The 144179-nt window shown below is 39.9% G+C and overlaps 1 protein-coding gene across 1 annotated transcript; it reads right to left on the bottom strand.

The window, feature by feature from the left end:
- Positions 1-41781: 41781 nt before the first annotated feature.
- On the bottom strand, positions 41782-137371 carry vegfc (vascular endothelial growth factor c). Its single transcript, XM_059335326.1, has 7 exons — positions 137024-137371; positions 91582-91822; positions 89881-90071; positions 77813-77952; positions 61450-61592; positions 53559-53883; positions 41782-42343 (listed from the first exon to the last, which is right to left on the bottom strand). Exons 1-7 carry the CDS (start codon positions 137138-137140, stop codon positions 42235-42237), a joined length of 1266 nt encoding a protein of 421 aa, XP_059191309.1. The 5' UTR covers positions 137141-137371; the 3' UTR covers positions 41782-42234.
- Between the last annotated feature and the right edge of the window lie 6808 nt (positions 137372-144179).

Below are 144179 nucleotides of genomic sequence, written 5' to 3'. Positions count from 1 at the left end.
TAGGAGGAGTTCGTTAAAGTATGCGACCTGGAAATGGCCAAAAACGATGACAAGTGCGATATTCAATCCAAGATGGCCGACTTCCTGTACGTTTCAGGGTATGGGTCCAAGAGGCTTTTTGGTGCGTCTCCACATGAAGCACGTGTGTACCAAATTTCGTGTGTCTATGTGAAACCTACTGCTGGGGCTAGGTGAAAAACATGTTACTTGCTGTTGCCTGCAGGGGGCGCTATGACTGTGTGTCAATATTGACATGTGGATGTGTTTATGGCTGGATCCTTATCACGTGTGTGAAATTTGGGACGGATTGGACAATGTATGGTCAAGTTATGCAGTCTGGTGTTAGATGGCGAGACGCCGTATTTTGCCGCCATGCCACGCCCACATAGTGTGACAGGCGGTAAAGATTTATACAACTTTGATCCCAAAGGCCTTGTGATGGTACTGACCAAGTTTGAAGTCAATGGGATGAAATCTGTTGGAGGAGTTATGTAAAGTACGCAACGTGGTCATTTTGTGAAAGGGGGCGTGGATAAAGCATAAGGGGCGGGGCTTTCTGAAATATTGTTATGGAGAAGTGTTAACGGCTGGACTCTGATGAAGCATGAGAAATTTGGACCAGATGGGACAAAGTATGTGGATGTTGTAACGATCTCGTGTTTTATGGCGAGACGCCATATTTTGCCGCCATGCCACGCCCACATAGTGTGACCGTCGGTAAAGCTTTATACAACTTTTGATCCCAAAGTCGTTGTGATGGTACTGACCAAGTTTGAAGTCAATTGGATAAAATCTGTAGGAGGAGTTCGTAAAAGTATACGGGGAGGAAATGGGTAAAAATGATGAATTGTGGGATTTTCAAACCAAGATGGCGGACTTCCTGTTGGGTTTGAGGTATGGGTCCAAGAGGCTTTTTGGTGCGTCTCCACATGATTCATGTGTGTACCAAATTCCGTGTCTCTACGTGGAACCTCCTGCTGGGGCTAGGCGTAAAAGATGTTACTTCCAGTGGCCCGCGGGGGGCGCTATGACTGTGTGTCAATATTGACACGTGGGTGTGTTCAGGGCTGGACCCTCAGCACGTGTGTGAAATTTGGGCCAGATGAGACAATGTATGGTGAAGTTATACAGTCCCGTGTTTCATGGCGAGACGCCATATTTTGCCGCCATGCCACGCCCACATAGTGTGACAGGCGATAAAGATTTATACAACTTTTGATCCCAAAGCCCTTGTGATGGTACTGAGCAAGTTTGAAGTCCATGGGGTGAAATCTGTCGGAGGAGTTTGTTAAAGTATGCAACGTGGTCATTTTATGAAAGGGGGCATGGATTAAGCATAAGGGGCGGGGCTTTATGAAATATTGTTATGTAGAAGTGTTAAGGGCTGGACTCTGATGAAGCATGAGAAGTTTGGATCAGATCAGACAAAGAATGGGAAAATTATAACAATCTGATGTTTTATGGCAAGACGCCATATTTTGCCACCATGCCACGCCCACATAGTGTGAGCGGCGGTAAAGATTTATACAACTTTTGATCCCAAAGGCTTTGTGAGGCTACTGACCAAGTTTGAAGAGAATTGGATGAAATCTGTAGGAGGAGTTCGTTAAAGTATGCGGCATGGAAATGGGCAAAAACAGCAGGAAACGCCATTTTCGATCCAAGATGGCCGACTTCCTGTACGTTTTAGGGTATGGTTTCTTGAGACTTTTTGGTGCGTCTGGCCATGATACATGTATGTACCAAATTTCGTGTCTCTACGACATTCCTGTGCGAGGGGCTGAATTTTCTTGACTTTCAAGGGGGCGCTGTAGAGTCATTTTGCCACGCCCATTCCCGCGAATACCAGAATATGTAAATTTAAGCGGAGATTTATGTATATTCCAAAAATGGTGAGTTTTTGAATATGATAAAGCCTCCAAATTAGCGATTTACTTTTGGGAAGGAGAAGAATAACTAGGACTGCGCGCAGTACTGAACGGGCCCTCGCAGAGTGGAGCCGTCGGGGGAGGCGCCGTCAGGGGAGGGCACATCGGATGCGGCGCTGTTGGCTCAGTCCCTATTCGTACCAAATTGCATGTCTCCTACCACTGTGCTTGTGGTAGGTGTAAAACATGTTACTTCCTGTAGCCATCAGGGGGCGCTATGACTGTGTGTCAATATTGACATGTGGGTGTGTTCCGGGCTGGACCCTAATCACGTGTGTGAAATTTGGGACAGATTGGACAATGTATGGTCAAGTTATACAGTCTCGTGTGTTATGGTGAGACGCCATATTTTGCCGCCATGCCACGCCCACATAGTGTGACGGTCGGTAAATATTTATACAACTTTTGATTCCAAAGGCCTTGTGATGGTACTGACCAAGTTTGAAGTAAATTGGGTGAAATCTGTAGGAGGAGTTCGTTAAATTATGCGAGCTGGAAATTGGCAAAAACAATGACAAGTGCGATATTCAAACCAAGATGGCGGACTTCCGGTTGGGTTTGAGGTATGGGTCCAAGAGGCTTTTTGGTGCGTCTCCACATGAAGCACGTGTATACTAAATTTCGTGTCTCTACGTGTAACCTACTGCTGGGGCTAGGTGTAAAACATGTTACTTGCTGATGCCAGCAGGGGGCGCTATGACTGTGTGTCAATATTGAAATGTGGGTGTGTTCCGGGCTGGACCCTAATCACATGTGTGAAATTTGGGACAGATTGGACAATGTATGGTCAAGTTATACAGTCTCGTGGGTTATGGCGAAACGCCATATTTTGCCGCCATGCCACACCCACATAGTGTGACAGGCGGTGAAGATTTATACAACTTCTGAACCCAAAGCCCTTGTGATGGTACTGACCAAGTTTGAAGTCCATGGTGTGAAATCTGTTGGAGGAGTTATGTAAAGTATGCAAGGTGGTCATTTTATGAAAGGGGGCGTGGATAAAGCATTAGGGGCGGGGCTTTATGAAATATTGTTCTTTACAAGTGTTAAGGGCTGGACTCTGATGAAGCATGAGAAGTTTGGACCAGATTGGACAAAGTATTGAAAAGTTATAACGATCTTGTGTTTTATGGCGAGACGCCATATTTTGCCGCTATGCCACGCCCACATAGTGTGACCGTCGGTAAAGATTTATACAACTTTTGATCCCAAAGGCCTTGTGATGGTACTGACCAAGTTTGAAGAGAATTGGATGAAATCTGTAGGAGGAGTTCGTTAAAGTATGCGGCATGGAAATGGGCAAAAACAGCAGGAAACGCCATTTTCGATCCAAGATGGCCGACTTCCTGTTCGTTTTACGGTATGGGTTCTTGAGACTTTTTGGTGCGTCTTGCCATGATACATGTATGTACCAAATTTCGTGTCTCTACGACATTCCTGTGCGAGGGGCTGAATTTTCTTGACTTTCAAGGGGGCGCTGTTGAGTCATTTTGCCACGCCCATTCCCGCGACCACTAGAATATGTAAATTTCAGCTGAGATTTATGTATATTCCAAAAATGGGGACTTTTTGAATATGATAAAGCCTCCAAAAAGGCGATTTACTTTTGTGAAAAAAAAGAATAATAAGAATAGACGGACCAATTACAATAGGGTCCTCGCACCGTTAGTGCTCGGTCCCTAATAATAACTAGGACTGCGCGCAGTACTGAACGGGCCCTCGCAGAGTGGAGCCGTCGGGGGAGGCGCCGTCAGGGGAGGGCAAATCGGACGCGGCGCTGTTGATTCAGTCCCTATGCGTACCAAATTGCGTGTCTCCTACCACTGTGCTCGTGGTAGGTGTTAAACAAGTTATTTGCTGTTGCCAGCAGGGGGCGCTATGACTGTGTGTCAATATTGACACGTGGGTGTGTTCTGGGCTGGACCCTAATCACGCGTGTGAAATTTGGGACAAATTGGACAATGTATGGTCAAGTTATACAGTCTCGTGTTAGATGGCGAGACGCCATATTTTGCCGCCATGCCACGCCCACATAGTGTGACCGTCGGTAAAGATTTATACAACTTTTGATCCCAAAGGCCTTGTGATGGTACTGACCAAGTTTGAAGTAAATCGGGTGAAATCTGTAGGAGGAGTTCGTTAAAGTATGCGACCTGGAAATGGCCAAAAACGTTGACAAGTGCGATATTCAAACCAAGATGGCGGACTTCCTGTTGGGTTTGAGGTATGGGTCCAAGGGGCTTTTTGGTGCGTTTCCACATGATTCATGTGTGTACCAAATTTCGTGTCTCTATGTGAAACCTACTGCAAGGGCTAAGTATAAAACAAGTTACTTGCTGTTGCCAGCAGGGGGCGCTATGACTGTGTGTCAATATTGACACGTGGGTGTGTTCAGGGCTGGCCCCGCATCACGTGTGTTAAATTTGGGACAGATTGGACAATGTATGGTCAAGTTATACAATCTCGTGTGTTATGGCGAGACGCCATATTTTGCCGCCATGCCACGCCCACATAGTGTGACAGGCGGTAAAGATTAATACAACTTTTGATCCCAAAGGCCTTGTGATGGTATTGACCAAGTTTGAAGTCAATGGGATGAAATCTGTTGGAGGAGTTATGTAAAGTATGCAACGTGGTCATGTAATGAAAGGGGGCGTGGATAAAGCATAAGGGGCGGGGCTTTCTGAAATATTGTTATCTAGAAGTGTTAAGGGCTGGACTCTGATGAAGCATGAGATGTTTGGACCAGATTGGAGAAAGTATGGGAAAGTTATAATGATCTCGTGTTTTATGGCGAGACGCCATATTTTGCCGCCATGCCACGCCCACATAGTGTGACCGTCGGTAAAGCTTTATACAACTTTTGATCCCAAAGGCCTTGTGAGGCTACTGTCCAAGTTTGAAGAGAATTGGATGAAATCTGTAGGAGGAGTTCGTTAAAGTATGCGACGTGGAAATGGCCCAAAACAGCAGGAAACGCCATTTTCGATCCAAGATGGCCGACTTCCTGTACGTTTTAGGGTATGGGTTCTTGAGACTTTTTGGTGCGTCTTGCCATGATACATGGACGTAGAAAATTTCGTATCTCTACGACATTCCTGTGCGAGGGGCTGAATTTTCTTGACTTTCAAGGGGGCGCTGTTGAGTCATTTTGCCACGCCCATTCCCGCGACCACAAGAATACGTAAATTTCACCAGAGATTTATATATATTCCAAATATGGCGCGTTTTTGAATATGATAAAGCCCCCAAAAAGGCGATTTACTTTTGGGAATAATAATAATAATAATAATAATAATAAAAAACGGACCAATTTCAATAGGGTCCTCGCACCGTTAGTGCTCGGTCCCTAATAATTCCTTCAATTACAATAGGGTCCTCGCACCGTTAGTGCTCGGTCCCTAATAATAATTGAATAGGGATATAGGGGTATAACCATAACTATGATATACTATATATTGTAAAATATAGGCCCCGTTTACACGAAACAGGGGAAACACATATATTTCCATTTCTCATTTACACGAAAACCCTGTTTTTATCAAGAAAAACAGTTATTTCTAAAAACTCCGGGCAAAGTGGAGTATTATGTTGTTATTAGGGCCGGGACTTTAACACGATAATTGAGATTAATTAATTACACAAAAATGAACGCATTAAAAAAATGTACGCATTTTAATCGCACTTATTTTTGCACCGCGGAACGTTTCTCACTGGATGAGTTTCAGGCAGAACGATTATACTGGAGCACCAACTAGCGTTCATGAGTTCAGACAACAACAAACCACAGTGAACATGAAGGAAGAAGCTGATGAGAGCGCTTTGGTTGGCCCCCTTGGATGATGGGACATTTAGTTACAAAAAAACAACGGATGGAAGCGTCGATAAGAGCATGGTTGTGTTGCTATGCAACAAGGAATTCACATATCACCGCAGCACATCCAGCCTCAAGTATCACCTCAATACAAAACATATACCAGCTAGCGGCTAGTGTGGTAGCTAACGTGGATTGGGTTTTGCTTAAAAAAACAAAGTATTATAGTTTACAGAAGGTCTACCTATCTATAGGCTACCTGAATTTATGAAATGTACTATATTTCTAAATGTGCTATTGCTACACTTAATGGCAAAAATTGCAAAAATAAACAATATTTTTGTTGCTCAAGCTTATGTATTCAGTCATTATTCAATGGTATACTAAAAATCCATGTGAAAAAAATTACTTCTCACTGTTCTCAGGTCAAATATTTATATGCGATTAAAATGCGATTCATTTCGATTAATTAATTACAAAGCCTCTAATTAATTAGATTTTTTTAATCGAGTCCCGGCCCTAGTTGTTGTGTTGTCGTGTCAACTGGGAGAAACGGGGTTTTAGGTTCTCACGCTCATTCTATCTAGTTGTTTTGAAAGGAACAGGAAGTCACTTGTGTTATTCGTTGTTGTTGATTCTGAGAATTCTGATTGGCTTGCATGGCTTTATCCTTCTCCCTACACTGCTGCCCGGTTTGCACACTGATGCACGGTTTAGCATATCGCATTATAATGGCGATCGACAGCGTATTCATGCGGGTTGATGTAAATGACAACTTTTTTGAAAACAAAGGGGGGGGGAATATTTATTTCTCTAAATACCCTGCTATGGATAAACGTGGCCTAAGGAGCACCTTCTGTCAGAGACTGCTGGCACCAAGATGCTCCACAGAGAGACACAGGAAGTCTTTCTTACCTGTGAGCATCAGTCTCTACAACTCCTCCCTTAAAATATCACACACTCCTAATCAGGTCCAATGGCTTTCAATCTTGTTTATGCAATAAAGTACAGTTCCCTCACATGCATACTGCACTTTAAACAATCAGTGTGTCTGCTCTGTACAGTCTCCCATGAACACAACTTTCTTATAAGGTTTTAGATTGATGTATTGCTCGCACTGATTTTCTTTCTTTCTTTTTTATTTACTTATTTAACAGTTACTTGGTTTTTCAGTTTAAGGTTACTTGTTTTTTATTTTACTGCCACTGGTTTTATTTAACTGTTATTTATACCTCATGTACATATATATATTTTAAACTGTATAGTGTTAAAGTGTTTTCTCTTTTTGATGTGACCATATGTACAGCGTTCAAGTGTTTTTCTCTACTCTTGCCTTCTGTATGATTTGTCGTTTGGGAGCTGCTGTGACGAGCACAATTTCCCTGCAGGGATTAATAAAGTATTTCTATTCTATTCTATTGTGTTACAGGTCAGGCAGGCATCTGGTGGCAAGCAGCAAATTCCCAGAGGCTGAAATCCGTTACAGGATGGAGTAGGAGACAGGCAGCGTCCACACCCAGACTGACTTCAACATGGATGGAGAAGAGGGAGGCAATACGTGCACGTGCACAGGCACTTTGACAGATGACATACATACTTACTAAGTAATAAACAACGGCCATTCATATTGTATGTCAGTGGAAGGCTTCCTCCCAGTGAAGAGTCTGAGGTAGAAAGTTTAATGGAATGGACTATAGACTGGTACGATGATGACTTTGCATTGTGTGGTGAGGGAAGCATCAGTGATGAGGATCAAAGTGTCAGTGATGTTTAGGTTGTGGCAAAATGTTTGGTGAGACCATCAACAGTCCCCCAAAATTGGATTTGGGCTTCGGATTAAAACAGAATGTATCAACGGCCATGATTATATGTGGAATTCTCAGCCTTTAATTAGAGGAATAATGGAATGCAATGTTTCTGTCCCTGCTGCTGTATTTGTCACTGGAATGTGTCCATTTATAGAGGTGTGTGACACCATTGGTCTAGAGACCATCTCACAAAGACAGTGGTTGAACATAAAGTATGCCTATGTTACCCCAGAGCTCAACAATGCCTGGACAGTACACAATGAGGCTGTGCTGAGCTCTTTATGGTTCTCTGCCGGAAAACAGTGGACTGCCCCCTCTGGGTGGGGAGAGAGGTACTGCCTCAAGAGAAGGAGTTCAAGTACCTCAGGGTCTTGTTCAGCAGTGAGGGTAGAACGGAGTGTGAGATGGACAGGCAGTTTGGTGCGGCATCAGCAGTAATGTGGGCGTTGTACCGGACAGTTGTGGTGAAGAAGGAGCTGAGCCTGAAGGCAAAGCTCTCGATTTACCGGTCCATCTATGTTCCAACCCTCACCTATGGTCGTTAGCTTTGGGTAGTGACCGAAAGAACAAGATCGCGGATACAAGCGGCTGAAATGAGCTTCCTCCGTAGGGTGGCTGGGCTCAGCCTTAGAGATAGGGGGAGGAGCTCAGACATCCGGAGGGAGCTTGAAGTAGAGCCACTGCTCCTTCGCGTTGAAAGGAGCCAGCTTGAGGTGGTTTGGGCATCTGGTAAGGATCCTCCTGGGCGCCTCCTGTTAGAGGTGTTCCAGGTCCAACTGGTAGGAGGCCCCGGGGAAGACCCAGAACACGGTGGAGGGATTATATCTCTCTCCTGGCCTGGGAACACCTTGGGGTCCCCCAGGAGGAGCTGGACGTTGTGGCTGGGGAGAGGGTCGTCTGGAATGCCCTGCTTATCCTACTGTCCCTGCGACCCGGCCCTGGATAAGCGGAGGAAAATGGATGGATGGATGGATGAATGAGCTCTTTAAGTGAGGAGCTGCTGATTGTATCAGGAGACTCAAGATACGACAGTCCATGTCATAATGCCCAAATGGAACCTACTCGCTCCTGGACATCAAATCCAAGTTGGTCATGGCAGAATAAACTGTACAAGTCACAGAGGTGAAGAACAGTTATTGGCTTGAGGTTGTCACAATCCACTCTCCTCCCCTCTGCTCACTCTCCCTACGAGCCACTCCTGCCTAATCAACCAACTCAGTTCACCTGTGCACTCAGGTTCTCCTCATCAGTAATCAAGCCACTATTTAAGCCTCTCCAGAGCTCCAGACTAAGTTTTTGCACTGGTGCACCTAACTTTTTCAACAGTTTTTCATTGCCTCGCCTTTAACGCCATAAGGTCACCTTTTTAACTTTCATATAATGTGAATGATTTTTAAACAAGAATAAGGTGTAGAGAAATGCTTGTCTTTATTTCATTGAACTGCTCTCACTAAAAGCAAAATTATATATATATATATATATATATATATATTAAAAAAGTGTTAAGTGCTTCACTGGCCTAAAACATAAAGCAAAATAAAACAACAAAAAGACAACAAACATCTTCCTACATTTATAATAAATGAAGAGAAAAATCGTTACAGAAACTTTTTTTCCTTTCATGATCTGTTATTTCCACCATTAAGATTTATTATGGATACAAGTTAAAACATTTTTTGTTAAAAAGTATGAGAGTCTGTCAGCAAGAAACACTTTTACATCGTTTTGCGGTGACCCACAATGTAGAGACATTCTCTAAGGCTGCGGCCCAACAAAAGGGTTGTTTGCAAATATAATAAAACAAAATATATAATCATTAAATTATCAAAAACATTTTTCACTAGATCTTCAAATAAAGATAAAAAGCCAGAGGTGGATGCCTCTTCATCCTCAGCTGTGGGGCTGCTACTTGCACCAGGCTGTGGATTGTCCTCTTCCTCAAGTGCCTGGCCACAAGTGACAACACCAGCTCCAGAGGATGATGATCCATCACTGGAGGTCAGCCACGGGCTCATGAGCTGTGTTCCGATATATATACTTCCATGAGTACACTTAAACGCAGTACACTAACTGCACTTACTAAGTAAGCAGATTTCAGCAGGTGAGTGTTGTTCCAAATCTAATACTCTGTGGTAGCCTGGGTAAACCCATACTGCCTTGCATGCTCAATTTCATTTCGAACCTGCAGCCAGTCTGGCAATTACGGCCGTTTCTTAGCCCTGTTTTAGGGATCCAATAACAGAACGGGGAGGGACGGCAAGACGATGACGTGTACTACTCGACAGATGGAAGCTTGTAGTTTTGTAGTTTTCTTACAGATCCAACATGGCTGCAGCAGACGCAAAACTCTCTTTAGCTGTAGACGGTGTTTTAAATAGTTGAGAGCGAATGTTTGACTTTAAACTCCTGTTTCACCACGAAAAATTATGTTTTAGCCTTGTTTCCACCAAAAAGGATGTTTTAGCCTTGCTTCCGACAGGATTTGGCAAAAGCCTAATCTAAAAACTATCCCCGCTACCGCTCACTGCTGTAACGCCGGTGATCTGGCTACGAGCTGGGGGACAGCGGAGCCCCCAGAGACCCGTAGCAGCTCGTCTATTGACCATAAAATGAGTGGATGTGTGTGGCTGAATGACATGAGGGGGAAATTAGACGTAAAAATAAATAATCTTGCAGAAAGCGAGAACTGGAGAAGCAAAGCAGCAAGCAACACTCTCTCTCTCTCACACACACACACACACACACACACCAACACTGCCGGTAGACTGTGAGCAGCCAGAGTCAGAACATGCTGCAGAAAAATGTTGCAGAAGCAGAATTGAGCATTTTAGTCTCAAAGTAGAGATGGGCTAGTCTGGCTATGTAAACATCAATTTCTGTCGCTCTACATACGTCATCTGGTATAACTGATACGATTGGCTAAGAGCTACATACAGACGCTTTTGATAGACATTCGTAGTGCTCAATAAATGGCTCTGGAGGATCGTAAACCACGCCTCCTTTACGGAGAAATGAATGGCTGGTTTCCAGACTAATCTCATTTGTGAGTGTTTGTTCAAATGCACCAGACACCACAGCAATTTCCTTGTATGTGAAAACCAACTTGTCAATAAAAATGATTCTGAAGGGGAATTTGATCTTATTTATTTATAATAATAATAATAATAATAATGATGAACAAAACAAACTGGAAAAAGGGTTGTTTGAAAATAAACTAAAACAAATATATACATTAAATTAAATTATTTCTTAACTAAATCTTCAAATAAGGATAAAAAACGTTGGGTGTTGGCCTAGTTGGCCTCATAACATCGGTCTCATAACGTCGGTCTTCCTTTTCTGTCTCCTCCTTGAGGAAGGAAAGGATGGCCTCATGCATCAAGGAGAACCATGGCCAGGTGGCTGCTGTGGCCTCCCCCCTGTCTGTCCCCGTCCCAGTGGCTGGGGTTTTGAGTTCCTGCAAGATGTTAAATAAAAAATGTATTAGCAAGATGTAGACACACTGGGACCACTATACTGAGACACATCATGGGAAACAGTCATAATTTATGGGCATAAACTAAGCTAATAAATACATTATCTTACCTTGTATCTCCTCTTCAGATTATCCCACTTTTTTGTGATCTTTTCTTGTGATCTCACTCTTTTGTGAGTTGGGGTGAGGCATCCCTCCAACCCCATCATCTTAATTATATCTCTGTGAAGTAGAAAATGTCAAAACGGATTTATTTTTTCATAATTGGCCCTAATACGCCATCGTATATACAACCCAGCATTAAAAAACATTTCACTTACCCCCAGCCTTTCTTGGCCGTGTTCCGCCTCCTCGTGAACAGCTGGTCATGTTCGGTTCTTAACCGTATCAGGGAGGCGGTGTCCTCGTCTGTCCCTATTAAATTGGACATATTTGAAAGACCCACGTGTCAGTGAGGGGGAAACCTCCTTACACTCAGAATTCATTATGATCATTATCATTACTGTAAAATAATTATGATACAATACAATATACAGCAGTGGCAGTCTATTATTTAATGTTAAATGGACAGTAGAACAAATGTGTCAGTCTTGTGATTGCTTGTTACCATTGCGACATAGCATGTGATAAACAAATACCATAAATTGGTCATGGAATAACTTGACAGGCACTTACATTTGTACTGCTTCCTTTGATCCATTTTCCCTCCAGATGCTGGTGAGAGGCGGAGTCGGCGGAGTTGATTGGCTTTCATAGCCGAGCGACTTCCGCATAGGATTCTCTCGTGTATCCTCGCCCATAATTATGGTTTATGCCCATAATTATGGTTTATGCCCATAATTTATGGGCATAAACTAAGCTAATAAATACATTATCTTATCCTGTGTGGGGGTGAGGCGTCCCTCCAACCCCATCATCTTAATGATATCTCTGTGAAGTAGAAAACGTCAATTTATTGCATATTTAGTCAATACTATAAAGGTGTGTTCAAAGTTTAAAGGTCAATAGTAAATATAATATAAGCATGGGTCATTCTCACATTTACCACTTGATTAGAGTCTCACATGCAAAGTGAGGAGAAAGCCCAAGTGAGATTTCTTAAAATAAGCAAGATAATTACTTACAGCACACACACACACTTCAGAGAGGAATAAGGAATCCCTAAACCCATCCACCATGGCACGCGTAAAAACGCATCACATGAGAATGCCTGTGAGGAAAGAAGGCTGGGAACAATAAACCTGCTGCTGTGAACTTAGACGAACATTACACACTGTAACTGTCAACAAGGAGCAGAGGAGGGTCTGAAAGAGAGCGCTGCATGCAGGGCTGCCCATGACCAAAATGGGGCCCTAAGCAATAATTTCTTCTCAAAGATCATAGATTAAATTCACCAACATATGGCGACATTTTACATCATTAAAATAACATTAGCCAAATCCTTGGGTGGTGATAAAATAGATTATGAACTTTAACCGATAATACCACCAACAACTGATAGGTTTACCACTGCCTTTCAACAGAGGAGAATGCATATGGAGACAAAGGTGTTAACAAGACATTTAATAAATGGAAAATGACTTTCATCTCCAGACCACAGTCCACATCTAGACTCTAGCTGAATGGACTAGAGGCTAACATCTCTCCTCCTACCTCTGGAGTAGCAGCAGCAGCTGTACATGGAGGTTTAGTGCTTGCTTATGCCACAAAGTTTAACATTTTTACTAGTGCTGGGCCGCTAACACCATTAACAGCGTTAACGGACATTAACGGCATTAACAAATACCCACCTTCGAGAGAAGCACAAGTTTCCTCTTGTTTGCGGTGTCAGATTGTGACATCGCCACCCAATTAATTAAGTGAATCCTGTGCGTCTGTGTGTGTGAGCCTGCTGCCTGCAGAGTCAGGTGACCTGCTGCTGCAGGAGAGAGTGAGCTCAGGTGTGCTGCGGGGGAGGGGTGATTAGGAGTTAACAAAGGCAAGGCCAGGTGAGCAGAATAAGGGGGAGAACACAGTGAGAAGACAGACTCAGCACACTGGCTAAAGGGCCCCGTTTGGATTAGCTGAGATCGTTATCAACTTGCTGCCTGTGAGTGGACACATAGTTGCTAGCCGCAGGGCTGTGAGTGGCTGAAAGCCTCTTCCCTTTGGGGAGTGAAGGCCCTCTCCCTTCTTTTTGTTTCTCTTCTGAGACTGGATTAAGACATTTCCCTGGTTGGAGTGCAGCCTTCAGATTTCCTTTCCTTTTGTGGATTATATTTTTTTGGTGGATTACCTTTTTTCGTTGGGGAATATATTTTTCTTAAAGGTGAACTGTGACTCTTCAGCCTAGATTGAGGCATTTTCGTTTCTTTTGTATATGCTGTAATTTCGGGATCGCCCTTATTTATAAATAAACATTTTGTTGCATTCAAAAACCTCTAGCCTTTCTATTTTTATAACTGAACAGTCGCTCCTTCATTTTGTTTAGTGGTAACTTTAGTTCGCTGTGTCGGCCTGAATTGTTACAAGATTACAAAAAAAGGTCTCTTCTCTGACAGCTGATGTAGTAGCGCCCCACGGCTGTGCATATGCGCATCCTTTGTGCAAAACGGAGCCCCTATTGGATCGCGGGGCCCTAAGCACTGTGCGTGTTCTGCGTGTAGGCAGGGGCGGTCCTGGCTCCGTGTGACGAGAGTCTAGAGGGGAGCACGCAGTGCTCAACAATCATTGATAAAATACCCAAAACAGAGTGAGTCAGTCTGTTCGGTTCGCAACCGTAGTTAAAAGATCCACATGTCAGTGAGGGGGAAACCTCCTTACACTCAGAATTCATTATGATCATCATTACTGCAGGGCTTGAAGACCTCCGGCACGGTGCCGGAAATCCGGCTCGGGATTTTTTTTTGTGTTTTTTTTTTTAAATCATGTTTAAAAAAAAAAAAAAACCCAGTTAGATCTGGGTATGACCGGGGAGGGCAGCATTACGGTGGATAGCGTATAGCCTGCCGGAGAAGAAGAAGGCGGCTCATTGGCGAGCGTGCTTTAGACCCACGTCATTACTATTTCTCAAGAAAGTGACTGGAGACAAATCCAGCGACTCCTTCTTGCTCTCTTTTTAACGACCCGCTAACGAGCCGGAGGCCGGCTCGTTAAGAAGAGCGGCGTCTTTAGCGGCAGTTAGCTCTGTAACAGTACAGTGTGTATGTGCTGCTGCTGCAGGAGAAACAGCGATCTGTTTGTTTACAACAAGCACCGGACACGTTGTTTATGATCAGCAGAGACACTGTGCATAATAATTAGCCATGCTGCTTTGTTTATGATCATTTGCTGTGCACAGTTAGCGACGGCGAAAACCATACGTCACCTCCAGATTCTCTAAATCGCTCTGGGGGCTAACTTGTTGTGGAGACACACAGAGTGAGCGGACATTTGAGAGGGTGTGGCATGAGACTTTCCCGGTGGTAGTCGAAACAAGGCATGCGTGCGCTCTCCCACATTTCCACCGGGCGTGGAGCGGCTCCGCCGCGGGTTTGCTCCGTCCTCTGCCCGGCGTCAGTTCCCACCGGGCGCGTAACGGCAGCGTAGCGAGCCAGCCGTATACACGCGAGATAAGGAGAACACGCGATAATCCTGACCATACGGGAGACCGCGAGATCCCGTGATGAACTGTGTATAAGGTAAACAACAACAAACAGCTTACTTTGTTTCTCCGAAGTGGAAGATCTGTTGATCTGACCATCTATCCTTATAGAAAGAATATGTTATGTCATCAGTGGCGGACTCGGGGGGGGGGGGGGGGGCGGGAGGGGCGACCGCCCCCCTTCATGCCTCCATGGTTGAAAAAGCGGGCTAAAGTGCCTCTAGAGTGGTGAAAACAAGAGGAAGTGCCTTATTGGCTGCCCTTCACACGTGAAAAAAAATTATTTGGTGCCCTCTAGATGTTTGCTCTCATTTAGCTCTCAAAGTGCACAAAATAGATGCATTTAACTTAAAAATGTAAAACTTTTCTCCCGGGGGGGCATGCCCCCGGACCCCCCTAGATGGTTTGGTTCGATACTTTTAATTGTCAGTACCATATCATTAATGACTTTGATCTGGATCTCCTTTTAACTTAATGCTAATATTTCATCATACATGATGCATCAGAGCTTTCAGCGTGTGGGGCCCCATGTTGTGCAGAATTGCCCCCCCCCCCCCATGCATTCAGGCACAGGATTTTTTTCTGCTTCAAGCCCTGTTACTGTAAAATAATTATGAAACAATACAGAATAGCAGTGACAGTCTATTGTTTAATGTTAAATGGGCAGTAGAACAAAAAATGTGTCATCCTTGTGATTGCTTGTTACCATTGCGACATAACGTGATGAACAAATTATTATTTTTTGTTCCTTTAATGAAGGTGGACAACAAAATGTGTACAAAGACACACTCTACACCTTCATGATTGGAAAGGAAAACATTTCTTATATTTGTCTGCCCCCTACTTGAACAATAAAAAAAAAGATGGTCTGACATCACACACAATTGATTTTCAGTAGCCTACACCAACAAAACTTTGATTATAACAAAACACTTAAAACTACAAAAACAAACAAACAAGACAAAAAACAAACTTAAACCGATTGTTTATGATCCGTTGTTTTATTGTTTTTGAGATGTAAACATGTACTTTTATGGGTTTTTGTTTCCAGTACATATTGACAATTTTTTCTGCATTTGTACATTTTTTTAAATCTATTAATATCCGTACAACCTTTTAAATCCTGTGTTACGGCTGGCTGCCGTTCTTCATTTATTGTATTGTTTCTCCGCATTACTCTGCTATTGGACCTTCTGGAGCTGTGAGACCACCTACTTCCTGGTTGCCTCTACTCGTCTGTGATTGGTGCGGCGAAGATTCCTGCGAGTCAGCCAATCAGGACTCTTCAATCAACAGACCGCACCTTATAAAATGCTTGTGTTTCCACAGTTCATAGCGGCTGTGAGACAGTGAGCAGTCTGCCTTTACTGTTGGGTTCACATCACTTTATGTAATTAGGAGTATTGTATTATTGTGTGTTGCAGCAGTATTGCTTGACGGTTTGAGTGGTTCAGACAGTGTGTTTTTACAGCCTCTTGTTAAATTTTGTTGTACAAGAGAACTCTTACTGGTTAAATAAACACCTGATTTAACCACAACTGCCCAGTGTTGCGTTCCACCTCATTTCTATTCCCTTTCACATGTTACAGCTCTCAAAATCGAGCCGGGTCGTAACACCTGTAGTTGGGAATTCCATATTTTTACACACAACCGAAACACACATTTATTTCAAGGTAGTCAGAGCAACTCGGTGCTTAAAATCAAATCTTCTTCTATGATTTTCATCTTCTGAAGTAAACACAAACAGCTTTTGTAGGTTTTCTGGTGAAACTCTGTTTCTGGCTTTGAACATAATTAGCAGTGTCTGGAGTTCTATTATCTCTGTAAGTTTCAATAACCCTGATTTAATAAATAAACTATCGGTATGTTGATAATACTGACAAACGTCGGATCAATAACGCGTTACACCATTATTGGCCATGGAATGACTTTACTTAACAGGCACTTTTGTCCTTCTTTTCCATTTTTCCAGATGCTGGTGAGAGGCGGAGTCGCCGGAGTTAATTGGCTTTTAGAAAACAGAAAAGAAATATATTCTGGGGAAGGGCATCTGCAAGTATGATATAGGACAAAAGTTTTGAGGGTAAAAGCACAGTTAAAATTTAGAAATGTAAACTTTGGAAGTTTTAGATGACAATAAGGAAGATACCACAATCATTACACTAGCACTTTAGCATTTTAGATAGCAACACAAAACAGTTTAAAAAAATAAAATTTAAACTAAAAACTTTTAAAAGTTCCTGTCAAATTGTGCCTAAACTCCTTATAACACACTACAAGTGAGTTAGAACTGCTCATATGGCCCAAAAGGTGTTTTGAAGAGCCCAACTTACCTTGCTGACACAGCAATCATGGAGGTCATTCAATATGGCTGACAATGACCTATGACCTCTGTGTCATGCTTAATGACTGTGGGAGCAGCCCCCATTTAATAGATTAAAATATGGAAGATAACACGATCATGACCCAGATTATCTATTTACACTAGCACTTTAGCATTTTAGATAGCAACACGAAAAACCTGTTATTCTTATCAGACATACTGTAATGTTGACTGGTCACATGGTGACCTGCAGATTGAGTTTGTGGCCAGCTTTGAAATCATATATGAGCAACTCCTGTTTGGTTAAGTTCAATCATGTTATGATTGGTGGGAGTGTTAGTGGCCAGCTGGTTGTTTATGCACCATTCATGTTCCAGGTTTTTTTTTGGTCTCTTTCTTTGGGTTATGTCTTATTCATGTTCTTGGTTTCACCACATGCCCTGGAGTGTGGATAGGTAGTGTTAATTGCCACACACCTGTGATTGCCACATTCACCTGGGCTGCCACACAAAGAGCAGGTCAGGTAGAGCAGAGAAACAAAGAGCAGAAAAGCAAGAGAGCAGAGAAGCTCACTGCTGTTTGGTTGGTGGACCTGTTGCCATTCACTACTTGGAGGAAAGTTTGCACCCTTGGTTGGCGAAGCGAGGTATGTGCCATTGAAACAATAGTGGCATGTGTTTTGTTTGGTTTCATATGTTATGTTATATTTATATATTGTCATATATTTGCTTGGTTTCATATATTATGTTTGATATTGGAGTTTTATGGATGACTGTGGGTAGAGTGTGGGTTTTAAAGAAAACTTAAACTATCTAATGAAGTAAAATGTGTGAACTTTTAATATGTGCAAATATTGATATTTTGTTATGTGTTTTTAGTTTTATGGTGCTCGGCGATGGAATAAAATTTTGTATCAGTTGAACTCTACGCTGTCTCATTGATGCCAAGGGCTGTTATAGCCTAGCCTGGCTAACACCAGACTAATCTCAAATGAGATTAGTCTGGGAACCAGCCGTTCATTTCTCCGTAGAGGAGGCGTGGTTTACGATCCTCCGGAGCCGTTTATTGGGCGCTTAGAATGTCTATCAAAAGTGTCTGTTGGTAGCTCTTAGCCAATCGTATCAGTTATACCAGATGACGTATGTAGAGCGACAGAAATTGATGTTTGTTGTGCGTGTGTCTGTGAGAGTGTTGCTTGCTGCTTTGCTTCTCCAGTTCTCGCTTTCTGCAAGATTATTTATTTTCACGCTTTATTCCCCCTCATGTCATTCAGCCACACACATCCACTGATTTTATGGGCAATCAACAAGCTGCTGCGGGTCTCTCGCCGGCTCCGCTGTCCCCCGGCTCGTAGCGAGATCACCGGCGTTACAGTACTGGGGCTAATAGCGGTAGCATTACCGCTATTACCGATATTAGCCCCGCTACCGTAACGCCGGTGATCACGCTACGAGCCGGGGGACAGCGGAGCCGCCGAGAGACCTTTCGCCTTTCAACTTTCGCTCTAAACTATTTAAAACACCATCTACAGCTAAAGAGAGTTTCGCGTCTGCAGCAGCCATGTTGGATCCATAAGAAAACTACAAGCTTCCGTCTGCCGGGTAGTACGCGTCAGCGTCTTGCTGTCCCTCCCCGTTCTGTGATTGGATCCCTAAAAGAGGGCTAAGAAACGTCTCTGGTTGCCAGACCCCTTGGCAGTTCGAAATGAAATCGAGCACGCAAGGCAGTCTGGGTATACCCAGGCTAGTTATAGCCTTGGTTATGAGGGCCTTCGCTCCAGTGACAAGAACAGACACTCTCCAAACACATCTTCCTGGCAAGGTTTCCCAGTTGTCGAGTAGTATAGTGTTTAGCACATGTGCAGTATAACTTAGAGGCTCAAACATAGTATTGTAACGGTGCAAAGTGCTGCCCCTGTCTGTCACTTACACCAGTTTGGAGAAGAAATCATCAATGTTGTATCTCCCCAGGGCTTGTATGATTGCTGGTTTGATCTCATCAGCTGTTTTACGCATGGCACTATCCCATTCTGATGCAGAAAGCACCCACTTGACAACCTCCCACTTGATGACACACAATTGATGTAGTGTACTGTGTGACAAAGATGTGACAATTTTCTGCAATCTTCAGTCCACATGTCTAAAGCCCTTTACATATCCCAGAAAAACAGGTGGTGGTAAGAACGAGAAAAAAGTTTGTTCTGGCCAGGACATTTCATAGTTCATGAGAAACTCCACTGCAGAACTCCTGGAAAGTCCTCAAAAAGGGCCTGTCCACTGCAGTACACGTCACACGCGCTAAGCATTGTGGGAATTTGACAGAAACGAAAACGGAGCGACAGTATGGTGACAATGGCGGAGGCACTTCTCTTATTTCAGGATATCAGCCAGTCGTTTTGACGATCTTGTCCGTCGGATCGAGCAATACATCCAGCATGCACCAAAACACAGTATGGCGGTCACACTGCGCTATTAGCTTCTGGTAGCTCACAGAACAGTGTTGCCACTAGCTGCAAAATGGGATTGACAACTGTATGTTCAATTGTCTCCGAGGTGACCAAAGCAATCTAGATATCTGGTTGTCCTTTTTTTGGCTGGAAACTACGTGGATGTTTGGCCCATGAGAATGGAAAAATTAAACTTGAACATCATGAAGCTCTGCGCCAACTTCTAAAGCTTTAGCCAGCCAGTACTGGTAAATACATGACAACAAACCAATCTTCACTCTGAATATCACTGGGCCTATCCCAGTTGCTGTGCCCGCAGGCCCTCCGCTGGTAATGCAGGGACATCTGAATCCTGAGGGATGCAATGGTTAACTGGACAGAAGCATCAGCAAATATGTAGCTCATTGCAAAAACATGGCATGTGCCTTCAATAGATGGCATTGCGGTGCAAGAAGGAACGGCGGCAGAACTGCTGGTCACCGTTGCTGATAGCTGCCACTCTAATCAATGAGACAATTTCCACCGGACCGCTGCGTAACGTCTCTGCAGGGACCCAGACTCTCCGCTCTGCAGCGCGATCATTCCTTAGCACTTCTATTTTAGCGTCAAGCTCAACAGAGCAGATTGCATCAGACAGGAAATCCGACACAGAATCAATGTAATACACTTCCACCCCCTTTCAAAATAAAACACAATATGCAGTTCATGTAGCCTAAAACTACTTCACATCAACATTACGTCTTGACCGAGGCACCAGATCAGCAATCAATCAATCAATCAATCAATCAAAGGGTCTCAGAGGGTTGGAGACATGGACGACTAGAGACTGAGTGTTGAAGTGGAACAGCATACAATCATTTATGACATAACACATTCTTTTTATAAGGATAGATGGTCAGATCAACAGATCTTCCACGTCGGAGAAGCAAAGTAAGCGGTTTGTTGTTGTTTACTTTATTCACACAGTTTTTCGCGGGATCTTGTCGTATCCCGTACCTTTAGGCTTATCTCGAGTGTATGCGGCTGGCTCGATAGGCTGGCATTCCGCGCCCGGTATGAATTGACGCCGGGCAGAGGATGGAGCAAAACCGCCTCGTGGCCATTCCGCACCCAGTGGAAATCCCCAGTAAGTGGCTGCCTGTTGGGATTTTCATGTCTTGACTTTGTCTGCCTGACAATGCAAGCATAATTGTAAACATAGTTAGGGACCGAGCACTAATGGTGCGAGGACCCTATTGAAATTGGTCCGTTTATTAGGGACCGAGCACTAACGGTGCGAGGACCCTATTGAAATTGGTCCGTCTATTCTTATTATTATTTTTCCGGGTAATCAATCGCCTTTTTGGGGGCTTTATCATATTCAAAAACTCCTCATTTTTGGAATATCCATCAATCTCCCGTGAAATTTTTGTATTCTGGTATTCGCGGGAATGGGCGTGGAAAAATGACTCAACAGCGCCCCCTTGAAAGTCAAGAAAATTCAGCCCCTCGCACAGGAATGTCGTAGAGACATGCAATTTGGTCCATACATGTATCATGGCAAGACGCACCAAAAAGTCTCAAGAACCCATACCGTAAAATGAACAGGAAGTCGGCCATATTGGATCGAAAATGGCGTTTCCTGCTGTTTTTGCCCATTTCCATGCCGCATACTTTAACGAACTCCTCCTACAGATTTCATCCAATTCTCTTCAAACTTGGTCAGTACCATCACAAGGCCTTTGGGATCAAAAGTTGTATAAATCTTTACCGCCGGTCACACTTTGTGGGCGTGGCATGGCGGCAAAATATGGCGTCTCGCCATAAAACACGAGATTGTTATAACTTCTCCATTCTCTGTCTGATCTGATCCAAACTTCTCATGCTTCATCAGAGTCCAGCCCTTCACACTTCCACATAACAATATTTCATAAAGCCCCGCCCCTTATGCTTAATCCACGCCCCCTTTCATAAAATGACCACGTTGCATACTTTAACAAACTCCTCCGACAGATTTCACCCCATGGACTTCAAACTTGGTCAGTCCCATCACAAGGGATTTGGGATCAAAAGTTATACAAATCTTTATTGCCTGTCACACTATGTGGGCGTGGCATGGCGGCAAAATATGGCATCTTGCCATAACACACGAGACTGTATAACTTGACCATACATTGTCCAATCTGTCCCAAATTTCACACACGTGATAAGGGTCCAGCCCCGAACACACCCACGTGTCAGTATTGACACAAATTCATAGCGCCCCCTGCTGGCAACAGCAAGTAACTTGTTTCGTACTTAGCCTTTGCAGTAGGTTTCACGTAGAGACACGAGATTTGGTACACACATGGATCATGTGGAGACGCACCAAAAAGCCTCTTGGACCCATACCTCAAACCCAACAGGAAGTCCACCATCTTGGTTCGAATATCGCACTTGTCATCGTTTTTGGCCATTTCCAGGTTGCATACTTTAACGAACTCCTCCTACAGATTTCACCCGATTTACTTCAAACTTGGTCAGTAGCATCACAAGGCCTTTGGGATCAAAAGTTGTATAAATCTTTACCGACGGTCACACTACGTGGGCGTGGCATGGCGCCAAAACATGGCGTCTCGCCATGAAACATGAGACTGTATAACTTGACCATACATTGTCCAATGTGTCCCAAATTTCTCACACATGATTAGGGGCCAGCCCTGGACACACCCACATGTCAATATTGACACACAGTCATAGCGCCCCCTGCTGGCTACAGCAAGTATTATGTTTTACACCTACCCCGAGCACAGTGGTAGGAGACACGCCATTTGGGACGCATAGGGACTGAGCCCACATTGCCGCGCCCGACGTGGCCTCCCCCGACGTGCCCTACCCCGATGTGCCCTCCTCCGACGGCTCCACTCTGCGAGGGCCCGTTCAGTACTGCTTGCAGTCCTAGTTAGGGACCGAGCACTAACGGTGCAAGGACCCTATTGTAATTGGTCCGTTTTTAGGGACCGAGCACTAACGGTGCGAGGACCCTATTGAAATTGGTCCGTCTATTATTTTTTTTTTTTTCTTAAGTAAATCGCCTTTTTGGGGGCTTTATCATATTCAAAAACTCATCATTTTTGGAATATACATAAATCTCTGGTGAAATTTACGTATTCTAGTGGTCCCGGGAATGGGCGTGGCAAAATGACTCAACAGCGCCCCCTTGAAAGTCAAGAAAATTCAGCCCCTCGCACAGGAATGTCGTAAAGACACGAAATTTGGTACATACGTGTATCATGGCAAGACGCACCAAAAAGTCTCAAGAACCCATACCCTAAAACGTACAGGAAGTCGGCCATCTTGGATCGAAAATGGCGTTTCCTGCTGTTTTGGCCCATTTCCACGCCGCATACTTTAACGAACTCCTCCTACAGATTTCACCCCATTGACTTCAAACTTGGTCAGTAGCATCATAAGGCCTTTGGGATCAAAAGTTGTATAAATCTTTACCGACGGTCATGCTATGTGGCCGTGGCATGGCGCCAAAATATGGCGTCTCACCATAAAACACGAGATCATTATAACTTTTACAATACCAAAATTCTCATGCTTCATCACAGTCCAGCCCTTAACACTTCTGAATAACAATATTTTAAAAAGCCCCGCCCCTTTTGCTTTATCCACGCCCCCTTTCATAAAATGACCACGTTGCATACTTTACATAACACCTCCAACAGATTTAATCCCATTGACTTCAAACTTGGTCAGTACCATCACAAGGCCTTTGGGATCAAAAGTTGTATAAATCGTTACCGCCTGTCACACTATGTGGGCGTGGCATGGCGGCAAAATATGGCGTCTCGCCATGAAACACAGAACTGTATAACTTCACCATACATTGTCTCAACTGTCCCAAATTTCACACACGTGATGAGGGTCCACCTCTGAACACACCCACATGTCAATATTGACACACAGTCATAGCGCCCCCCGCTGGCAACAGGAAGTAACAACTTTAACGCCTAGCCCCAGCAGTAGGTTTCATGTAGAGATACGAAATTTGGTACACACGTGCTGCATGTAGAGACGCACCAAAAAGCCTCTTGGACCCATACCTCAAACCCAACAGGAAGTCCGCCATCTTGGTTTGAATATCGCACTTGTCATCGTTTTTGGCCATTTCCAGGTCGCATACTTTAACGAACTCCTCCTACAGATTTCATCCAATTCTCTTCAAACTTGGTCAGTACCTTCACAAGGCCTTTGGGATCAAAAGTTGTATAAATCTTTACCGCCTGTCACACTATGTGGGCGTGGCATGGCGGCAAAATTTGGCGTCTCGCCATAACACACGAGACTGTATAACTTGACCATACATTGTCCAATCTGTCCCAAATTTCACACACGTGATTAGGGTCCAGCCCTGAACAAACCCACGTGTCAATATTGACACACAGTCATAGCGCCCCCTGCTGGCTATAGGAAGTCACATGTTATGCACCAACCCCGAGCACAGTGGTAGGAGACATGAAATTTGGTACACATAGGGACTGAGCCAACAGCGCCGCGCCCGATGTGGCCTCCCCCCACGTGCCGTCCTCCGACGGCTCCACTCTGCGAGGGCCCGTTCAGTACTGCGCGCAGTCCTAGTTAGGGACCGAGCACTAACGGTGCGAGGACCCTATTGAAATTGGTCCGTCTATTCTTATTATTATTTTTCCGGGTAATCAATCGCCTTTTTGGGGGCTTTATCATACTCAAAAACTCCTAATTTTTGGAATATATGTCAATCTCCCGTGAAATTTTCGTATTCTGGTATTCGCGGGAATGGGCGTGGCAAAATGACTCAACAGCGCCCCCTTGAAAGTCAAGAAAATTCAGCCCCTCGCACAGGAATGTCGTATCAGCATGAAATTTGGTACATACATGTATCATGGCAAGACGCACCAAAAAGTCTCAAGAACTCATACCCTAAAACGTACAGGAAGTCGGCCATCTTGGATCGAAAATGGCGTTTCCTGCTGTTTTGGCCCATTTCCACCATGCATACTTTAACGAACTCGTACTACAGATTTCACCCGATCGACTTCACACTTGGTCAGTACCATCACAAGGCCTTTGGGATCAAAAGTTGTATAAAGCTTTACCGACGGTCACACTATGTGGGCGTGGCATAGCGGCAAAATATGGCGTCTCGCCATAAAACACGAGATCATCATAACTTTCCCTTTCTTTGTCCAATCTGCTCCAAACTTCTAATGCTTCATCAGAGTCCAGCCCTTAACACTTCTAAATGACAAAATTTCATAAAGCCCCGCCCCTTATGCTATATCCACGCCCCCTTTCATCACATGACCACCTTGCATACTTTACATAACTCCTCCAACAGATTTCATCCCATTGACTTCAAACTTGGTCAGTAGCATCACAAGGCCATTGGGATCAAAAGTTGTATAAATTTTTACCGACGGTCACACTATGTGGGCGTGGCATGGCAGCAAAATATGGCGTCTCGCCATAACACACGAGACTGTATAACTTCACCATACATTGTCTGATCTGGCCCAAAATTCTTGCACGTGATAAGGGTCCACCTCTGAACACACCCACATGTCAATATTGACACACAGTCATAGTGCCCCCCGCTGGCAACAGGAAGTAACAACTTTTATGCCTAGCCCTCGCAGTAGGCTTCACGTAGAGACACGAAATTTGGTACACACATGAATCATGTGAAGACACACCAAAAAGCCTCTTGGACCCATACCCGAAAACATACAGGAAGTCGGCCATCTTGGATTGAATATCGCACTTGTCATCGTTTTTGCCCATTTCCAGCTCGCATACTTTAACAAACTCCTCCTACAAATTTTATCCAATTGACTTCAAACTTGGTCAGTACCATCACGAGGCCTTTGGGATCAAAAGTTGTATAAATCTTTACCGACAGTCACACTATGTGGGCGTGGCATGGCGCCAAAATATGGCGTCTCGCCATGAAACACGAGACTGTATAACTTGACCATACATTGTCCAATCTGTCCCAAATTTCTCACACATGATGAGGGGCCAGCCCTGGACACACCCACATGTCAATATTGACACACAGTCATTGCGCCCCCTGCTGGCTACAGCAAGTATTATGTTTTACACCTATCCCGAGCACATAGTAGGAGACACGCCATTTGGGACGCATAGGGACTGAGCCCACATTGCCGCGCCCGATGTGGCCTCCCCCCACGTGCCGTCCTCCGACGGCTCCACTCTGCGAGGGCCCGTTCAGTACTGCGCGCAGTCCTAGTTAGGGACCGAGCACTAACGGTGCGAGGACCCTATTGAAATTGGTCCGTCTATTCTTATTATTATTTTTCCGGGTAATCAATCGCCTTTTTGGGGGCTTTATCATACTCAAAAACTCCTAATTTTTGGAATATATGTCAATCTCCCGTGAAATTTTCGTATTCTGGTATTCGCGGGAATGGGCGTGGCAAAATGACTCAACAGCGCCCCCTTGAAAGTCAAGAAAATTCAGCCCCTCGCACAGGAATGTCGTATCAGCATGAAATTTGGTACATACATGTATCATGGCAAGACGCACCAAAAAGTCTCAAGAACTCATACCCTAAAACGTACAGGAAGTCGGCCATCTTGGATCGAAAATGGCGTTTCCTGCTGTTTTGGCCCATTTCCACCATGCATACTTTAACGAACTCGTACTACAGATTTCACCCGATCGACTTCACACTTGGTCAGTACCATCACAAGGCCTTTGGGATCAAAAGTTGTATAAAGCTTTACCGACGGTCACACTATGTGGGCGTGGCATGGCGGCAAAATATGGCGTCTCGCCATAAAACACGAGATCATCATAACTTTCCCTTTCTTTGTCCAATCTGCACCTAACTTCTAATGCTTCATCAGAGTCCAGCCCTTAACACTTCTAAATGACAAAATTTCATAAAGCCCCGCCCCTTATGCTATATCCACGCCCCCTTTCATCACATGACCACCTTGCATACTTTACATAACTCCTCCAACAGATTTCATCCCATTGACTTCAAACTTGGTCAGTAGCATCACAAGGCCATTGGGATCAAAAGTTGTATAAATTTTTACCGACGGTCACACTATGTGGGCGTGGCATGGCAGCAAAATATGGCGTCTCGCCATAACACACGAGACTGTATAACTTCACCATACATTGTCTGATCTGGCCCAAAATTCTTGCACGTGATAAGGGTCCACCTCTGAACACACCCACATGTCAATATTGACACACAGTCATAGTGCCCCCCGCTGGCAACAGGAAGTAACAACTTTTATGCCTAGCCCTCGCAGTAGGCTTCACGTAGAGACACGAAATTTGGTACACACATGAATCATGTGAAGACACACCAAAAAGCCTCTTGGACCCATACCCGAAAACATACAGGAAGTCGGCCATCTTGGATTGAATATCGCACTTGTCATCGTTTTTGCCCATTTCCAGCTCGCATACTTTAACAAACTCCTCCTACAAATTTTATCCAATTGACTTCAAACTTGGTCAGTACCATCACGAGGCCTTTGGGATCAAAAGTTGTATAAATCTTTACCGACAGTCACACTATGTGGGCGTGGCATGGCGCCAAAATATGGCGTCTCGCCATGAAACACGAGACTGTATAACTTGACCATACATTGTCCAATCTGTCCCAAATTTCTCACACATGATGAGGGGCCAGCCCTGGACACACCCACATGTCAATATTGACACACAGTCATTGCGCCCCCTGCTGGCTACAGCAAGTATTATGTTTTACACCTATCCCGAGCACATAGTAGGAGACACGCCATTTGGGACGCATAGGGACTGAGCCCACATTGCCGCGCCCGATGTGGCCTCCCCCCACGTGCCGTCCTCCGACGGCTCCACTCTGCGAGGGCCCGTTCAGTACTGCGCGCAGTCCTAGTTAGGGACCGAGCACTAACGGTGCGAGGACCCTATTGAAATTGGTCCGTCTATTCTTATTATTATTTTTCCGGGTAATCAATCGCCTTTTTGGGGGCTTTATCATACTCAAAAACTCCTAATTTTTGGAATATATGTCAATCTCCCGTGAAATTTTCGTATTCTGGTATTCGCGGGAATGGGCGTGGCAAAATGACTCAACAGCGCCCCCTTGAAAGTCAAGAAAATTCAGCCCCTCGCACAGGAATGTCGTATCAGCATGAAATTTGGTACATACATGTATCATGGCAAGACGCACCAAAAAGTCTCAAGAACTCATACCCTAAAACGTACAGGAAGTCGGCCATCTTGGATCGAAAATGGCGTTTCCTGCTGTTTTGGCCCATTTCCACCATGCATACTTTAACGAACTCGTACTACAGATTTCACCCGATCGACTTCACACTTGGTCAGTACCATCACAAGGCCTTTGGGATCAAAAGTTGTATAAAGCTTTACCGACGGTCACACTATGTGGGCGTGGCATGGCGGCAAAATATGGCGTCTCGCCATAAAACACGAGATCATCATAACTTTCCCTTTCTTTGTCCAATCTGCACCTAACTTCTAATGCTTCATCAGAGTCCAGCCCTTAACACTTCTAAATGACAAAATTTCATAAAGCCCCGCCCCTTATGCTATATCCACGCCCCCTTTCATCACATGACCACCTTGCATACTTTACATAACTCCTCCAACAGATTTCATCCCATTGACTTCAAACTTGGTCAGTAGCATCACAAGGCCATTGGGATCAAAAGTTGTATAAATTTTTACCGACGGTCACACTATGTGGGCGTGGCATGGCAGCAAAATATGGCATCTCGCCATAACACACGAGACTGTATAACTTCACCATACATTGTCTGATCTGGCCCAAAATTCTTGCACGTGATAAGGGTCCACCTCTGAACACACCCACATGTCAATATTGACACACAGTCATAGTGCCCCCCGCTGGCAACAGGAAGTAACAACTTTTATGCCTAGCCCTCGCAGTAGGCTTCACGTAGAGACACGAAATTTGGTACACACATGAATCATGTGAAGACACACCAAAAAGCCTCTTGGACCCATACCCGAAAACATACAGGAAGTCGGCCATCTTGGATTGAATATCGCACTTGTCATCGTTTTTGCCCATTTCCAGCTCGCATACTTTAACAAACTCCTCCTACAAATTTTATCCAATTGACTTCAAACTTGGTCAGTACCATCACGAGGCCTTTGGGATCAAAAGTTGTATAAATCTTTACCGACAGTCACACTATGTGGGCGTGGCATGGCGCCAAAATATGGCGTCTCGCCATGAAACACGAGACTGTATAACTTGACCATACATTGTCCAATCTGTCCCAAATTTCTCACACATGATGAGGGGCCAGCCCTGGACACACCCACATGTCAATATTGACACACAGTCATTGCGCCCCCTGCTGGCTACAGCAAGTATTATGTTTTACACCTATCCCGAGCACATAGTAGGAGACACGCCATTTGGGACGCATAGGGACTGAGCCCACATTGCCGCGCCCGATGTGGCCTCCCCCCACGTGCCCTACCCCAACGTGCCGTCCTCCGACGGCTCCACTCTGCGAGGGCCCGTTCAGTACTGCTTGCAGTCCTAGTTAGGGACCGAGCACTAACGGTGCGAGGACCCTATTGAAATTGGTCCGTTTTTTATTATTATTTTTCCGGGTAATGAATCGCCTTTTTGGGGCCTTTCTCATATTCAAAAACTCACCATATTTGGAATATACGTCAATCTCTCGTGAAATTTTCGTATTCTGGTATTTGCGGGAATGCACTTTGCAAAATGACTCACTAGCGCCCCCTTGAAAATTTCAAAAGAGCCTCACAATATAGGATTTTTTCACGTACACACACGAAATTTGGTACATACATGTATCATGGGAAGACGCACCAAAAAGTCTCAAGAACCCATACCCGAAAACGTACAGGAAGTCGGCCATCTTGGATTGAATTTCGCACTCGTCCTCTTTACCCATTTCCAGGTTGCATACTTTAACGAACTCCTCCTACAGATATTACCCGATCGACTTCAAACTTGGTCAGTAGCATCACAAGGCCTTTGGGATCAAAAGTTGTAAAAATCTTTACCGCCGCTCACACTATGTGGGCGTGGCATGGCGGCAAAATATGGCGTCTCGCCATCTAACACCAGACTGAATAACTTGACCATACATTGTCCAATCTGTCCCAAATTTAACACACGTGATTAGGGTCCAGCCCGGGACACACCCACGGGTCAATAGTCACACACAGTCATAGCGCCCCCTGCTGGCTACAGCAAGTAACATGTTTTACACCTACTTTGAGCTGAGTAGTAGGAGACACACGATTTGGTACGCATAGGAACTGGGCCCACAGCGCCGCGCCTGACGTGTCCTCCCCTGACGGCTCCTCCCCCGACGGCTCCACTCTGCGAGGGCCCGTTCAGTACTGCTTGCAGTCCTAGTTATTATTATTCCGGAATTAAAATCGCCTTTTTGAGGCCTTTATCATATTCAAAAACTCACCAATTTTGGAATATACATAGATCTCCACTGAAATTTACATATTCTAGTGGTCGCGGGAATGGTCGTGGCAAAATGACTCAACAGCGCCCCCTTGAAAGTCAAGAAAATTCAGCCCCTCGCACAGGAATGTCGTAGAGACACGCAATTTGGTACATACATATATCATGACCAGACGCACCAAAAAGTCTCAAGAACCCATACCCTAAAACGTACAGGAAGTCGGCCATCTTGGATCGCAAATGGCGTTTCCTGCTGTTTTGGGCCATTTCCACGTCTCATACTTTAACGAACTCCTCCTACAGATTTCATCCAATTCTCTTCAAACTTGGTCAGTACCATCACAAGGCCTTTGGGATCAAAAGTTGTATAAATCTTTACCGCCGGTCACACTATGTGGGCGTGGCATGGCGGCAAAATATGGCGTCTCGCTATAAAACACGAGATTGTTATAAGGTCCCCTATCTTTGTCCAATCTGCTCCAAACTTCTCATGCTTCATCATAGTCCAGCCCTTAACACTTCTATATAACAATATTTCATAAAGCCCCTCCCCTTATTTTTTATCCACGCCCCCTTTCATCACATGACCACCTTGCATACTTTACATAACTCCTCCAACAGATTTCATCCCATTGACTTCAAACTTGGTCAGTACCATCACAAGGCCTTTGGGATCAAAAGTTGTATAAAGCTTTACCCACGGTCACACTATGTGGGCGTGGCATGGCGGCAAAATATGGCGTCTCGCCAAAACACACGAGACTGTATAACTTTACCATACATTGTCCAATCTGTCCCAAATTTCACACACGTGATTAGGGTCTAGCCCGGAACACACCCACGTGTCAATACTGACACACAGTCATAGCGTCCCCTGCTGGCTACAGGAAGTAACATGTTTTACACCTACCACAAGCACAGTGGTAGGAGACATGCAATTTGGTACGAATAGGGACTGAGCCAACAGCGCCGCGTCCGATGTGCCCTCCCCTGACGGAGCCTCCCCCGACGGCTCCACTCTGCGAGGGCCCGTTCAGTACTGCGCGCAGTCCTAGTTATTATTATTTTTAGGGAAAGTAAATCGCTTATTTGAGGCCTTTATCATATTCAAAAACTCCCCATATTTGGAATATACATAAATCAGATTTGAAATGTACGTATTCTGGTATTCGCGGGAATGGACCTTGCAAAATGACTCACTAGCGCCCCCTCAAAATTTTCAAAACATCCTCACAATATAGGTTTTTTTCACGTAGACACACAAAAGTTGGTACATATGTGTATCATGGGAAGACGCACCAAAAAGCCTCAAGAACCCATACCCGAAAACGTACAGGAAGTCGGCCATCTTGGATTGAATATTGCACTTGTCATCGTAAAAGTATGCGACCTGGAAATGGCCAAAAACGAACTCCTCCTACAGATTTTGTCCAATTGACTTCAAACTTGCTCAGTACCATCACAACGACTTTGGGATCACAAGTTGTATAAAGCTTTACCGACGGTCACACTATGTGGGCGTGGCATGGCGGCAAAATATGGCGTCTCGCCATAAAACACGAGATTGTTATAACTTCTCCATTCTTTGTCCCATCGGGTCCAAACTTCTCATGCTTCATCAGAGTCCAGCCCTTAACACTTCTATAAAACAATAATTCATAAAGCCCCGCCCCTTATTTTTTATCCATGCCCCCTTTCATCACATGACCACCTTGCATACTTTACATAACTCCTCCAAGACATTTCATCCCATTGACTTCAAACTTGGTCAGTAGTATCACAAGGCCTTTGGGATCAAAATTTATATAAAGCTTTACTGACGGTCACACTATGTGGGCGTGGCATGGCGGCAAAATATGGCGTCTCGCCATAACACACAAGACTGTATAACTTGACCATACATTGTCCAATCTGTCGCAAATTTCACACACGTGATTAGGGTCCAGCCCGGAACACACCCACATGTCAATATTGACACACAGTCATAGCGCCCCCTGCTGGCTACAGGAAGTAACATGTTATACACCAACCCCGAGCACAGTGGTAGGAGACATGCAATTTGGTACGCATAGGGACTGAGCCAACAGCGTCGCGTCCGACGTGCCCTCCCCCGACGGCGCCTCCCCCGACGGCTCCACTCTGCGAGGGCCCGTTCAGTACTGCGCGCAGTCCTAGTTAGGGACCGAGCACTAACTGTGCGAGGACCCTATTGTAATTGGTCCGTCTATTTAGGGACCGAGCACTAACGGTGCAAGGACCCTATTGTAATTGAAGGGATTCTTATTATTATTATTCATCTCCCAAATGAATCGCCTTTTTGGGGCCTTTATCATATTCAAAAACTCCTGATATTTGGAATATACATAAATCTCTTGTGAAATTTACGTATTCTAGTGGTCCTGGGAATGGGTGTGGCACAATGGCTCACCAGCGCCCCCTACAAACTTTTCTACCGTGAAGGCATTACTCCTACCCATTAAACCCTATCCACTTCTAACTTGGTCAGTTTCATCATGAGGCCTTTGGGATGAAACGTACTCAAAATCTTGACGGACCGTCACAGTATATGGGCGTGGCATGGCGGCAAAATATGAAAACACGAGACTGTATAACTTGACTATACATTGTCCAATCTGTCCCTAATTTCTCACACGTGATGAGGGTCCACCCCTGAACACACCCACATGTCAATATTGATACACTGTCATAGCGCCCCCCGCTGGCAACAGGATGTAACAACTTTTATGCCTAGCCCCAGCAGCAGGTTTCACGTACAGACACGAAATTTGGTACACACGTGCTTCATGTAGAGACGCACCAAAAAGCCTCTTGGACCCATACCTCAAACCCAACCGGAAGTCCGCCATCTTGGTTTGAAAATCGCACTTGTCATTGTTTTTGGCCTTTTCCAGGTCGCATACTTTAACGAACTCCTCCTACAGATTTCACCCGATTTACTTCAAACTTGGTCAGTACCATCACAAGGCCTTTGGGATCAAAAGTTGTATAAATCTTTACCAACGGTCACACTATGTGGGCGTGGCATGGCGGCAAAATAGGGCATCTCGCCACAACACACGAGACTGTATAACTTGACCATACATTGTCCAATCTGTCCCAAATTTCACACACGTGATTAGTGTCCAGCCCAGAACACACCCACATGTCAATATTGACACACAGTCATAGCGCCCCCTGCTGGCAACAGCAAGTAACTTGTTTTATACTAAGCCCTTGCAGTAGGTTTCACGTAGAGACACGAAATTTGGTACACACGTGCTTCATGTGGAGACGCACCAAAAAGCCTCTTGGACCCATACCTCAAACCCAACAGGAAGTCCGCCATCTTGGTTTGAAAACCGCACTTGTCATTGTTTTTGGCCTTTTCCAGGTCGCATACTTTAACGAACTCCTCCTACAGATTTCACCCGATTTACTTCAAACTTGGTCAGTACCATTACAAGGCCTTTGGGATCAAAAGTTGTATAAATCTTTACCAACGGTCACACTATGTGGGCGTGGCATGGCGGCAAAATAGGGCGTCTCGCCACAACACACGAGACTGTATAACTTGACCATACATTGTCCAATCTGTCCCAAATTTCACACACGTGATTAGGGTCCATCCCAGGACACACCCACATGTCAATACTTACACACAGTCATAGCGCCCCCTGCTGGCTACAGCAAGTATTATGTTTTACACCTACCCCGAGCACAGTGGTTGGTCGGATTCACACCAAACTTGGTATACTTATTGTCAATGCCCTCCTGAGGATAACCCTTGAAGGTTTTATTGATCGGCCCCTAGGTGGCGCTCTGGCGGCAGTTTAAATTAATAAGGGCGACTGTGCCCAGACCATGAGACTTAAGGCAATGAAATTCATAGGGGTGGTATAGACTGGTCCCTGTAACGCACACACCCGGACGGCAGCATGCCCCGACACGCGTGTACTGCGAGGGCCCGTTCAGTACTGCGCGCAGTCCTAGTCTTATTATTATTATCCTGGAATTGGAATCGCCTTTTTGGGGGCTTTATCATATTCAAAAACTCACCATTTTTGGAATATACATAAATCTCCGCTGAAATTTACATATTCTAGTGGTCCCGGGAATGGGCGTGGCAAAATGACTCAACAGCGCCCCCTTGAAAGTCAAGAAAATTCAGCCCCTCGCACAGGAATGTCGTAGAGACATGCAATTTGGTGCATACATATATCATGACCAGACACACCAAAAAGTCTCAAGAAGCCATACCCTAAAACGTACAGGAAGTCAGCCATCTTGGATCGAAAATGGCGTTTCCTGCTGTTTTGGGCCATTTCCACGTCGCATACTTTAACAAACTCCTCCTACAGATTTCATCCAATTCTCTTCAAACTTGGACAGTAGCCTCACAAGGCCTTTGGGATCAAAAGTTGTATAACACTATGTGGGCGTGGCATGGCGGCAAAATATGGCTTCTCGTCATAAAACACGAGATTGTTATAACTTTCCCATTCTTTGTCCCATCTGCTCCAAACTTGTCATGCTTCATCAGAGTCCAGCCCTTAACACTTCTAAATAACAATTTTTCATAAAGCCCCGCCCCTTATGCTATATCCACGCCCCTTTTCATCACATGACATCCTTGCATACTTTACATAACTCCTCCAACAGATTTCATCCCATGGACTTCAAACTTGGTCAGTAGCATCACAAGGCCTTTGGGATCAAAAGTTGTATAAAGCTTTACCGACGGTCACACTATGTGGGCGTGGCATGGCGGCAAAATATGGCGTCTCGCCATAACACACAAGACTGTATAACTTCACTATACATTGTCCAATCTGTCCCAAATTTCACACATGTGATTAGGGTCCAGCCCGGAACACACCCACGTGTCAATATTGACACACAGTCATAGCGCCCCCTGCTGGCTACAGGAAGACACATGTTATGCACCAACCCCGAGCACAGTGGTAGGACACATGCAATTTGGTACGCATAGGGACTGAGCCAACAGCGTCGCGTCCGACGTGCCCTCCCCCGACGGCTCCACTCTGCGAGGGCCCGTTCAGTACTGCGCGCAGTCCTAGTTTTATTATATGTTTAGATTTTTAGGCGTATTTTATTGAAATTAAATGTTCTACTTTCAGTACATCTGTTTATGGCATTTTCTCTATTGGACGGGACAGCTGGAGACAGAGAGGAAAGGAGGGTGAGAGAGTGGGGATGACCTGCAACAAAAGGGCTGTGAGTCAGAGTCCAACCCACAGATTTAGCCTCTTAACATCAAGTGAGTTTTGTTCCATCAAACATCAGTTATAAAACAAGCTATTACATATGTAGATACATTGCATTACAGGTCTGAGAACAGACTGCAAAAGACAAAATAATTCTGTAAGACCAAGTGTGATTTATTTTGAAAATAATGTCTGAGATTTCACTTTTTCAAGTTTAAGTTATTTCTAATTGATAACTTTATAATAACAATAACAGTTATTAAAATTCTACCATGCATTTATGATAGAAGCAATGCAGCAAACACAGTGTGTGCACTACACACACACAAACACTATAGGGTCTTATTCTATTGTGTTATCTAAACAGTTGACACACCCAGTATCCCCATCCCCCTCCAATATAGTCTCACTCTGTCTCTCTGTCTCACTTGGACACACATTCACACACACACTTGAACACACACAGGTCATAAGTCAAAAAGAGTTTGAATGGCAGGAAGGGAGTGGGACTGTTAATACTGGACTTAACTGTAATATATGGTGTGAACTGCTTTCTGTGCCACCAAGCTTTATCTTCATATCTCTCTCTCTCCCTCTCTCTCTCTCTCTCTCTCTCTCACACACACAGACACACATGCATTGTGTGTGCCAACATTTTATCTTCTCATCAGCAGACCTGGGTAGCTCCGTTACCTTCCTTCCCTATTGACTAGTAGAGTGTGTGTGTGTGTGTGTGTGTGTCTGTGGGAGAGCGAGAGGGGGGTGGGGGTGGCGGGGGGGGGGGGGGGGGGGGGGGGGGGTGCATGTGTTGGAGCCTCTACAACTATTTCCCATTTCATTTCTGAAGACAAAAAAGACCAAATAAATGAAAGGAACTTCATGGATAAGTGCTTCCTGTGTGAAGCTTCACAGGCTGCACACACTGCTTTTCCCAGTCCTCTTTCACATCAACAACTCTGTTTGGCTGCATATGAACAAAAGCACCAATAACCTACTTAACTGAGGAGGAGGAGCATTAAGTATATGCGTGTTGTGAACTTGCCTATGTAGATGTGTCTTTGAATAATGTGATCGATAAATAGCAGGATAAAACTGTCCCATTAACTAAACAAATCAAACATTACAATTACAAGACATAAATCCCAATTACATATTGATGTTTTGGAGGAGGAACTGGGTCTAATTGACATCTGGAGAACTCTACATCCCCAGAATAGGAAATACACCTTTTACTCAAAACAACACTCTTCATATTTTGGATAGCCTATTTATTAATACTGACTACTAATGCTTCGGTTGGTAATATTGTATTGTCAGATCATGCCACAATTGACCGCAAAACTCCTCCCTTAAATGGTCATCCTCCAATCTACCTTAGCAACTGTTACGGTGGAGGATATTGAAGATCTCTATCTATTCGGAACTGTGATAACAGGGCTTTTGCTGATTGGATTAGGCTTCGCTCTGGTTTATCGAGATTCACAGAAAACGGTGACAGCTGTCCAAAGCCCCATAAGGCTGCCTGTGGTGATTGATACGATGGGCAGAGCTGTCAGCACTTTGGATAAAATCATGGAGCGACTGACGGCCCTGGAAAGTGACTGGATTGATTCGGAGACCAGCATGGACATTACGGACAAGAGTAGCAGAAAATTGCTGACACTTTCGCCTACAGCCCAAGTTCTAATCTTATCTCGCCTCCCCCAAACAGCCCTGGCTCAAGGCTGTCTGGATAAAGTTCTCCTGTTCTCCCCTGTTCTTGTCATGATTTGTTTGGGGAATGGCAAGCTATAAAGTTTGCCCCAGTGCCAGTAGCCAGTGAATGCAGAGCATTTGACCACTCCCAGACTATAAATGCAATGAAAGAAAATGTCCTGTAGCATCAGGTCTTCCCAGGGGTTGGACGGAGCTGAATGTAGGTTTAAACCCATACTCATTTCTGTTTGTTACAATAATTTCTAACAAAGAAATCGGTAAAGAAAAGTTAAAAATAGCTGCTTACACAGTTCTGCAGTTTGTTTTTTATGAGCTGTGGTCCTGGTGAGAGGACAGGTCGGAAAATTGGTTGTGGTGGTGCGACATCAGGAACGTCTGTGTTGTTCGATCTTTCATCACTTGATGAGGTTCCAGGTGGACTGATGCTTCGGAAATTGGATGTTACTGGGTTAGCCAAATAAATATCATCACTCTGTCCAACGGTCAATTGAAGAAGTCCACCTCCACGAATGCTGGATGCTGGATTTTTACTGTTTGGTAGGGTTTATCCACTGACCTTCCATTTAAAGGTGTGATACAGCAGCATATGGAGTAACATGCAGTGTCCACATGATCCACGATTAGTGTGGACCTGACAATGGACCACACACTTAATTTAACACTGCACTATAACAAGCATCTGTTAGAGAACAAATGTTGTGATATTCTGAAATGTGAAGCTCCCCTGTAATCCAATTTAAATCTAATTAACATTTCCTTCAGCAAAAACAATTTCTAGTCACTACGAAAACTACTTATTTTTCACTTACAAACTTATGCGAGATAATAAATGTGTGTGATACTTGAAATTTGATCTTAGTTTATTTTGATGTCTGACTCTGCTGGTGAGACACAAACAATAAAGGCAAGGACACACGCAGATACACACACACACACACACACACACACACACACAGTATCTGGGTTGACATGAGAGGGTGATGGGGGTTCAACAACTAACATTCTTCATCTGGAGTGGATTATAAAATATATCAACCTCTGGAGCACCACGTCCTGTCTGTCACACACACACTAACCTCTGCTCTGCAGCACTCGGGGCAAGAATGCTGAAACACACACACATGCACACACACACACACACACACACATACAAACACACCTGTGGTGCTTGAATGATTGACATGCTAGCCAGCTCCATCTCTGAGTGGCCTGAATCACTGGTTGTAGACTGGGGTTACAAGCCTGTGTCTCCTCCCAAAATCCCTTAAAAGTAGATTGGGAGCCAGAGCCTTCAGTTATCAAGCTCCTCTCCTGGAATCATCTCCCAGTCTCAGTACGGGAGGCAGACACCCTCTCTTTATTAAAGAGAACTTTAAACCTAAAACTTTCCTCTTTGACAAAGCCTATAGTTAGGGCTGGCTGAGGCCTTAGACCAGCTCCTAGTTATGCCGCTATAGGCCCAATGTGTCGGGGGACACGATACACCGGGCCCCTCTTTTCTTCTTTCTCTCTGATGTCCCAATAATGCATGACACAAGCTTGTATTTTCCCAGAGTACTCGCACTTTTCTTTGCTCTCTCCTTCACAGGGTGTGGAGCTGTGGTCCTGCTCAGCATCACTCCTGCTGGTCTCACTGCCATGGATCTGGTTCGGCCCCAGATGGGAATGCTCCTCTCCTGGTCCACTCTACACTCACCATCACTACTGGCCAATGGTGGCGCTTCATCTTGGTCTATAAACCATCTATAAACATCACTTCGATGGTTATTGTAAAGTGTTACCGAAGTTTTTTTTGAGGACTTTCTGTAAAGCCCTTTGAGGCAAATCTGTGATTTGTGATATATAAATAAAATTGACTTGATTTGACTTGACTCCTCCCCTTACCATCACTACATCCTTGGCTTAAAAAAGTGTGATTAGTTTAGAGAAATACAAACAATCCACACCAACAAACACATATGTATCCATTGATCCATTATCCGCTTATCCAAAGTTGGGTCGTGGGGGGCTGGAGCTGATCCCAGCTGACATTGGGCCTACAACCTGGACAGGTCTCCAGATTATCGCAGGGCAGACACATAGAGACAGACAACCATTCACACTCTCATTCACACAATTTACAGTCACCAATTAAACCTAAGCTGCTTGTTGTTGGACTGTGGGAGAAAGCTGGAGAACCCGGAGAGAACCCACGCTGATAAGGGGGGGACATGTAAACTCTACATATAAGACAAATGCCGGAATTGAACAGGCAAAGAGACCAGTCCCATCAGGAGAAAAATGTTTCATCACAGGGTAAACGCGACCACTCAGAATGACTAGTTTTTTTACCCTTCCCTCTAAGACAATGATTCCCAACGGGGGGGGGGGGGCGCCAAAGATCCAAGGGGGGTTGCAAAGCCCTCTTGATTTTAAGGGATGTAATAAATCGAATGTGTTAAATATACATAAGTCAGCATTTAATTCATTAGTGGGACAACAACAACCAAATAAGGGCAACATTAAACATTTGTTCATTTATTTAAATAGAAAAATCACTTTAGAAAGGTTTAAAAATAAAGGCTATATGCGCGTATCGCATGTGTAACATCCCTCCTGCAGTATACACAGGTAACCTCACCTAACGGTAACCTCACCTAACGGTAACCTCACCTATCGGTAACCTCACCTGGCGGTAACCTCACCTAACAACAGAAACACAGAGCTAATGGAAAAATGGCGAAGCGTCAGGGAGACGAAAATGCTGAATATCTTAAAATGTAAAAGAGAGGGTACCATGAAAGTCACATTGAGTTCGGCTTCATAGAAGCAATGGACAATGGGGGGGTCGCCAAAGTTTACAATGGTAAAAATGTGGGTCCCTCAAGAAAAAGGTTGGGAACCACTGATCTAAGAGAAGAAGTAGACACAAAATGTCCCCACACAGCATACGTAACAGAGCCAAGGGATCCCCTTACTGTGGGGGTCGAGGATTCAGGCCTTAAATCTGAATCTGAATCTGAATTCACTTCACTCAATGTTATTGTGACCAAAGCGTGTGTGTGTGTGTGTGTGTGTGTGTGTGTGTGTATCACCATCTATCATTCCAACAACTCCCAGAAACACAAAAGCATTACAGTCTGTTTAAAGTGAATGGTTCTGACAGGACAGGTTTATCAGATTGACATCAAACTTCTGAGTTCTTCTGAAAACTGAAAACAGCTTTGTTCAATTTAAAATCTGATGGATGTTTTACTATCTGCATTGCATTAACCCTCATTTGTACTCAGCTGTGTGTATCCACAGGGAAGACGACTCATTCCTGGAGAATGTCCAGGAAGGAAACAATGGTTACTTTTAGATAACATTATAAGAGACTCACAAGTCAACTTTCCAGCATCTAAATTCTAAAGTGAATATATTAGACTAAATCTTAATATATTCCAAAGCAGCAGTATATTTTTGATTGCGTCCTTTCTACCAGTTAGTCACAAATAAACTTGAGGTTGGTAAAAGGAAAACATAAATTTGATATTTCCTTTAATTTAAAGCTGTAAGTAATTGCTATCAATGTACAGCAGCAGGTTAAAAAGATTTCAATATAAGTAATAAATACAATCATTTACTGTTACTACAAAATAACATGTGTTAACCTATACAGAACAATAATGTATTCATAAAATAAAGCACTTCACTTAAAAAGAACATTTTGTTTTGTTTTGAGTTTGTTTTGAATTCTGCGCATTAAGCCAACTCTATTATAGACACTTATTTTTATTTTTAACAAAGGTCCTTTTAAGATTCTGGGTAGTGTGACTATTCCTATCTGAATGACCGACAACTTCAGCATTACTTTGGGTAAGGTTTGGATGTATACCTATATATATATATATATATATAAAGTTTGGAAGCGAGATTAAATTTCTACAAAAAAGATCATAGTTTCATTGCTATACTTTGCAACAAAATAAAAGTGATAATTACATAAACAGTCACTTATTAGAACAAATTTTTACTATAATTATCAGGCCTTTGGGTTTTTATTGCTTAGACTTTGTGTATCCTTCTTTCCTTAATGTATAAATCTGAACTCTTGTTTCTTTACTCAGCTGCTTCAATTTGAGCCATTTCTGTGGTAGTTTGTCAGATATATGAACACAGATGAGATTTATTGGGATTTTTGTATCTTTTTTCTTTCTTTTCTTAACATTTATTCAGCAATGATCTGGTAAAATCAATGTATACCTAAAGGTAAATTGAGGAAAATGGTTCAATTCAATGAAGGTAAAGTCTGATCATGCAGTAAACACATCCAAAAACCCAAAGAATCCAGACTCTTTTTTTTAAAAAGACATTGTGAACAGAAAATTTAAGCTGCTTCCAAACTTTTGGCCTGTAGTGTATATGTATGTATGTATGTGTGTGTGTGTGTGTGTGTGTGTGTGTGTGTGTGTGTGTGTATACATATATACATGTATACATATACATATATGCATATACATATATATATATATATATCTATATCTATATATATATATATATATATATATATATATATATATATATATATATATACATGTATAAATATACATGCATACATATACACACACACACATATATATATATATGTTAATCAGCAGCCACCACTGGAGGAGCAGTAGGTGAGATAATAATAAACTGTAGCACTTTTCTTAACAACGTTACAAAGTGCAAGATGATGATGATGAATTTACTCAAACAGAAACCCACACTGCTGTCTGATTCTATTAAAGTGCTCTTTCATAGTTTCAACTTTAACCCATGTGGTATTGAAAATCTAAAGAGTGTCTGGATTAGGGTTTGACTGTCATTTTCTAATTGTGATTACACTAAAACCAGACCTTTTCCCTGATGCTGAGGTGGAGTAAGAGTTCAGTATAATATGCACCAGAACAAGTTAGTAAGTAAACAAAATACAACATCCATTATACTTTATTTTACACATACTATACATAATACAAAAATATTGATCACAGTGTATTTTCATGGAAAAAAGATTAAAATAAATGAAACAAAAAATAACATTTAATAAATTATATAATCAATATCAGACTTAAGAATACTGAGACAAAATAATAACCCCCCCAAACATTTATTTGAGTGTTGACTCTCTCTTCAGTCTTTCTCTTCTGGGCTCCAACCAGCCGCTCTCCTCATAAATTGAGTCAGTGCATTTCCAACCTTCAAACCACCACAGCTTTCCATATCTGCTCCAGTCCTAAGGTTTCCCACATTCATCGGAGTCGGCAAACTTAGCTGCCATCACAGCTGATGGGGATCCTCGTGACCAGCAGCAGGATGGGTGATCATTTATACTTGTTAAGTTTGTTGTCTGACCAAGTTTTTTATGTTGTTAACTTGATATCAGCTGGTGGTTAGTCCAGTCGCCTCCAATGGGACGGTACACAGCGACACACTTCCTCGCTGAAGGAGAAACCTGGTTCACACCTTCGCCTCCTCACCTCACAGGGAGGCCTGAGACAGCTGCAATTCAGAATAAAAAAAGGATTAAGATTTAAAAATAATCCCATAGCAGCAAAATGTTTGGAGCATGTCAGGTTAGGTAGCTGAAAAACTGGTCAGAAGTACGAGTATTTATCTCGTTCAGAAAAGATTTGTTAGAAATGCCACATTTTCAAAATGACTAGATCCTTCTGTTCCCCTTTTCCAAAAACTCAAGATAATGACAAGATGTTTTTCAGATCAATATATACCAAATATGCATTTTTATCTTTAACCCTTTATCAGGCAAAGAACTATATTTGGTAACTTCAGGTAATATTTTGGGAAAAAAAAAAAAGTTAACAAAAAAAGTTGCAAATTTACTAGATTAAAGTGGCAAATCTACAAGAAAAAAAGTTGCAGTTTTAAGAGGTTTAAAGTGGCAAATCTGCGCGAAAAAAGTTGCAGATTTACGAGAAAAAAGTGGGGAAAAAAGTAACTTTTTTTGCAGATTTACCACTTTAAATCTCATAAATCTGCACATTTTTTTCTCGTAGATTTATTATTTTCGTATGGTTTTTTTACACATTCTGGCAGTATGTAACATCCTCCAATATTCTCTAGGGTTAAAATTTGGAATTTGAAAAGTATTTCAATGAGTGCCCTATTAAGGGTTAAGTATATGCATAGTCCAAATTCCATTCCTAAACCTTTCAGCGAATATTTCCATGTCAAGTCACAATTACATAAGTACAATACGAGACAATTAACAAGATTTCACCCTCCTCACTATCATACTAACCTTGGTCAGTTTTCCTTAAAATACAGAGGATTGATACTCTGGAGTGATCAGTTAAATAGTTCAATACAGTTTTCCTCTCTGAATATGTATATACAAGATTATTTGAATAGAAAAATCACTATAGAAAAGTTTAAAAATAAAGGCTATATCGCGAGAATAAGGACATGTGTAACATCCCTCCTGCAGTATACACAGGTAACCTCACCTAGCGGTAACCTCACCTAACGGTAACCTCACCTAGCGGTAACCTCACCTAGAGGTAACCTCACCTAGCGGTAACCTCACCTAGCGGTAACCTCACCTAGCGGTAACCTCACCTAGCAACAGAAACACAGAGCTAATGGAAAAATGGCGAAGCGTCAGGGAGACGAAAATGCTGAATATCTCAAAAAGAAAAAGAGAGGGTACCATGAAAGTCACATTGAGTTCGGCTTCATAGAAGCAATGGACAATGGGGGGGTCGCCAAAGTTTACAATGGTAAAAATCTGGGACCCTCAAGAAAAAGGTTGGGAACCACTGATTTAGATAGTTCTTGGTTTAGAGTTTGGCCTGCTGGTGGCACTAGATGAGAAGACAGCAGACATAAAGCAGAATTCACATTTACTAAAATGTATGTTGTCCATGTGAAGACCTGAAGTCCAATGTATTTAAATGCATAATGTATGTTGAGGTACAAATCACCATTTCATGTCTTTCTAAACTGATCATATTTTCATACTTGAAAATATAGGCCTGTTCACACCTCTCTGAAAAGTGTACTTGGATAGTCTGGAAAGCATTTCAGAATACAGAATATTTGGCCTTTACTAATTAAAAACCTGTCAATCAATAATGATGTTGGCTTGACTTCAGTGGTGATGCTTGTCAATAATACAACTTTTGCTGTCACTGAAGAGAGCCCATCATCTTTTGATTAAAATCCATCGTACGATCTACCTATCATATGATGTTTTGTTGCACATTCATTGTAAAAGCATTGATTTCAGATGAAAGTTAATGGACCCCAGTCAACTTGAAATCTGACTGAAGAAATGGTCAGATCCTCAGATTCTTCACTCATCTGAATGACAACTAGTCGGGCGGCATAGCTAAGCCATTGTTCATTTTGTGATAAAAGCACCACATGTGATACATATATAGTTTAGAAAAAGACTGGATATTGGGCCATCACATATTCACATTCTGGTGACCATGGTCGCCAAATGGTGGACAGAGCTTTCTATGTTGCAGCCCCCAAGTTGTGGAATGAGCTGCCTTTGCACATCAGACAAGCCTCCTCACTGTCCATTTTAAAACTCATCTTAAAAAAATTTTTTTTTTTAAATAAAAAAATTAATGTTATAACACATTATCATCACTGTTGTAATGCATTATGATCACTGTTATACTGTACTATAATAACTGTTATAATGCAATATTATACCTGTTATAATCCATTAAAATTACTGTAAATAAAAAAAAAACGATTTTTATTCCTTGGCTTTCAACCATGCATGAGACTCTGCTCTTGTTTTAGTGTTTTTATGGTTTGTTTTTATTTATTGTTTTTTAAATTGTTTTTTAAAAAGCAATGAAATTATTTATTTAAGTATTTATTTCCTGTTGGATTTATTTTATTGTTCTTGTTTGCTTGTTTATGTACAGCACTTTGTTGCGGCTGTTGTTGTTTTTAAAGTGCTTTACAAATAAAGTTGAGTTGAGCTGTTACAAGTAGATAGAACCTTGGCCACCTCCAAGCTGCTGTTCACATATTTACAACACCACAAATATTAATTACTAGGGCCGGGACTCGATTAAAAAAATGTATCTAATTAATTAGAGGCTTTGTAATTAATTAATCGAAATTAATCGCATTTTAATCGCATATAAATATTTGACCTGAGAACAGTGAGAAGTAATTTTTTTTCACATGGATTTTTAGTATACCATTGAATAATGACTGAATACATAAGCTTAAGCGACAAAAATATTGTTTATTTTTGTTCAAGTACATTTCATAAATTCAGGTAGCCTATAGGTAGGTAGACCTTCTGTAAACTAAAATACTTTGGTTTTTTTAAGTAAAACACAATCCACGCTAGCTACCACACTAGCCGCTAGCTGCTGTTTTGCATTGAGGTGATACTTGAGGCTGGATGTGCTGCGGTGATATGTGAATTCCTTGTTGCATAGCAACACAACCATGCTCTTATCGACGCTTCCATCCGTTGGTTTTTTGTAACATAATGTCCCATCATCCACGAGGCCAACCAAAGCGCTCTCATCAGCTTCTTCCTTCATGTTCACTGTGGTTTGTTGTTGTCTGAACTCATGAACGCTAGTTGGTGCTCCAGTATAATCGGTCCGCCTGAAACTCATCCAGTGAGAAACGTTCCGCAGTACAAAAATAAGTGTGTTTAAAATGCGTCAATGTTTTTAACGCGTTAATTTTTGTGTAATTAATTAATCTCAATTAACGTGTTAAAGTCCTGGCCCTATTAATTTCAGAAAAGTTCAAGTGAAAATATGTTTCCTGACAATGTAAAACAATATCAAATTAAAGGTTACTGGTGTGATTATTTCTGCATGTTATAGTAATAAATGGAACCGGCACATTGGGCTCATAGGCCAGCCGGTGGGCTCACAGGGCTGGAGTAGGCTTTGTTTTATCTAGTCCCTGAGGCAGCAAAGCAGGCCAGAGTCATGATGCTCCCTTCATCATACTTCACTGTTGGGATGATGTTCTCATATTTGAATGCAGGGCTCTTTTTATACCATATGTAGTGCTATGTGTTCTACATGATAAATTCAGCCTTTGTTTTGTTCCCAGAAGTGTCGTGGAGTGTCAGATTGCTCTTCAGGTGTGCAGTGATGTTTCTTTGGAAATCAGCGACTTCCTCCTTGGTGTCCTGCCAACGACACTACACCTGTTCAATCTTGTGTTTTAGGTAGATTCCTTTTTACACCATACGTGGTTCTGCAGTTTCTTTATGAACAATTCAGCCTTTCTTTTGTGGACTGATGAAATATTTCATGAAACAACAAGTGCCATGGAGCGTCAGGTTGCTCTTTGGATATCAGCCACCTTCGTCCTGCCATGGACACCATGTCTGTTCAATCTTGTGTGTGTGGTAGACTCGTGACTAGAGATGTTAACCAGTTCCAATGATTCCTTCAAGTCTTTTCTTGTTACTCTGGAGTTCTTTTTTACCTCACTGAGCTTTCCGTGTTGGGCCTTTGGAGTGAATTTGACTGGGAACCCACTTCTAGGGAGAGTAGCCACAGTACTAAATCATCTCCATTTGTGGACTATTTGTCTAACGGTGGACTGCTCAATACCTAAAGTCTTTGAGGTTACTTTGTAACCCCTTACAGTCTGACGCAAATCAACAATTCTTGATAGGGGTCTTCAGAGATCTCTTTTTTGCAAGGCATGGTTCACATCCTTTTTCTACCAGCATTATGAATGTTTCATGGATATATTCAATAAAGACATGACATATTATAATCGTTTGCATGGTATTAGGTTAAGCATGTTGTGTTTGTCTATAATCAGGACTTAGATGCAGATCAGATCACATTTTATGACAAAGAAATGGAGAAAACTAGGTAATTTCAAAGGGTTCACATACTTTTTCTTGCAACTGTATATTGGGAACAAAACTGGTTATTGGGAGGGTTTCTCAGCACTGCTAAGAACAGAAGTGATTGCTATCCAATCATTGAAAATAAAGAAATCTCAAACGACTGAGGTTTTTGAAGACAAATCACAGCATGGTTTTTCTATGTTGTTCCAAAAGTCTTGGTGTATTGATTTAATATTCTGGAGGGGTTTCGATCATTTTTATACATTCTTGGTATTAGATTGATTACATTGATTTATTAGATAATTGAGAGCAAAATTAAGAGGAATGATCATCAAAGTGCACCAGAATGATGCATTTCACTTTTAAATGTCCAAAGAATTTGACCCCCCTAGAGGCTCTGAGATCCACAGCCCCCCTCCCTATAGTTCCAACGTCTCTGTACCCATGGGTGACCTGTACCTTTAATACTCAAATTGGAAATGCTTAATTTAATAGTAAAATATTAGTTTTTACTGATTCACAGCACAATATAATATTATTATAATATAATGAGATGGCCAATTACTTTGTAAAAGTCTGTAAAAGTGTGAGTGAGTATTTTATTTGGTTCTCAGGGTTATAGGATCTAGATTATGTCCATTATTGCATGTGGTCCAATGGGAAAGGAGAGTTTAACCAACTGCTTGTAGCCATTTTGAAAAAATGGCTGCCACGGCAACCAGGGTCTGAATTTGTGATGGCCAAATTTACAGTTTTGTTCCCAATATAGCCTATTTATCAACGCATCTGCCAAATTTTGTGCTTTTATCATAAAATGAACAATTGGTATGATATATTGAGCTATGGTGCTTCACCAAACTAAAGACTCACTTACTTAATTTGTTTGGTCTACATCCATGATCCTGTTTCCTAGAAGGATGCAGGTTTTATACTACAGCCAAACATTGCTGCAAATGATGGAGAACCACCGCTGCCTTACAAAGACAAACACTACTTTCTTGTGTGTTCTAAGGGTCAAGGGTCACAGCAAAGGTTTAGATTTCACAGCAGTAAAAATGAAAGCTCTCAGAACTGCTATATGATTAACAGCAGAGCCTTCACCAGAACAGAATGTCAAACAGCTTGACTTCTCATTCAGTTATTGTTCTTTGAAACAGGATTTACACCACACTGTCTCATAATGACAGAAGATTTTTTAGCAGAACTGTGACTACTTGGATTTTCTGGACATGGAATTCTCCAGTAAAATAACATTTAACATAAAAGTTTGAAGCCCAAAAACATTAGTACAGGCCTTCAAAATCTGTGTAACCATAGCAGAGTTAACTGCCACTATCTTTCTGGCTGCATGTTACTGCATATTTTGTCATGGTTACTTATGCTATCTATGAACTTGTGATGCAATATACAGAAGAGTTCTAATAGATACTCTGAATACTTTTTAAAAACACACAGCCACAGGAACACTACATGCACATCCCACATGTGCACATCTATGCAACATCCCAGACACTAGATTCCTACTGCTATGTAATACTCATTAATCACTCTCAAACAAGGTCACAAAGGGTCAAGGCTAGACAGGATGGATGGATGTGTGTGTGTGTGTGTGTGTGTGTGTGTGTGTGTGTGTGTGTGTGTGTTTCCTTCTGTGCGGAGAGAGGAAATGGTTAAGTGACAGCTAGGAGAAGTCATTAGCACACTGAGGTCTTGTATTACACACTGGGTTCAATGCAATAACCACCTACCACTGCTTTCCTCTGGCTAAACACAGCTACTAAGACACACCATTGTGTGTGTGTGTGTGTGTGTGTGTGTGTGTGTGTGTGTGTGTGTGTGTGTGTGTGTTGTGTGTGTGTGTGTGTTAGAGCGGGGGGTCAACTCTACTCTAGGATGATGATGTAATATCTTGTCATCAATATCTGCTGTAATGTGCCAATGGAGGCTTATAGTGATCTATATTATGAGCTTTACCAATTTTCTTATTATATTTCTGTCACTGTCTCAAGTACATTATATATTCTGGGAAATTAATGAGCAGCACAGGGGCTCCACAAGGCACTGTTCTGGCTCCATTCCTGTTACACAGGGGACTTCAAATACAACTCTGAGTCCTGCCACGTCCAGAAGTACTCAGACGACACTGCTATTGTGGCGTGTATTAGGAATGGACAGGAATCTGAATATAGGGATCTGATAAAAGCCTTCAGTGACTGGAGTCACAAGAACTATCTCCTACTGAACACCTCAAAGACTAAGGAAATGATCAGAAATTTCCACAGGCTCAAGCCCCCTCTTCAGCCAGTGAATACCTGTGGGGTGGACATGGAGGTGGTGCCATGTTCTAAGTATCTAGGTGTATACCTGGATAATAATTTGGACTGGTCCCTAAACACAGACGCTCTTTACAAAAAGGGGCAGAGCCTCCTCTTTTTCTTCTTGAAGCTCAGATCTCTGGACATGTGTAGTAAGATGCTGCAGATGTTTTATCAGTCTGTGGTGGTAGTGTGTTGTTTTATGCTACAGTCTGCTGGGGAGGCAGCATCAGTAACAGAGATGAAGGCGGTTGGACAGACTGGTCTAAAGAGCTGGTTCTGTGGTTGGAGCCAGGTTGGACACACTGGAGGAGGTGGTGGAAACATGCACTGAGGAACAAGAGGAAGTGCCTTATTGGCTGCCCTTTACACTTGCAAAAAATGATTGGGTGCCCTCTAGGGTGCCCCTCATACAATAAATTATGATTTGGTGCCCTCTAGAGCCAGAATATGGCAAACGAAAGAGGCGTTGCTTTACTTCGTTATGGCGTCATTATGACGGATGTGAGGTGTTTGCTCTCCTTTAGCTCTCAAAGTCCACAAGATTGATGTATTTTACTTAAAAATTTAAAAATTTTCTACCGGGGGGGGGCATGCCCCCAGACCCCCCTAGATGGTTTGGTTCTGTGGTTTTAATTGTCAGTACCATATCATTAATTACTCTGATCTGGATCTCTTTTTAATTTAATGCTAATCATAATCAAGGATTAGGACTATTTAATCATACATGATACATACACGATTTATCTTTGGTTGTGGTTGTGGTTGGCAAGATGGCGCCAGTGTGTGTGGCGAGCCGTCAGATGCTCCGACTGTTGTGTGTGTTTCTACTGCTTGTATCACTTGTTTCGCATACTGTCAACTCTCTGCTGGTGTATGATCGCCAAACGCTGCTAGACCTGAGAATATCCGACAAACAATTCATCAACTTTGAGTATAACGGACAAAAAACGTCTCCCTTCCTACTGAACATCCCGTCATACCTCTGCCGCACTCCTGTGCTACCTCCGCGGCGTAAACGTCACCGCCGTCGAGGTAAGCGGAGTGGCTGTCTGGTGAGGCTGAGGGCCGGGTTGGTGCGTCCTGATCGAGGTGGATATGGAGCGGGACCTCGCCTTTGTATCTCCCGACGTTCGCTGGACCCTGTCGCTGCCTGGTTGGTACCGGTGGCGGGTTCGGATTGGATGTTCCAGCCCCGTGGACCCGGCTCTCCTTGTCCCCGCCGGCGCGGAGTGAATCTGGGGAACCTGCGGCCTCTGTGTCGGGTCTCCCTGTCAGCTGCTCGCCCTGACCCGCCGGCTCCTGCCCGGTTTGGCTTGGTAAACGCCAGATCGCTTGGGAACAAGTCATTCATCCTTAAGGATTACTTCATGTCGCGGGAATTGGATTTCCTGTTTATTACCGAGACCTGGCTGAGTGTTGGTGAGTCCGGTGTCTTTTCAGAACTTTTACCTGCTGACTGCTCCTTTTTTAACTCTCCTCGAACGTCTGGCCGAGGTGGAGGAATTGCGACTGTTTTTAAGAGTGACTTTAAATGTAAACAGTTATCGCCGTCATCCACATTCACCAGCTTTGAACTCAGCTTGTTTGAGCTGGGGCGTCCGCACACGGTGCTGTGTGCGGTGGTCTATCGGCCCCCCAAATATAACAGAGACTTTTTAACAGAGTTTTCTGTGTTTTTGGCAGATACCATGCCAAAATATGACCGGGTCCTTATTGCTGGAGATTTTAACATTCATGTGTGTTGCCCTGAAAACCCCTTGGCGAGTGACTTTTTAAACATCATTGACTCTTTTAATCTCACGCAGTGTGTACTGGGGCCTACACATGAACGTGGTCACACACTTGATCTGGTTTTAACTCATGGTTTGCCTGTTCTTAACCTGGAGGTCTGTGATGCTGTTTTCTCGGATCACATGCCTGTACTTTTTGAAGCTGCTGTTTGCCGTAACACTTTTAAACCTCGCGCTGCTGCTCGCAGATGTCGAGTCATTAACTCTTCCACTGCTGCTCACTTCTCTGCAGTCTTCAGTCAGAGCTGCATGACTCCTCAGTCTGTGTGTGACGACACAGAGTCTCTCAACTCTTGGTTCCTGGACACCTGTCAAACTGCTATAGACACTGCTGCTCCTTTGAAGACCAGGCAACAGAGAACTAAATCAGAGCCTTGGCTAAATGAAACTACCCGCATGGCCAGACAGGAGTGTCGAAGAGCGGAACGAAAATGGAAAAAGGACAAACTACAAGTGTCTTTTCAGATATTGAGGGATTGCTGGCGTCATTTCCAATCCACTGTAAGAGAGGCAAAAAGAAAATATTTTGCTGATATTGTTATGGTGAACCGTCATAAACCTCGTGTGTTGTTTAAAGTAATTAACTCTGCTCTTAATGCACCACCTACTGGATGTGATGCCTCTCCTGCTCTGTGTGAGAACTTTCTTCAGTACTTCACTAATAAGGTCGCCTCTACCAGAGCACTTATTTCACCTCCTGCTTCTGATCCTTCAGTGTTTGTACCCTGCTCTGCTGTTTTTGACACCTTTGAGCCTGTGACCTTGCCCTTTGTGCAGGAGATTGTGTGTCATTTGAAGCCCTCGGGTTCGCCGGGTGACACTGTCCCGCCCCGATTGTTTAAGGAGGTTTTTCCCACTGTTGGCCCATCCTGTCTCACAGTAATTAATAGCAGTCTGTCCTCTGGAGTAGTCCCTTTAAATTTCAAACATGCTGCGGTGCAGCCTCTGTTAAAAAAACCTGGGCTGGATCCTACTGTCTTGGCAAATTTCAGACCCATCTCTAAACTGCCTTTCATCTCCAAAATTCTAGAGAAGATAGTTTGTTCACAGATCATGGACTTTTTAAATGCAAAAAACATTCTTGAGATCTTCCAATCCGGTTTTAAAACATTGCACAGCACAGAATCAGCGCTTTTAAGAGTTTTTAATGACATCTTTTTAGCTACTGACTCTGGTCATTGTGTTGTCCTGGTGCTTTTAGATTTGTCTGCAGCTTTTGATACAGTGGACCATGAAATCCTGTTGGCTCGTTTGGAGCAGTGGGTGGGCATCAGTGGCACAGCACTGGAATGGTTCAGGTCCTACCTGTCACATCGGACTTTCTGTGTCAGCCTTGGTGACTCTGTGTCCTCCACTGCTCCTCTCTCATGTGGGGTCCCGCAGGGCTCTGTGCTTGGCCCGCTTCTTTTTTCTCTGTATCTACTGCCACTTGGGTCCATTCTCAGAAAACACGGAATTTCTTTTCATTGTTATGCAGATGACAGTCAAATCTATGTCCCCCTCAAAAAAGATGACTCTTTCTGTATTGACCCATTCATAAGGTGCCTACATGACATCAAAGCCTGGATGGCCTCAAACTTCCTGAGTTTTAATGAAAAAAAGACCGAAGTCATGGTCTTTGGTGGCTCTTCGGCAAAACCCCCCCTGGTTGATCTGGGTTCTTTGGCACAATATCATAAGCCAATTGTGAGTAACCTGGGGGTTAAAGTGGACACTGATCTTAAATTTGACAGCCAGATCAAAGCTGTGGTGAAGTCAAGTTTCTTCCAGCTACGGCAGCTGGCAAAAATAAAAACACTCCTGCAAGCAAGGCACTTTGAGACAGTAATCCATGCCTTCGTGACCACTCGGCTGGATTACTGTAACGCACTTTATATGGGGGTTATTGGGTCCTCCATTGCCCGCCTTCAACTGGTACAAAATGCTGCTGCACGTCTTTTAACTGGCACAAGAAAGTATGAGCACATTTCACCTGTTTTAGCTTCACTGCACTGGCTGCCCGTTCATTTTAGGATTCATTTTAAAATTATTTTATTTGCTTTTAAAGCTTTAAATGGTCTTGCTCCTCCTTACCTCTCTGAGCTGCTACACCCCTACTCTCCTACCCGCTCTCTCAGGTCAGCTGACCAGCTTCTCCTGAGAGTGCCAAGAGCTAGGCTGAAGCTCAGAGGGGAACGAGCTTTTGCCATCGCAGCTCCAAAACTGTGGAATGAATTGCCGCTGCACATCAGACAGGCCTCCTCACTGTCTCATTTTAAATCTCTTCTTAAAACCCACCTCTTCTCGTTGGCTTTTAACACCACGTAGAGTGTTGATTTTATGTTGATTTTATGATTTTATGATTTTTTGTTTTTATTGTATTCATGCATATTTTATTTTGTGCGGGCAGTACATTTTACATTTTATTTTATTTATTTCTATCCCATTTTTAATTTATTGCATCTTACTGATCTATTGTTTACTACATCTCTTTGTATTGTGTTATGTATTTATTGTTTGTGCAGCACTTTGGAAACCTTGTGTTTGCTAAAATTGTGCTATATAAATAAAGTGGATTGGATTGGATTGGATCTTGTTTTAAGAGCTAATTTCTTATTTTTAAGCGTACAACATGCTGATTTCTAGATGAAATTATCTGTCCATGCAGCAAGATAATTTCCCTCAGATTTAGTGTTTTTATCTTGTTTTTAGACACACCTTTTGTTCAGTCTAGATCTGTCACAAGCTCAAGGCAAAGTAGTCTCCAACAGTGACTCTGAACCCTCCACATCCCTTCTTACCTGCATGTGGCTTGGTGAAACCTCCTTCCTTTTAGGAAACACTTGTTGGGCGACTCGTTACATTCACAGGAGCACTTTGTTCTATTGAGGGGCTGGTGTCTCGGACATGTCTTGATACATGTGCACTGACAGGTCTCCTTATTGAAGACGTGGTTTTGCGGGCAAGAGGAAGCAGGCAGGATGTTGCAAACACACAGACAGGTGTTGGGGTCGAGGTGTCGGTTAGGGCCGCAGGCTTGAGGTTGATCCCTGCTCCGACACACACACTGACAGGTTTCCACATCAAGTTGCTTCTCTGGGCCACAGACATCTGCAGAGAATATGTCTGTATAGACAGAAGGAGAGGGACACAGATGAGGTTATGCCCTAGGGCACTGTGGTTCTCAACCGTTTATCAGTGATGTACCCCTGTGAAATATTTTTTCAGCCAAGTACCCCCTAACCAGGGCAAAGCATTTTTGGTTGAAAAAAAAAAGACTTAAAAACAGAGCGCTGTGCCATCAGTGTCTTTGGAACTGATAAACATATACAAAATTCAAACATTTGAAGAAAAAAAAACTATTTCAAACATTAAATGTAGTGATTCAAACTAATGTAGTAAAAACAGTGAGCATATAACCATTTAAAACTATAACTGCTCCGCTTCAACCACAACTCCATCTTTGAGTTTTCAAGTGATTTACAGGTGATGCCAGGTGGCATATGACAGGTTGGGTCCAACCATCCTGGTATGGGGGACACTCTGGGGTTTTAGGATCAGGAAATTGAATAGCCTACTGAATATAAAATTCATTTTATGAACTTATACTTATATTTTCCTAAAATATTTATTAAATTATTATTTTTAAAGGATTTTTGCATGGATGCTACTTTTTGAATGTATGTTTTAAAATCTCACGTACCCCCTGGAGTGCCTTCATGTGCCCCCATTTGAGAACCACTGCCCTAGGGTAATGTTACTTCAGTTGCCATATTGCACATTATTAGCATTTAAGGATTTTTTTTCTTCCCATTTTGCGGGTCTGTGCGCCTTGGGTGCTAAGGTTAAGTAATAATACTCAACATACTCAAGTTATTAACCAAAATAACACAGAACCAAATAGAACTGAAACTTCTCCAGTGAAATGATACCTGCATTCAATTCTTTCTGTACCCAGAGCGAGAAAAAATTAATTATGTATGGTTTGCTCTCAGCTAATTACTGTGAATATTTAATGTGATGGGTGATTGGCCCACTACTGCAGCAGCTGAATTGTTTCACAAGTAGCCAGTTTAGCCATGTGAGGTAAGTAACTAAAAAGCTAATATGCCTGTTTACATGTAGTCAACCAAAGTTTGCTGGAAGGTAACTACAAGTGAAAATAAAATTTGGTCTAAAAATCAACATTATGGTTGTTGGGACCAAAGGTATACCACAGATGGGTCTCGTTCATTTGCGCACCTTGGATTGATTTTAAATGGTAATAGCATTTCTTCTGGGACGTTCTTTCTTATGGGGACTTCAGAGAATGGGCTTGTAGCCACACCGAGTCGCCCTTCCCCCTCTCTGGCCCTCTCCTACATGGACTGCTCTTGTGATCTCTATGCATGTGGCCTACTCAGAAAGTAGTGACACTGATGCTTGCCTCAAGATTCTGCATTAGTTAACACAACTTTAAACATAGCAACAAGTTAGCTGGAGAGACCACAGCACAAGGTTTGTCAGCTTACTTTGAAGGCAACAGGGGCCAACTCCCAGCAACGGACTGCACCCAACAAGGAACCAACTCTCCTAAACTTTCCCTGCTTCCCTCCACCAAAGAACTTGGTGGAAATGTACTTGTCATAGCGTTTATATAGCAACAAGCACAAGGCTAAGCACAAGATGATTTGGTTCTATTTGTGTTATTGAGTATTATTGTGATATATGTGTAGGTTATTGATAACGGGTCATCCCTATGTCCCCCGGGTCCTATGTTCCCCGTTTTTCCCAAAAAGGGTCCTACGTTCCCCTGTAGCAATACATACCAGGGAACATAGGACCCTTTTCCAGAAAAAGGGTCCTATGTTCCCTGCAATCTATCAATCTTTACGGTAGACTCTCAGCATGGCCAGCAAGCCTACCGTCGCATGGCCCACCTTAGCTCAAGCAGCACAAAACTTAAATTTGCACAGCAGCTACTTTCTGGTTACTTTGCAGTTATTTTTTTTTGCTTTTAAAATCTAGGATTACTCATGTTTGATTATTCCTACCCCTAATCATATTGTCTTGCATCAAGGGTTAGCTTTTTCCTTTTAAGGTTAGGGTTAGGTAAGGGTTAGGGTTAGGGTTAGGTTATTTGGGTTAGGGTTAGGGTTAGGTTATTTGGGTTAGGGTTAGGGTTAGGGTTAGGGTTAGGTTATTTGCATATGTGCACCCGTAGGCCTACATAGGCCTATTTTCCATGGAATTTGGCTGTAATGGTGGAAAAAGTAACAGCCCGGGGAACATAGGAGCCTTTTTGGGAAAAAGGCTCCTATGTTCCCAAGTCTCATACAAAGAGGGGAACATAGACACGCTCCCATTGGTAGTAGATTTTGCCACACCACAGTTAATGTTTTGCTTTACACAGACACAGGGCTTTGTATGCCAACTAACCATTCTCCTTCTAACCTGGCACACAATATACTTTGAATTCCTCTTCAAAAGGTGTATGTCTGTGTTGGAAAGCCAATTCAAAGTTGGCACATGGTTCTTTGTTCTGACCTCTACACCTTTACTTGTGTTGAAGACAGAACAAAAAATCCACCTCCCTCTTGCCACCATCTTTGCTTTAGCCTCCCTTGTCTATGAACCATGTGGCCAAGTTGAGAAGTCAGGCCCGTTTACACTCTCTCTCTTTCTCTCTCTCTCTCTGTCACACACACACACACACACACACTTGTAAATAGTCTGATAGATTAGACATTAAGGGAAAACAGATTGAAGAATGGATTGCGTCCACTAGCACCATGACTAGCGTGGTGCTAGTCGCGATCTGCCCCATTTTATGCACCTATTCACTAAAGATATTGTGCTAATGATATTCTGGCGCAAACACGCCCATAAAGTTTTGAAGCTGAGTGCAATTTGCCTCCTTTTTTAGACATTACTACAATTATCTAAGTGGCAGAGTCTAAATGCGCTAGAGGTAAAGTGTGTGTTGTGAGGGGTGACCTGAAAAACTCCCAATTGGACGCATACTGGGGCTGGGTTTTTTAATAGATCAGACTTGGCTCATTGAAACACAAAGCTAAGTGTGCCTTCAGAGATCAGAGATTAAAAAAACTGTTTTCATCAAAATTTGCCCTCGAAATTGCTGAGAAGAAATGGGTCAGAATTAGGTTTATTAAAAAGATGTTGGACGTTTAAAAACAGATGGAAAACTTCTTTTTGTTCAGGTGCTATTAATATTCATTATATTACTGGGCCCATCTGTGTCACAAACCTCCTTAGGGAATTATATCAAGGCTGCACAAAGTTGACTTCATGTGCGATATAATTTTAGCTTGAAAAAAACTAAGAATGTTCCTCCAACCGCCATATTACATACCCTGACTGTGTTTACATTGAGGGAATATAAACCGGCAGAGGTAGGGGGCAAAAACTGAGTCAATCACTTAAAATATCACTGGGGTCACAATTGTGAGCTACAAAAGACACTCTTGCTTTTTTTAACTGCTGTTTGACAGTTCCACATTGCATCTTTCCAAGGCTCGTAAAATACATGTAAACCTAAAATTATAAAATAAATACTGGAACTTCAATATAGGGCAGCCTTTGGCCCGAGATCAAACTTTCTCTGCCAGAAGGCCACTCCAGAGGGCACATACTTTACCATCTGAAAGGGGACTTTTGCAGCTTTTGTTTATATTTTTTTACATGAAGGCACCAGGGCTCAACCGCACCTGTGCTTCAAAATAAAGCTTGAGGAACATAATATTTAACCCATAAGAACCCAGACCCAGAAATCCTTAAACAAACATAATGGGGGATATACCACAGGCAAAGTCGACCACATAGAACACATTTATGATGTTTAAAAAAAAAAAAAAAATCTACCCCTGAATGTAAAAAAAATCTGTGATGTGACCAAATGTTACATTGGGCATTTATGGTATTTATGTTTATGATATTTCTTAATTAAAAAAAAAAAAAAAACGAGCCACATTTTCTGCTTACAGAAACACAAATTTGACTTTTTCTTTGCATCTCCACAACATATATCAAAATTGTGACATTAATAGTGCTGTCTAGCAATAAATTATTTTCAGATTTGTTTTTAAGTAACAAAATAAGAATCAATAATAAATAAAAACAAATAACCATTTGCTTTTTTGTTTGCATCTCCATACCATATATCATAATTGTGACTTTAATTTGTTCAGGAAATATGGTCAGAACAAGTTAAATGCAATACAGGACATTAACAGATTAGAATTGTTAAATGGGTTTAAACTTAGCCTTATAACAAAATAAGCTTTTTTAAATGAGTTACTTTTTCCACATTTCTGTTTTAGGTCACAGCCACATTTTAGAGAAGTCACTTCCTGTCACAGTCACATGACCATTGACCACCACACCAGGGTGTTGAGTGTGTGTCACTCACTTAATGAGTTAAGATATGGGAGATATGGGAGATTATAGAAGATTTAAAGTGTTTGTTACATGGGTGTCACCATGGGTTCTTATGGGTTAAGTGGCCATCATGTGCTGTACAGGTACAGCTAGTCGAAATGCTACTTGCTCCCTTCTAATCTATGTGGTAAATATTAATTAATTATCCTTAACCGCTTATCCGCACTATCCCAGCTGACATTAGGCAAGAGGCGGGGTACATCCTGGACAGATCGCCAGACCGTCGCAGGGCCAAAGACAATCACACTCCCATTCACACCTAGGGACAATTTAGAGTCACCAATTAAAACTAGCTGCATGTTTTTGGACTGTGGGAGGAAGCTGGAGAACCCGGTGAGAACCCACGCTGACAAGGGGAGAACATGCAAACTCCACACAGAAGAACCACAGGCCAGAGGCGAACCGGTGACCCTCTTGCTGTGAGGCAAGAGCGCTACACCACCATGTAGCACCACCATGTAGCCATGTTGTAAATACGTCCTGCTTTATTTCACAGATAATTTGTTTTGGCTCTCTGTACTGCGTGTCTGTGTGTATTTTATGTGTGAGCAGCTGTGGAATCTGCTGCAGTGGGTCACATTCTACTGTTTGTCATTTGTTTACATAGAGTCCAGAGTTTTATCTTGGCCAAACACACACACACGCACGCACGCACGCACGCACGCACACACACACACACACACACACACACACACACATACATTCTTGTACTTCTGTCTTTGTGAGGGTCCTCATTGGAATGGTGAATTCCCTTGCAAGGTTACAATAGTTTTGGATCTTTCATTAGTTTTAGTTTTAATTTTTACTAGTTTTAGTTTTTTATAATGTGGTATTTTTTGGGTGGGAGATTAAAAGAGGTCACAGTAAATTTTGCCTTTATTTCCTTTGTCTTATCCATCTTCATTATGTATAAAAAAAGCTGACAAAGACGAAAACAAAGGACATTTTCACTGTAATTTTAGTTTGTTTTAGTTAGTTTTGTAATCACACAATGCAGTTTCAGTTAGTTAATGAATTATCTTTTTTTCAACATAAACCTAATTGTAACGTGAACCCTTAAAACAAAGTCTGAAATCTCAAAAAAGCCTTTAAAGAAGTGAGGACCGGCCGAAATGTCCTCACTTTGCAAAAATGTCCTCACTCTGTTGGTTAAAAACGTGTTCTAGTCCTCACTAAGTGGGAAGTACAAGAACACACACACACACAGACTCTCAACAAACATATTGCAGTCATAAATATTCCTCTGTGAACACAGGAACATACTCCTGTCACAAAAACTAACAAAGAGAAAGAGGGCCCAGTGTTTGCTTCAGTGTTTGGAATGCATGTGATCACTACGAGATGACACTTGGTCCCTTGCTGTAGGCCGATTCAATGCTGGGATGCTCAAAAAACAAATAGACAGAACTGTCTCCAGTGCATTATTTCGGGTTCATATGAAAATGAAGAGTTTCGTGAGGACTACACTGCAGTGTTGTGTAAAAGGAATACATTGTTGCTGCTTTCTTGCGTAGACACCATATATGTTGGGCCTCATAGTTTAAAAAGGGTGTCAAGCTACACTGTAGAAAATGTCTTTAGATTTTACTAAACACCATATCTCTAACAAAATATACTGTAATATTTAATGGTAAAATCTTTAATTTATGTTGCATTTATAAAGTATTTTCTTGTCAATCATATGGCAGAACAGCGTTTCTTTTGATGGAAAAACTTTATATTTTTTACTGTACAATATGGAATAAAATGGCGGTCTTAAACGTGAAATCAACAGTGCTAATATCATTTTACCGTACTATTAGAAAAAAATGCACAGTATTTATTACGGTAAAGTTCTGGCAACCACAGCTGCTGGATTTTTTACCGTAAAAACAACAGTTTGGTTTTTTTACAGTGTGGTTATCGGAAGTAATTAATGATTTTCAAAAATAATTATAAAGTATATTAAATAATATAATTTGAATCAATATTAAATCACCTTTGGGCAACACTTTGTAAAAACAGTCAAAAGATAGTTTAGTATGTGTATGAGACTAAATGTGTTGAACTGGTCATCAGTTTGGAACTCTGATTAATAATTAACTTAATAACCACAAGCAATATAACATATATTAATATTATATAATTACATATTACATAATATCAACATTTTGATGGATATTTTTTCTCCAAAAAACATTTATTCAAAAAGTAAACAAAGCAAACCTATCCACTCTCAACCTCTCCACATTCTGTGCAATACTAATTAAATAACTACATTTCTAAGCTTTAAATAAGGTTGAATATTTCAAAAGGTTTTGTTGGGATTTGAAAGTTGAATGTTATCCAGAATGTCTGAGAGATGGGGAACAAGTTTGGGTTTTATTGGAGTATGTATGAGTAAATATGAATGAGTAATTAATAGGGCCGGGACTTTAAAATTAACCCTTTAAAAAAATTGACGCATTTTAATCACACATATTTTTACACCGCGGAACGTTTCTCACTGGATGAGTTTCAGGCGGACCGATTATACTGGAGCAATAACTAGCGTTCATGAGTTCAGACAACAACAAACCACAGTGAACATGAAGGAAGAAGCTGATGAGACGCTTTGGTTGGCCCCGTGGATGATGGGACATTTTGGTACAAAAAACCAACGGATGGAAGCGTTGATAAGAGCATGGCTGTGTTGCTATGCAACAAGGAATTCACATATCACCGCAGCACATCGAGCCTCAAGTATCACCTCAATGCAAAACATATACCAGCTAGCGGCTAGTGTGGCAGCTAGCGTGGATTGTGTTTTACTTAAAAAACCAAAGTATTATAGTTTAAAGAAGGTCTACCTACCTATAGGCTACCTGAATTTCTGAAATGTACTATATTTTCTAAATATGCTGTTGCAAAAATTGCACTGGTCTGTTGGACTTGAACAAAAATAAACAACATTTTTGTTGCTTAAGCTTATGTATTCAGTCATTATTCAATGGTATACTAAAAATCCATGTGAAAAAAATTACTTCTAACTGTTCTCAGGTCAAATATTTATATGTGATTAAAATGCGATTAATTTCGATTAATTAATTACAAAGCCTCTAATTAATTAGATTCTTTTTTTTAATTGAGTCCCGGCCCTAGTAATTAAAGAAAAAAAACTGTTGAAATAGTTCCATTTCTGTCACGTTCTCCATTCCTTTAAATGTAGTAGAATAATCATCCAGAGACCAGAACTACAAGATAAATCTGCTTGTGTGCAAAAATGCAAACACTCACCAAGGTGCTGTTGCGAGGGCCTTGGAGGGGGCAGTGGTGGAGGAGGGGGGTTATGGTGCACATTGGAGGTCACGCTGACACACCGACACTGGTTGCTGCTCCAAGACTGACCATGAGAACACGTCCTGTTGGCTATTGGACACCTTCAACAGAGCCAATAAGAGAGACAGATATAAAATACACATGCAACATTCTTTCTTGTTAACCCTAAAATCCCAACAGGTGGTTTCCTGACTGTATAAAATGAAATAACACACCATTTACATATTGTTTAATTAGATTCTATATGTAGATATGTAAAATCTACAGACATTTTTTACAGTGTACAATATTGTTTAATCGGATTCTATATATGTAGATATTGTACACTGTAAAAAATGTCTGTAGATTTTACATATTGTTTAATCAGATTCTATATATGTAGTTATTGTACACTGTAAAACATGTCTGTAGATTTTACATGTTTAATCAGATTCTATATATAGATATTGTACTTTGACGGTGAAAAATTGCCAAACCATGACAGTAAAAGGCTGTTAAATGATAAACGGGTTAATTCAATTTCAGTAACAATGAAACACCGTAAATGTATATATCAGCCAAAGCACTATTTTTACAGTTGTTTAAAAAAAAACAAAAAAACTTTACTCCACTGTAAAATACACTGGCACCGTGTTTGTAACAAAACTATACTGCAATATATATACAAGCATCACTGTAATTTTTGCAAGCGTACCTTTTGTAAGAGTATCTGATTTTGACCATCATTATTTTTTATGACCTAGTGCAGTTCTCCCTGTTTTGTCCTTATACACATACACATATTCAAATTCAGTGTGACTGACACTGATTACCTCTGTAGTGAATACACATCAGTAAATTTGCTTAGAAATCATAGAAAAAAGACGATCTTGATTGCTCTACCCTCTGTAGAAACAATCACATTTTAAAATTGTATTCAGTAAATTCAATAATACATCAATAATGTAGCTATGGATATTTATTGTCTCAATTTTGTTGGAAGGGGCCCCACAGTGTCAGGTTTTGGAAAGCCCTGGTGTGGATGGTAGGGTGACACTGATTGTATTGGCCCAATAATGGCATGGGAAAGTGTGCTTAAAGACAAAATGTGCTTCACAGCACTACTGTTTATTTTTTGACGTTACTGTTTATGTGATATTAAATGTTTCAGCCATGTTTCCTGTTCCTGTTCTCTGCCGCTTGAATTGTGTATTTAACATTATTCTCTCATGTTTGCTTTGATTCACTTCTAACACCATGTCCTAACAGCAAGCAGGCATCCGATCATCGCACAGCATCAGACTCTGTCCACAGTGAATCTGTTAAACATTGCCCTACGACAGGGTTCGGCAACCTTTACTAACAAAAGAGCCACTGTTGGCCAAAAAAAGAGAAAAAATGTTGTAATGCAGCCACAAACCATATTTTCAGCCTAAGATAAAACAGCCTACTTAGTCGAAATTAGCCAACCAGCATCACTAATAGATGATAATGAGCATTTCTTAATTTGATTTTGTCAGAATTCAGCAACTCAAAACTAGACTTGAAGTTGGCAATATTAGACTTCCGTAAGCATTTTTAGTTAACTAAAATGTTAAAACATTTTTTATGACATACATAAGTTAGGCCTGTCACGATAATAACTATATCGACTTATCATTCGATATATAAAAATGGACACAAAAGTTTTTTTCTGGACTCAATATGACTTTTTGTGCTTTTTTTGTTTTGTGTCTAAAGTAATGCTGCAAATGTTTGACAGGCAGTAATTGCCAAAAAACCCTATATTTCCCAAGCAGCCATTCCAGCTGTTTATATGTCATTTTAATAATAAAATAATATAATATATAATTATTATTACATTGCAATGTTTGTTAACAGAGCCTGAAAGTCTATTTTATTTGTTACTTATTTACGTTTTATTAATCTAGGATATTTTAATATTTCTTTTCCACATTTCAATTCCAATGTTAATATTCTCAAGATTTAAAAATTCATTGCTGTGGAAAAGGAAGTACTTATTATGCTCTAATATCGTTATAAAACTAAAACAACATCAATACAACGATACTATCATTTATCATGATAGTTTCTTGGAAAATATATTGTCCTAAAAAATGTGTTATTGTGACAGGCCGAGTATAAGTGACACATTTTTAGAACTGAAGAATACAAATTGCTTTGGGCCTACACCAATGATAAATTAACATTAATCTGTAAAGAATTAACTGTTTCATTTCGTATAACTTTGTTGTCACAGCCACAGCGAATTTTTTATTTATTTACAATCATAGTGCCTTCAATACTAATTAACTCTATGGAGTCTGGGGCTATTTTGTTGGTTTTTGACTCTTTTTCATTCTGCCTGAATATGCAACTTAAATAATGATCACCATGCCATGCTGGTATCATCTTTTTCAGAACAACCTTACCTGATTATTATTTTGTCATTTTGATTTACTGGATCAACATTTTGAAACACACACACACAAAATACACACAGAACACACACATAAAGAACACACAAAAAACACAAAAAATAAAAAAAAAACACAAAAAAATACTAAAAACACACACAAAATTAACCCAAAATCACACAAAACCACACAGGGAGCCACTGCAAAAGGCCTGAAAAGCCACATGTGGCCCCAGAGACTCAGGTTGTCTACCCCTGCCCTATCACATCATGTAAATAAACCACCTACCAATCCACTGTGCACTAAAGAACAGACTTTTTTCTGGAAATGACATCCAATAAAGACAACAGCAAGTCCCTTGTGGTTTCCCCCCAGCCAACTGCTGCCTAGTTTTTAGTTTATTTGAAATGAAATTAGAAGATGTGGTACAGAAAAGTCTTCATTTCAGCTTTTATTAGCCGAAAATTAGCTGTTCCTTAGCCTCTGCAATATTTTCAATATGAGTGACAGGGATGAACAGAAATGAGACGTCCCTTAACTCATTAAGGCCTAAAACGCCAGGAAAAAATGCCTGGAAAACCTCTGGGTGATTTTGAAAGAACCCCCTAAAACCTGAAGTTTTTCTGGAAATTCAACAGAAGATTTTTCAGCCTCTGTAGCAGATAGAAATGAAATTCAAAAAGCATTTGAGAGCTTATACCTGTGGCTTTCATGAGAAGTTGAGTTTATTTGTCCAAACCTTCAATAAAGTTTTTTTAAAAATCAAACTCAGCAAATGTTACATTTGACTGAATAAAAATCCTATGCATAATATAATACATGGCCATTAGCAAGATGCAAACATGATATGACCATTGGAAGAAATAGACATAGTTCTCATTAGCCTACTGTAATAATAATTAAAAAAAATAATCATAATAATCATAATAATAAATAATAATAATAATAATACATTTTATCTATATTGCACTTTTCAGGGTACTCAACGACGCATAAAGTAATATAAGACATAAACAGTCATGATTTCTTATATCATCATCACAATCAATTAGTATTATTATTGTTATTATCTCCAGATGTCCACAAATCTGTCTGTTCTCTGTGAAAATATGTCGTCTAAAACAGATTCCTCATCCATAAATCCCGGTCGATTGGTTCCGAGGGTTCAAAGTCCAGATCAGCAATAAAATCATCGGCGCATCAGATCGCTTCCTTCACTTACTTCTGAGCTCCTCCGCTACAGTCGTCTTCCGCCATGATTTCAAAGTTCTGGAAAAGTCCCATGTTGCATTCCGACACTCCCACATGTATTCTGATGCATTTCATTGGCCAAGAGACCGAAAATAGGTGGAAAATACTACAAATACTACAAAACGATGTATCCGCTCTCCCAGTTTTAATGGTAGAAATGTGGTAATGCTTTCCCGCCTTGAATGGGTTAAATGTTCAGCTGGAAACAGCATGCCGTCCTGGTGATGTCATTATGGTGAGCCGGGAACGACATGTCTGCATGGGCTGCATTTGTAAATGGCTGTGATGGAGGGGTATAAATAGTGTTTGCTCTGTTCATGCGTGAGTAGTTTGGTATATCAGCAAGAAAAAGAGAGGCCCGTTGCCAGGACTGCAGCTCCAGTAGGGCAGGACGTGCCATGCACTGGTTTTTCCCCACTCTCCACCAGTACAATAAGCTCAATGGGGGGCCTGGGCGATTTGTACCATATGGGCCTCATGCATCAAGTAGTAAGCCTCCTCTTCCTGGGCCCCTTGATACAGAGTCATTTGGGGGTCATGTTTGGGGCTCGATGTTGTCAACCCGGAGGCATCAGACGAGGATGATCCATTTCCTTTTGGGCAGCACGAGACAATCACAGAGGAACAAGACCAGCAGTCAGTGGCTACAGCCTTAACCCATTTAAACCAGGAAAGCATTACCGCATTTCTACCATTAAAACCGGGAGCGCTGTTGCGTTATTCTACCATTAAGGCCGGGAAATCGGATACGTCACATTGTAGTATTTGTATTTTTTTTCTCTTGGCCAATGAAATGCATCAGAATACATGTGGGAGTGTCGCAATGCAACATGGGACATTTCCAGAACTTTGAAATCATGGATGAGGAATATGTTTTTAGACGACATATTTTCACCGAAGAACAGACAGATTTGTGGCCATCTGGATATAATAACAATAATAATAGTAATTGGTTGTGATGATTATATATGAAATCATGACTGTTTATGTCTTATATTACTTTATGCGTCGATGAGTACCCTGAAAAGTGCAATATAGATAAAATGTATTATTATTATTTATTATTATTATTAATATTATCATTATTATTATTATTATTATTTTTTTTTTTATTACAGTAGGCTAATGAGAACTATGTCTATTTCTCCCAATGGTCATATCATGTTTGCATCTTGCTAATGGCCATGTATTAGTATTATGCATAGGATTTTTTATTCAATCAAATGTAACATTTGCTGAGTTTGTTGATTTTTTTAAAAACTTTATTGAAGGTTTGGACAAATAAACTCAACTTCTCATGAAAGCCACAGGTATAAGCTCCCAAATACTTTTTGAATTTAATTTCTATCTGCTACAGAGGCTGAAAAATCTTCTGTTGAATTTCCAGAAAAACTTCAGGTTTTAGGGGGTTCTTTCAAAATCACCCAGAGGTTTTCCAGGCATTTTTTCCAGGTGTTTTAGGCCTTAATGGGTTAAATATTGAACTACCACCTGAGGGTTGATACATATATTCCCAGAAGGTCCTACTTCCTGACTTTGAGGAGGTAGCCCAAAGGCTGGGCCCTGTAAACGCTTGGCATCGATTCACAATCAGGAGAGGATGGCCTACAACCCTTAGTAGACTGGCAGAGCTTTGAGACGTTATGTGACATCTGTGAGTGACAGTGATTGCTGCAGCCAGAGAAGATGTGTCTACTGAGGTTACCTGAAGAGCTGCCTGCAAGGTTTGGCCCTGGTTGTGACTGGTTTTGACTTCACCCCTCATACAATAAAAATCCAGAACTCGGGCTGCATGATTATGGCCAAAATGATAATCATGATTATTTTGATCAATATTGTAATCACGATTATTAATCATGATTATTCATCCTGTTAGGGAATACATCTGTATTTTTATTGCACTACTTTTAAACAAACAATAGGAACAGTTTTTAGTGTGTCACAGAGTGTCTGGTTCTTGTTGTAAACTGTTAGCCTATTAGCAATTTGCAGACTGGACGCTAAGGGGTTAACATCCCCTCCGGCTCTGCAGCTGGGAGAGACTGCTGCAGGAGGACTGTGCCGATTTGACTCGTTCTTACTGGGGATTTCCACCGGGCGCGGAACGGCTGCTTGCTGCTTGTATACAGCTGGCTCGCTCGCTGCTGTTATGTGCCCGGTGGGAATTGACGCCGGGCAGAGGATGGAGCAAAACTGTGATGCAGCCAGTCCGCGGCCGGTAGAAATCCCCAGTTCCTAACGAGCCGCTGGCCCCTGCGGCAACACTGCAGCCGGCCTTTAACAATGGCGCGTGTTGTTGTGGCGTCCAGTATTACGTCACATCCTGCTTAGCATTCTATCCAATCAGCAACCAGGCTTTTTGCAGGGGAGAAAAAGGCCCCGCCCCCTGGTGGTTGGTGGATTACTGGTGTAGAAAGTGCTTGATTAGATATGCAGGAGAGCTGCATTTTAAAATGGAAATATCGCAGATGATCAGGTTAATTTAATCGTGGTGGCCAAAATTGTGATCACGATTAAAATTCGATGAATTGCGCAGCCCTATCCAGAACCATTAAGAAATGGAATTGATAAGCAGAATCAGAACCAGAAGTGCCCCCCGAGGGTGCCCTTTCAGTGGACAAAACGTGATAAGGTACCCTCCCCTGTCAGCCAGTGTTATTCTGTGTCCGCAGAATCTGTAAGTGGGAAAATGTTTGCTAACAGATTACCAATGAGAGCTTGATACAAGGCATGGTGCTCTGTGTATGTTTAGTAGTCTTCTTTCTGGAAGGCCCCTAGGAGGTTGCTTATTATGATAGCAACATGCCTTTCCTGATTACATTTATTTTCATTTTAATGCTCAAATCATATTTTTTTCCTTAATCTTCTGTTGTCATTAATAACTGCACTGTAGAAATATTTGTAGAAATTACAGTAAAACACTGTAAAATTGCATGAGAAATAGGGCGTAAAATAAAAAATTGCATATTACCGTAATAGACACTTTTAATTACCGTAAATCAAGGAATAGTACAAAACTTTTGAAAAACTTTGAAAACACAGTTTTGCTGTAAAAATATAAAAATGTTCATGTAAAATTAATGTAGAAATACCATATTGTCACAAGGACACAATTACCCTAAAAATAAAGGGACCACTCAGTCTAAATTACAGTTTTTCTGATATTTTTGCTGGTATTTTTTACAGTGAAGTTACGGCGACCAAAGCTGACGGTATTTTACCGTAAATTAAACAGATTTTTTTTATAGTGTGTCCACTTGTTTAATCTATTCTTTAAGGATCTGTTATTGTCCTAAGAGTAACTAAACTTGCAGCAGTAATCCTGGATGTATTCAGAGGGAAAACAGGCCTGAAACTTTTAACACCAGGCTTAAAGTCAGGGTTTGGCTGACTGCTTAAGTTACTCTTTAATAACTGTGGCAGTCAAGGTTCAATTTCTCAGAGTTTCTCAAATCAACCCATGTGTCATCTTATTTGAGAGATTAACTTTACATGATCTTCAAAAAGGTTAAATCAAAGTGTATGAAACTGAAACAGATCTTAAGGAAGTACTGGGTTTCCTCAGAACTGTCTGAATGAATGAATGTTAACTCTCTTAACCACTGCCCATGATAAGCCATTTGAGGGACTGTAGACAAATAAACACCTTGATCAAAGACACATTTCTTGGGTCAGCTTCAATCAGAAGCTAAGGAGGGAGAGGGAAGTATCAGAAGATTGTCTTTGATGTCTTATTAGGAGATGATTTCTACTGCCTGATGTCACTGTGTTTGGAATCCCAAATGCTTACATCCATCAAAAATGTTTACAAGATATCATGTTTTACTGTTCTTCATTTTAAGAGCTATATTCAAGCAACCAAAAGCAACTTTAAGTTGAGTGTGAAACTGTTATGGAACAACAAAAGGAAATATTTGATGGTCTGGGTGGTGGATAGTCAGGCAAACACTGAATGTTGGGCTTTATCCACACTGTAAAAAAAACCCTGTGGTTTTTATGGTAAAAACTGGCTGTTGTTGCCAGAACTTTACCGTAATAAATACGGTGCAAATTTTTCTAATATTACGGTAAAATGATATCAACACTGTTGATTTTATGTTTAAGATTGCCATTTTATTCCATATTTTACCATTAAAAAAAAACTTTTTTCCATCAAATGAAACACTGTCTTGCCATATAATTGACAAGAAAATACTTTATAAATGCTGCATAAATTATAGATTTTACCATTAAGTATTACGGCATATTTTTGTTAGATATGGTGTTTAGTACATTTAACAGTGAGAAAAAGTATTTTTACAAAAAATAAATGCAAAAATTACAGGGATGTCTTGTAAAGATATAACAGTATATTTTTCTCACAAACACGGTGCCAGTGTATTTTACAGTGGAGTAATGCATTTTTTTAAAAATACTGTAAAAAACACTGTTTTGGCTGATATATACATTTACAGTGTTTCATTGTTACTGAAACTGAATTAACCCATTTATCATTTTACGGTCTTTTACTGTCATGGTTTAGCAGTTTTTCACCGTAAAATCTACCGTCACATCAGGTTTCTATAATATTCAATCCTGGCCACATTACCGGAACCAAGTAACTTTAGTTGCCTAAAGATGTGTGCAACTTCACCATGCACCTAGCAAGGTGTAGAAATAGTTTAGTATAGATAAGCATTTGAAAAATGTTGGTAGACAACAAAATGTCATCACTAAATGTAAATGACATCAACATTGAGATACACTGTAAAAAAATGTCTGTAGATTTTAAAGTGAAAAACTGCTAAACCACAACAGTAAAAGACCGTAAAATGATAAATGGGTTAATTCAGTTTCAGTAACAATGAAACACTGTGAATGTATATATCAGCCAAAACAGTTTTTTACAGTTTATTTTTTTAAAATACATTACTCCACTGTAAAATATACTGGCACCGTGTGTGTAACAAAAATATACTGTAATATATACAGGCATCACTGTAATTTTTGCATTTATCTTATGTAAAAAAAAACAAAAAACTTTTCTCACTGTTAAATGTACTTAACACCATATCTCTAACAAAAATATACTGATATCTAATGGTAAAATCTTTCATTTTTGGAGCATTTATAAAAAAATATCTGGTCAAATATATGGTAGAACAGCGTTTCTTTTGATGGAAAAAGTTTTTATTCATACAGTAAAAAAATTGAATAAAATGGCAATCTTAAACTTGAAATCAACAGTGGCAATATCTTTTTAACGTAATATTTAAAAAGTTGCACCATATTTATTTTACGGTAAAGTTCTGGCAACCACAGCTGCCGTTTTTTTACCGTAAAAACAACAGGGTTTTTTTTTTACAGTGTAGAGACAGAATACTTTAGTTGGTTAAGAGACTGAAGAAAGCAAATTGTAGACAAATAAACATCTCCATCAAAGGCAGGTCTCTTGGGTCAACTTCAGAAAGGCTGGGGAGAGATACTGATATCTGTCTGAGGCTACTCTGCTGTTTGCTCTGTTAAGACCACATGACCTTGGTATTTGTTTTCTCTATTGACTCATTCTCCCCCACTCAGTGCTTTATACAAAACCACTGACACCATTTCTTATGGCCTGTACATTTTGCCATTATAGTATTTTTAAAGATCAGTGTATTACCATAGTAGTGGATAAGATAGGCATATTTGCCAATTGGTGTAGTATTTACTTCACTATGTTTGTAATGACTTAATGCTCACCTGTTTGAGTTAGACATACATAAGGCAAGATTCTTCTGGTATTTCCTAGTCCCTTGCAGTATTTTGAAAGCTTAGGCATGAAATGATATTTACTTGGGCCGGGACTTTAACGCGTTAATTAAGATTAATTAATTACACAAAAATTAACGCGTTCAAAAAATTGACGCATTTTAATCGCACTTATTTTTGCACCACGGAACGTTTCTCACTGGATGAGTTTCAGGCGGACCGATTATACTGGAGCACCAACTAGCGTTCATGAGTTCAGACAACAACAAACCACAGTGAACATGAAGGAAGAAGCTGATGAGACGCTTTGGTTGGCCCCGTGGATGATGGGAAATTTTGTTACTAAAAACCAATGGATGGAAGCGTCAATAAGAGCATGGTTGTGTTGCTATGCAACAAGGAATTCACATATCACTGCAGCACGTCTAGCCTCAAGTATCACCTCAATGCAAAACATATAGCAGCTAGCGGCTAGTGTGGTAGCTAGCGTGGATTGTGTTTTACTTAAAAAACCAAAGTATTATAGTTTACAGAAGGTCTACCTACCTATAGGCTACCTGAATTTATGAAATGTACTATATTTCTAAATATGCTATTGCTACACTTAATGGCAAAAATGTCACTGGTCTGTTGGACTTGAACAAAAATAAACAATATTTTTGTTGCTTAAGCTTTTTATTATTCAAAATTCTTCTCACTGTTCTCAGGTCAAATATTTCCATGCGATTAAAATGCGATTAATTTTGATTAATTAATTACAAAGCCTCTAATTAATTAGATTTTTTTTTTTTAAATCAAGTCCCGGCCCTAATACTTACACATACTTTCCTACTGTTATACAACATGGTCACATACAACAGAGAGTACTTTAAAACCAGTGAAGTCTCTCTTCAAGACAAGAGAGAAAACATTTTTGACAAAAAACCTGTACATTACCTTTATTGTCAAATTATTAGTTACATTTTTTTATAAGTATAAAATATTAGACTTCGATAGCTACCAGTTGTTTTTGGATGTTTGTCTCATTTTTAAGGTTTTGCATGGACTAGCCCCTCCACCATTATAGGATTTCATAAAGAAAAAATCCCCTAGAGTAAACACCAGCACTTACTAGAGGAGACTGTGACATACAACGGCGCAGAACTAAATTTGGCCATCAGAGGAACACAGTGGTGGAACACACTGCCAGCTCATATTAGAAACTGTGACAGTTACAGCACCTTTAAAAAGAGCCTTAAACAGGTTGATAACAACCCAGACCTGCTCTCATGCAGTGGCGGTTCTAGACCAATTTTACTGTGGGGGCCAAGGAGGGGCCAGTGTTTTATTGAACATGGTCTCCCAGCCACGGGATATGATGTCATTAACTTGCATTGAAGCGAAATCCGTGTCAGTTTCACGGAAATTTGAGTGATTCCGTGGCTATTCCACGGATTTTGAGTCAAGCGAATCCGTGGCTATTTCACGGATTCCTTTGAGACCATGTTGGATTTATCAGAGGGGCATATTTAAAAACTGCAAAGATGGTATTTAAGCATTCATCATTCATAACATTTATTTAACCTTATTTAAAAATCTCATTTAAGTATATTTGGAAGATACAAATACATTGATTGAAACAATGAGACTTACCAACAAGAACACTTATTTTTGTACGACAATGATATTTCTCATCTTTGTGCACAATTACTTTTTTTTTTTTGAAAGTGCATTATTTTTAATATACACAAGCTTTTATTGCTTTTATTTAACTACACAATGTACACATTTTGGGTTCCTTTTGTGTACAATGCAATATTGTTTGAAGAAAAAATAGGTAAGAATTGTTCCGTCTTTCATCGTTTTAAATTGATCATTTCATTATTAATTTGACACAGGGGCCACAGCAGGGGCCAAGGGCTTGTGAAGAACCGCCACTGCTCTCATGGGTAACCTCTTTGTCTATTCTATTGTATGTATGAACTTGTAACCTCGATGTGAATCTGGATTTATTTTTTGTGTAAGATTTCTACATGTTTTATCTATTGTCATGGTATATTGTCTGTATGTTTTTTTGTACCTGCCTTAGGACAACAGATGAAAATTAGCAACTGAGCTAACCCCGGCATATTTATATTGATGCTTTTGCTGATATATTGATTAATGTGCATTGTCCTAATCAAATAAATAAATAAAGAAAATGTACTCCTGTAGCATGATTAAAAAAACATGAAATAAAAGGGATAAAAGTTATAAAAGACAGGTATATTTCACTTGTCACAGGCAACTATTAATGATTCAAGAAACTAACAGCAGGGAAACAATTAAGCAGATTATAATCATTTACATATTTGCTCCACGCCTCTGGTCACCCTAGTCAAAAAAAATGGTTCTCCATTGAATCATGATGACTTTAAAACCCCTCATATATTCATGTTCCCCAGACATATCTCATGCCACACTGCAAAAAGTGTTGTCTAAAAACAGATAAAAACACTAAATTTGAGGGAAATGATCTTGCTGCATGGACAGATAATTTACCTTGACAAGATTTCTTAAATGAAGATTGTTAAATCTAGAAAGCATGCTGAACGCTTAAGATAATAAATGAAATGAAAATTATCTAACTAAATCTAAAGGTTTTTTTTTATCTTGGTAAGAAACAAATCATTTCGGTCCAGTTCATCGCTTTCTTTCATTCAATTATCTTAATTTAAGAAATCCTGTCAAGTGAAATTATCTGTCCATGCAGCAAGATCATTTCCCTCAGATTTAGTGTTTTTATCTGGTTTTTAGACACACCTTTTTTTTTTTTTTACAGTGCAGTACTTAAGAACACACATACATAGCAGGATAAGCAGGATTTACAATTACATTTTTACTCACTAGGTTTATTGTTGAGATCTGTATCAGCATAATATTAAACAGTCCAAGGACAGAAGGTGTTTTATACTGTGCAGATGGATGTAAAACCCTTCAAGACAAATTTGTGATTTACTTCACTACTACTGAAACTAAATAAGGCAGGTCAAAGTTAGATCAAAAACTTGTTCTGGAACAGATTGGGCAACAATTTTAACACTTGTATGTTATTTTTTCTCTCCAAATAAGTTTGGTAAAGCCGTCTTTGTGGTAAACATTACAAAATGGTGAGAATCCACATTCTCACACACACATGCACGCACGCACACACCCACACACATACACACGCACACACAGTCTAGTATTATATAAAACACCACAATGAGAAAATGGTCTGGCTAAGACTCAACATTTAGGGCTTGGACACAGAGACAGACAGCAGACGGTGTGTTTGCAGACAAATTGTTTGAAGTTGTGAAGGAGTCTGGCAATGACAAGAGACAGTGTGGTTTGAATTAGAGCTGCAGTGGCAGAGAAACATAGACGGACATAGTCAGTAATAGGGGACTGAGAGTAGACAGGGCAAAGTGAAAGAAAGAGAGTAAGAAGGATATTTGGGGGGTGAAAGGGCTGCGGTGTGACTGTTGTGTTTCTCTCACATTGCCTAATGTGAAACATACGCGTCCGTGATGCTTAAATGTGTATTCTTACATGTTGGATGATTTGTAGGTGCGAAAATCTCTACAATGCTTTTCCTTTTCCAGAATTAATCTGACATGCTGTGTTAAATGCCACAATTTGTGTGTGTGTGTGTGTGTGTGTGTGTGTGTGTGTGTGTGTGTGTGTGTGTACTTGTACTTCCTACATAGAGAGGACACGTTTTTAACCAACAGAGTGAGGACATTTTTGCAAAGTGAGGACATTTTGGCCGGTCCTCACTTCTTTAAAGGCTTATTTGAGATTTCAGACTTTGTTTTAAGGGTTAAAGGTTACATGATAATGATAACTAACTGAAACTGTATTGTGTGGTTACAAAACTAACTAAAATTATAGTGAAAATGTCCTCCTTTTTGACTTTGTCAACTTTTTTCATACATAATGAAGATGGATAATAAAAAGAAATAAAGGCTTCTTTTAACTTCCCACCCAACAAATACCCCATTATAAAAAAAACTAAACTAAAACTAAGCATTTCAAAAAATAAATACTAAACTAAAACTAGCAAACTCACTCTTAAAACTAATTAAAACTAACTAAATTTGAAAACAAAAATTAACAACGAAATTAAAACTAAAACTAATGAAAAATCCAGAACTATTATAACCTTGCAAGGGAATTCATTATTACAATGAGGGCCCTCACAAAGATAGAAGTACAAGAAGTGTGTGTTTGTGTGTGTGTGTGTGTGTTGTCAAATACCAGCACGTATCAACATTCCTCTAACGTCACAAGTGGTCCTACTCTCTCTCTCACACACATTCACACACTCTACAGCATCAAGGCCTATTAACGTCAGTAAAGTGAAGTGAGCCACTACAACACCCAGAGAGAAACACTGAAGCACAAGTGCTCTGTGAGAAGAACGAAGAAAGAAGAATGACTGAATGACTGAATGAAGATAATTAAAAATGGATCTGTTGAGTAATGCTGGGCTTACACCAAATGATTTCCCCAGTCCCAGACTAAAAAGTGAAAGTCTTTAGTAAATCTAGGAGTTTTACTGGAGTACACAGCGCTCCCGTCATCTCCATGGTTAAGTTTAAGGTAGTAATGTAATGTAATGTGCTGCTGCTGCAGGAGGTGTTCACTTAGCGATCTCTGTTTGTTTACAAAAAGCACCAGACACTCTGTGCACAGTTAGTGATGCCGGTTAATTCACGATCACTATTTTTATGATCAGCGGAGAAGCTGTGCATAATTAGCCATGCTGCTTTGTTTATTATCAACTGCTGATGTTGCGCACAGTTAGAGATGGCGAAAACCATACGTCAACTAAATTGTCTCTAAATCCCTCTGGGGGTCTTTTTGTAATGGAGACACGTAGAGTGAGCGGACATTTGAGAGGGCGTGTCCTGAGACTCTTCCCCCTAAAGGAAACACGGCTATATTTGAATTCAGAAAAAGAAACTCAGTCCCAACCTGAAGGGTAGCCTCCACCATGTTTTGGCAGAGTGCCATGGCCTAATGTACTACAAAATGATGTGAGGCCGGTTATTGTCAGTCCCATCAACAACACATCATTGTTAATAAAGGGATTTATACATGCAGACCAAATGCAATATATCTGCATCCTTCTGTTTTCAGGACACATGCCAAAAAATACATGACAAGCCACTTCCTCATGGGATCCCTACTGCAGAGTGTTACGGAGAGGTCACAATCACAGCATGCTTCATCTAGGTATGCACTCAGGAACATACACACATTTCATGGCTCTGCGAAGTTAATCAAGACATAATCTGAAAAGTGTTTCCGAAAGTAACACCCTCTGTATACACACAGCACAGGAAGCAACATGTAACAATAGATTCAAACACTCTTTGTGTGTGTTTCTGTGTGTGTGCCAATAAGAACGCCTCTGCTGGGAAACGGAAAAGGCTGCTCCTGTCTGAAACACACACACACACACACACACACACACACACACACTCACCCTTTTTTACCCACGAGACCGTAATTCGTGTCCCATGTGAAACCAAAAGTACACATTTTGAAGTAGCGTAACCTAGCTCCCACATTTCACATTTCACACCTCAGTTTGTATCTACATCAACTCTGGCCGTTATGTGCATTTATTTGACTGAACTTCTGAAAATCTTTTATAACGCCTAAACAGGTTCTGTTTTCCCAACCTTAGAGAAGTACTTTTGTCGAAGTGTTTAAAATGTAACTGTGTAACCTGTGCACAGTGGGCAGTAATGTGCTGCCCACTGCTCCTTGCATGGAGCGTTCACTTGTGTGTAATAGGATGGGTTGAATGCAGAGGTTGAATTTCCCCTTTGTGGGATTAATAAAGTAATTAATCTCATATTTATGTTTTGGAACAAACGACATATGTGGACGTATGGTGTAGAAGACTTGCTATCATTTCCTGGTGACTTGTTGTAGAACCTGATAATGTAATAAATTCTCGATAATGTAATAACCCTGATAATGTAATAAAAATATGCACTTGAGTCCATTGAAAATGTAATAAAACCTGATAATGTAATAACTTCCCGATAATGTAATAAAGTGCATTTCCCAATAATGTAATACCTTTTACCAATAATGTAATAAAGTATAACATTAATGGGAGGTTATTACATTATCAGGTTAGCCTTCATTTCGCAAGTCCTGATAATGTAATAAATCCCCAATATTGTAATAATTTAAAAGCTGACCACCCATTACTTGGGTTCAAGTGGTGATACTGTGTAGGCAACTGTAGCTCAAGAGCTCTAGCGCCACCAACAGGTCAAAGTTGAATGTTTATTAACTTTTGACCCGTTCATCCGTTTTTAACAAAGGATGTATAACCAACAGAGTGAGGACATTTTTGCAAAGTGAGGACATTTCGGCCGGTCCTCACTTCTTTAAAGGCTTTTTTGAGATTTCAGACTTTGTTTTAAGTGTTAAAGGTTACATGATAACAATAATTAACTGAAACTGTATTGTGTGGTTACAAAACGAAAATTATATTGAAAATGTCCTTCGTTTTCGTCTTTGCCTTATCCATCTTCATTATGTATGAAAAAAGTTGACAAAGGAAATAAAGGCAAAATGTACTTTTTAACAAATACCCCATTACAAAAAACTAAAACTAACACTTAAACTAATAAAAACTAAACTAAAAATTAAAGCATTTAAAAAAAAAAAAAACTAAACTAAATCTAGCAAACTCACTCTAAAAACTCATTAAAACTAACTGAATCTGAAAACAAAAATTCACAACTAAATTAAAACTAAAACTAATGAAAAATCCAAAACTATTATCACCTTGCAAGAGAATTCACTATTCCAATGAGGGCCCTCACAAAGATAGAAGTACAAGAATGTGTGTGTGTGTGTGTGTGTGTGTGTGTGTGTGTGTATGTGTTGATGCTGTCAGAAAGAGTGCTTACTCAGGCAGGGATCTCCTGATGATGCTGTGAACTTGTTTGTAGATGTCCAGTTTGGACAGACAGCTGCACTGGGTGTGGTTTGCCACACTGATGGTCACTGGCTTGGTGCCTTGGGTTATTGGCACTGTGATCTCAAACAGCTGCAGAAAGAACAAAAGGGAGACGAGTCAGAGAGAGACGGTAAATCAAGACATGGTGTAAAAAGGATAGTGAAGGGTACTGTAAGGCAGTGGTTCCCAACCTTTTTCTTGAGGGACCCACATTTTTATCCCCCCATTTGTCCATTGCTTCTATGAAGCCGAACTCAACGTGACTTTCTTGGTACCCTCTCTTTTTCTTTTTGAGATAGTCAGCATTCTCGTCTACCTGACGCTTCGCCATTTTGCCATTAGCTTTGTGTTTCTGTTGTTAAGTGAGGTTACCGCTAGGTGAGGTTACCTCGAGGTGAGGTTACCGCTAGGTGAGGTTACCCCGAGGTGAGGTTACCGCTCGGTGAGGTTACCTCTAGGTGAGGTTACCTCTAGGTGAGGTTATTTTCCAGAAATTGAATGGCATGAACAATAGAAAAAACAATTTCATTAAAAACATTTTCTTTTGGGGTAAAAAATAACCAGCCTGACCAACAAAGTCTTCATCTAAAGAACTTTCGGATCCATGTCCTTCCAATAATTATTTATAAATGTTTAAAAAAAAAGATTAAAAAAAAAAAAAAAGGCCAACAACACAGTACGCTTACAAAAGAAAAGCTAATCCTACACGTGTCCCCAACTACCTATAAAACAACGAATGCTTGACACCAGTGTAGTCTTGGGATTAGTAACCCCCTTGTCCCCTTAGGAACTCCATACTTGCCTATACCTTTGCCCTTTTTAAATTATAACTCTGTATTTTATATGTAGAGCTGTATTTTTATCGTGTTCAAATATTTGAATGACCTTGGTGTATGAAAATTTGTGCTATCCAAATAAAATTACATTGCCTTGAAGGATTACCACTTAAAGAGCAAAAGGAACAGGAGCCGGATTCACAAAAGTGTTCTTAAGATAAAACTTAAGAAAATTCTTAAGAAAAAAAATAGGATGTTCCTAAGAATGTTCTTAAATACCATTCAACATTTTTTTCTTAAGAATTTTCGTATGTCTTAGGAATTTCTTAATTTCCTCACTTAGGACGTTCTTAGATTTTTAAATTAAGATCACTAGATCACAACAACTGCCTCTGTGATTTACTAAGAGTACATTGTAGTGTAATCTAGGAATAGGCCGACATGTTACATAGACTGAAAGGACATTTCAATTATATGTCAACTGCCAGAATAAGGTTTATGTGATACATAAAAAAAAAACTACTCTGACTTCAATGAACAAAATTAAACATTGCCTAAACACAAAATTAACACATTGTCTAAACTAAATGTTAAAGAAATCAAATATATTTCACACAAATTTGTTCAAGTAAATACATATCAAGACTGTAGCTGTTTTCAGACTGCTCGGGGCTTCTCTTAAACCTCTGAAGTCCAGGAGATTTGGTTAAAATTTGTCAACTTCCTATGCATTAATTTCTGTCTCTGTTTAGCATCTTTCAGTCTGTCCTTACATCACATGCATGGCTCCTTTTTCTCCACACAAACTTGGCTATCAGTCAGATTTTATTTTAATTAACAAAGTATAAAGCTGCCAGGAACCCAAAATTCAAACAAAAGACACAGGTTTCTATGGAAATGTACCTTTTTTTTTTTTTTTACCATTTATGCACACAAAAATAGTAGAAATAATAATGAATAATAAAACTGCAAACCAGTCTATTTGCAAGTAAAGTAAATTAAAGTAAATTAAAAATAGTAATAGTTTTCACTGTAGAAAGAAAATTCACATTTCAAAAATGGTCTACAAACATAAATGTCACACTGTGAAAGCTCCTATGATTGAACTTTTAACTGGCTTTCTCAGCTTGTCTACATATCAGATATAAATAAAGTTATTACTGTAAATAAAACATGTATTTTCAAAAGATGGACTCCAGAGGGTTAAAGTTGCGAAGAAATTCGAGAAGAAATCTAAGAACTTTATTTTCAAGAATCTCATTTGTTCTCAAGTTCTATCTGAGGAAAAAACTAAAGAAAAGATAAGAATTTCTTCACAAATACCAAATCTTCTTAAATTTTGTCTTAGAGCAAAGTTAAGAAAAAAGTGGCACTTAAGAAGCATTTTTTTTCATCAGAATGCTTTGTGAATCTGGCCCCTGGGCTTGGTTTTTCACATGAAACTGTTGTAGATACTTACACAACACTGCTGTGCAGAAACAGACAGAAACTCAGTGAGTGAAAGAATTAAGTGGCTCTCAGAGTTGAACAGCATTAATAGAAACTAATTAGTCTCAATGACTCCAATTCAAGACCCTTTTACAGCTTAAAGGGTCTCTCTCCCTCTCATCCTTATGAGGATATCATTTAGGCTGAGCATGGTCTTTTAGACCTGGTAGACAGCTCACCATGGTTACAAAACACACACACAAACACACACACACACACTCAAACACAGAAAGAGAGCTCTTTGAGAGTACAGCTGCCAACATGGGATTTTAAAGTTCACTGGCGCACATTTCTTAAATTTGTACATCTGTAAAAAATGTTTAATCTTCCTTTCACTGATTATAAAGATCCTGGTGTTTCCAGAGACCCTTTTCCAAGCAGAGCACTCTTTGTCAATTTGTATGTTTCCATTGGTCTTTGCTTCACCACTCCTCATTACATTACATGATATAGCTCCCACTTTCATTTGCAAATCCTGCACATTTTTATTTGCAGATTCCATAGCTTGGGCTAGAGACAAGGCACTTTCAAATGTGAGAGCAGTCTCTGATAGTAATCTTCTCTGGATTCTGTCATCATTTATCCCACACACCAGCCTGTCCCGCAACATTTGTGACAATCTATCTCCTTTATTACAGTCCTGGGATAATTTTCTTAATTCAGCCACATATTCAGCAACAGATTCTGGTTTTCTCATGTGGGAATCAAATTTAAATCTCTGGACAATTTCACTTGGTTTGGGATTAAAGTGTTTTTTCAGTAATGCTTCCAACTGTGCAATAGTCTTTTCCCCTGGTTTTGCAGGACTTAAGAGGTTTCTCATCAAACTGTAGGTTTGTCCCCCCACCACACTGAGCAATATGGATTTCTTTTCATCTTCATCTTCAACATCACTTGCAATAAAAAAGTGTTCCATGATTTCACAGTATTCCTTCCAAGTTTGGTGATCATTGCGATCGAAAGATGGCAAGATGTCCCTATTGATGTCCCTATTGTTGCCATCTCACCCACATGTGTCCTCCTCCCTTCTCCAAGTCCTTTGTTCTCAGGGAGTCTTCAAACAATCAGTCAAGTCTATGTGCTCTGGCCTCGGTGCAGCATATCTCCAAAGTATCCTCGTCACCAATATAACATTGTGGATCAGAATTTGTTAAAGGAGGACACAGGGCTTTACACCAGGGGGCATCTACATACCGTATTTCCTCAAATAGTAGCTGGGGCTTCTATTAATAAAAAATCAGTTTGGGACCCGGCTAATAATAGGGGCAGGCTATTATTTGAAGGAGGCTTTTATTAAAAAAAGAAAATCAGAGCAGCTCTGACTGGCACTTTTTAGAGTGTTTTACACAGCGCATTGTAGCCAGTTACCCGGATGTCAGCCATATTGGAAGTACTCGGATGTAAACAAACAATGAACAGCACGCTGAATGTTCATTTTAAGCAGGATTTAAAATGTCTAAACTACTAAAAAGCCCAGAAGAATGTATGTAAACGGCTCGACTTTACAGAGAATGACTAAGACAGGAGTGTTTCTATGATACATATTTGGAATAAATGTACTTTATAATTTATTAGTCCAAGTATTCAGTATAAGTACAGTACAAATTATTATTATTATTATTATTATTATTATTATTATTATTATTATTATTATAGTTTTAGGTTATTTAATTTTGAATCATATTTGGATGAATGAGTCATTTTTGACCCATGTGTGTAAACTTGATGTAATCATACAAAAACTATTTTTCTTCATGAAGTATGAAAGGAAAAATGGATATAATGATCTGTTGTAATAAAAAAAGACATTTAAATAATACTTGAACTATTCAATCATAAAATCAAAAAAAATTGATAGAGCAAAGAAACACACAGCCAGCAAGAATCAACATGAGAAATCAATGCGAGTCATTTTTGACCCATGTTGTGCATCAAAGGGTTAATAGCATCTCTGATGTCCTTCTCATCATGGGTGTTTGCTCAGTAGGTAAATGAGAGACTGCAATGAGTTTTGGTATTTGTGGTGCTGAATGGAGAGCTCCTGTAGAAAGCTCTTTACACACATCTCTTAATTGCTCTCAGTATTTGTTTCTGTTACTGATGTGGTTTTTATTGTCATACAGTTGTATGATAATTGTGAAAGACAAGTATCTGAAGTATCTTCTCCCCCTTTCTGGCTATCTGACTTATGTAGCATCCATGTGCATCAGAACCACAGAGTTTACACCACACGTGAAACCACTAAACCAGTGGTTCCCAACCTTTTTCTTGAGGGACCCACATTTTTACCATTGTAAACTTTGACGACCCCCCATTGTCCATTGCTTCTATGAAGCCGAACTCAATGTGACCTTCATGGTACTTTCTCTTTTTCTTTTTGAGATAGTCAGCATTTTCGTCTTCCTGACGCTTTGCCATTTTTCCATTAGCTCTGTGTTTCTGTTGTTAGGTGAGGTTACCGCTAGGTGAGCTTACCGCTAGGTGAGCTTACCTCTAGGTGAGCTTACCGCTAGGTGAGCTTACCTCTAGGTGAGGTTACCTCTAGGTGAGCTTACCTCTAGGTGAGCTTACCGCTAGGTGAGGTTACCGCTAGGTGAGGTTACCTCTAGGTGAGGCTACCGCTAGGTGAGGTTACCTCTCGGTGAGGTTACCGCCAGGTGAGGTTACCGCTAGGTGAGGTTACCTGTGTATACAGCAGAAGGGATTTTACACACGTCCTTATTCTCGCGATATAGCCTTTATTTTTAAACTTTTGTATAGTGATTTTTCTATTTAAATAAATGAATAAATGTTTAAAGTAGCCCTTATTTAGTTGTTTTTGTCCCACTAATGAATTAAATGCTGACTCATCTATATTTAACACATTAGATTTATTACATCCCTTAAAATCAAGAGGGCTTCGCGACCCCCCCATGGATCTCTGGCACCCCCCTGGGGGGTCGGGCCCCCCCTGTTGGGAATCACTGCACTAAACCACCAGTTGTCAGCACAATACGAAAATGCAGCTCTGCATGAAGAAGCAATAATAAAAGATTTCACAAACTGCTCAAAATCCATCAAGGTGGGTGATGTACTCCTTCTTGCTGATGTCACACTGTCGTACTGAGCCTGCACAGGAGCAACTCTAACTAGCCACGTTTTCTCTTATTTGACAGATGTGCCATGCTGAGGCATTGTGTTTTGGGGTCTGCAGGGGGGAGCTGCCAGGTGAGCTCATCTAGTTTTCTCCTGTTTTCATGTTTTATTAAAGGATCCCCATTAGCTTCTGCCATGGCAGTTCGCTAGTCTTCCTGGGGTCCACATTCCAACAAGTAATACTCAACAGTCCAACAACAACTTTAACAGTAAAAATACATTCCAAAATACATGAGAAAAGTGCAGCACAAAAGTACATTAGAAAATGCAGCACAAATTAAAAAGACAAATATAGACCCCAGAGGGTTAATGTTGGAACAAAAAAGTAATATCACTAATATAGCATATGTGAAGCATTAAAGGCAGCAGTCAGCTGTGGCAAATCCAGAACATATTAGTCACAATAGATGACTGAAAGACAATAAAACAGGCGTGAAAGAAAAGTGGCACACTGCAAAGTGAAAAAACAGGACAGTGCAGGTGTTCCACTAAATCCTTTTGCTGAGAACCACCAGACAGACATGGTCAGTCAAATCATAAATTATACAGTGTAGCACCACTTCTATTAGCTGCTAAGTGTTGAAACCTCTCAACCATTGCCAGCTGCTTCAAGGCACTGCCAAAGCAAATCAGCACAGTGAAACTGTTAGGATGACAAAACAAACCGCAGAAAGCTGTTAAGAAACAGCCACATTTGACTCCTCACCTCCCCATTCAGCCATTTGGAGACAAATTGTTTACATTCACATTTAAAATGTCATTGGAATTCAGCTGAACTCTTAATTGTCTTTCTAATCTGCCATCATTTGAGTGACGTAGCCAGCTATGCAAATCTCCAAGCTCTGGCCAGTAGTCTGAGACTGCAGCCAAAAACAGCAGTTAGGAAAAAGCAGCAGTGAAAGAATGTGTTGTGAAACCTCAGAAAGAAAGACTGTGGCTCAGCACCCAAAGCTTTGTTACTGCTGCCAGGCGAAAGCCTCTCAGCTTCAACCTTGGCCTCCTTTTTTGTTTTTTTACCTCAACGAAAGTGTGGCATGCTTCATGAGCTTTCTTCAATATGTGGTCCAAGAATAATTGAAACACATTTGTCTGATTTTCAAAATGTGCAACTTGGCTGACATTTTGTGTTCTCTTTCTGTGTTTTAAGTGACTTTTTGTAGATGTTTGTTTTTCCTTTTTTTTTTTTCTTTATTGAGGCCAACAGGTTACATACAACATACAAGAAAAGATAAGCGTCAGGATTTTCATTCTGTATCCATAGTTACATATCAACATCAGTTTTCTTCCAAGGCCCAATTTTTTTACATTTTTATGTATTAAAATTATGAAGAGTTCGAACATAAGACGGAGTTTTACTTTAATTCTCTGAAAGAAAATAAAGATTTTGTCTGGATTTTGAGGGAGTAGGATAACTTTTCCATTGTATATATATATCATGGACCACATCTAGATATTTGTTTTTCCAACGACAATGACACGCTCTTTCTGTGGAGCTGATCTGAACTGATGTGAAGTGATAACAGCTCTGAGCTCATCAACAGTCATCTCACACCTCACAGCAAAAAGACTCAACTATAGATGCTACTGCTTTTGCTAAAATAAAAGTCACACTATAGTGCAGGGGTCGGCAACCATTATGAAAAAAAGAGCCATTGTTGGCCAAAATAAAGAAAGAAAAATATAATGGAGCCGCATACCTTATTCTGAGCCTTACTATGAAGATGAAAGAGCCTACTAAGTCTAAATGAACCTACCCATAATACTAATATGTCAGAATGTACTGAATATACAGAAGCTGAATAGCAAAATATCTTTACAGTACCATTTGAGAATGCACGATTTAAATTTGTGAGTAGGGAATGGACTGTATGAATAATAATGAATGTTATAATTGTGAATTTAATAACTTATTTGAATAATTTCTGATGATTTTCAATGATTTCTACAATGTTTCATTGTTTTTACATTATCATTAAGTGATTTTTAAGTGAAGACTAGCTCGTCCCATTTTAGTGACAGCTAATGTGGATCCTTTCAACATTTAACAATAAACAATCATGAGCATTTATTAGTATGATTTTGTCAGAATGCAGCCAAGACCAAGGTGCAAATGAGAGGCTGGACACCAAAAATATCTTTGGATATAGATTTGGAATTGAAGGAAAAACTCAAAACTAGGCTTGATGTTGGCAAAATTCAGAGGTTAAGATGCAGAGCCTCAGACTTTATTACTCTATGGTCACATTTTAGTTGACTAAAATGTAAAAATAACATAAAATGTAATGCTGTATGTAAGCAACACATTTTTAGTACTCAGGAATACAAATTGCTTTGGGCCCACACCAAAAATGGCTCTGCATGTGCCTACCCCTGCTATAGTGAGTGGCCGTACTGTTAACATGATGCTACTTTTCATTTATAGTAGTATATGTCAGTCTAAGTAGGTCTTACTCATACTCTTTATTACCATATATTAATTTGGAGGTCTGAACTTCAAGTGTAAGCAAGAGAAGACCTGTCAAGTTTCATGTCAGACCAACAATGGGCAGAAAATCACAAAAATAAACTGACTGAATACATGTTTTAACACACTGGCTAATACATTGGCATTCACATAAACCTGTGCCTGTGTTAACATGATGAATGTCAGTATGACTGTAGCTTTGGTCTCTGGAGCTTCAGAGAGAAACAGCTGGCTTTTCAGCTGCTAAACATTTTTCTCCTTTTTTCCCAACTAACAGCTACCATTGTCTGTCTGCCTGTTGGTGCTGTGTAGGCAGCATGCAGTGAGCTTAGCAGGGCACAGAAATGGCTCCAGGCAAGTGTTGATAAGAATTATTAGATTCAATGTTAATGTCAACTATTGACTGACAGGGGTTAAATGTGCCAGTATTGTGCCATCCCTCAGCTCAGTGTATACTAAAGCATTAGTGGATCCTCTTTGTTTTTACTTTCCTGCATTCTGCTTACTCACCATTGACACATGAACACTCTCAAATCAATCTCTGTGACATAGGTGACGCCAGGACGATGTGGAATCAAATCAATTTAGTTAACACTTTAGATTAGGGAACACATATTCAACATTAATTAATTGCTTATTAGCATGCAAATAAGTAACATATTGGGCCTTAACCCTTTGAAACTTAACCCACAAGTTTCCTTGTCCAATTTAATGCATCAACCCTTTTCCTTCAATGGTTAAAATCACAACAACCAAGTGTAGTAACATGATTTTACTTTTTTTGCAGAGATTTTGCAGATTTTGCTGTGTGCATTTCAACAATTTTAATACAATCTTTTGTGTTTGCTGTTTTTTTTTGTGATTTTGGGCTATTTTTTTGTTTTTTTGGAATTTTTGTGTGTGTTTTTTGTGGTCTTTTGGGGTGTTTTTGTGGGTTTTTTTGTATATTTTTTATTTGTGTTTTTTTTTTGTAATTTTGTGTGCCTTGTTTTTTTGTTTTTTTTGCGTGTTTTTTGTATTTTTTTTTTTGCGTGTTTTTTTGTGTTTCAAAATGTTGATCCAGTAAGTCAAAATGACAAAATAATAATGAGGTGAGGTTGAGCTGAAAAAGATGATACCAGCATGGCATGGTGATTATTATTTAAGTTGCATATACAGCCAACAAAATAGCCCAAGACTCCATAGAGTTAATTAGTCATTATTAAGTAGTTATTAATGCCTTATTCTGCATGGGCTTATTATACAATCAGTAAGACATTAACTAAGATTTTTCCCTTAATAACCTCAGAATTATTGCTTATTAGTAGTAAGTAAGGAAGTTGTTGTATATGAGTTATGATCTATATGCTTTACTTTGTATGGACTTTATAAGTCTCTAAATAGCGGTGAACGAAACCATGGAAACGGCAAATAGCCACCTTCTCCAGACCTTTGATGTGACTGGTGGCTCCTTTTGGATGATTGGATGAGGATTGGTAGATTGTAATGTCAATCATTAATCTACAAAGTGGCTCACTGATAACTAACATTGGCGCAAAGTCAAATTGAATATGATTGTCCATGATAACAAACTCACATAACACATAAACATTTTTGGTCCCACTCTGTATTCAAGTGTGTGACAGGTGCACAAAAGTGTATTTGGCATTCCTCTGATGCACAGGGCATGGTTCACTGCACTGCATTAGACATATGCAATATGCAATCACTGCAGTATGTCATGGAATCATTAAATTAAAAATAATATTTCCTCTGGGGAGCTTCTGCCCATTAATTCACAAGCTATCTTGTCTGCAGGAGAAACAGCAGTTGTCATGTTACAGTATCACACACATGTTGTGTCTTAACCCTTTGATGCACAACATGGGTCTTAAGTGACCTGACTGAGTTTTTATATCCTATGTCTTTGCAATAAATTAATTTCACCATTCAGTATTCCAGGTTTTCCTCAATTGCTCAACTTGTTTTTGATCATCATACATCCTAATTTTTTGTTTTAATTTCTTACTTTTTGAATAAAAACCCGATTTGTATCACTACACTTCTAATGCACAACATGTGTCAAAAATTTCATGATGGGGTATTGTGTGTATAATTTAAAGGAAAAATTAATTCAATCAATTTTGGAATAAGGCCGAAAAATAACAAAATGTGGAAAAAGTGAAGCGCTGTGAATACCTTCCAGATACACTGTATGTGTGACAAAATGATACATAAACATGTTAAATATGTTTAATATATGAGTATTTGGCCTCTCTTACTGCTAAAGTAAATGTTGAAAACAAATTACTATTATTATAGCTTTAGGTCATTTAATTTTAAATCAAATTTGGATGAATGAGTCATTTTTGACCCATGTGTGTAAAATTGATGTAATAATACAAAAAGTATTTTTTCTTCATTAAGTATGAAAGGAAAAATGGATATAATGATCGGTTGTAATATAAAAAAAGATACTCAATAATACTTGGACTATTCAATCATAAAATGAATTGATTTTAAAAGATAAAGCAAAGTAACACACAGCCAGCATGAAATAACATGGGAAATGAATGCGGGTCATTTTTGACCCATGTTGTGGATTAGAAGGTGTTTATATGTTGTGCATCAAAGGGTTAATCATGTGCATAGTTGTGTTTGGAAGGAATCTCTACAGTGTTATTGAGGCTTGTCCTCACTGTCTACTAATGTTCTGCACTCCTCATCCAGCTGCAGAAAGACGTCATACCTTTGAATGTTTATAGAAAATGTGCTCTGATATCTACAGCATCCAAGATTTTGTGACACTGCTGTGGGTCAAACAGCAAGCAGCAGTACTTACTGTACACCAAAGTAAACATTAGCATCTCATCCCAGATATTTCTATACTCAGATATACTCAGTTATTTCTATTTCAGTTAGAAAAAACTTGTTCATGTGCCCTGGGTCACAGATGCTTGCTGCTTGCTCTCAGAAGAAGATTAAGGATTCCACACACACTGTAATAAATTATTCTGTACTCATTTCATTTTACTTAAGAACAAGAACTAAGCGGGGTGAGGCAGCTTTCAGTTATTCTGCTCCTCACCTGTGGAACAAACTACCTGTAGATCTGAGGTCTGCCCCAACGGTCAGCTCCTTTAAATCAGGACTAAAAACACTATTGTTTACTGCAGCGTACTCTTAACTTTAACACTTATCTGCTCTACTCTGCGTAATTCAAAAGTAAGGGCAGTAATGTTTGACTTGTGCTTTTTATTATTTTATCTATTTTCTTATCCTGCTGTATCTTATTTTATCTCATTTGTATTTTTATTTCTATTTCCCTGTTTTAATTGACTGTTTTTACTGTTTTCAATTGTGTCTTGCTGTTTTTAATGTTTATGTAAAGCACTTTGAATTACCTTGAGTTGAATTGTGCTATACAAATAAACTTGCCTTGCCTTTCCTTAATATATTTGATAAAATGTAAAATGTTTGAGATAGAATCTGCTTATTTGATCACCAAATGATATCCAACACAATAGAATTAGTCAGTTTTTAATTGACACTTAACACTTCCTGTAAAATTTGTATTAACTCAACTTGTAACATAGTTAGATTTAATAAATAATATCACATGCAAACTGTTGCCTCAATTTTATTGAGTAGCTATTGTTTGATTTGTTTACAGTGCATGCCGATCCATATCTGAGCACATAACAAAAAGAAGAGATATATAGATATATAGACATATGGATGGATGGATGGATGGATGGATGGATGGATGGATGGATGGATAGATAGATAGATAGATAGATAGATAGATAGATAGATAGATAGATAGATAGATAGATAGATAGATAGATAGAGAGATAGAGAGATAGATAGAATAAAAAGAAAAACCTTGGCATACTTCAAGCAATAAAATATAAAATACAATAAAAAATAAAGTGTCTAAAAAAGGAGTATGTATTAAGGAGTAGAATTCCAGTGCAGAATAAAATGAATATACAGTATAAAAATGTTGGTGCCGTGAAACAAATAAGGTGCAATGAACAGTGTGCATAAAAAACACATCAAGTGCATAGCGACTGTATGTAATGAAACAGACTTTTATCTGTTATTGCACAGTGTAATGGCATGTGGAAGGAAATATTTTTTATATCTGTAGATGAAGAATATGAATGTGCTTACAGTTTTGCTGAGGTAACCAGTGGAGATATTTCTGCATTGCTTTTCTTCAGAGTGGCAGCATCCTCCACATCTGTAGACGGACACACAGGGCGGTTTATAGAAGATGTTGGTGGGAGCCCCAAACTCCCTGCCCACGTCGATACACACTTCCCTGGGCATACACTGAGTCTTCCTCCATTCCGACTCAATACCTGCACACACACACACACACACACAGCCAACCAACAGGTCTTTCTTATTCTCAGCTGCTGTACAATACACAAAGGCAAAAAGACACACTTACAGTATATTAGGGCTGGGTGATATATCGATATAAAAGATATATCAATATATTTTTGATATGGAATTAGACCATATTGCATATATCAATATAGTTAAATTTCGAGCCGGGACTTTAACGCATTAATTAAGATTGTTAATTACATAAAAATTAACGCGGAAAAAAAATTGACGCATTTTAATCGCACTTATTTTTGCACCGCGGAACATTTCTCACTGGATGAGTTTCAGGCGGACCACTTATACTGGAGCACCAACTAGCGTTCATGAGTTCAGACAACAACAAACCACAGTGAACATGAAGGAAGAAGCTGATGAGACGCTTTGGTTGGCCCCGTGGATGATGGGACATTTTGTTTCAAAAAACCAACGGATGGAAGCATCGATAAGAGCATGGTTGTGTTGCTGTGCAACAAGGAATTCACATATCACCGCAGCACATCCAGCCTCAAGTATCACCTCAATGCAAAACACATAGCAGCTAGCGGCTAGTGTGGTAGCTAGCGTGGATTGTGTTTTACTTAAAAAAACAAAGTATTATAGTTTACAGAAGGTCTACCTACCTATAGGCTACCTGAATTTCTGAAATGTACTATATTTCTAAATATGCTATTGCTACACTTAATGGCAAAAATTGCACTGGTCTGTGGGACAAAAATAAACAATATTTTTGTTGCTTAAGCTTATGTATTCAGTCATTATTCAATGGTATACTAAAAATCCATGTGAAAAAAATTACTTCTCACTGCTCTCAGGTCAAATATTTATATGCGATTAAAATGCAATTAATTTCAATTAATTAATTACAAAGCCTCTAATTAATTAGATTAATTTTTTTAATCGAGTCCCGGCCTGAGTTCAATTATTTTTTCTTTCTCTATGTATAAATGCTGCCCTTACTAGGGTTTGTCATATTTAGTCCTTTTGTTGTTTGTTATTCTTTTCTCATATAAATATATTTATTTCAGAAAAAGGTTGGCCTATTTAATTTCATGGGCTATTTTTATTTAAGATATTTTTTTAATTTAAATGTGCACTTCATGGAGCTTTGATTAAAAAAAAAAAAAAAAAAAAAGGTACTCCTGTTGTTATACAGTATTTTTGTTCACTTAAATAAACGGCTTCAATAAAACTATTTGTGACATGTCATATTTGACTTTGACTGAACATTTGCTCTCACCTTATTGAGATATATTGGGGTATATATCTTATATCGATATTCAGCCTAAATGAATAGGGATATGACTTTTGGTCCATATCGCCCAGCCCTACAGTATATCATACACTCTTACACAAAAATGTGATCTCTATATTTGCTAATTCTAATATTGTGAAGTTGTGAACAACTATCGTTTCTATCATGACCCAGTTTCTATTTTTGCAAGTATAAAAATAAACTATTAATAAAAAGTCAAAACATACTTTTCAGGAGATCCAAGTTGAGGTAGGCAGCAGCGAATGTTGGCTCTTCTGTGTCAGCCAACGGCCTCAGTCTGCGAGGCTGTGGCCGCTGAGAGAGCTTAGAGGCTGAAGAGGCAGCAGCAGAAAGTTTGGATCTGCACTTCAGAGCGGCCCAGTATGAAGGATAGATAAGGCTCATCAGTTCATCGACACTGGAGGCTGAACGCAACTTCTGCTCTATGTCTGGCTTTGGTGAAGAGTCCTGAAAGAGACGAGAGACAACTTCACTGTGAAACTGCCATCTGAACTACTGGCCAGAACGTTGTGAACCTTGGTGGAGCATGGGAAAAGGTAGAACCCATTATATTTTTGAGAACATCCAAATCACAGGGTACAAATCTCACAGTAGCAGGTGGACTTAACTTCCCTGTAGGTAGGAGCCATGGACTAATAACAAGAGTGGGAAGGATGGCGTCAACAAATAAAAGATCATTAAAATGTTTCCAAAGTCTTTCTAAAAAAAAAAATGACGGTTCACAGGGTATCAGACAAATGATCTGTTGATTTTAGCAAATCAAGACCCTGTAAATAAAATAAAAAATTAAATTAGAATAGTTGAATCTTAACCTTAAAATTAAAAGTTGTGGATTAACACATATTTTGATGGTTAAAACAGAGCTCAGATGGCCAAAAAAATAATTATAATAATTACAATCCCGAATAAAACTGCAAAGTATCAACACCCCAAACTTTTATTGGTGGAACCATCAAGGCAGAAATTCAACTTGATCATCATTTCGATTTAAGACATGGTATCTGCTTTGGACAGGATCACAAGTAGATGCAGCCTTTTGTCATTGGGAAATCTTCCCTCCGGTGCCATGACCAGGTTCTACTACTACTTTCCCCTAAGAATCATCAGTATATTGATGATTCCAATAAAATGTATTGGCACATTCATCCTCCATAGGACATAAACCCATTTGATTTAAATTAACTCTTGTTCCAGCATCACTCACTAAGAACAGCGAAACCATGTAGGTTTGTTCCTTTCAATACTTTCTTCATATGTTGCAATGTAATGAACATTACAGTCTCTTAGAGGACACTAATGCAGAATTCTAGAGCACACACACACACACACACACACACACACAGAGTCCCTGAGGGAGTGTCTTAATGGGTGAAAACAAGTGCTGTGTGAGATGGAGGTTGATACTGCACATCATAAATGTGACCAGTCAAATAGAAAAAAAAGATTTAACAAACCATTACAACTTGAAACAGGACCTTCAAAGTAAAACCTGATTTTATAGAAACTAACAAGCTTTACAACAAATGTATTGCTTTGATAATAAAAGCTAATCAAGTAACTGTAAAGCATTTTTGATTTGCAAGACATGCCCTGATCAAAAAGTTAATCTGCCATTGTGAGTTACAGCAAAACCAAAGCTAAACCGTTTCATAATAACACTATGTCTACTCTTATCCAGCAACGTTCACCAATGCCCTCACCAATGCCAACTTCAAAACTCAGCTTGGGACAAACTCTCTGGGCCGACAGGTACATATTCACAGAAATCGATGTCTTACACCAACCAAATATTCCTGCTTCTGTGTGCTGTCCGAGCGTTGGGGGTTGCTGGTGACAGGGCGCAGCCAGGCCGATGTCGGATGACTCAGTGTGGGTGGAGCTCTGCTCCCTGCAGTGGATTCAATAAACAACAGGAGTGTGGAGCAACATTGTTCAGACATGTGGATGATGCGACCCGCTGAATATCCACTAAGCTGTTCTGAGAATACAACTGGACCTGACAGTGCTGAATTCTTGCCAAGACATCTAATACGGGTGAGTACTGTCCAACAAACCCAACCCAACACAGAGTTCCTCATAACATCCAAAACAAAGGCGCAGTAAGCAATTACAACTAAAAAGTAATGGTTACTTTTTAATGGAAGACCCAGCGGAATTGGCAAAAGCCTTCAATTAATACTTTGATTCTGTTGCCAAAATTGCATAATGCTTTCTCAACACATGTATGAAACCTTTTCCAGTGATTATCACTTTGCCTATCTTTAGCATTAATTGTATCACATTGAGTATGCTTATAAATTATTTCAAGCCTTCTACAGCATGCTCAACATGCTCAAGTGCCCCTCAACTCTCTCATGTCTCGTGTCCCACAAGGAACGGTATTAGGACCATTTCTGTTTAGGCTCTTTGTTAAAGACCTACCCTCTGTGTGCTCTGATGTGTAAGTTCGGCTATATGCCGATGACACAGTGATCTATGCACATGAGCACAAAACAACAAGCTGTAGCAAAACACACGTTCTTGCTCAGATTGTTCTTTTCAAAACAGCCATGCATGACTCCAGACCCAGACATACTGCTATCAGGAGAAAACCTACAAGTTGTCTCTAAGTTTACATGTGAAGAAAGTATGTCTTATTTCAGATTCATAAAAAGTTTAATTAACCAAGGATGCAGCCAAGCTATACATTAGTGCAATGTTCATGTCACACCTACTGCTTAACAACACTCAACCCTCTTGAAACTGTTTACAAGCAAACTCTTAAGGGCTTGGACAGGAAGTCAAATATCTACCACCACTGCATCCTCCTAAAAAAAATATAGCACTTTTGAGTTGGGACAATCTAAACAAGTACAATGTAGCACTAGAGGTTCAACTACAGGAGACTTTGTTGTACCCTTTAGCCAATCTGTTTTTTCTGTTAAAGCATCACAGGAACGGAACTCAGTAACAGTGCATATCAGAGAACTTAGTACTTATAGTCAGGCGGCTTAGGACCGGATTTGAGAAGAAAGGGCACACGCCGGACAAAAGCTCCAAATTTTTTCAACATGCTCTCTATCACCATAGGTTTCAATTTTTGGTAGGAGCCACTTCATCAAGATTGCGGATTGGAGATGGCAGCCATATAAACTCCATGAGAACGAATATATCTTCCAAGCCAAATAAAAGGTCAATCTTGGTGTCAAAATATACATTTTCTGAGTCAAGGAATCATTTAAAGCTATTGAGAATATCACTAGATTATTATTTGATCAAATAGACATGTTCATTTTCGCCATGTTTTTACATAATTTCAAGGTTCCTGAGCTGTCGGACATATATTGATATATGTCATATACAGTGTATGTATTCTGCAAAATGAATAACATGCATACATTTAATTGATCTTTATTAGCTTCACTAGTATTATTTGTTACATTTACAACTACAAAGATCTTTGCAATTCTCGTGTGCCTTCTTGCATGAGCACCTTGCACCACAACCGCTTGCACCTTTACAACCACACTTGACCAGTTCACTGCAGGTTTTTGACGTGATTAGTAGAATGCTTCACTTCATTATAATCAGCTAATATTATAGCTTTTTAATAAGTAGCCATGTGTACATTAGTACTGCAACTGCCACTTCTGCCGGCATCTTGTCAATTGTTCTGTCTCTTCTCTCTGTGCTTGTGCATGCTATGCTGATGTTTATGTACTCTAGTGTTGGATAGGCTTTGCTTTCATTGCTGATGTTTGTTTTGGCTGATGCATGATGTAGTCTATTAGTGTCTTATGTATGCTATGCTAATATGTACATTTACTGCAGACAGCATGACTTATGCTTGCTTGCATGTGCGTTTGTTTTGTCGACATGCTATCTGTCCTAAGATGTTCATTGTCCCCCCCTGAGACATTAATGTCGACTTGTATAGGCCATTTTGACACTTGCAATTTGAAATGACAAATACAACAAAAATATAATATAATGTACATTGCAGGGAGACACAGAAAACCCAAATGGGCCTATTTGAAGACTCTACCTAACTAATGTTAAAATTTCAAAATATTATACAGATTATACAACATTTACATACATCTGGCCAGGGACAACAGATGAAAATTAGGCTTCAGGCTAACTCTGGCTCATTTACAACCTGACGTTTCATTAATGTGACTGAAAAATAAACCAATGAATGAAAAAACAGAGCAATAAATTAACGTTATGCCAGGAGGAAGCCATCTCAAGCTAAAACTTACCAGTTCTTGGTCCTCAGCGGTAAGTTTCCCCTCTATATCTGAGTTGGAATTCTGCTTTTTGATATACATTTTTCACTGCTATTGGCTCTTGTATGGTGGCCGAACAAGAAAGGTTTCTCCCTGCTCCACTGTTGTTCTTCCTGCTGCTGAAAGTTCTGCGCTGCTCTCTGTCTGTCCTGTTTGTCGGTGGGTCTTTTGCTGGACGGGGTTTTCACTCTCTAAGAATTTCAATACCGGCTCATCAAGGATTTCCTCCTGCAGCAGACTACTACTCCTACTCCTGATGGCATCCCCAGCCTGAGTTCACCCTGTTCTTCTTCTTGGGTGTCAGTAGTTTTAGCAAGATTTCAAAAGCTAAACTACTTCCAAAGCCATTGTGAACTGTCAAGGTAGGTAGTGATAAGCGATCAGTATAATAAAATACAATGTACATTTTCATGGAAATGGCCGTCAGTATCGCAACACTGTACATTTCTTGAGGACTGTGTAAATGAGGATAAAATAATTATTATTTTTGGCAGACGGAGGACAGAAGAAACTCCAACCAAATTTTAGAGCTTGATAGCTAAATAAGAGCCATTACACTTGTGGTGTACCACAAGGCTCTGTCCTTGGACCTCTTCTTTTCATTATCTACTTACTCCCTCTCGGTAATATCTTCAGGAATCACGGACTCAATTTTCATTGTTATGCAGACGACACCCAGCTCTATCTCTCTTGCAATCCTGGTTCAGCACTCCCCCCCTCTTTGACTGTCTGCAAGAAATAAAAACCTGGTTCTCCCACAACTTTCTCAAACTCAACGGAAATAAAACAGAACTCCTTTTGGTTGGCATTAAATCCACATTATCTAAATCCAACAGTTTCTCACTGCACATTGATAACACCCTGTCAATCCCTCCCCTCAGGTCAAAAGTCTGGGTGTCATCCTGGACAGCACCCTCTCCTTTGATCAATCTTGCTTTTTATCTCTTTTTGTCCATACTGTTTTAATGTTGTTTATTAGGGCCCGAGCAGGCAACGACCTGCAAGGTCCCTATTGTATTGTTATTTAAAATACAAAAGGGATTGTTGCATATCTCCACATTGGTGTGTCTGAATGACATGGAACTCAGGTAACTACTTTCGCATTAACCCCTGAGGCTCTGTGCTAAATTTTGGGCAATGACCACCAGGTGGCGCTCTTTAAATTTAAGTATTTTATATCTCTACATCGGTTGGTCGGATTAACACAAAACTTGGTACAATTATTGCCGTCCTGAGGATAACCCTTGAAGGTTTTATTGATTGGCCCCTAGGTGGCGCTGTGGTGGCAGTCTAATTGCATATTTGGCACAGTGGCAACACCATAAGACTTAAGGCAATCAAATTCATAGGGGTGGTATAGACTGGCCCTTGTAACGCACACACCCCGACGGCAGCATACCCCGACACGCATGTACTGCAAGGGCCCGTTCAGTACTGCTTGCAGTCCTAGTTATTACTGTCATTGTTGTTTTTATTATTGTTCTTATTTGTAATTGTGTTATTGTTGTTTATTATGACTGTCATTGCTGTTTTATTATTATTGTTTTATTATTAATTGTTTATTGTAAGGCGGCCTTGAGAGTCCTGAAAGGCGCCTATAAATAAAATGCATTATTATTACTATTATTATTACTAGCTGCATTACTGCCCAGTGTTTAGTCTCAGCTCACAGTTCACCTAATTCTTCTTCTGTGACAAATGTATGGCCATGTATGTGAATGTTATCTTACTTCCTGTCCTTCAGCACAATAAGATAAATGCCATTGTGCTATTTATGATAAACAGCAATTTAACATGCAGTGTCACTCTTTGAGAAACAATATGATGTTGCTTAAAGCAAGGCCGTCTCTCTCTCTCTCTCTCTCTCTCTCTCTCTCTCTCTATCTCACCCACCCACACCCACACACACATACATTCTTGTACTTCTATCTTTGTGGGGGCCCTCATTGGAATACTGAATTTTTCATTAGTTTTAGTTTTAATTTTGTTGTGAATTTTTGTTTTCAGTTTCAGTTAGTTTTTTAATTAGTTTTCAGAGTGAGTTCGCTAGTTTTAGTTTTTATTAGTTTTAGTTTTTTGTAATGCTGTATTTTTTGGGTGGGAGATTAAAAGAGGTCACAGTAAATTTTGCCTTTATTTCCTTTGTCTGATCTATTTTCATTATGTATGAAAAAAGTTGACAAAGACGAAAACGTACCCACAAAATACAGTAACAATTAGTTATCTTTTTTTTTTAACTCTCATTTTTATTTCAGTTAACGAAAATGTTTTTTCAATTCTAGTTTTCGTTATTTCGTTTCCTTTTTTGTTAACTATAATAACCTTGTTCCCTAGCCCCTGACGTTAACCCTAACATGAACCTAACTGTAACCTTTAACCCTAAAATAAAGTGCGAAATCCCAAAAAAAGCCTTTAAAGAAGTGAGGACCAGTCGAAATGTCCTGACTTTGCAAAAATGTCCTCACTCTGTTGGTTAAAAACGTGTTCCAGTCCTCACTATGTAAGTACAAGAACACACACACACACACACACACACACACACACACACACACATTTTCCTACTAGAAACAATAATAGTTAAGATAGTTATAGTCTTGTACAAAGCAATAAGAGGAAAATAAGAAAATCCTCCATGGGATTTATCAAATGTGCGTTGACAGCCACCCACCTGATAAAATAATAAAATAATAATAATAAGGGCAGCCGTGTGCAAACCACAAACCAACAAGCCACTGCCATTTGACAGGAAATGTTAAACTCAGACAAAAAAGAAAAGGAAGATCGAAATAGGAGAGGAAATGCCAGCTGAGGGCAGCAAAAAGAAAGAAAAAGGTTTCTTCTTTCTTCTTTAAAGATAGAAACTTTACTTAATGACGGTTTATCTTGTGTTTAAACTGATACACTTTGCTGTTGTTTATACACACAAAATTCTGAATTTGATGCTTTTTGTCTTTATTTTTTACGCAGGGGGTTGTATATGCAAATACATGTTTTGTGAATTTTCTTCTGTCTGCATACTTTTTTTATCCTGTATAGGTTTCCTCCGTGTGTTTGTGCGTGTGTGTTTTCCGTCCTGTCTCCATTTCCCCTGATTCTGTGTGTTTCTACTTGTGTGTTTGGAATAGCATTTTTACACACAAATACACACACACAGACACACACACTGTCCCTTCACATGGGAAAAAAGGCGTTTGTCTGCCGCCACGCCGGCTCAAAGAAGCTCAAACAAACAATTGAGAATACAACAGCTCTAAATAGGACTGTGCTGGCACCTGACAGAGTTTCCTGCTTTAAAGACCAGAGCAAAGCTGACTGGGGACTCAAAGACATGACATCAGTGTTATCAGCACTTTACAACTGGAGTGACCACATTCACCCCTTTGGTCATTCCTGCTGTTGAGGTTTCATATACATTTAGTTGTAAAGTATTATAGAAACTGTTGAAAAATACCAAGGTTATAATATGGATTTTTCATTAGTTTTAGTTTTAATTTCGTTGTGAATTTTTGTTTTCAAATTCAGTTAGTTTTAATTGGTTTTTATAGTGAGTTTGCTAGTTTTAATTAGTTTTTTATTTTTTGGAAAATGCTTACTTTTAGTTTTAGTTTTAGTTTTTTTGTAATGGGGTATTTGGTGGGTGCCAGATTCAATAACGTCACAATAAATGTTGCCTTTATTTCCTCTGTTTGATCCATCTCAGCCCCAATAAGTTTATTAAGTCATAAAACCAGATAGATGAAATAGATTTCATATCAACCAAAAAGGTTTACGTATGAAAAAAGTTGACAAAGACGAAAACTAAGGACATTTTCACTATAATTTTGAACCTGGTCTCACAGGAATCCGTGAAATAGCCACAGATTCGCTCAACTCAAAATCCGTGGAATAGCCACGGAATAAGTCAAATTTCCGTGAAACTGACACGGATTTTGCGACAATGCAAGTTAATGACAGTCATATCCCGTGGCTATTCCATGGATATTTTTTCCTATTGGTTTGTTCCAAGTCACGTGACTTTCAAGGTCCCAGCGGTCAGAACAAAAAACATGGCGGACAGACAAAAAAATCTATATTTTGACTTAGTTTCTGCATAAAAATGGATTTTGATTACATTTCTAGCGAGAAATATATGTTTTATTTTCTAAATATTCACTCAGTGAATGTACATAATCACTTTGTATGTTGGAATAGCCACGGGATATGACTGTCATTAACTTGCATTGTAGTGAAATCTGTGTCAGTTTCACGGAAATTTGAGTTATTCCGTGGCTATTCCACGGATTTTGCGTTAAGCACATCCGTGGCTATTTCACTGATTCCTGTGAGACCAAGTTGATAATTTTAGTTAGTTAGTTAGTTTTGTAACCACACAATACAGTTAAAAACCCTCGTTTTTATTTTCATTTCAGTTAACGAAAATGTTTTTTCAATTCTAGTTTTCGTTATTTCGTTAGTTTTTGTTAACTATAATAACCTTGATAAATACTCTAAAAGTTATTTGTAGGTTATTTCAGTTAACCATGTAAATCATCAAATTCTTTCCAGTGGCTGGAAACGTGAGCTCAATCATTCGTCGAAGCATCTTCAAAACTTCTGTTAAATGCCATTACAGTGTTTCTGCCTTGAGTATAGACTGACCTACATGTTAAAAAGGGGAATTGAGTCAGTGTTGGTCTCAACACCAAGTCTGTGGTCAGGTCTCAGGAAACCACAGACCATTAGGCCCTTTCACTACGCAAAACTATCCCAGTGTTTCGCAATTTTATTTTCTGTTTAGCCCCAGATCACAACAGAAATCATTTAAGGGTTACCTTTCTATAGAACAGTCATATACACCGTGTTCCAAATTATTACGCAAATTGTATTTAAGTGTCATAAAGATTACATTTTTTGTTTTTCAATTAAACTCATGGATGGTACTGTGTATCAGGGCTCTTTGGATCACTGAAATCAATTTCAGACACCTGTGATAATTAGTTTGCGAGGTGAGCCCAATTAAGGAAAAACTACTTAAGAAGGGCGTTCCACATTATTAAGCAGATGACCATTTCCAAGCAATATGAGAAAGAATAAGGATCTCTCTGCTGCCGAAAAGCGTGAAATAGTTCAATGCCTTGGACAAGGTATGAAAACTTTAGATATTTCGCGAAAACTTAATCGTGATCATCGTACTGTTAAGAGATTTGTGGCTGATTCAGAGCACACACGGGTTTGTGCAGATAAAGGCACAATGAGGAAGGTTTCTGCCAGACAAAAACATCGGAGTAAGAGAACAGCTGCTAAAATGCCATTACAAAGTGGCAAACAGATATTTGAAGCTGCTGGTGCCTCTGGAGTCCCACGAACATCAAGGTGTAGGATCCTCCAGAGGCTTGCAGTTATGCGTTATTCTATCAGTTATTCTATTCGGCCACCCCTAACCAATGCTCACAAGCAGAAACGGCTGCAGTGGGCCCAGAAATACATGAAGACTAATTGTCAAACAGTCTTATTCACTGATGAGTGCCGTGCAACCCTGGATGGTCCAGATGGATGGAGTGGTGGATGGTTGGTGGGCGGCCACCATGTCCCAACAAGGCTGCGACGTCAGCAAGGAGGTGGCGAGGCATGTTTTGGGCCGAATCATGGGGAGAGAGCTGGTCGGCCCCTTTAGGGTCCCTGAAGGTGTGAAAATGACCTCTGAAAAGTATTTGGAGTTTCTGACTGACCACTTTCTCCCATGGTACAAAAAGAAGAACCGTGCTTTCCGTAACAAAATCATCTTCATGCATGACAATGCACCATCTCATGCTGCAAGGAATACCTCTGCATCATCGGCTGCTATGGGCATAAAAAGAGAGAAACTCATGGTGTGGCCCCCATCGTTCCCTGACCTCAACCCTATTGAGAACCTTTGGAGCATCCTCAAGCGAAAGATCTATGAGGGTGGGAGGCAGTTCACATCCAAACAGCAGCTCTGGGAGGCTATTCTGACATCCTGCAAAGAAATTCAAGCACAAACTCTCCAAACACTCACAAGGTCAATGGATGCAAGAATTGTGAAGCTGCTATCAAATAAGGGGTCCTATGTTAAAATGTAACATGACTTGTTAAGATGATTTTGATTGAAATAGCTTTTGATTTCAGTAAATATGACCTCCGAATGCTGGAAAATCCAAAAATGAGCATTTTCAGTTCTTAAAAACCTATAAAATGTTATAAAACTCTGTTGTGCGTAATAATGTGGAACAGTGCATTTTAAGTTTTTTATTTAAAAAAAAATACTGTTATCATTGAGAGGTTTGTCCAATCACATTACAATTCATTAAACTAATGGTTGATGACTTAAATTATGCTGACTGTCATTTGCATCGACTATTTAGGAAAATCTGAGAAAAAACTCAGTTGCATAATAATTTGGAACACAGTGTACTTTGTCCTTCTATTAAACAAACTAAACAGCCTCATGTTTTTTTATCTTATTTACATAACGATATGTCATTTTTGTCTCTACATGGTTTTAATTGTCATCTGTTCTCTGTTTACCGCAAGGTGAGTTCTGCCTTCAATCACGCGCAAAAACACACATGCATGCACACACGCACAAACACGTTTTTCAACATATTTTATGTTTAATGAAAATATGTCGTGTCAACCACCTGAAAAGCAACACTCTGTAAGAAACTGTATCCACATAACAATACGATATCTATAGAAAATAAAATAAATAAATAATTATATTAATAATAAAAATGTTACCAGTTCATCAATAACAATAAGTCTTTTTGTGGCAAATTAATTCTCTCTGACCAAAAAAGGTATAAAAAGAACCAACAGAAATGATTTAGGAGGCACTGGAATATTTAGCCAACACCAGGCAAGGCTCGGTGCAACATCTGCCATTCTCTGGTGAGCTGCTGCTGATACCGGAAAAAAGAAAAACACATCAAATATGTGGATCATCTGAGGCGCCATCACCTCGAGGCCTAGAACAACATACACATTGTTTGATATCCAACTGTTAATATGTTTTGTTTGTTTTGTTAATACATGTTTCTTTTTTGTTTAAACTGAGACTTGTGTAACATTTGTTATCATTCTGTCATTTTTATCATGTAAATGGAGGGAGAAAAGGCAATATCGGCTTCAAGAATCGGCCCAAAAAAAACAGCAGCACATATCGGGGATCGGTTAAGACTGATGTCAAAATAAACGCCATCCGCATTAAAAAACCCATATGGGTTGACCACTAAGTAATATGCAATCCATTACATTTTTTAACTTGCCCATCCGCCCCACTAAAATCACAATCACAACAAAAACAAAAATAAAATAAACAACCAAAAACATCAGTATTGGCCATCGGCCAAATGATTATTTTAAACATTGGTATCAGTACTGGCCCAGAAGAACCTTGGAAATTTCCAATATTAGACCCAAAGACATAACAAGTTGCAGATGACAAGCAGTAGGTTTTGGACAAAAGCAAGTGCCAGATGAAAAGTGAGACAGCTGTCAGACAGCACAAGTGATATTTGTGATCATGACACTCCCAATAGCTTGAAACCAGATAACTTTGATCTATTGCATGATGTCAGTAGTTGACACTCGTCCACTCGGTCTGTGGGCTCGACCTCTGACGTTTGCCTAAGCCCCCTCTTTTACATGACACATGTTAAATTCTTAATGGGCTCAGAAGCTATAAGTCCTCAAGACAAACTGTATTTATCTATCATCTGCTCATTTGGCACAGGAAGTTCACACAAATTATGTCAGACTGGTGCACTCATTTCAAGGAAGAGATGCTAATTTATTTTTCCACTGACAATGAAGAAGTAGTTCTGAAAATGTTTCAAACTGAGGAAACATCCAATTTTTAGCAGAAAAAATGGGAACTAACACACACAGCCATGTAACAGAATTTTTCCAGAGATGAAGCAGAGCCAGTGAAACACTGCAAGAGGAACTCTGATGTGCTGTGTGTCTGACAGGTATTTTCCTCTGAGTCTTGTATTGAGTGTTTTACCATCAAAGACATTATAATAACCATCACTGTAATAACATCTATTAAATGTTTTATATGCAGCTCACAGCCAGCGGGGCTTCAGTCCACTGTTGTCCTAACTGGAACTTTACTTCCTTTGAGACATAACGATCATATTTTGCTGTTGAGACAAAATATTTGATATATTATAATCCAATCTCATATTATGCTGTTATACACTAGCTTGTCCAAAGTAGACAAGGTCCTGTCACATTTTATTTGAAGGGTCGTGGATAACACTGACATGTCATCTGTCATGAATATGAATGTCATTATGAAAGTGTCATTCAGTAAATTATGACATTTTCATTGCAAGTGTCATTGTTTCAGATATCTTTGTTGGGACAACTGGACAGCAAGCAAGGCAACATAACCTGGCATACACCAGCACAGCAAGGCCAATTAGGCTATTAAAACTATTTATCTTTATGACTTATCTTCACATATGATAATTAGGGCCGGGACTCAATAAAAAAAAAAAAATCTAATTAATCAGAGGCTTTGTAATTAATTAATCGAAATTAATCGCATTTTAATCACATATAAATATTTGACCTGAGAACCGTGAGAAGTAATTTTTTTCACATGGATTTTTAGTATACCATTGAATAATGACTGAATACATAAGCTTAAGCAAGTGTAGCAATAGCATATTTAGAAATATAGTACATTTCAGAAATTCAGTTTGCCTATAGGTCCGTAGACCTTCTGTAAACTAGAATACTTTGGTTTTTGAAGTAAAACACAATCCACGCTAGCTACCACACTAGCCGCTAGCTGCTATATGTTTAGCATTGAGGTGATACTTGAGGCTGGATGTGCTGCGGTGATATGTGAATTCCTTGTTGCATAGCAACACAACCATGCTCTTATCGACGCTTCCATCCGTTGGTTTTTTGGAACAAAATGTCCCATCATCCACGGGGCCAACCAAAGCGCTCTCATCAGCTTCTTCCTTCATGTTCACTGTGGTTTGTTGTTGTCTGAACTCATGAACGCTAGTTGGTGCTCCAGTATAATCGGTCCGCCTGAAACTCATCCAGTGAGAAATGTTCCGCGGTGCAAAAATAAGTGTGATTAAAATGCGTCAATTTTTTTAACGCGTTAATTTTTGTGTAATTAATTAATCTTAATTAACGCGTTAAAGTCCCGGCCCTAATTATAGTTACATTAAAATGTTATAAGTGGGTGGCTATGGCTGACTTTTATTTCTCTACCAACTGAGCCACAGCTGCATCTTATTTAAAAAGAAGGCACGCTGAACATGTGGGTGACACAGACTCATCCAGGTAAGATCATTAGCTTGTCAGTACTGAAGGGACAACGAAGCTTCGTGAAGCATTTGCTTTAATTTTTGATGCCACTAGATGGCGATCTTGGCTTAAAAAAAGGCTTTAGCAATGGTTATTAAGTGTGTTTTCAGCCCTTTGTTGAACAAAGAGCGCCATCTAGTGGGCTCCATAAATAGAGCAAATGCTTCACGAAGCTTCGTTGTCCTTTCACTACTTCTAAGCTACCTATCTGTAGACAGAATTGTATTGGGACTTGCCATCGGAGGGTTAAAAAAGCCCTGCTCTCACCTTACCTAAAAGCGCATTACTTCTTCAATTCTGTTCCTGTTTTCTATTACTGTTTTATTATATTATTATTATTATTATTATTATTATTATTATATCTTTTTTATCTTTTGTATTAGTAGTGGCTAAATCAGCAATAGCTAAATAAAATATATACTGTCCTTATTGTTAGTTAGCACATGCTTAGAAGAAACTCCAATCAAGTTTTAAAGCTTGATAGCTAAATAAGAGCCATTAAGTAATCGTGCAACTAATTATCTGATTCGACAAATAATCATTTTAATAATCAATGACCATTCGACAATAGTCATTAGTTTCAGCCTTAAAGTACAGTGGAGGGGCGTTCCCGGTGGCACACCTGGTAGAGCGCATACCACAGAGGCCCGTGAGCGGGCGGCCCGGGTTCGAATCCGGCTCGGAGCCCTTTCCCGCATGTCTTCCCCTCTGTCTCCCCCTTTCACTCTCATATCTCTACTGTCAATAAACTACAAAATGCCCAAAAAATATCTTAAAAAAAAAAAAAAGTACAGTGGAAGAGTTTAGATGTGTTAATAAGTTATATTACACTGTCATAGGCCTTTGCAACTGTGGCATGAATAATTGACTTGAGCTTAAGTAAAGTGGTAGCCCCATCATTAAGATGTCATTAAATGTATCAAGGCCAGATTGACCAGATAATACAGTACAGAGAGGATCTAAAGATGTTGGCCTCCAGGTATTTTTCGTAAGAAAGCTCTATTTGTAATGTTTACGGAATAAAAATCATGGTTTGGGTTAGAATAACTAAAGCTGCTGTTAGCTAGGTCGCTAGTTATTAGGGCTGCACAATTAATCGAATTTTAATCGTGATCATGATTTTGGCTGCTATGATTAAATTAACCTGATCGTCGGCGATATTTCCATTTTAAAATGCGGCTCTCCTGTATATCTAATCAAGCACTTTCTACACCAGTAGTCCACCAACCACCAGGGGGCGGGGCCGTTTTTCTCCCCTAAAAAAAGCCTGAGTGCTGATTGGATAGAACGCTAAGCAGGATGTGACGTAGTACTCGACGCCACAACAACACTAGCCATTTGTAAAAGTCGGCGAAGCAGTGTTGCCAACTTAACAACTTTGTTGTTATATTTAGTGACTTTTCAGACCCCCTTAGCGACTATTTTTCAGAAAAGCGATTGGCGTCAAATCCAGTGACTTATTCTGGTGTTATTGGAGACTCCTTCCGCAGGGGCCGGCGGCTCGTTAAGAACTGGGGATTTCCACTGGAGTCAAAGCGCCACAGTCCTCCTGCAGCAGTCTCTCCCAGCTGCAGAGCCCGAGGGAATTTTAACCCCTTAGCATCCAGTCTGCAAATTGCTAACAGGCTAACAGTAAGCTCTGTAGCAGTACAGTGTGTATGTGCTGCTGCAGGAGGTGTTCACTTAGTGATCTCTGTTTGTTTACAACAAGCACCAGACACTCTGTGAACACACTAAAAACTGTTACTATTGTTTGTTTAAAAGTAGTGCAATAAAAATACAGATGTTTTCCCTAACATGATGAATAATCCTGATTAATAATCGTGATTAGCCTACAATATTGATCAAAAAAATTGTGATTGTCATCGGACTTCCTCCAAATACTTGGATTTTAATGTCTCTGTGTGTCGGCCCTGTGATAGTCTGGAGAGAAGATGACACTTTTCACAACCACATGCATTTTATAGTGACCCTGATCTAATCAATATATATGTAACTCTATCTATAAAACTTTCGTTAAAGTGGCACTCATATATATTCATCAAATATTAACAATGGATCAAATGAGCATGAGCAACATGAAAGGGGTGACCAGAGTACCATACCTACTGAGAATTAGCACCACAAAACCCTCCCAGCAGCAGCACATACCCCAGTGCACACGACCTGCTCAGCAGACTGACACAGTTAGAGTCCAGCTAGAAAAATTTGTGCATTTAGTGTTTGCTAACATTTTCTTTTTAACTTCATACAGTGATAATATATCAACATTGTATTTACAGCTTGGCTTTCTGTATCTCTGCATGTTCTCATAGGTTCCCCAACCCCCATAAAAACTGGTTGGTGGTTTCTTATGGAACCATCATTACTAACCTGCAAGGCCACCAGTTTACAACTTCTTGTTCTGTGTTACTTGGACATGAACACGTTAACCCATTTAAGCCGGGAAAGCATTACCGCATTTCTACCATTAAACTGGGAGCGCTGTTGCGTTATTCTACCATTAAGGCCGGGACAGCGGATATTTTCAGTCTCTTGGCCAATGAAATGCATCACAATCATGATCAGAATACATGCGGGAGTGTCGCAATGTAACATGGGACTTTTCCAGAACTTTGAAATCATGGCAGAAGACGACTATAGCGGAGGAGCTGAGAAGTAAGTGACGGAAGTGATCTTGATGAAAACGGTGCCGATGATTTTATTGCTGATCCGGAATTTGAACCCTCGGAACCAATCGACCAGGATTTATGGATGAGGAATATGTTTTTAGACGACATATTTTCACTGAAGAACAGACAGATTTGTGGCCATCTGGAGATAATAATAATATTAATAATAATATATTATTATTAATAATAATAATTGATTGTGATGATGATATAAGAAATCATGACTGTTTATGTCTTATATTACTTTATGCATCGTTGAGTACCCTGAAAAGTGCAATATAGATAAATCATATTATTATTATTTATTATTATTATTTTTTTTAAATTATTATTATTATTACAGTAGGCTAATGAGAACTATGTCTTTTTCTTCCAATGGTCATATCATGTTTGCATCTTGCTAATGGGCATGTATTAGTATTATGCATAGGATTTTTATTCAGTCAAATGTAACATTTGCTGAGTTTGTTGATTTTTTAAAAAACTTTATTGAAGGTTTGGACAAATAAACTTCTCATGAAAGCCACAGGTATAAGCTCTCAAATACTTTTTGAATTTCATTTCTATCTGCTACAGAGGCTGAAAAATCTTCTGTTGAATTTCCAGAAAAACTTCAGGTTTTAGGGGGTTCTTTCAAAATCGCCAAAAGGTGTTCCAGGCATTTTTTCCGGGCGTTTTAGGCCTAAATGGGTTAAACAACAACGAGATACAACGAGACATGTGAAGGCCAGCACAGATGTTCTTGGCTCGATCCTGCTGGCATTTTGTGTTAAACAGTTTCTTCCAATTTGTCATTTTCATGCCTCCCAAAAAAACAACTGCATAGAAACGGATTAAATTTGATGCTCATGGAAATACTCATATATGCATTATACTGAGGTGTGTGTGTGTGTGTGTGTGTGTGTGTGTGTGTTGCAAAACCATGTGTAGTCAGTAACCAGGCTTTTCTTTGCCAAACAAACCACTCGCTTGGTGGTCCCACCAAGAGTAAGTAGTTGTGTGTGTGTTAGAGTTTTAAAAAAATCATCATGCCTGTGTGTTTGTTGAACATTCTTGTGTCTACCCTGACACACACACACACACACACACACACACACAAACGCACACACACATTCTTGTACTTCTATTTGTGAGGGCCCTCACTGTAATAGTGAATTCCCTGCCAAGGTTATAATAGTTTTGGATTTTTCATGAGTTTCAGTTTTAATTTCATTGTGAATTTTTGTTTTCAAATCCAGTTAGTTTTAATTAATTTTTAGAGTCAGTTTGCTAGTTTTAGTTTAGTATTTATTGTTTTGAAATGCTTTAGTTTTAGTTTAGTTTTTATTAGTTTTATTTTTTTGTAATGGGCTATGTGTTGGGTGGGAGATTAAAAGAGGTCACAGTAAATGTTGCCTTCATTTCCTTTGTCTGATCCATCTTCATTATGTATGAAAAAAGTTGACAAAGACAAAAACGAAGGACATTTTCACTATAATTTTAGTTAGTTTTGTAACCACACAATACAGTTTCAGTTAGTTATCATTATCATGTAACCTTTAACCCTTAATACAAAGTCTGAAATCTCAAGTGAGGACCGGCCGAAATGTCCTCACTTTGCAAAAATGTACTCACTCTGTTGGTTAAAAACATGTTCTGGTCTTCACTATGTAGGAAGTACAAGAACACACACACACACACACACACACACACACAGAGTTTACATAGGGATTGCCAATGTGTAACCGCAGCATGCTATCTCAAACAACAACAACCACTGATGTCATTCACTGCTGCATGAAATGTTTACAGCACAAAACAGCTTCAGACTTTAAATGTCTTCCAACAGTAAACAGTTAGTGACTCAGATGGAAACAAGCCATCGGTCAGAAGAGATTATGGACCCTGGACATAGTTCTCTACTCTTCTGTCTCATCCATCACATAATGAGGAAGTTAATGTCTCCATTTCTAGGAAGTCTGTAGATAAGCATGGGCCCCAGTGGAAGATAGTCCTAAACGCTGCTGAAAGTGAAAAGCGTTTTTCCTCTGAATGACACCATAGATTTTTATCTGAGAAAGAACAACTAATTTAAACAACCTGGTCTCACAGGAATCCATGAAATATCCACGGATTTGCTTAACTCAAAATCCGTGGAATAGCCACGGAATCACTCAAATTTCCATGAAACTGACACGGATTTCGCTACAATGCAAGTTAATGACAGTCATATCCCGTGGCTATTCCAACATACAAAGTGATTATGTACATTCACTGAGTGAATATTTAGAAAATAAAACAAATATTTCTCGCTAGAAATGTGATCAAAATCCATTTTTATGCAGAAACTAAGTCAAAATATTGATTTTTTTCACTAAAAATTAGAGAACTGTCTGGGACCTTAAAAGTCACGTGACTTGGAACAAACCAATAGGAAAAAATATCTATGGAATAGCCACGGGATATGACTGTCATTAACTTGCATTGTTTCACGGAAATTTGAGTTATTCCGTGGCTATTCCACGGATTTTGAGTTAAGCAAATCTGTGGCTATTTCACAGATTCCTGTGAGACCAGGTTCAATTTAGACGTCAGGAGATTTTAGTCTTTAATTTTCCTGTTGTGCTAGCCTAAAGAAGAGCCATTCACTAAACTAATTAAAACTCATATGAAAGGAGCAATATATAGTTGAAACAATCAAAACATTGTTATGCCTGCGATCTGTACAGCTATTTACCATTTTGTGGATATTTCTCTGTTTAATCAACCAACCAGGTAACTAGCTGGCTGATTAAACAGGTTGACACTGTAGGAGCATGACATCTCTATTCTTAATCCTGACTACAAAACTCTGCAAAAACAATTCATTAGTTGACTATTTTTCCAAGCAGTATGCTGTCAAAACTGAACTGTAACTCACTGATAAAGCTACTATGAATTGTGAAAAGTCTGTCTGATAAATTACTTCACATTTTAAATCACTGACAACAAGGCAAATAAAGTCTGTTTCCTACATTTAGAGGAAAAACTCTGTAAGTATATTTTGTTATGACTGTGGTCATTATTAGAAAACTGTGTTTGTATGTGTGCCCGGTGTCTTTGTTTTCCCTTTTTATTATGCAGATTGGGGTGTGCCATAACCGTGGTGTGATTGGTTCCACGCCTGGGCCGGGATTGGCTGCAGCCGGAACCACCTGGTATAAATGGAGCCAAGATGGCGGCCGTCGGTGGCAGCAGGCATTTTCTCGTCCTCCTCGTCTCCCAACCGGTCACTTTCGTTTGATTTAACTTGTGGTTATTTGGATATAATTATCTTGTTTGAGCAGTAAGGGTGGGCTGCCAGGTTTTGTTTCTGGGTTTCTCCTGTTTAAGTAGGTAGGGAGGGAAGGCTTTGTAACATTTGTTTTCTCAGGTAAATCAATCATTTTTAACACAGGATTGTTTTGTTTGTTATTTTGGTTTTAGTCCACCCCTAAGTCAAAGAATATGTATGTATTTACCTAAGTTCTTATGGTAAATAAATATTAACTGTTCTTCAAACTAATCTTTGTTTGTGGCTACTTGGGAGATGGGGAAGATGGGGCCTTTTCCTGTTGTGCTCTACGCCCCCTAGACTGGAGCATAACATATTGTTCAGTTTATTTTCCGTCCAGATTGAGCAGAGGCCTAATATCGGTCAACAAAAATCGTGTTGATAAGAAATTAGCTTCTGTGTTGACTACACTTGTCAGGTGACATGTCGGGACAGGTCAGGGCACAGGTCAGGGAACAGGTCAGGGCACAGGTCAGGGAACAGGTCAGGGTTTGTCTTGAGTTACATAACATAATGGCTGGTAGGCTTTTAATTCTGGCACTAGGGGGGCTTCGGAGCAACACTTGTAAAAAGATAAACCAAACAGAATGGATCAACACTCAATAGTTCCTCTAAATAAATACATCCACACATAAACACACTCACAAATGTCCACACGTGTCTGCATGCACACTGCACCTGACACCCATACATACACACACACACACACACACACACACACATATAAACCTTGGCAACGCTGTCAGTTTTAATCACATATAAATTTAAACTGCCTGTGGATTTAAACCTACTTTTATGTTACAGAATCAGAGTGTTAAACCAGCTGTTCACATGCGGGCACACACACACACACACACACACACACACACACACTCAAACTCACAGTCTCTCACACACACACACACACACACACACACAAAAGGGGGGGGGGGTAGAACATCTGTAACTCCTTACAGAAATTTAAAAAAAAAAAGGTTCTACACCTTTTTTTAAATTTTCATATGTCAGAGAGAAAGAGTTTGTTTCAAAGCCCAGAGAGACAATGGGGAATTACAGAAATGTGAGAAAAATTCTTAGATTTGATCAAATTAAGTTAGTCTAGATCTGATTGTTCTAGATTAGATTAGATCAGATTAAAAACAGCAGGTTACTACTACACATTTACACACGCTGCAAAACCGATGACACTAAAAAGAAAGGAGACACCAGATCACTAAGAGGGATGACTTTAACATGATAACACCGGCAAGAAAACACATTAATACCATTCCAATTAAGAATTTATATGAACCTCTGTTTGACCAGTGCACACCATGATAGAATGTCAAAATATTTTACTGAAAACATTTAACTTGACTGAACCGTAAGATAGAGCAACGTCACTGACTGATGAAACTAAAACTACAAAAACAGACAAAAAAGTATAAATAATAATGGGATCCTTACAACAACAATAAGTTTCACCAATCCTAATTACAGGCCGCCACATAGATTTCCCAAGTGAAGGCCAGTAGCTGCAGTGAACTTAATCATGGATCAGACACTGCTGTTACATGCTGTTGTTGTGATCGTACCACAGGTGAATCTTGGGTTCATTTGTGAATTAGAACTGATGTAGATTAAATACAGCAGCATTTGAATCCACCCCCATTTTGCCTCACTGATAAGAAAAAGCCAGGTACCTCCCCTCCATTTTAGGCATTTGACAAGGAACAGAGGCTGTGTCCCAAAGTCAAGGAAGGATCCTCAAACGGCTGGATTTGAAGGATACTACGTCATAGACAGCTGAAGGACTGTCCCAATGTCCAGGATCCTTCTTCTGCCTAAATTCCAAGGATGCATGTGCGCATCCTCCGTGCGCTCCGACTACCCATAAAGTCTTGCACACACCAGTCTACCGAGAGATTTAAAAATGACGAGCCTAGAAACAGCAACGCCGGCCGTGCAATATGAATTTAAATATATAAGTATTTTCAGTTTACACTGAATGTTATCACATAACTTACAAAACGTGTGTTCAAAGTCAAGCAAAACATATGCACAAACAAATGCCAGAATATTTAGCTAAAGAAAATAAATGTCATCTTGATACATTGCCGGTTAAGTTAATTAATGCCGTCTCAGTCTCTAAAGTTATTGCTAATTAATTTATATGCGTCAGATGATGATGTACTATGTGCAAAGTATATATAGCAATGCCATTCAGAAAGTTATACATTTCTTTATTGTGTTAACAGGGACCGAAAGTCCGCTATTATCCATTATTGTAATTTATAAATAACTGTTATTGTACTGTACTGTAAAATAAAAAATCACAGAACACATTTCCACGGTGAATTATGCGCCGATGCATTTTATGAATCTTGGGTTCATTTGTGAATTTGAGAGGCCTGAATTCACCAGCCCCCCTAAATTCAGCCAGCATCAGTTAAATATTCAGGTTTAATCCACTTTGTGGCTTTTACTTGCTAAATCGTGGAGATTCAACCTTAAAGCATCTTCTTCCATTTTCACGAATATGTGTCAGAGTGCTGATGCCAGAGACACATCATGTTATGAACTGATTTTGAAATTGCGACTCTGAATTTAAGCCGGACGTCCAATTACACAATGATGCACAGCTGCACACTCTGAAGGCTGTTCTATTTGTGCGTTACACCAGATGGGAAGGACTCTGGCCTCGCCTCTGGAGGACCCGACTCCGAAGGAAGGATCCTACCAGGGAAGGATCCTTGACTTTTTCACAACTGGACTGTGAATGGTGTAAATGGGCTTAGATATAAGCAATCAGCAAGGACTTTAAGTACTAAGGATGATATGTGTGTTTTTAAGTATAATTGTTGTGATATTCGTGTAGCTACATCATTCAAAGTTGTATGTTAATCTTGCTTTATAAAGACAGTCAATCTTACAAGCAAACTAACTTTACTAAATTTTGATTTGCTCACACACTGATTTACACATAATATAGTTTAAATTGGATTTAACAAAGACACACTTTGTAGAAGCTACACAGCAGTACATGGCCATTGTCCTCCAAAGCAGGAAAAGGCAAGTTCTCCCCCACAACTATCTTGTAGTTTGTGAGTATTTTTGTGAAATGCTTCTCACACACACACACACACACACACACACTTTTTCTTTGTTTGTAAGCCTACACTTTAGATAATCTTATATTAGACCTTGTAGACCTATACTCCATAGATGTGTGTTTTTATTTGCTTTTATTTGTTTATTTAGAATAAATACCTTTTTCATTACAAATGCTGTCTACTTATAGCCTGGCTAACGCCAGACTATATCACAAATGAGATGTAGTCTGGATGCCACCAATTAATTTTTCCGTAGAGGAGGCGTGGTTTACGATCCTCCAGAGCCATTTATTGGGCCCTAGGAATGTCTATCATAAGCGTCTGTAGGTAGCTCTTAGCCAATCGTATCAGTGATACCAGATGACGTAGTAGAGCGACAGAAATGGATGTTTACATAGACAGACTAGCCCATCTCTACTTTGAGACTAAAATGCTCAATTCTGCTTCTGCAATGTTTTTCTGCAGAATTTCTGGCTCTGGCTGCTCACAGTCTACCGGCAGAGTTGGTGTGTGTTGTGTGTGTGTTGTGTTGCTTGCTGCTTTGCTTCTCCAGTTCTCACTTTCTGCAAGATTCTTTAATTTTACGCCTTATTTCCCCCTCATGTTATTCAGCCACACACATCCACTGATTTTATGGTCAATAGACGAGCTGCTGCGGGTCTCTCGGCAGCTCCGCTGTCCCCCGGCTTGTAGCCAGATCACCGGCGTTACAGCAGCGAGCGGTAGCGGGGCTAGTTGGTAGATTAGGCTTTTGCCAAATCCTGTCGGAAGCAAGGCTAAAACATCCTTTTTGGTGGGGATAAAGGAGTGTAAAGTCAAACGTTGTTCTTCTTTTAAAATCAACTTTGGCTCTAAACTATCTAGAACTCTGTCTACAGCTAGATTTCGCGTCTGCTGCAGCCATGTTGGATCTGTAAAAAAACTACAAAACTACAAGCTTCCATCTGTCGAATAGTACGTGTCATCATCTTGCTGTCCCCCCCCGTTCTGTGATTGGATCCCAAAATAAGGGCTAAGAAACGGCCATGGACACCAGACCCTTTCGCAGTTCGAAATGAAACCGAGCGTGCAAGGCAGTATAGGTATACCCAGTTTTCACTCTTTTGTCACTTGACAGCTACCAAGTCACTGTAGAGGAGCTTAATGACTTGTTTCTATGCATAACAATGCTTCGCCGATCAGCATCCCAGTGGTCCCAGTACTGTGGCTCGTCTTTGCACCTGCTTGGTTTGAATTGGTTGTGACTAGGGTTGTCAAAAGTATCGATACTCAAAAAAGCATCGATATTAAAACATTGTATCCAGTTACGATACTCATTTTCAAAAGTATCGATACCCACAGTATACACAGTGTCAGTATACATAAGCATGGAGTTAATACGTTTACATTGATGTTGGTGACTGAAAAGTGTTATTTTCCCAGAATGAAGCAGAGAAAAGTCGACCCGCAACCAAACAGCAACACACACAGCCGAAAATCTTGTTCTAATTGTTATTTTTTATTGTATTTATTTATTTTGTGCACTACCTCAGACCTGAAGCTTGTTATCATAGTTGCAATTTCTTTTTGCACAACTGTTTTTTATTATAAATATTTAACCTGTGGTTCTGTTAATTTTTACATGTTGCATTTTTCTTGTTAATAAAAATATTTCTGTTAAATTTTGGGGTCTCTTTGTTTTTATCCTTGTGGTATAGAAAATGGTGTCGAGTATCGAATATTTTCCTGAGTATCGGTATCGAGTTGAAAATTGAAAGTTGAAATCGTGACAATCCTAGTTGTGACAGCTGTGTATTATACTTTGTCAACTGAAGCAAATCATGTTTCAGTGTTTGAGAACCTCACTATTTTCATCTAAAATGAACACAATGAATTAAAAAACTATTTGTTCAATTTACCATCCGAGAGTCCAAGTCAGTAAAAAGACTCCCCAACAATAGTTGGTAGAGTAACCGACATTTTTCATTAGTGGTCAAGACATACACACCAAATTGCTTTAATCATGTGCAGCGCAGAAAATCTTCGACCTATAAATCAATCGTAATCTTCAACATTTTATGAGTACCTGTAAGGGGTCAGCGTAAGATAATACATAGATAGACGATAGAATGTATTTATTTATTTATTATGTAAGATGTAAGTGCTGAATGGTGCATCATGTTTTCAATAAATTAAACTGCTAAATATTGAGTGGTTTTCAGTCGAATCCTGTGACTACTTAAATTCATTATGCATTCATTCCTCACTGACCCTCTTTCACCTTTAATTCCATTCGTTTTCATGCTCCCATTCAGACCCACACAACCTAAAACAGTGTCTCAACTGGTGACATCTGCAGGTCAATACCAGCAGGTTAACCTTCGGATTTCAAAGCACTCTGAATGAGCCCTCAACTACTTTGGGTTTAAAGACCATCAAGAGTGAAGAAGGTCTGGACAGATAATTTTTTATAATTATTTAAACACCTTTTCCAGATGCAGACAAATGTAGTGAGGTCAGAAAGGGAGGTGAGAATAGAATGGGAGAAATGGAGAAGGGGGAGAAGACAGAAGGGAGGAAGGGGCTGAATATCAAGTTTCATTAGCTTGGACTCGGTTTTATCAGACAGATGTTACCATTACAAAATTAATATTGTTACATTTATTATAGGATTATCCAAAAGCATAGCGTGCTCTCCCCTTTACACAGACAGCACTGTTCATGGACATGGCATTTGCCAAAAAGGTTGATTCTTCAGGTCAGTAACATTAAGAATAAAATATATTTCGGCATGCTTAAATTGTCACTCCATGCTGAAAGTATTTCATGAAAGAGATAATCTGGCTCTTTCTTCCTAACACTCCTAATTATCTGCAATAAAACATATCAGCAAAGATGAAAAAAATCAGAGCTGAGAAGGCCCGAGCAGGATGATAAGGTATGTTGACAAATCACAACTGACGCAAGATTGGAAACAAAAACTATGCTGAGAATTCCCTCCCATGTTTGCTGTAATTTCTGGTCCCTAACTTATCTGTCCTGTCCTTTCCCACACACACACACAAATACAAATGAATGTGATAATTCAGTAGAAAGGAGTGTTTAAGGACACTTTTACAAACAAAGTCTGTTTGTTTTTTTGTGCGAATCAGAGAATTGATACTTTTAGTTTGTTTTGTATTTAGTCTGGTTGGCTTTCACAGTACATAAATGTAAGTGCACCAAATAAAATAAAAAAGATTTGCAGAAGGGCATGTACGGAGGCAGAGGGCTGGAAATATACTTGTAGTATTAATTTCATATTGGTTGGAAAGTTGGTGGTGAAAGATGTAAACACGGAAACCCACTAAGCAACATGAAGCTGAACGCCCCCAGAGTATGTTTGATTATACCGGCTGCTCTGGTGTTCCTACCAAACACATTGGGAGAGAAATGCTCAGAAGGAGCGCCTGTTGACGCTTCGGGTCATCAACAATGTGTTGATCCATTATTTACAACATGCTGTAATCAGACAGCTGTAGAATCACAGAAGACCACCAAGGAAAATATCACTATTACTATTATTTTGAGCAATACGTTGATAATTCTGCAATGAGAAATTAGCTTTAGCCCAGCAGTAGCCTACAGAGTGGAACTAAAAAACACAAATTTCATCTGATGGGACCTTACGATTTAATTAGAAGCCCACAATCCGCTGAGTTTTGGTTAATTTCCTTTAATTGGGTCAGATTACATTCTCAGTGCAATCGAACTGCACTAGGGTTCGTTTGGAAGTGGACCAACACCACCGCTCGCCAGTGTTTTGGTCCACACCAGAGTACGATTGAAACAGACTAAACTAGGGTTGTCACGATACTAAGATTTTCAACTCGATACCGATACTCAGGAAAATATTTGATACTCGATACCATTTTCGATACCACAAGGATAAAAACAAAGACCCCAAAATTTAACAGAAATATTTTTACTAACAAGAAAAATGCAAAATGTAAAAATTAACAGAACCACAGGTTAAATATTTATAATAAAAAACAGTTTTGCAAAAAGAAACTGCAACTATGATAACAAGCTTCAGGTCTGAGGTAGTGCAAAAAATAAATAAATACAATAAACAATAACAATTAGAACAATATTTTGAGGTTGTATGCTGTGCATAATATTAGGCAAGCTTGATAAGTCGACTTTTCTCTGCTTCATTCTGGGACTTCAAGAGAGAAAGTAACACTTTTCATCGATACTTTTGATAATGAGTATCGTATCCAGATACAACGTTTTAGTTTAGTTTTTATACTTTTTTGAGTATCGATACTTTTGACAACCCTAGACTAAACTTTGGGTTGTGAAAGCGCCCTAAATCACAATAAGTCAATGCCTATCGTCTGGTTCCACACAGGGTGGGGCGATTGTAAAACAGTCCAGTGTATACTTTGTTTGCTTTAAAGAGAATGATTAAATATAAGACTGAAATATGGATGACAAGTTTTCTAATTGCATTTTGCGTGATTTTATTGTGATACTGATTGATATAATAATTGATTCACCTAATATATAATCAATAAAAAAAATAATCATAGCTCTAAACATTAATGCATGTTGAACAGGATCTTCTTAAATGGTACAGGTGGGAAATCATTCAATGTCATTTGATACTAACATCTGACTTGACCCCTCTAAGCCCCACCCAGGGTTTCCCATTAATTACCTTGACTTTGGCCAACCGCCATAGTCTAATCTGTTATTCATTGCTTTTTAAAAGACAATTTATTAAACAATAAATAAAAGCAAACCATAAATTAAAAACAAGAGCAGAGTCTCATGTGTGGTTAAAAGCCAAGGAATAAAAATAGGTTTTAAGATGAGTTTTAAAAATGGACAGTGAGGAGTCTTGTCTGATGTGCAAAGGCAGCTCATTCCATAGTTTGGGGGCTGCAACAGAGAAAGATCTGTCCCCTCTGAGCTTCTGTTTAGACCTCTGTACCTCCAGGAGCAGCAGATCAGCTGACCTGAGGCACCGAGCAGAAGCGTAGGGGTGGAGGAGCTCAGACAGGTAAAGTGAGGCGAGACCATTTAAAGATTTAAAAACAAATAAAAGAATCTTAAAATGGACTCTAAAATGCACAGGCAGCCAGTGGTGGGAGGCCAGGATGGGAGTTATGTGCTCCCTCTTACGAACTTACAAGGCGAGCAGCCGCATTCTGCACTAACTGGAGCCGTGCGAGGGAGGACTGGCTGACTCCAAAGTACAAAGAGTTACAGTAATCCAGCCGAGATGTAATGAAGGCATGGATTACTGTTTCAAAGTGCTTTTGCGTAAGGAAAGACTTCACCTTAGCCAGCTACCTGATATGGAAAAAGCTGGACCTAACAACAGTCAATCTGATTAATCTGACAATCTAATTTAAAATCACTGTCCATCTTAAAACCTAAATTTGACACAGTCGGTCTTAAAAAATCTGCCAGAGGGCCCAAGTCAAAAGGAGGGGTCACACAAGAGCCACTAGGGCCAAACACCATCACTTCTGTCTTCTTCTCATTAAAATTAAAAAAGTTCAAGGCCATCCAGGCCTTGATGTCTTTGAGACAAGACAGGAGCGGTGTGAGAGAGAAAACTTCTTTTTTCTTCAGCGGCACGTATATCTGACTGTCGTCAGCGTAGCAATGAAAAGGGATGCCATGCTTTCTCAAGATGGAGCCCAAAGGCAGTAAATACAAAGAGAAAAGCAGGGGCCCTAAAATTGACCCCTGTGGAACCCCATACAGCAGTGGAGCGGGGCTGGACTCCGAGTTACCAAGGCTTACACTTAAACTTCTGTCAGTCAGATAGGACTTGAACCACTCTAGCGCAGTACCACCGATGCCCACTAGGTGGCGTAACCGAGCCACTAGGGTGCTATGGTCCACGGTGTCAAACGCTGCAGTCAGGTCCAACAGAACAAGAATTACATGCTTAAAAACTCTGAGTAGAGCTGACTCTGTGCTATGCATAGTTTTAAAACCAGATTGAAACACCTCCAGGACACCATGTACATCGAGGAAAGACTGTAGCTGACGATATACAACAGGGGTGTCAAACTGATCCAGGAAAGGGCCTAGTGGGTGCAAGTTTTCATTCCAACCAAGCAGGAGCACACATGACTCCACCCATCTAATCACCTGGACTGTCTTCACTCGTTTGATTTGTCGTATCAGGTGTGCTCTTGCTAGGTTGGAACAAAAACCTGCAGCCACTTGGCCCTTTCCTGGATCAGTTTGACACATGTGCTTTAGACCACATGTGTCAAACTGATCCAGGAAAGGGCCAAGTGGCTGCAGGTTTTTGTTCCATCCAGACAAATCAAACGAGTGAAGACAGCCCAGGTGATTAGATGGGTGGAGTCATGTGTGCTCCTGCTTGGTTGGAATGAAAACTTGCACCCACTAGGCCCTTTCCTGGATCAGTTTGACACATGTGATATACAACCTTCTCCAAGACCTTAGAGATAAAGGGCAGCTTGGAGATAGGCCTAAAATTGGCCAGCACACTGCGATCTAGGCCAGGTTTCTTCAGTAGGGGCTGCACTACTGCATGCTTAAAACTTCGAGCTAACATTAGCTAACAATTAAAGTTGCTTTAATCACAAAAAGCTAAACTGTGACTAACGGTCTGACTTACTTCCTGTCGCTAAACACATGCAGCTTTCAAAATAAGAGCACGGTGTGTTAACACAATCCACCACAGAATGTACAAGACTGTCAAAATATGATACCTTAAATAAAACATAGAAGAACCCTTATTCTCCTTTACAAAAATTCATTAAAATAGGCAATAGTTAAGAACAATTTATATGATGGAATAGTGGCATTAGAATGTGCAAGAGGACAGCAAATTTGGGATTAAATTAGGGATGGGAATCGAGAGCCGGTTATGTTTGAGAACTGCCTCCAGTAATTCGATTCCTCAGAATTGTTTTCTGTAGGACTCCTCCTACACCTGTGAGCCAGTCAGTGACGACTTTGCACATGCGCAAATCATTTGCAGACTGGACGCTAAGGGGTTAACTCAGAATGCAGCTGAGAGAGACTCCTGCGGGAGGACTGTGCCGCTTACGAGTGCTTTGGGATGGGGGACGGGCCCACAGCAGCCCCCAATAACACCAGAAAGAGTCGATACATTTGTCGCTAGTAGCTTTCTAAAAAGAAACGTCGCTAGGGATGTTTGAAAAGTCGCTAAAGATAGAGACAGAGTCGCTATTTTGGCAACACTGCACCTTTAGCAATCCCTTTCTTCGAGGCAGGGAAGAGTAAAATAACAGAGAAGAGGAAAAACAAATGTCACGGAGCAGAGACCAGATTTGTGTTGAAGGGTTTTGACTTTACACTCCTGTTTCACCATCAAAAAGGATGTTTTTGCCTTGCTTTCGACAGGATTTGGCCAAGGCCTAATCTACCAACTAGCCCCACTACCGCTCACTGCTGTAACGCCGGTGATCTCGATACGAGCCAGGGGACAGCGGAGCCGCACAGAGACCCTCAGCAGCTTGTCTATTGACCATAAAATCAGTGGATGTGTGTGGCTGAATGACATGAGGGGGAATAAGGAGTAAAAACAAATAATCTTGCAGAAAGTGAGAACTGGAGAAGCAAAGCAGCAAGCAACACTCTCTCACACACACAACCACACACACACACACACACACACACACCAACACTGCCAGTAGACGGTGAAGCAGAAGCAGAATTGAGCATTTTAGTCTCAAAGTAGAGATTGGCTAGTCTGGCTATGTAAACATTGATTTCTGTCACTCTACATACGTCATATAACTGATACTATTGGCTAAGAGCTACCTACAGACGCTTTTGAATGGCTGGTTTCCAGACTAATCACAAATGAGATTAGTCTAGGATAGGCCTGAACCATTCAAAGCATGAAAGATTAGTGCAAGTCTTTTGAATTGGATTTGCATCCACTGGATTCCAGTGCAGGGTGCGGATGATTTGGGTACTGTGAGAGATATTAGGGAGGTTGAAGACCAGCCAACTGCTGAATTCTGGGTGAGCTGCAGAAGTCGGCTGAAACATGTATGCACCACACCAGCCAGGAGAAAGAGTTAATACAAAAAGAACCTGCATCTGAACCTGCACAGCCTCCTGAGTGAAGAGTGGACATATTCTTTCTCTCCTTGCCAAGGAGCTCCAATGTTACATACAGGTACCCTACAGTTCAAGTCGGGCAAGTCAATGATAATGGAGAGGTCACAGACAGGAGATGCCTTTCCTGAAAGCAGTTCCTACTAGGTTCAGACATTCTCTTCAAGCAAGAGTTGTTCCAATTCCAATATCAGTATCGGAAATTGCTCCGATACTGCCGAAAATGCTGGCATCGGTATCTGCGAGTACTGAAGTCCAGGCACTGATCTGATACCACGTAATTTATTAAATTAGTAATCTATTTACTGGTTCGCTCCGTTAGGCTCTGGCACAGTTCTTCTGCGCCGCTCTTAAAACAGTGGCGCTGTGTTGCAACCTGCAGCTGCTGTTTTAGAGGAGGGGGATGAATTGACTACGTAACACAGACACAACAGACACACACATGTGTCAGAGCAGGTTGACACAAGGCTTTGAGCTAAGCTAAGTAGCACTATCATGTTACGGTGTGCCCTCACACACACACACATACACACACACACACACACACACATCGTCGGTAAAACAGAGGATTAACGTTCCGCTAGTTAGACTATTTACACTGCAGCGCACACAGAGAGTCCGGCGGCTAATGGTGCGTTCAAGGTCTACATGAATGTCAGAATTTTCTACCTTGCTCCGAGCTCCAAGTTCCGACTTTCAAGTTCTGACTTTGAGTGTAAATTAAACACACCGCCTTCAAAATAAAAGCAAACACATGTAGCTTTCAAAATAAGAGCACATGGATGTGTTAGCAGAGTCCACCACAGAATTTACAAGAAGACTGTCAAAATAAGATGCCTTAAATTAAACATAGAAGAACCCTTATTCTCCTTTACAATAATTATCTAAAATATGCATGATTAAGATGGAATAGTGGCATTAGAATGTGCGAGAGGCACCAAATTTAGACTTTTAGGGCAAAAATGTTCTCCGGGGGAGTATGCCCCCGGACCCCCAGATTTATTTATTTAAGTTGCTGTTGCACTACTGTTTTATGCTGTTTGTATACTGTTTTATTTAAAAATAAATGGCTTGAATCTGCTGTATTTATTCATGTTTTATAAAGGGTTTAACCTGAGCCAGGCCTTACCACAATGATAATCATATCACAGTCATGCAGGTGTAGTATGATTTTTTTTTTCATAACTTACTGGTATCGGATCGGTACTCGGTATCGGCTGATACCCACAGCACTATTAGAATTGGTATCAGGAGGGAAAAAAATGGTATTGGAACATCTCTACTTGAAGTTACCCTGTACTGAGGTCCGTGACAAAGGATGTGAACAGGGAGAGTTGAGAACCTGAGAATTCCAGTTAATCAAGGATGAAGAGGAATATCTGGTGATTCAGTATGTCCAACACTGCTGAGAGGGCCAACAGGATGATGAGGGGAGAGGGAGGCTTGTCCAGCAGTGTGGACTTCCTCTTTGATGGTAAGGAGGCCTGAAAGACCTGCCTGAAACCAGAGTGGTGGGAGTTGAGAAAGTTGAATAAAGACAGCATGTTGATATATTTTTAAGTTAAGTTAAGTTAAGTTAAAAAATATTACTGGTTTTACAAGATGGCTGATGAGGACACAGGTGGTTTGTTGGGCTCCACTCAAGTCCTTCTTATCTCAAGTTTTTGCTTGCAGTTTTTAGGATTTTTAGGATTTTTCTTACCATTGGTCAGTGTTTTAATATATTTCTTAAAGATTTTTCCAAATAACACTCCAAAGCAACAAGAACAGGCCAAATCTAAGCTACCTGATCAAGGAAAAGTTTGTCTGGTGCTCATCTGCTTTGTGATCCTACTGGCACCTATTATACACTGCTGGCAATTCAAAGACAACCACAGTGAGCCAAGCTCAGCATGGTTAGATAATCATGTTGACCAAACAGATCTTTATTACTTTGGACATGGATATCATACCCTATACACTGCCTGTTCATTAAAGGGATTAATGCAACATGGAAAATCAAAGACCGGTTCACAATTGCCTGCGCAACGTGGTAAGGGGCGCGTGCCAAAGTTTATACTGGCGCTGCTCCTCCTGGCTGGTGATATACATCTCAACCCCGGACCAGCTATGGAACAACTGGGCTGTTCCGGCGCAGAACAGGCACCCCAAGCACCACCAGCAGAGGCCTGGACCCCGCGTGGAAGACAGCTCAGTGCGGGGAGAACAACAGCGGAGGCGCCTGGTGTGTCTGGAGAAGAGCCGCTGTACCTGTCGGCAATGAGGCAGGATTTGCGGTGTGATAATCGGGTGGCTTTGTGTGGCAGCGGGCTGGCTGGTGAGTCTATCCAACTTGACACCCGTAAACTGAAGGCTAAAAGTGAACATACACTGAACAAACACGAACTTGTTGACGCGAAGACTGGGGCTGTGTTAGTGCGCACTGCTGCAGAGAGTCGGAGGACTGACACGGGGAAGATCATGTGCCGCGCAGCACAAAAGCAAAAACAATTGCTGTTTTTTCAGACAGTGAATCATGCCAGAGTGCTTTGGGACTCAACATCTAAACCTAAAGGCATTCTTGGCAGTCATCTTAACATCCAAAGCATTGTACCAAAAGCAGACCAGATCAATTCTCTATTGACGGAGTCAAACTTGGATTATCTTTGTCTTACTGAAACTTGGTTACATAGCAGTGTGCCCACAAATATGATAGATGTACCAGGTTACGTGTGTTTTAGGAAGGACAGACAAGAAGGTAGGGGTGGAGGGGTCTTGGTTTTTATTAAAGACAGGTTTAAATGTAGAGAAATACAAGTGGATACTCATCTTGAATGTTTAGCTCTTAATATTATTCTTGCGCCACAGATGAGTTTCAATATAATTGTTCTGTATAATCCACCTTCATTTGCCGTTTCTTTTTATGATGAACTCCAAGCTATATTGAAGAAATTTGATAACCGCATGGAAACAATTATGTATGGAGATTTTAACATTAACTGGCTGAGTAAAAAAAACAAAAATAAATTGCAAGTAATTATGAAGAAATTTAATTTCAAGCAGATAATTAAAGGACCCATGCGCCTTACGAGAAACACGCAAACTCTAATTGACATGATATTTACAAACAAACCAGATCGGATAACAAAAACTTATAATTTAATAACTGGATTGTCCGATCATAATATGACCCTCTCTGTCAGAAAACTAACAAAAAAACGAATCCAGTACTTTGGAGGCTGCATCTCTGACTCAGTAAAGACAGCCATCCCTAAATCTAAAATGGCACAATCTGAGCAGGAATTTAGGAATATTAGTTGGGATGAGATGATGGAGTCTCATGATTTAGACATGTGCTGTGTTTCCATGACTACTGCTATGGAAGCAGTTCCACCATGGCTAAATAATGAAATACGTGCACTAATGAAAAAACGTGATTTGGCACTAAAAACATCATTATCATCGAAACTTAATAATGATAATCTTCTCTACAAAAATTTGAGAAATAAAGTTGTACAGGAATTACGCAAAGCAAAGTCATCATATTACACACAGTTAATGGGAAATGCTAATGGCCATAGTGCATCCCTCTGGAAACACTTAAATGATTTAACCAACAGATCACATGGCCAAAAAGAAATTAAAGAGCTGAAAACAAACGGAATAACCATTACTGATAAGACTGCAATGGCTCATGAATTTAATACATATTTCATAAAATCAGCTCAGGAAATAACACAGAATTTTGATTGTCAAACAAATGTAATTGACGTGGAGGCTGTAGATATATGTAATTCATTTTGCATTAAAGAGGTAAATGAAGCAAAAATACTGGAAGTAATTAAAAATCTGTCAAATTCTAAGGCAAAGGATATCTATAACTTGGACACTCTGTTCATTAAGAAGCACTGTGTGGAGCTTGTCAAACCCATGACTCATCTTGTTAATTTATCAATTAGAGAAAATAAATTCCCAAATAGCTGGAAGAAAGCTATCATTACGCCAATCTTTAAAACAGGAGACTCGGATTTGGTCAGCAACTATCGCCCTATTTCTATTCTGCCTGTATTGTCAAAGGTGCTTGAAAAGGTTGTGGCGTTACAGGTTATTGAATACCTAGAAACCAATCAACTGCTTCACCCTCAACAATTTGGATTTAGACCAAAATATTCAACCGAAATGGCAAATATCTTTTTCATTGAAAATATAAAGCAATCTCTTGACAGTGGTAATGTTGTGGGGGCAGTGTTCCTGGACCTTAAAAAGGCCTTTGACACTGTCAACCACAGCATACTACTGGCTAAGTTAAAATCTTTTAAATTTTCCAAAGGAGCAGTTCATTGGTTTGATTCTTATCTCCAGAAAAGAGAGCAGTGTGTAAAAATCAATCAAGAAAAATCTTCCTTTTTATACAACAGAATGGGGATTCCCCAAGGATCAATTCTTGGTCCATTACTTTTTAGTCTGTTCATTAATGATTTACCTAAAACCTGTCCTGAGGCCGGCTTCCAGCTTTATGCAGATGACGCGGTCATTTATGCTCCAGCTAAGTCACCTAGCAAGGCAGCAGAGACCTTAACACAGCACTTAAATGAAGTCCAACAGTGGTTGGAACACAATAACCTCATTCTGAATTTAAATAAGACTGTGTCAATGTGTTTCTCAATAAGAAAACCAAGCTCTCACGAAAGTCTTCATGTTAAAATGAAGAATAAAGAAATTCAAGAGGTCAATGAATTTAAATTCTTAGGAATAGTTTTAGATCCTCAGCTCAAGTTTGATGCACACATTAAGAAAATCACAAAAACTGTGAAGAGTAACCTTAACTGTTTCAGATTAATTAGGCACTATATTCCAACTCAAGCAGCTCAGATCTTCATGCACTCTATGATTTTTTCCCATATTGCATATTGTTTGACTGTATGGGCTCAAGCGTCACCTTCTGCAGTAAAGAACATTTCCTCTTTATACAACCAGGCACTGAAAATAATGGATAAAAAACCCATCCGGTGGCATCATTGTCTTATATTAAAAAAATACAATCTTTTGAGTTTTGACAGTTTTGTACACTTGTGTTTTCTTAAGTTGGTATTCAAATGTATTAATAACCTTGCACCTGAACCTCTTCACAGATATATTCAAAGACAGAACAGTAACAGAGTAACAAGAAACACAGTGCAAGGAAACTGCAGAATTCAACACCGTAGAACCACTTTTGGACAGTCAGCTTTCTCAATTAAAGGCTGTAAAATCTGGAATACATTACCAACTGAAATAAAATCAATAACTAATCCTGAAACATTCACAAAAAACATTAAGTGTTGGCTCAAAGCAAACCAGAGCTGTACCCATTCTTAAAGTCTTATAGTCTTAAGTAGTTTTTTTTTTTTTTTTTTTTTTTTTTCTTTTTCTCTGTTATTTCTTTCTTTTCTCCTTTATTGTTGTATAGATTTATGATGATTTTAAACTCTAAGCTATATTTATACAGGGTTTATTTTATTTTATATATATATTTATTTTTATTTATTTTTTATTTTTTCAGGGTAAATGTATATTGTAATTGTTTGTAATTGTATTATATTTTGTGGATGGTGTAATTGTATATTGGATTTTTTTAGTATTGTGATTTTGTATGTAGTTGTAAAAGCCCAACTAGGGACGGGAGTTGAAAATTAGCTGAAGCTATATCTCTGTATGCAGCACATCAGATGCATGTCCTGTATCTATGCTAACTGCATTGTCCCTATCAAATAAAATAAATTCAAATTCAAATTCAAATTAATAATTTAAAAAAAGAGTTCAAGAACAGGAAATTCACCTTTTTGTGAGCAAAAACCTGAAAGATACACTTTGGAGACAAGGTGTCTTCCAGAAATCAAGATCAATCTATTGTAGGGTAGGAAAAGTCAAATCACACACACTCCCCCTGGACAGACACACAATATCATAACCCGACCTGCCGTAGAGAAATGATTTCCATCCTAATGGGGCACCTGTGTATTATCGCAAATGTAAATACTGTCAGATGTCACACAGGTGGTGTTTTATTTTGTGTTCTTGTTATTTCCTGTTTTATTTTGAAATAGTAACTCTCCTCTCGTTTCAGGTCACTTGCCCTTCCCCGTGTGTCATCTGTCTGATTGTCTCCCCTAATCATTGATTGTGTTCACCTGGTGCTCCCTTCCCTCCATGTGTTTCAATAGTCTGTGTTCACCTGGTGCTCCCTTCCCTCCATGTGTTCCAATAGTCTGTGTTTTCCCTTGTCTTGGTCCAGTGTGTTTGACCCCGGCACCATACCAGCCAGTTATCTTCTTCTTGCAGCTTGTCTTGTTTTCACCTGTTGTAGAAGTTTTTATTTTATCGTTTTCCCCTTGAGAGTTTTCCCCTTATTTTAGATTAGGATTATTTATTTAGTTAATTAGTGTAGATAGTTTTCAGTGTTTTCCTCCTTTTATTTGTTAGATTTCTACTCAGAGTCAGGAGTTTCATAGCCCTTTTCTTTCACTCTGTGAGGTTTTCCTTGCTACATTTTTGAATAAAGAGATTTTAAGTTCACCTGCTCTGAGTCCTGACTTGAGCCTGGCCTGACATCAGGAAATTATCCACCGGCTGACAAATAGAGACAGACTAAAGAAAAAGCTCCAGCAGCTCATGCAGATGAGGCGAGCTCAAATAAGTCTTCATCACTCCTCTCCACTCTCTGGAGAGTCTGGAAGATGTTGGTTTGATATAAGGGGGCGGGGCTGGGGTCCAAATGAGAAACAAGAAAGGTTAGAGATAGGAGAGCTGGGGGATACAATGGAGCATTTAGCTGCTTCAGCATTAAGATGCTCAAAAGAAGCCCACAGCGTCTACTTCTCTTTGGAACTGAAGGCACGTTGTTATTTTTTTTTTGAGTAATATTTATAGTTAACATTGTTGGTATATAGCCAATGGACACTTATCTCAACACTCAGACAGAGCAGTAAGACTGATCTGGATGGTCCACAGAGAAATCACAAAAAATTCCTTTGAAATGATTGCTAATTACACACCACATTCTTCTGTAGACTCCAGGGGGTTGTGAAATATGGGCGGGAGATGAAGACAGAGAGAAAGGGAGAACTTGGGGGGGACTGTTGCAGGGAGAATAAATAGAAACGGAAATGAGTGATGATATGGTGACTAGGTCAGGTTAAAGGCTGAAGAAAAAAGAACATTTAAATTGTTCTATTCCTAGTCGTCTTCATCATTATGATGAAGTAAGAGTGATGGAGCAACATAAACCCACGGAGTGAAAGAGATATGCTGGCATTGTGACACATATTTCACCACATCCATCAGTCTACAGAGCTAAAGGTCATCAACTGATTACATTTAACTTTTAGCCCTGCTAGAAACCATCACTGAATGTCAAAGCCAACAGTCATATTTGACCAAGCTGGAATAAAAAGCCCTTCTCAGAGTCAGAGTACATTGTTTCTTATGATGTTTTTTCTGGAGGGAAAACCAAAGATAACTCAGTGAAGGTAAGCTGCTGGGCAGAAGTCCGTCCATCAGTGCTCAAGAAGGAGGAAGAGGGGTAAGACGAAAAAAGGAAGACGAATGAGGAATACAGCAGGGATCAGGCAGTTCTGCTGACAAAGTTATGATTAAATCTTGAAGTCATGTGTATCTAATCCACCCAGACCCAAACCTGAGGAGGCATTAGCATAATTACTCTGCATTGCCCGGGTCTTAAACTCACAACATTTGACCCCGAGGATAAGTCATGATGCTGTCATGTTGCCTGTCAAGTAAGAAACCACAGATGGCTCTACACTATGACTTTTGCAATCATTGGGGTTACATATAAAAATATATAGATTTCAGACTACTGTCAAAAATTCAGTTTTCATTTCAACATTCTGAAAAAGTGTGAACTTCATCCCAAACATATAAATCAATTACTCTAATTAAAGCTTCACAAAGATTGAGTGTTCCCTCTTTGAGAAACTGGTGTTTGAAAATGCGAAAATTTGACTGCAATAGCTTACATCAGAACAGAATTTAAAATACTGTCAGTTTATGAGATAAAATTCTGGAATTTTTCATAGTACTCCCACAATGGGATCATCCCTATGTTCCCTGGGTCCTACGTATGTTCCCCTGTAGCAATACATACCAGGGAACATAGGACCCTTTGTCTGAAAAAGACACAATCCCCACAATCTATCAATCTTTACGGTAGACTCTCAGCATGGCCAGCAGGCCTACCGTCACATGGCAGCCCAAAATTAAATTTGCACAGCAGCTACTTTCTGGTTACTTTGCAGTTCATTTTTTTGCTTTTTGAATCTAGGATTACTCATATTTGTATATTCCCACCCTTAATCATATTGTCTTCCATCAAGGCTTAGCTTTTTCATTTTAGAGTTAGGGTCAGGGTCAGGGTTAGGGTTAGGGTTAGGTTATTTGCATATGCACGTCAAACAGCCCATAGGCCTACATAGGCCTATTTTCCATGGAATTTGGCAGTAATGGTGGAAAAAGTAACAGACCGGGGAACATAGGACCCTTTTTTGGTCTATGTTCCCTAGTCTCGTACAAAGAGGGGAACATAGGACCTGGAGAACATAGACACGCTCCCATCTACAATGACGTGAAATTATAAGTTCATTTCATGAACAAATTTTTTTGTATGAATTTGCACAAGCATTTTTCCTGCTTTTCATCGTACATAATACACAGCGGGCTCAAGTTTTTTGATCATTAAAAAAATCTGTTTGGATCATTTTTGTAAGATGGTCTGAAGATGTGAGGTCTGGTGTCAGTTGACTAAACCTGAGTAATGGACTTTATAATTCCACCTCAAAGCATCTGAACACTCTACTCACTCACACACACACACACATACAGACTCACCAGGTGAAAATTAAACCAGCCACATGCTATTGGAACTGGTAATTAATGCAAGTTAAAACACCACAATATAATTATAATTAAGTGTGAATTGCTGTGAATTGTTAAGTATACAAAACACGTGAATTTGACACCACAGGTCATGGTTTGTGTTCTGTCCTCAAGTCACCATTGATTTTCCCTGTTTTTCTAAGCACCATTTTTCCCTGACCTTCTCCATGTTATTCAAGTTGTTACCTTGGAGTTTCACAGTGTGGACAGTTATAACAAAAGAAAGAAATTGGCAGAGCCAGTCCTCTTTAGTACTTCACTACTCTGTTGTTTGTCTAAGGGCTTTAGCACATAACGATACAGTGATTGATAAAATCAATCAATCAGTATTCATCTGGTACTGAGTGCAGGAGTTTTTGTAAAGTACTGTTATTATCCAGTAACACTACATTACTATTTGGTGCATGGTCGGTTGATAAAAACTAACCTCCAAAAACCTGAAAACAATTAAGGAAAACATGTTCTGGAGCAGTTCCTGCAGGTCAAAAGGTAAACTAGACATAGGAGGCCAATGAAAACATGGAGGAAAGGTCAAAGACATCAAGGACCAGTAGATGCATTACAAAGTAAAATGGCACTCAACAAGGGTGGAAAGGTTGACAGGGGTTTTTTTCTTCATATCAAACCAAATTTAGTAAGTCAAATGACTCAAGAGGCTCTAGGCTGAACCATGGACAGATGTGTAGTTGTTCCAGTGTGCATGTTGTTGTCTCTACAGTACCTCAAATATGGGTTCTTCCAGGCCAGAACTCATTCTATAACTTTGAAAACAAGTTGACATAATTTATGATGAACATGATTCCAGTGGTTCCCAACCTTTTTCTTGAGGGACCCACATTTTTACCATTGTACACTTTTCTAAAGTGATTTTTCTATTTAAATAAATGAATAAATGTTGAAATGTCGCCCTTATTTAGTTATTTTTGTCCCACTAATGAATTAAATGCTGACACATCTATATTTAACACATTAGATTTATTACATCCCTTAAAATCAAGAGGGCTTTGCGACCCCCCGTGGATCTTTGGGGCCCCCTGTTGGGAATCACTGGTCTAGACTACAGCAAAGGTGGCTAGTTTGGTCATAGAATGACACCACTATTGCCCATGTACTTAGCTATTCATGTCGGGAGAGGGGCCAGTAAGGTTACACTCAACATAGCAATGTATACTTAAACTGATGGTTATAAATGTTTTAGCTACCAATGTTGCTAATTTATGCGCACACGTTTAATCCCCAGAGAAAAATATTTGTGTTTTGCTTTTTATGGGCATGATCTTCTGTCCTCTGTGCTTCTGTTCCTGATAATGGAACATGCGTGCACCGGAGATGAGATCAGAATGTGACAGCAGGCAAATGACCAGGGCTGGGTATTGCCCAGGCGGCAACCTCCAGGTCTGAGCAGTAAGGCAAACCAGGAAGTGCCTTAAGCTGCATTCTACCAAAAATTCCAGCAGGGGGTGCTGACGGCGGCTGCAGAAGCATTTTGGTCCATTCATTTCAATACAAAATGAGAAAACTTCTCACTTGATGTATTACCTCAGAATTTTTTTCGGACAACACTATGGTCTCAATCGCTAGTAAAAAATCTTCAAGACAATCTGATGTTAATAGTGTAAATAATGGCCCAATTTAGAAGAAAATAGAAGATTAAGAATCGTATGATTTGGGGCGTGGCTACCTGTGATTGACAGGTTGCTAACAATGCGAACCGTCATCAGGAGAGAAGCAGAGCAATGCGTATCCACGGCAATGTGTCAAGAAAATTATATATAAAGTTACAACGTTTAGCGGTTTGGTCTCATAACTTTGACCCTTTCACTGTATTTTTACTTAATGACAGTTTATTTGAACATTTTGTTCATTAAAAAATCTTGTTCAGTGTTTGGTTGGACAAACAGACACTCCAAGGAGTCGCTGTTCGGTTTTCAGGTCAGTAATGTACATATTTTTGCTAGCCAAAATGAACATCCCAGTTAATGCTAACATGAATTAGCAGCAGCTTCTCTCAGTCAGGTTGAGGTGTAGAGAGGCTGTAGTCATTGATCAGATCCCTCTCCTCCTCCACAGTCCATATATGGTCTGCTGCCCATTTCTGGAAACAAGATGGTGAAACAAGATAGCGACGAGTGTAACGATGAACTCGATGCTTCCGACGGGCAGTTCTCAAACCAACGGGTGACGTCACGGCCACTACGTGCATTTTTTATGGGTGGATGTTTCACCTCTTTTCTGTATATTATTTTTAGGCATTAAAATGGTGACATTTAAAAAATGGCCGCACGCGGTCGCAGTCAGTTCATCGTTCATGTAGCCTGTAGAGTCACATGAGACAAATGAGGAGAAACGCGAGACTACCGGGCTTATGAATCATGCATCTACGGGAAGAAAGGTTGGAATATATATCGGAAAATCTAATTTAATATCGATTTCAATCGATTAATCGATTTTTTTTAAACCCAGCCCAACAAATGAATGCTTTACTGCCAGGTGAAATTTAGGTGCATGTAATTCACTATAAGCAATGTGCTGTCAGAAAGCTCAGTCTGTTTCAGTGGTCTTCTGGCCTAAACTCAGGCAGCAAAATTAAGTTGTATCAATAACAAATAAAATATTCGATTTCCTCAAGCTGGGTTGGGGGGTTTCGTTGGGGCCACCCCAACAAATTGAGTGAATGGTAGGGGGAACACTGGTGATGGTTCTGTCATCAAACTGACTGAGAGTTATTTTAAGCATGAAACAAGCTATTCAAGCGTGGCGAGTAGGGCTGGGTGATATATCGATATATTTTTAAATGTGATATGGAAATAGACCATATTGCATATATCGATATAGTTTTTTTTTCTTTCTTTCTATATAAATGCTGCCCTTTCTAGGGTTTGTCATCTTTAGTTCTTTTGTAATGTTCGCTATTCTTTTCTCGTTTAAATATATTTATATCAGAAAAAGATTGGCCTATTTTATTTCATAGGCCATTTGTATTTAAGATATTTTTTATTTAAATGTGCACTTTATGGAGCTTTGATTTGGAAAAAAGGTACTCATGTTGTTATACAGTATTTATGTTCACTTAAATAAACGGTTTCAATAAAACTAATTGTGAGATCTTATATTTGGCTTTGACTTTGACTGAACAATTGTGATAAAAATATTGTATATTGTATATCGATATTCAGCCTAAATATATCGGGATATGACTTTTGGTCCATATCGCCCAGCCCTAACTGAGAGTCATTTTAAGCATGAAACAAGCATGAAACAAGCAATTCAAGCGTGGTAAGCAGAATAAACAGTTATTTGAAAGACTCATTCCTACAACTACTGCCTTATCTCCGAAATTGGGATCAGTTGTTACTTAAATTCCTCACTGTGAGGGAAGACAGGAGCTGAGAGAAAAGCTCATCATCCCAATTAAGATTCTACTGTGATCAAATGGCTGCATGTTAGTGCTTAGCAGTTATCCCCCCTTTACACACACACACACACACACACACACACACACACACACACACACACACAAACACACACACACACACTTGACCCCTGTGACACTTGCCTTCATTGGCTCTTTCTCTAGCTAATTTGAGACCACTCCTTCCTAATCCACCCCCCTGGAAAATGTTCACTGCTCTCCTTCACTGTTTGCCTTCCTCTCCCGTCAAGTTTCTATAGCAATTCAGTTCAATTCAAATCTGCTTTGTTGGCATGACATTAAAGAAAAGCATGTTTCAATGGTGTATCAATCCAATTCTTATAAAACCTGGCAGACGGATAATAACCATTAGCGCCAGTAAATATCAGTGCTGCCTTCTGTGTGTGAAACAATAAATGGCTAGTTTACAATGTAAGTCACAAAATCAGTGTGTCTGTGTGTCTCTCAGCTTAAGACAAACCTTTACACACCAGAAAAGATGATTACAGTCAGTTAGGCAAATACACTCTAGAGACCTGGCTTTTCCTCTCTTTCTGACCACTGACTGTAACTAATGCTCCTTTATTTCACTCATCCAAAGCCACAGACACATCACAGGAATAAAACTTCCAACGTGACCTGAGAGAAAGCTGAATGAGTAAAGCTGTAAGTGTATTTTGCATTTCTATTTACAGGGCAATTTGGATTATTTTTATTACTTCAGTACCCACATTTAAGGCAGCCTATAAAAGAGTAAATTAAGATAAATTACATTTGAGTAACAGTGTCTGAAGCCTGTGTTTGAAGGGTTAATCCAGGGATTTAGAGTTGCACTTACATGACGAAGGGGAACTCAGACTCCCAAGGCGGATTTTAAAAAGTGTGGTCAAAATAAAGTCACTTCATTGGATCCCTTTAATCACCACTGAATTTCAAAATTTTCATTTAGTGTTCAAAGCTTTCCTGGATTGCAGTAATCCATGTCTAAATGCCCTGGCACATGTTAGATGACTTATTTTACTCATAAAGTACACTATGAATTTACATTTACATTCTGCCACTTAAAAAAATCTTTACCATGCTGTGATATTGGTATCAGTGTTTCAGCACAACCTCACCTTTATGACCTGATAGTTATTTTTTTTCACTTTGACTTACTGGATAAACATTTTGAGCCCAAAAGAAACAAAAAAAAAATACAATATAAAATTAGATTTTAAAAATAATACATATATTTAAATCACGTTCATCCTCAATGAAGAATTTTAAATCAAGTCAAATATGTAGGATCACTTCACATGGAGACTAAACTGCAAAGTGCAAATACATAAAGTGCCTGGAATACATGTGCAAATTAGTTTCAGTCATAGGAATAAAGTACATACATCACATGTGAGTTTCTAAATGTTGAAAATGGTTGCAAATATGATATATATATAGATGTGATCCTCATTTTACCTTTTTATATATTTGTTTTTTTTACTTTTTTAAACTAAATATATTAAATCTCTTCTTTTTACTGTCACTATCAATCAAAAACTAGGATGTAGTTTAAGCCAATCCTTTAGAGGGAAGCTGACGGCTCGTCAATTTTGTATCGTGACGTCATGAAGAAGTAATGTGCTGGTGCTTTCATGGACTCGTTGTTTTTAATAAAAGCATCAAACTATTGCTGCATCTTCATCTCCAGAATCCCCAAGACAACGAGGTAAAATGAGGCTGGAACCAAAAACTCTCAAAATATTTATGAGATAGAAGGACCCAGAGTAGAACGTTTTTTTATTCTTTTATTTTCTTTTTTCAACTCTACCTCTGTTTTCAGATTGAGTTTTTATTACTTTTTTATTTTTTTTTTAACTGTTTTTAGTATTTTATTGTTTTTATTTTTAACCATAGTTGTGTATGATTTGTATTGTATTTTAATAACTGCACAGCACTTTGGTCACCTGAGGTTGTTTTTAAATGTGCTTTATAAATAAACTTTGACTTGACACAGTCTCTCCTTTACTCACACCTTGACTTGTGACTTTAATTTGCTGTGATGGACCACGGTGAGATTACCTAAAGACGGTCCAAGTGAAAAAGGAAAAATAATAATAATAATAATAATTTTAGAAGGAAAAGCTCCGTGAAGATCCCCTCACTTTAGACCTTTTAACATAGACTTTACACTGTCCCACATTAGGAAGCTGCACATTTTCTCAGACAGTTTGGCACTAAGAGCTATGATATCATAATTTCTTTCATGAATGAGTCAACCGCCTTTTCTCTTTAGATTTGATTAGGACACCCCCTGAGGGTTTCAAAAAGGTATTGGAGGTGGATTTAATGTGTTGCCTTCACATCGTAATCTACAGTCTGAAAAGCAAAAAATGTCCCACATTAGGGCAATCCACCCTACCAAATGACTGAAAAAGTCATTGGGTATTCTTGTTATTCTAGAAGGAAAATAAAAGCATCACATGATGGACCCCGGTGGTCCAGGATCAGGTGAAGTGTTAAAGCGCATGCTGGCTGCTGCTGTTTGAGGTTCAACTCCAACATGTTTTGTTAAACTTACCGGCTCGTCCATCTGATCCGGTTCGTAGTCATCAGAAGAGTCGCTGTGGCTGAAATCACTGGCGAGGTTGGTGTAGAGAAGATATGCCAGTAAAAGAGATATTCCCAGGAGGTGCATGTTTATTAAGTCCTCAAGTGTTTATAATCCGAGAAGCATGAAAAGGGAAAAAACCCTCCCGTGGCTGCGCTCCTCTCTCCTTCTGTCTCTGCTGACTCTCTCTCTCTCTCTCTCTCTCTCTCTCTCTCTCTCTCTCTCTCTCTCTCACTTTGTCTCTCTGTCAGGCTCCAGCAAGCTACTTGTCCCGCAGAGCATGTGTATGAGCCCCGCTGTGAATGAAAGCCCGGTCATATGGACACAGATCAGTCCGGTGGCCCAGAGGAGCCTGGTGCGTCAACACGGACCTTACAGGAACACGGACGATTCGCCTTCAAAATAAAAGCCTCCACTGATCACTGTGATACTGAGCCCTTTCACCTCTTTTCCTCACCAACCACATGTTTTCACAACACAAAGGAGTACAGTGTGGAAACTGGGTCTTTTGGGTCAACATCTAAATATCGCAACGGATTGGATGGATGGATGGATGGATGGATGGATGGATGGATGGATGGATGGATGGATGGATGGATGGATGGATAGATAGATAGATAGATAGATAGATAGATAGATAGATAGATAGATAGATAGATAGATAGATAGATAGATAGATAGATTACTTTATACATCTCCGAAGGGAAATTCGGTTGTCATAGCAGTCTGGTATTTTAGTACAACAAAATACAATAAGTGAGTAAAATACTGAGTTAGAATAAATAAAAACAACAATAGAAAAAACACAGAATAGAACAAGGACACTTAAGAAGTTAAAAGAAGGTAAGTTGGTAGGTAAGGTACAGCGGCAAGATGATGGTAACTGTATATAATAATAATAATAATAATAATAATAATAGCATAGCAATGTGTCATATTAGCCTGTGCAGGGTGTGCATACACACATAACATAATATATAATATGTAAACATAAACACACACACACACAAATATATGGAAGTGTATTCATCATAAGCAAACATGTTCTGGTTACATCAAAAATAGCCTCACATAAGAACCCAGAACCAATTTCCCTTGAAGGGAAATTATGGGGGATAAACCACAGACCAAGATCACATAGGACACATTTCTGATGGGTTTAAAATACTAGCCCGAAATGTCAAAGATCTGTGATGTGACATATAAATTACTTTGGGCGTTATGGTATTTATGTTTATGGTATTCCTTATTTGAAAATAAATCAACTTGACATCTTTTCTTCTTACAGAAACGCAAATTTGCATTTTCATTTGCATCTCCACAACATATATCAAAATTGTGATTTTAGTTGTGCTGTTTAACAACAAAGATTTGTTTTGTTTTTAATTAAAAAAAAAAAAAAAAAATCAATAATACGCAAAAAGAAATAACACTGCCTCATTGGACGGCTTCTCAACAAGCTACTGTAGCTTTAGAACACTGAACATCTGACTTTTGTACAAATTGTGCAATTAAGAGACTCACAGATGCAGAAGGTTGGATTTTGGAGCAACATGCACGGCAGCAGGGCACTCTGTTAGAAGGGAATGGGGTGTCGTTAGCAGTGATTTAGAGCTGCCGGTGATGAAGACAGGTAGCCAGGGGAGTTAGCTGCATAAAGCTAGGAGGGGTGCCACCTGTAGCCAGACAATAGGGCTCACTGTGGTCTGGCTCCCTGTGTAATACTGACTCTGCTGCTTGCTGTCGCTGACTCTGCTGCTTGCTGCAACACTGACTTTGCTGCTTGCTGCAACACTGGCTCTGCTGCCCGCTGTGCTTGCTGCAACACTGTCTCTGCTGCCCGCTGTGCTTGCTGCAACACTGAATTTGCTGTTTGCTGCAACACTGACTCTTCTGCCCATTGTGCTTGCTGCAACACTGACTCTGCTGCCCCCTGTGCTTGCTGCAACACTGACTCTGCTGCCCGCTGTGCTTGCTGCAACACTGATTCTGCTGCCCGCTGTGCTTGCTGCAACACTGAATTTGCTGCTTGCTGCAACACTGACTCTTCTGCCCATTGTGCTTGTTGCAACACTGACTCTGCTGCCCGCTGTGCTTGCTGCAACACTGACTCTGCTGCCCACTGTGCTTGCTGCAACACTGACTCTGCTGCTTGCCGCAACACTGACTCTGCTGCTTGCTGCAACACTGACTCTGCTGCCCGCTGTGTTTGCTGCAACACTGATTCTGCTGCCCACTGTGCTTGCTGCAACACTGACTCTGCTGCTTACTGCAACACTGACTCTGCTGCCCACTGTGCTTGCTGCAACACTGACTCTGGTTCCTGTCTTCGCCGTCCAGCGAAGCCGTTGCCCCGGGGAGTTGGATGGCGACACAAACTCAGACCCCGGGGGAGGGTCTCGCCTAGTGGGCGAGTTAATTAACATTACACTTCAATGAACACCACACACATCTATTTAATATTGTGTATAATGTGTTGTCTTATTGTGTGATTTTAATAGTGTGTGGGAGAATTGCTTGGTGGGGGGAGTGGCAGGCCATGGGTGTGACATTTTATGGTTCTCCTTTTTGGTGTGTGTTGCATTGCAGTGCCTTAGAGGGTGTAGCATGCCTTTTGCCTTATGCTAAAAGTTTAGCCTGTGTGTAGTTGTAATATCCTGAGATTGTTATTTGGTATTACACTAGAGGAAGCTCTTGGGAATAAAGTGTGTGCTACCTGTCAGGAAACGTATATGTAGATGCCCCCTGGTGGCATATAATGTTATGTCTATGCTGCCAAATGTTTGAGAAAAGCCTCAAGAAACTACTCCTGAAGCCCTGTGTCCTCTTTTAACAAATTCTGATCCACAATGTTATAGTAGTGGTTCTTCGATTTGTGTGCTGAGATTCACCTGAGATTCAACTCAACTGATTGTCGTCCGTATCTGGACGTAACTCTCCGCTCCTTTTTATGAATTACTCCTGCTGTTAATAAAGATTGAACAAACACACAGTGAAGAGGGCGGCGTACAAAACGGACAAAGGTTCTGACATTCCTGGCATTCGTTGGCAAACCCACATTTATTACAATACCTTGTCTGGTTTGCTCCAGTGTTGAGCTTTGTCCTGAGGCTCAACTGCACACTAGGAGGAGATCAGGGTAACAGATTTGTTGTCATACCACAATGTATGACAATGGCCATGCTTTCCTATTTCTCCACCCTGACATCGACAGATCATCTGCCTCTCTTGGCAATACTTTTTTATCTTCAAGCTGATAACCAGCCAAATTAGTGTGCAGTGTTCCTACAAAGTAGATCTATCACTCAAGAAGCTTGAGGACCAGTGGTACTGAAGAAAAAAAGATTGTCTGCAAAGAGTTTGTAGTTTTGGTTTCACACAACTTGACCACAACATCACCTTAAAATGACTGTCACATGACCACCACACCAGGGTGTTGAGTATGTGTCGCTTAGGGACTTTATGAGTTAAGGTCAAGCATAAAGCTGTATATGGCAGATTCTAAAACATTTAAAGTGTTTGTTACAAATGTGTCAGCATGGTTTCTTTCAGGCGACCAATCAAATAGCTTATATTGTTTGATACAATAATAAGCAAAACAGGACTTATCACAGTAACTCTTATTCTATCATTTTCTTCTGTTGTTTTCTGCAACATCATTCAATCAATCAATCAAATTTATTTCTATTGCACATTTACAGACGGCTGAGCCGCACCAAAGTGCTTCACATAAAAGTGCATTAAGTGCAATAAATAAATTACAGAATAAATACAGAATTGACAAAGTTGAAAGAAACAAAAACAAAAAGGGTTGAAAGACATTGCCTGTGAGATTTAAAATAAATTAACATGTCATGTTGTCGCTGTCGCAATTATATGACGTCAGACGCTCTGACGCCGTTACTACAGCAACCTCGCAGATCATTCAATAATGTGGCCCAGTCTGAACATGATCAAATTAAATTGTTGTAGTTATTTTTTCTATGGAAGTCAGGAAAATTAGCTCTTGCACTTGTAACAGCTGATCAAATAGAACAAATAAACAGATCATGAGTGGTATAACAATGATGTGAATCAGATGCTATGATCTATACAGACAACATATCTCATATCTTAATGACATGTTCAACAATCACATATGAGTGTCCTGTTCAGATGCCTCATGTATTAACACTGCATGTGCACAAAAACATTTCATACGTGTTTTTCCGGCACACGCCACATGTTTGAAAAGTCAACTTGCTGTGAGAATGTGTGGACCACTACGCAAGCTTCTTTCTATCATCTAGTATTATATTTTATATTTCACCTGCATACTGCTGCTTACTTTTGCAATATTAGTATGTTGAAGTGTGTATATTTTTTAAGATTGTATTTTTTCTTAAGTCTATATATTTTTGCTATTTCCACTATTTTAATATACATACTGAATTTACCTCTGAGGATCAATAAAGTATTTCAGATTCGGATTAATATGGAGCGCAATAATACATTTCTCATAAATAACCAGCCTTAATTACGTGTCCAATCGCCGACTGTTTCCCCTTTGGTTTAATATAAATGGTAAATGGACTGCACTTATATAGCGCTTTTATCCAAAGCACTTTACACTACAGACTGCGCTCATTCACAGTGGCGGTTCTACAGAAGAAGCCCTTGGCCCCTGCTGTGGCCCCTGTGTCAAATTAATAACGAAATGGTCAATTTAAAACGATGAATGACGGGACAATTCTTACCTATTTTTTCTTCAAACAATATTGCATTGTACACAAAAGGAACCCAAAAAGTGTACATTGTGTAGTTAAATAAAAGCAATAACAGCTTGTGTATATTTTTAAAAAAAAAAGATAATTCTGACTGTAATGCACTTTAAAAAAGTAATTGTGCACAAAGATGAGAAATATCATTGTTGTACAAAAATAACTGTTAATGTTGGTAAGTCTCATTGTTTCAATCAATGTATTTGTATCTTCCAAATATACTTAAATTAGATTTTTAAATAAGGTAAAGTTTTTAAATATGCCCCTCTGATAAAACACTGGCCCCTCCTTGGCCCCCACAGTAAAATTGGTCTAGAACCGCCACTGCTCATTCACCCATTCACACACACATTGGTGGCTGAGGCTACCAGGGCACAGTGGTGCCACCTGCCACCATTGGATATTCATTCATACACAGATGAACGCAGCAACAGGGAACAATTTGGGGTTCAGTATCTTGCCCAAGGGTACTTCGACATGTAGGTGGCCATAGTCAGGGATCGAACCACCAACCTTCCGATCAGTGGGTGAGCGCTCTACTGTGCCACATGGAGATGTTAACGCTGCAGGTGTACAGGATCCATGACGCACAGATCTCTCTCCCCCGGAGAAAAAACGTGTGTGGGAAATCTTTTCAGAATAAGTCAGGTGTGGTGCAGTAATGATCCGTATGTGAAGTTTAATCGGGACAACAAGGTGTAGGCAAAGTGTGGCATATAAACTGATTAGGGGTGCACCGATTGCAATTTTCTCACCGATCACCGATTTTTAAAAAGCCTGACCTGCCAATTCCGATTTTGGCTGATACCAATTTTTTTATAACTCACAGCATAAACCTTCAATGTTTGAATCTTATTTTATTGGAAAACAATAACACATCAGTGTTTTTCTTTAACAAATAAAGGAAATCACAATGTCCAAGGAAAAAAAGTTGTATTACTGGTGCCTTCCACAGGGGGGCAGCGTAGCATTTGATGATACAGTGTGGGGGGCTAGATGCCAAACTGTAGAAGAAGAAACAAACAGAGGAGAGGGTTTTCCACGGCGGGACAAGTTAGTTAGCCCCCAGAGGGATTTAGAGACTCTGGAGGGGACGTTTGGTTTTCACCATCGCTAACTGTGCACAATGTCAGCAGCTGAAAGCAGCATGGCTAATTATGCAGTCTCAGCTGATCATAAACATAGTGATTGCGAATTAACCGGCATTGCTAACTGCCCACAGAGTGTCCGGTGCTTGTTTTAAACAAACAGAGATCGCTAAGTGAAATCCTCCTGCAGCAGCAGCACATACGGCGCGTGTCGCGTGCAGTGGCAGCATGTTTATTTGCTGTTGTTCTTTTCGATAATCAGCGGGCATGCACAGCAAAAAAGGTGTGTCTAAAAACAAGATAAAAACACTAAATCTGAGGGAAATGATCTTGCTGCATGGACAGATCATTTCACTTGACGATATTTCTTAAATTAAGATTGTTAAATCTAGAAATAAGCATGTTGAACACTTATTAACTTTTAATACAAGATTAATTAAAGCTGCAAGCAGCGATGAACTGGCCCGAGCAGAGTGACCTGCAGATTATTTGTTTCTTACCAAGATAAAAAAAACTTTAGATTTATAAGTGTTAGATAATTTATCTTGTTTTAAGAGTTAATTTCTTATTTTAAGCCTTCAACATGCTTATTTCTAGATTTAATCATCTTAATTTAAGAACTCTTGTCAAGTGAAATTATCTGTCCATGCAGCAAGATCCTTTCCCTCAGATTTAGTGTGTTTATCTTGTTTTTAGACACACCTTTTTTGCAGTTTATAGTCATTTGCATGTCATCTGCGTGTTCATTTGTGGGAGGAGCCGGGCAGTTCCACGCTGGTTGGGATGTATCAAGGAAAGGTGCTCTGAACCTGGCGTGAGAACAGTTTGATACATGTGGAGGTGAGTTTGCATACGTACTTTTCTAGTTTTGGGAGTATGCCATCTTTCAGTATGAAAGCTACGCACTCTTTGATACATGAGACTGCTGGTGTCCATGTACGTTTGGCCATGGACTGTATGCTTTATGGTAAATTCTGTTTTCTTTCTACATCCCTGTGTGTTGTTGTGAAAGTTTGGGCCAGCACACCTTTGAGCTACATTTCTATTGAGAAGTAAACACAAAGACTAAAAACTTTTTAGACTGCAAACATTAGTTGCACTCATATTCCTGATGGATGGAGGTCCATCAGTCCACAGTGTGAGCAGGTTCAGCTGAAATAACTTGGCAAGGAGCAAAGAAAGATGTAACGACAGAGTTATTGAACAGGCCTTGAGCTGAAGGCCCAGCACACGCATACACACACACACACACACACACACACACACTATAGTGAAGTG

The sequence above is a fragment of the Centropristis striata genome, chromosome 1 (assembly GCF_030273125.1).
Source record: "Centropristis striata isolate RG_2023a ecotype Rhode Island chromosome 1, C.striata_1.0, whole genome shotgun sequence".
Taxonomy (NCBI): Eukaryota; Metazoa; Chordata; class Actinopteri; order Perciformes; family Serranidae; genus Centropristis; species Centropristis striata.
This window is presented reverse-complemented; position numbering and strand designations above follow the sequence as displayed.

Bases quoted from the DNA above. Each gene is read 5' to 3' on its own strand.
- vegfc (XM_059335326.1), bottom strand. From the start codon at position 137,140: ATGCACCTCCTGGGAATATCTCTTTTACTGGCATATCTTCTCTACACC. The intron at 90,072-91,581 runs GTATGTTTTGAC...GTGTGTGTGCAG, and splicing joins CAACTTGGATCTCCTGAAAA to GTATTGAGTCGGAATGGAGG. The intron at 53,884-61,449 runs GTGAGTGTTTGC...CTGTCTATACAG, and splicing joins GCCCTCGCAACAGCACCTTG to ACATATTCTCTGCAGATGTC.